General features: G+C 46.1%; 1 protein-coding gene across 2 annotated transcripts; it reads right to left on the reverse strand.

Annotated features, from left to right (window-relative positions):
• Positions 1 to 1,289: 1,289 nt before the first annotated feature.
• LOC138825500 (adenylate cyclase type 9) lies at positions 1,290 to 98,297 on the reverse strand. 2 transcript variants are annotated; one of them, XM_070020146.1, is made up of 11 exons: positions 98,141 to 98,297; positions 96,225 to 97,963; positions 34,497 to 34,687; positions 24,212 to 24,316; positions 22,977 to 23,194; positions 20,730 to 20,832; positions 17,450 to 17,658; positions 15,483 to 15,642; positions 13,167 to 13,315; positions 8,632 to 8,673; positions 1,290 to 3,356 (listed from the first exon to the last, which is right to left on the reverse strand). In XM_070020146.1, the coding sequence occupies exons 2-11, from the start codon at positions 97,918 to 97,920 to the stop codon at positions 2,165 to 2,167; spliced, it is 4,065 nt and encodes a 1,354-aa protein (XP_069876247.1). In that variant the 5' UTR covers positions 97,921 to 97,963; positions 98,141 to 98,297; the 3' UTR covers positions 1,290 to 2,164. The 2 variants fall into 2 exon arrangements, with proteins under 2 accessions (XP_069876247.1, XP_069876245.1); XM_070020144.1 differs by having other exon boundaries at positions 24,155 to 24,316.
• Positions 98,298 to 129,768: the final 31,471 nt, after the last annotated feature.

Here is a 129,768-nt window from a genome sequence, read left to right on the forward strand (position 1 = left end):
GGGGGGCTCCATTTGCACATTTCTGAACAGGACCCCATTGGCTGACAGCTCTGGGGTCCTGCAGGAAGGGGACAATCGCAAACACCTTTGCAGTAAGGGAAGAAAAACAGTCTGAAGGGGAATCCTATGCAGAGATAGACTTGGAAGAGCCCATTTTGAGCAAGATATTAATGGCATCAGCAGCCAGCCCCTCAAAGCTACACAGCCCAGAGGTGGACAGAGGACAGACAGATATTCAGAGATACACCTTTAATACTGACAGAAGGAAACCCAGCATGCTCACAACCCCGAGTACAAGGAAAGCATCAGGTAGTGTTTTTTCGTTCTCTTTTGGTGGTACTGAGGTTTGAACTCTGGTCCTCATGCTTGCTATAGATGGGTGCTCAGCACGGAGCCAAACCTCCAGCTCAGGTAGTGTTTTTGAAGGGGCAAAAAAAATATCTGTGGTGTTTTATAAGAATACATTCTTGAGAAGCAAGAGGTATTGTTACAGCCATCCTTTCTTCAGAGTTGGAAGACCAACAAAACAAGTCAAACCTGAAGAAAAATCTTAAGTCAATGAGAAAACTCTGGGTCCCAGATGGCCACGTGGCTGATGGCACCCCACACCTCCCCCAGGGAGGTGGCTGGCCAGAACGGAGATGGCATCATGCTGCACATAGAAAGTCCTGTCTGTCTTTGGGGAAGAGTGTTGAGGGGACTCACACAGATGTGGAAATCACACAGTGAGGTTTACCAGCGAAAGAGCACACAGAGGGGGTGAAGACCTCCAACGGCTGCAGGGCTAGACCTTGGTCATGTCAAGGGCGGAGCTGTCTGAATCACCTAAAAAATAACGACAACAGGACAGCTGCAGACCGAGTTCCATTCAACAGAGGCTTCAGGCTCACCATGGAAAACCACAATCACCAGCAATGATTGGCAATGAAGAACATAGACCTTATCCTTAGGTCTTTCTCCACCTCCCACTGGCTGGAGGCCCACTTTAGACAATGGCTCTACCTCTCTGTGCAGCTCACGAGATTAAATTCTGCCGCCAGTCAGCCATGCATAGAAGCCAAGACAACCCTTGAGGACCTGCTTTGAAGCTGGACCAGTTTTGCTCTGGTTTCCCACAAGGGGGAGCAAAAAACATGAAACAGGAAGAGACACTGGTCTGCCATGCCCTTTGCAAACCATCTTTCCCTAACCCCTGCCCCCACCCCCCCAAACCAGCCTATTTTCACTCACGGAAATGACCTGGCACCCCCTCCCCAAAACATACACATACGGATAAATAAATAAATAAATAAATGCAACCCTCAGACGTTTATTTTGAGTTTCTTCCTCAGACGAATCAGCTTCCAAAACACAAACACAAAAACAAAAAACAAGAACACCTTCACTCCTGACTGGAAGAGCCCTCCACAGAGGGTCAGGATGAGAAAAACCAAAACGGCTTTGAGATACCTGAGGCCTGGGTTTACAAGCTTTGTGCCCGGCGAGCATTTGAAATCTTGGCTAGTATGCGGGTGAATGCCTGAACCCGCAAGGTGCTGGGTGTGGGGGGGGGGGGAAGGGGGGGCAGGTGCCCGCGCCAGTGGGGAGGGGCTCTGCTCTCCTCTCCAATCCCCTCCTGGTGTATTACTGGCACTTTATGTCAGATTTATAAATGCAAGTGTATGTGTGTGCGTGTGCGTGTGTGCTTAGAAAGGCCAGGTGAGTGGGAAACATAAAGAGGAAAACAAACTCAGAAGCACTTTATGAGCACAAAAATAAAATAAAATAATAAAAGGGGTCTGTGAGGAAAGGCAGTAACAATGAAATCCTAACCACAGCGTCTCTCTCTCTCTATCTTTTAAGACGTCAAAGAATACCCAGAGCCATGATCCACCGGCAGCCTCAGTCCTGGACGAGGCCAAGGCCGACCCCTGAAGGCACTTGTTCTCCACGCGGCTAAACGGATCCCCCAGTGGGGGCAGAATTCCAGGGAAGAGAGCAAAGGAAAGGAGAAATGGATGGAAAGGAACCCTGAATAACTGTGATCCACACAGAAGTTAGGGCTGAAATGACCACATAACACCACAACCAGGGACAGAAACTGGGGTGCCTGGAAAGCACGACAGCCAGATACAAATATTATTGTGTTTCAATGAACAGAGCACCGAGCAGCCGCAGGGCTGCCTCACACACTCTTTGAGACGTTGAGCTTGGTGAGCTCATTGGCTTCTTCCATTTCTGTGTCTTCACAGTCTTCCTTCTCTATGGCTTTGCCAGATCGACACCTTTCTTCGGCTTTGATGGGCTCCTTCCACAGTCTTTTTGAAGACAGATGCATGTCCTTGGCCTGCGTGTTGTCATCGGAGCCCAGGGACATCTTGTCCGAATACTGGACAGAAGGCACCAGATTGGCGATCTCATCGGTGGGGGACCGTCCGATGCTGCCGTCCACCTGGACGCGGATGTCCGGGGAGATGGACAGCTGGTGCTGTGGCACTATTCCATTGTCCATGCACTTTGGGTAGAGGTAGGTCTTCATCTGCCCCTTCCCCTTGACATTCACGGTCCCGCGGTAGTCGAAGTCATAGCCCATCTTGCTCAGCACGCGGTAGCTCTCTTCACTCACCTGGATGCGGCATTCCACGCCGGTAGTGTCCATCCTGCTGGCAATGTTGACTGTGTCCCCCCAGATGTCATACAGCAGCTTGGTGGTGCCAATGACGCCAGCCGTGAGGGGGCCATGGTTAAAGCCCACCCTGAGCTTGAAGTTAAACCACAGCATGTTGTTGTTGAAGTCGTCCACCACACGCATCATCTCCCTGGCGAACTCGAACAGGATCCGCAGGTGCTCTTGGGGGTGGCCACCTTCCTGGCACTGGGCCGTGTTCAGCCCCGAGGCTGCCATGTACGTGGCCCCAATGGTCTTGATTTTCTCGATGCTGTTGTAGTCTGGCTTACTCAGGAGCTCGTCGAAGTCACCAATCAGCTCATTGAGGACGCGGTAGCACTCCTTGCCCCCTTCGTAGTTCTCCTCGTAGAACTCGCTGAAGTTGACGATGCTGGCGAAGATCACGCCGCCACTGTCGTGGTTCTTGGAGTAGGTCTGGGAGACCTTCAGCTGCTCAGCCACATGGTAGGGGATGATGTTCCTGAGTAGCCAGTCAGCCTGGTCCCTCATGCTCTGGATCTTGGTGCGGTGAAGATCTGCTTCCACGTCCCCGTGGTAGTGCAGCCGATAGCTGACTTCAAACTCTCGGTTCAGGAACCAGACCAGCAGCAGCAGGAGGAAGAAGGCTAGGATGAGCTCCTTGCCTACGAGGCTGGCCGGCCTCCTGCTGTCCTGCAGCAGTGAGCTGTTGCACGGGCTCCTCTCGGCACTGCGGAGCAGAGAGACGAGAAAGGACAAGCCTGCTAAGTGCATCTGGTAAGAGAGAACCAGCAGAGAACCAGCACCCCGCCCCAAGCGAGACCAATTCCATCCTCCATCCTCAGAAGGGACCAAGCAGACCATTTGTGTTTGCTTGGCTGCAGAGATGGAGCAGCAGATTGACTTCTGCGACTGGGACTTCAATCAGAGCTTTAGAAACAGCTTTAGAGGAGTCTTTAGCCACTGCAAGACTTTCACACCTTTTTCTTTTGACAATCTTAACTTTATAAAGTTAAAAGTCTGGTAAAATAAACACTCATAACCCTTTATTTGGGCTCCATAACTTGATATTTTACCTCTTTGCTTTTCTCTCTCAACACACACGTATGCACACACACATACATGGCTAAACATTTTTTGGGGGCTGGTTGTGGGCTTGAACTCTGGGCCTGGGCTGTCTCTCAGCTCTTCAGCTCAAGGTGAGCGCTCTACCACTTGAGCCACAGCCACTTCTGGTTTTCTGGTGGTTAATTGGAAATAAGCGTCTCACAGACATTCCTGCCTGGGTGCTGTCCTTGAGCTTCTTTTGCTCAATGCTATCACTTTGCTACTTGCACCACAGTGCCACTTTCAATTTTTTTGAGTAGATTGTTGGAGATAAGAGTTTCACAGCCTTTTATCCTGGGCTGGCTTTGAACTGGGATCCTCAGATCTCAGCCTCCTGAGTAGCTAGGATTTCAAGCATGAGCTACCAGCACGCAGCGAGCGCGCGCGCGCATGTGTGTGTGTGTGTGTGTGTGTGTGTGTGTATGTGTGTGTGTGTGTGTGTGTGTGTGTGTGTGTGTGTGTGTGTGTTTAGGTTAGCTGAGGCTATTATTTTCAGTGGCTGCCTGGTATTTTTGTTTGTTTTTTGTCAGTCGTGGGGCCTGAACTCTGGGCCTGGGCACTGTCCCTCAGCTCCTCAGCTCAAGGCTAGCACTCTACTACTTGAGCCACAGCGCCACTTCCGGCCTTTTTCTTTTTGCTTATGTGGTGCTGAGGAATCGAACCCAGGGCCTCATGCATGTGAGGCAAGCGCTCTACCACTGAGCCACCTTCCCAGCCCCTGCTGCCTGGTGTTCTAACAGATGGATGCACCAGGTTCCGGTGGAGGGATGCTGGGCTGTATCCTCATCTTTTATGACCAGAAGCAGTGTTGCAAGACATTCCTGAACCACTATCTTTGTGCTTATGGGGTTGCTGACTCATTTTAACTACTGCACACTTAGAATCTTATTAGAGATTTCCAAACTGTCCTACGAGGCTAAACCGTCACAGAAGGCATTGTTAGGTATGACAAGTGGGCACCTTGCTAACCTGTGTCCCATTCTAAGAAAGGGAGGAAAAGGCCATGATCCCATTCCTAAAATCAAACAGCAAAAGTCAGTTTCAAAAAGAGAGAAATTTTATGTACTTAAATTCAAGAGTCAACTTGTGACCAAATACCTGGACATTAAATCATATGTGGAAGTAAAGTAAAATATGGAAGGAGCTATTACCATAGAAAAGATTTTGAAATAGAGAAAAACAGAAAATAAAGATTGCTTGTTTGGGTCCTAATTGTTAGGTCCATAATTGGTATTTGTTAGCATCTCTGTGTGTTTCAGGGGCTCTGAAAACCTATACCTGGAGTTGTGTGTGAGGAGGGGTGGCATCAGGAGCAGCTGGGAGGGGCCCAGGGTGTTGGCAGTGTTCTGATTTTGGGTCTGGGTGGTAGTGACGCAGTATGTTTGCTCGTGAAAATTCATGGAGCTATCCTTTTAGAATCTGGGAACTCTTCAGTGCATGTGTTATACATACATCTCTAAAATGTTAACTTTTGAATACTCTTAATTATTGTACATATTAAGTCTTTTATATTAGCCATAGCTACAGCACACATGCAATTTCACATCATAAAAATGCTTCCACTGGCGCTGGTGGCTCACGCCTGTCATCCTAGCTACTCAGGAGGCTGAGATCTGAGGATCATGGTTCAGAGCCAGCCCGGGCAGGAAAGTCCGTGAGACTCTTATCTCTAATTAACCACCAGAAAACCAGAAGTGGCACTGTGGCTCAAGTGGTAGAGCACTTGCCTTGAGTTGAAGAGCTGAGGGACTGTCTAGGCCCCAGAGTTCAAGCCCCATACAACTGACAAAAATAAAAAAGTAAATCAAAAGCTTCCTTAGTTTCTCTGAACTTCAGCCTCTTCATTTGGAAATGGGGTCAAAGTCTCCTAAAATGTCATGTTATTGAGAAGATTAAATATATTTCAAGTGCCTGGCAGCTAAAATTAGAAAAAGTTAACTACTACCAGTAATTTATGAATATACCAGACACTTGCCTGCTCTTCATATTCACATTACAACTTTTTATTTTTATTTTTTTTATTTTTGGTCGGTCGTGAGGCTTGAACTCTGGGCCTGGGCGCTGTCCCTCAGCTCTTCAGCTCAAGGCTAGCACTCTACCACTTGAGCCACAGCGCCACTTCCGGTTTTCTGGTGGTTTATTGGAGATAGGAGTCTCACGGTCTCTCCTGCCCGGGCTGGCTTTGAACCGCGATCCTCAGATCTCAGCCTCCTGAGTAGCTGGGATTACAGGCGTGAGCCACCGGCGCCCGGCTTCACATTACAACTTTTTCAAAGTCCAGTTTAAGGAGATGGGCATGAGGCACACACCTGTAATCACCTGTAATCCCAGCACTTGGGAGGTGGAAGCAAAAGGATTATGAGTTGGAGGTCAATCTGGGCAACACAGACCCTCTCTAAAAAAAGACCTAAAGGAACTTTGGTGCAAAGACATCACTAGTAATGATATGACACTGTCTCCATTCTTATCTTTTAGCCACATTTATTTAATTTATTTTTTTTGGTTGGTCGTGGGTCTTGAACTCTGGGCCTAGGCACTGTTCCTCAGCTCTTCAGCTCAAGACTAGCACTCTACCACTTGAGCCACTACACCACTTTCAGTTTTCTTGGAGATCAGAGTCTCATGGACTTTCCTGCCTGGGCTGGCCTTGAATCATGAGCCTCAGATCTCAGCCCCCTGAGTAGCTAAGATTACAGGTGTGAGCCACCAGTGCCCAGCTACCACATTTATTCTTTCATGAACAGTTGTTGTTTTGATACTGGGGTTTGAACTCAGGGCCTCAAACTTCCTAAGTAGGAACTCTATCACTTGAGCCACTCCACTGGTCCCTTTTTTCTTTTTTCTTTTTTGTTGGTCGTGGGGCTTGAACTCTGGGCTTGGGCACTGTCCTTGTGCTCTTCAGCTCAAGGCAAGCGCTCTACCACTTGAGCCACAGCACCACTTCCGGTTTCTAGTGGTTTACTGGAGATAAGAGTCTTACAGACTTTCCTGCCCGGGCTGGCTTTGAACTGCGATCCTCAGATCTCAGCCTCCTGAGTAGCTAGGATTACAGGCTGAGCCACTGGTGTCCAGTGCATTGGTTATTTTTTTTTGGGGGGGGGTCCAGTCGTGGGGCCTGAACTCTGGGCCTGGGTGTTGTCCCTCAGCTCTTCAGCTCAAGGCTAGCGCTCTACCACTTGAGCCACAGCGCCACTTCCGGCTTTTTTCTTTTTTTCTTATGTGTTGCTGAGGAATCGAACCCAGGGCCTCAGGCATGCAAGGCAAGCGCTCTACCACTGAGCCACCTTCCCAGCCCCTGCATTGGTTATTTTAAAAGGAGGGTCTTGCTTTTTATCTAGACTGGCTTGGACTATGGTCCTCCCATTTGTGCTTCCTTTGTTGCTAGGAGGATAAGTATAGGCCACTGAGCTCAGCCACTGTGCTTCCCCTGCAGCTTGGGATGACAGCGCATGCACCATTATGCCCAGCCTTTTGTGGGCTGGCCTGGAACTGAGATCCTTTTTTTTTTTTTTTGGGTCCGGTCGTGGGGCCTGAACTCTGGGCCTGCGCGCTGTCCCTCAGCTCTTCAGCTCAAGGCTAGGGCTCTACCACTTGAGCCACAGCGCCACTTCCGGCTTTTTTCTTTTTGCTTATGTGGTGCTGAGGAATCGAACCCAGGGCCTTGAGCATGCAAGGCAAGCGCTCTACCACTAAGCCACCTTCCCAGCCCGGAACTGAGATCCTCTTAATCTCAGCCTCCCACCTGCTGGGCTGACGGGAGAAGGGTAGCATGTGTATGCCTAGGCTGTCTCTGAACTGCGACCCTCCTGATCTCAGCTTCCCAAGTAGAGGGTTTTTGTTTTGTTTTTGGAGTAGCATCTTGCTACTTTTTCCTGGGCTGGCTTCAAGCTTAAGATTCTCTGCCTCCCTGAGTAGCTGGGATTACAGTGATGTGTCACCATGTTTGATTTTTATTTTTTATTTTTTTGCCAGTCCTGGGGCTTGAACTCAGGGCCTGGGCACTGTCCCTGAGCTTTTTTTTTTTTTTTTTTTTTTTTGTTGGCCGCGGGGCTTGAACTCTGGGCTTGGGCACTGTCCCTCAGCTCTTAGCTCAAGGCGAGCGCTCTACCACTTGAACCACAGCGCCACTTCCAGTTTTCTAGTGGTTTACTGGAGATAAGAGTCTCACGGACTTTCCTGCCTGGGCTGGCTTTGAACCATGATCCTCAGATCTCAGCCTCTTGAGTAGCTAGGATTACAGGTGTGAGCCACTGGCACCTGGCCCTGAGCTTCTTTTGCTCAAGGCTAGCACTCTATCATTGAACCACAGTGCCATTTCTGGCTTTTTCTGTTTATGTGGTACTGTGGAATAGAACCCAAGGTTTCATACATGCTAGGCAAGTACTCTACCACTAAGCCATCTGCCCAGCCCCCATGTTTGACTCTTAATAGCTCTTTACATAAGAGCCCTGCAAATATTTTTGTCTGCTTCAACTTTTCCATTAAACTAGCTTTAACATATGTGCTAATGATCAATTTATTTTTACAACAAGCTCTAACAACAAGTAGCTACTTTCCACTTTTCTTCTTTACAGATGCATACATTGCTTATTTTGTGTGTGTGTGTGTGTGTGTGTGTGTGTGTGTGTGTGTGTGTGTGTGTGTGTGTGTGTGTGTGTGTGTGTGTGTGTGTGTGTGTGTGTGTGTGTGTGTGTGTGTGTGTGTGTGTGTGTGTGTGTGTGTGTGTGTGTGTGCTCGCACGCATGTGCCAGTCCTGGGGCTTGAACTCAGGGTTTCTCACCCCTCAAATGTCCTCATTTTACCTGGATGATGGCAGTTTCCAGAAAGCCCAGGGATAAGCAGAGACAAAGGCAGCCCTTCTTATTTGTTCAGACACAGGTCCTGTGCTGCAGGCTTACCTGAAGTTCTGTGCTGCATCCAGGGGCAAAGTTGCTATGGAACTGAAATGAAAATGCAGAAAAAAACATTATGACAAAAAAAGTGAAGAAGGCCGTATAGAAAGCAATCCAAGGAGGGGATAACAACTTTCCTCTCTTGGGACATCTGAATGAATGGTTTCTAATCCATGTGCCAACTTTCTTCTTCACAACAGTGTCCCCTTCTCCCCCACCAGCCCCAGGCTGGACAGCCTCAGAACTCTGATATCTCCCCCTCTCTGTGAAAGAGCTGATCTAAGCTTGTGTTCACCACTCTTGTGTCCCCTACCTTGGATAGGCCTAGTGACAGATGGGAGGGTCCTGGGTCCAGGGAGTGTCATTCATTCACTAGGCCCACCCCAAGTTCTTGCTGTTTGGATTCTGGGTAGAAAGGCAGTGGAATGGTCTCCACCATTTTATCTCTCTGGATCCAAGTGAAAAAGCCCCACAGCAGTAGCTAATGTCAGGATTAATGCTAACCAAGTGTCTGTGTTGAGTTTTAAGTTCAAGGATGGTTTTAAGCTCTTGGTACAGAGCTTGGTAATCAGGTAACTCTAGATGGCCACATCCTCACAAAGGTAAAAGTAGGCTTCATTCTGCTTAAAGCAATTGAATAGTTTCCCTCCAGGTACAGAATGACAGTTGTACTTAACATTCTCTCTTTTTTTTCTGTCGATCGTGGGGCTTGAACTCAGGTCCTAGGTGCTGTCCCTGAGCTTTATCACTCAGGCTAGCACTCTACCACTTTGAACCACAGCACTACTTCTGGTTTTCTGGGAGTTAATTGGAGATGGGAGTCTTATGGACTTTCCTGTCTGGGCTGGCTTCAAACGGTGATCCTCAGATCTGAGCCTCTAGCTAATAGGATTATAGACTTCAGCCACTGGCACTTAGTTTAATTTGCAGAGAATTTGAATCTCTTCTTTTTTTTTCTTTTTGTCAGTCATGGGGCCTGAACTCTGGGCCTGGGAACTGACCCTCAGCTCCTCAGCTCAAGGCTAGCACTCTACCACTTGAGCCACAGCGCCACTTCCAGCTTTTTCTGCTTATGTGGTGCTGAGGAATGGAACCCAGGGCCTCATGCATGCAAGGCAAGCATCCTACCACTGAGCCACCTTTCCAGCTCCTTGAATCTCTTTCATGCTGTTATTATTCTATTAAGTAAACTGAGGGAGGACACTTACTTTGTCGGTTATTGGTCATTGCTTTGCTAATACCCACACATCCACTAAGCCCTTTACATTTGGTACTGTTGGTACTGGGCCAGGTTGGGTTATTTTGGGTTATTTTATTAGAGCAGTGGTACTCAGCAGCAATAATGCCACTCCTGGGAGCTGGGGGAGTCCTGGAAAATGGGGAATTCTTTTGGCTCTCATAAACCAGACAACCGTAACTCAGGGAAGTCTTGCAAAGAACACTGAATCAATGTCCCATGGAACCTTAAAACTACTTCTGTAAGTATGTGGAAGTATTTCGTCAATACCTGCTAATTGTGAAACAGTAAAAGAGAAATTGTAGAAAAAGCTTAATGTTATTTAGGAAGGTTTGTTACACACAAAGAAGATGAATGGGTTTAAGAGATCATGAAACTTTTAGCTATTCACTGTGTGCAATTCTGCTATCTGAAGTATTACCAGATTTCCAACCACATATTTAGATGACAGAGCTTAAAACCCCAAAACCAGTTTCGGATATACAACAGGTAGTTTAAGACTTTTTTTGTGTATGTGTACTGGTCACAAGGCTTGAACTCAGAGCCTGGGTGCTGTCCCTGAGCATTTTTTTTTTTTTTGTCGGTTGTGGGGCTTGAACTCTGGGCCTGTGCTTTGTCCTTGTGCTCTTTAGCTCAAGGTAAGTGCTCTACCACTTGAGCCACAGCACCACTTCCAGTTTTCTAGTGGTTTTATTGGAGATAAGAGTCTCAGGGCCTTTCCTGCCCAGACTGGCTTTGAATTGTGATCCTCAGATCTCAGCCTCCTGAGTAGCTAGGATTACAGGCGTGAGCCACTGGTGCCTGGCTTCCCTGAGCTTTTTTGCTCAAGGCTGTTGTTCCACCAGTGGAGCCACAGCTCTACTTCCAACTTTTTTGTTGATAAACTGGAGATAAGAATTGCATAGACGGGCTGGGAAGGTGGCTCAGTGGTAGAGTGCTTGCCTTGCATGCATGAGGCCCTGGGTTCGATTCCTCAGCACCTCATAAGCAAAAAGAAAAAAGCCGGAAGTGGCGCTGTGGCTCAAGCGGTAGAGCGCTAGCCTTGAGCTGAAGAGCTGAGGGACAGCGCCCAGGCCCAGAGTTCAGGCCCCACGACCAGACAAAAAAAAAAAAAAAAAAAGAATTGCATAGAGCCGGGCACTGGTGGCTCACACCTGTAATCCTAGCTACTCAGGAGGCTGAGATCTGAGGATTGCGGTTCAAAGCCAGCCCGGGCAGGAGAGACCGTGAGACTCCTATCTCAAATAAACCACCAGAAAACCGGAAGTGGCGCTGTAGCTCAAGTGGTAGAGCGCTCGCCTTGAGCTGAAGAGCTGAAGGACAGCGCCCAGGCCCAGAGTTCAAGCCCCACGACCGACAAAAAAAAAAAAAAAAAAAAAAAGAATTGCATAGACTTTCCTGCCTGGGTTGGCTCTGAACTACTAAATCAGATCTCAGCCTCCTGAGTAGCTAGGATTATTGGTATGAGCCACTGGTGCCTGGCTAGTTTAAGACTCATTTTAACAAACTAAGAACCAAACACAATTGAATTAGTGGAACCCTTGGAAGAAAGAGGTCTCACTGGCCTTAACTTGGACAGGGTATTTTAATTGTCCTTCTTGTCATGTTATCTATCTATCTATCTATCTATCTATTTCGATATAGATATAAATTACATATAGATGTAAATTATATACATCTACCTATAGAGAGAGAGATAGACACAATTTTTTTTCTGGTCCTGGGACTTGAACTCAGGGCCTGGGGCGCTGTCCCTGAGCTTCTTTGTGCTCAAGGCTAGCACTCTACCACTTGATCCACAACACCACTTCCAACTTTTTCTGAGTAATTTACTGGAGATAAGAGTCTTGTGGAGCCGGCACCAGCACAAGCAGCTCACACTTGTAATCCTTTCTACTCAGGAGGCTGAGATCTGAGGATTGAAGTTCAAAGTCAGCCTGGGCAGGAAAGTCTCCAATTAATCACCAGAAAACTGGCAGTGGCACTGCTCAAGTGGTAGAGCACTTGTCTTGAGCTGAAGAGCTGAGGAACAACATCCAGGCTCAGAGTTCAAGCCCCATGACCCCTCCTCCCCCCCAAAAAAAAGTGTCTCATGGACTTTTCTGCCCTGACTGTCTTTGAACCAAGATCCTCAGATCTCAGCCTCCTAAGTACCTAGGATTACAGGTGCGAGTCATTGGCACCCAGCATATTTTCATTTTTTAAGTTTTTGTGGCACAGTGAGAGCTAATTCTGTCCCCAGAGGCCTACCATAATACCCTTACTTTTTTTTCCCTAAACGTCCCTCTACTCCTGAGCACCTGCCAGCTGTAGTTCTGAATTCTGAGACTGAAATGAAGCCCAAGGATGTGGAGAGATTTCATGATCCAAGACTGGTGTCCACTGACTCACCACCCTTCCTGGCATTCCTGTCAAACCTTGTGAGTTGCTCCAGTGAGAGTCCAGGTACTTCCTGTCAAACCATGTGAGCTGCTCCAATGGGAGTCCAGGCACTTCCTGTCCACCCGTGTGAGCTGCTCCAATGGGAGTCCAGGCACTTCCTGTCAACCCGTGTGAGCTGCTCCAATGGGAGTCCAGGCACTTCCTGTCCACCCGTGTGAGCTGCACCAATGAGAGTCCAGGCACTTCCTGTCCACCCGTGTGAGCTGCTCCAATGGGAGTCCAGGCACTTGCGAGGTGTTTACAGGTCCTCATCTCTTCCACTGTGTCCCACTTTAGTGAATGCTAGCACACTTCTTTTGCATCCCTCTGTCAACCTGGACCTCTGTTCTTTCTTTCATGTGTTACTGTTGGGTGTGTGTGTTCTTTTTAGGTTTTTTAGGGTTTTACTGTGTAGTCCACGATGGAATTAAACTTGAGCTCCTCATGCCTTCCCCTCCTTAGTGCTGGGATTATAGCTGTGTACCGTCATGCCTGGCTTCTCTCCTGATTTCGTTATAAGATGGCTTCAGGACTTATTTTCTTAGATTTTAATTAATACTTGTAAAATCAAAAATGCTACTACTGTATTCTGTTTTCGGTGGAAGCCACCCAGAAAATCTCAATGCTAGATTTTCTAGCATTTTGGATTTCAGACTTCTAGATCAGGGATGCGCAGCTTCTAGATGTGGTTATAAATTATTTTCTTTCCTTTGTGAATCAATCTGAGGGCGCTTTTCTGCTTTCTGGAGGTTCTATGTGTTGGAAGCTATTTTGGGTCATGAGAACAACTCTCATTGAGGAGTCAGTGCTAATGTGAAGCTGCAGTCGTGCTCTAAGCAACACTGGGCAAGATGGTCATGAGTTGATGGCTCCAGTCACGTACCTGTCCTGGCACAGGGAGATGTAGAGCAGCAGCAGCGGCCCGGCCCCCACGACGGTGGCAAGGGAGGACCTCATCCAGGAGCTGAGCTGGCAGAAGTTGCAGTAGTGCACGACAGCCACCAGCACGGCGGAGCCAGTGAACATGGTAAACTGCAAGAGGCAGCAGCAGTCAGTCCGTGCCCTCCTCCCTGTGCCTGCCCCACCTCCACCTGGGCTGACCATCCTAAACCAGAGCACCTGCTCACCCACCACTTGTGTTTAAGATCTAACATCGCGGCACCACAGAGCGGTCCATGTGTGTGCAGTGGTTCTGATATCTGGCGAGCCAGCAGTTTCAAGGACAGATCACACAGTTTTAGGCCCATAACTCAGTGCTTTAAGTTACAAGCTTCCATGGAGGCCATTCATTGGGGACCTACCACTGTCAGATCAGTTACTTCCCAAATGCTCCTCCAGGCCCCTGCCACAAGCTTGCTGAGATTTGTGTTATACTATCAAATACAGTCAAGCTCATCACATTACAATGACTCACTTTTTTTTTATGGTATTTAACTCAACAGCTTTTTCCCTGAGCAGTGACAGCTAATCCAGGGCAAATCTTACTTCTGCAAACTTGCACATTATCTTGTTTGGAAACATGGGCAGATACTGCTTTGTAAAGCATGAAAGGAAAATACAAATGCTCCTCAACTTACCCCAGGTTACATTCTGATAAGCCTATTGCAAACAGAAACGATGAGGCTAGGGCTATAGCTCAGTGGTAGAGCATTTGCCTACCATGCACAAAATACTGAATTTTACCCCTAGTACCTCGAGAAAAAGGTGACAAATGGGAATGATAATAAATAAAAAATGCTGGGTGCTAGTGGCTCATGCCTGTAATCCAGGCTACTCAGGAGGCTGAGATCTGAAGATCACAGTTTGAAGCCAGCCCAGGCAGAAAGGTCCCCATGAGACTCTTACCTCTAATTAACCACTCAAAAACCAGACATGGAGCAGTGCCTCAAAGTGGTAGGGCACTAGACTTGAGCAAAAAAGCTCAGGGATGGGCTGGGAAGGTGGCTCAGTGGTAGAGCGCTTGCCTTGCATGCATGAGGCCCTGGGTTCAATTCCTCAGCACCACATAAGCAAAAACAAAAAAGCCGGAAGTGGTGCTGTGGCTCAAGTGGTAGAGCACTGGCCTTGAGCTGAAGAGCTGAGGGACAGTGCCCAGGCCTAGAGTTCAGGCCCCATGACTGGACCCCCCCCCCCCAAAAAAAAAAAAAAAAGCTCAGGGACAGTGCCCAGGCCCTGAGTTCAAGCCTCACAACTGCCAAAAAGAGAAAGAGTAAAAAATGCTTTTTAATATTCCTAATCTTGGGGCTGGGAAGGTGGCTCAGTGGTAGAGTGCTTGCCTTGCATGCATGAGGCCCTGGGTTCGATTCCTCAGCACCACATAAGCAAAAAGAAAAAAAGCCGAAAGTAGTGCTGTGGCTCAAGTGGTAGAGCACTAGCCTTGAGCTGAAGAGCTGAGGGACAGCGCCCAGGCCCAGAGTTCAGGGCCCATGACCGGACCCAAAAAATTAAAAAAAAAATATTCCTAATCTTTATTCGTAAGCTTTACAGCTTAGCCTAACTCATCCTAACTGCACTCAAGAAAGCTTATGTGAGATTACAGTTGGGCAGTCATCTCACAAGCACTGACTCCCTGAGGTAAGCTATTGGATGCTGTACAGAAAGTGAGGATCAGAATGGTTGTTTGTAGCCAGGCGCCAATGGCTCATGCCTGTCATCCTAGTTACTCAGGAGTCAGATCTGAGGATTGTGTTCAAAGCCGGCCTGGGCAGGAAACTCCCTGAGACTCTTACCTTCAATAAACTACTCAAAAAAACTGGAAGTGGTGGTGTGGCTCAAATGGTAGAGCCTTCGCCTTGAGCAAAAGCAGCTCTGGGTCAGTGCCCAGGCACAGAGTTCAAGCTCCAGCACTGGCAACATAAATAAATTTTTAAAAAAATCCCAGAATGTTTTTTTGTGTGTTGTGCTTGCTTTTGTACCGCTATGAGGTAAAAATTCAAAGTTGAACTATGAGGAGTCAGGGACTGTCCAGCTGATTTGAAATGTAAAGGAGACCCATGTCGCTGGGAAAACCCTATGCTACTGGAGAACCTGCCTTGCCCAGCCGGGCAGGGCAGTGACAATCCTCGATGTAGTGCAGCTCTCAAGGGAGCTGTCTTTAAATTGTCTTTAAATCCTGAGTAACCAGGCTTGATTAAAGAGAGTGAGCCGGAGGTTAGGGATCCCGGAGAGTGTGGAGACAATACAGCCAGATGCTACTCACATGGATGTTTGTCTCAAACTCAGAGGTGATGTGGGAGTAGACGGCAAGTGCAGGCAGGGACACCAGGATGGCCCCGATGCAGTGACGAGGTAGCCACCCCGCGATCCACTCCAGGAGCCGCTTCGTGCACGCCATGACGTCCTCCAGGAAGAACACCATTCTGGCTCGGGAGAGGAAGGCAGCAGGGGAGCCATGGGTCAGCCTTCCGGAACTGAGGCCACGGTGCCTGGACCGCTGTCCTGCGCTGCCGCTGCCCTGGGAGTGGGGAGTGGGTGCCACAGGCTCCGCATCCCTCACAGTGTGAACAGGCATACGAACAGCCCTGGCTCTGGCTCCTCACACCCGACTTACAAGGTCACCCAATGCACTGTGGTCAAAATGTGCTTGTCAAAAGCCAAGCTCATGCCTTTGTGGGTCCAAGAGAGCATGTAACAGACCCCAAGTAGAGTCTACTACAGGGCTGCCACCACTGTCACCTGCTCCGACCTGCTTCCATGGCAGATCCTGAATGGGGCCACTCTAGAGGTGATCTGTGGGTCCACAACAGAGGGTAGCTACTGGCATCCAGTGGGCTAAAGCAGGGATGGAGGTGCCCTGCCAGGCTCAGGCAAGTGCCACACAGAGAAGCTCCACATCGCATCTCACGTAACTGCCCTGGCAGCTGGATGATAACATTGTAGCCTAGGGCCCAGTTGCATTCTGTGTGCCAACAGTGAAGTATTAAAGGGACTGTGATTCCTTTGTAAACCAAGTGAAGGCTGTCTTTTGTTTAGTCTGGGTCACAAAGGGTGGCTCAGCATTTCAGAAAATCACACCATCACGGTCCTGGCCACTAACTGTACACCCCATGCTTCCAGCTACCACATTTGCACCTGGGGTCCTGAGGGAAGACCGGAGACAGCTTTGTCATTTCCCAGAGGGCATGGACCCCGTAAAGCAATGCAGATCTTAAGCATCCCCTGTCCTTTCCTTCTCTTTCTCTTTTCCTTTCCCTTTCTCTTTCTCTCCCCTTCCCTCTCCTCCCCTCTCCTCCCCTCCCCTCCCCTCTGCCATTTCTTTTTCCTTTCATGCCTTTCCAATTAATCAGATCCTCTTGCTTGCTAGGCAGGTGTTCTATTGTAGAGCCACATTTCCAGCCCTTAAGTGACTTTCATTTCTCTTTAATATTACAGAGATAATTTGTGTGTGTGTGCTGATACTGGGGCTTGAACTCAGGGCCTTGTGCTCTCGTGCAGCTTTTTCACTCAAGGCTGGCACTCTACCAGTTGATCCATGACTCCATTTCTGGCTTTTTACTGGTTAATCTGAGATAAGAGTCTCATGAATTTTCTGCTCAGGCTGGCTTCCAACTACAATCCTCAGATCTCATCCTCCTGAGTAGTTGGGATTACAGGCGTGAGCCACTGGCATTCAGCCAGAGACAGCATTCTTCTGTTTTTGCCGCTGTGTTTTCTAGGAGGTAGGTTGTATCTCAGGAGGGCAATATTAATGTGATAAAATTGGTTTTATGAAGCGCAGGCAGCTGAGTGTATGGGCTGGGAACCTCAGATGAGAGAGGGTAGGTCTTGACTGAGTGAGGAGCTGCTGAGTTGGGGTAGGCCAGCAGTTGGAAGCAGAGGAGAAAGTACTGGGGGCCTTCCTGGGATGTTTGCTCCCTGTGTCCTTCTTCCTCCATCATTTCCTGTCTTTTTACTTCTCCCGTTTACCCTCTAATTTAGGGGATCAAGGGATGTGCTGGTGGCAGAGGGGCTGTGGAGGGAACCCACCTTCTCTAGCAAGCAGTCCGACTATGATGAGGGCTAGCATCTGTGAAAAGGGTGCTGTGGAGCAGAAATGAAACCAAATACCTGGAAAGAAGCTCAGAGGGACAGCTGGCTCCCGACTCCTGGCCACTGTGTGGCAGTCAGGAGCCAGAAGAGGGAGCTAAAGGCTAAGCACTGCAGAGCAGCCCTGGGGCTGGTACTCACCTGATGGATACGACCAGGGACAGCACCTCCAGCAGCAGGTCTGCTCCAAAGACAGCAAGGGCAGCTGGTGGGGGAGGCGTGGCAGTGGCCCCATACTTCAGGAAGCAGGTGATGGAGAGAATCAGGAACACTGTTGTGGACAGAAACACATCCAGGAGGGAGCTGAAGGTGGCACTGGCGAATGTCTTCACAGGAGAATTCTTTATGACCTGTTTGGAGCAGGAGACTGGGATGAACTGATGTGACCAGGGACCACCGTTTACAGGGAAAATAGCAACAATTACTGAGTGCTTGCCTACTCTAGACGAGACACAGGCTGGCAGGTGTTGGAGACACACCGTCTCCTTGCTGTTGCTTGATTTAACAAAGAAGAAGCTAAGGCAAAGAGAGTTAAGCAGCTTTCCCAGGGTCATACAGCAGCTGATTATCAACCAGTCCACTCTATCTTACAGAGATACCGAATACTGATCTTGAATGATGAGTTACTGCCTGGCAGTCAGTGAGTCCACATCTGTAAAAGGAAAATGGCAGCAAATACAGAAATCTCCACAGGAGGATGGGCTCCCAGATTCAAGGGATGTAAATACCGGCTCCAGGATTAGACAGGGGAGGATGTGAGCAGCCACAGAGGAAAGCTCCCAGAGAGGTGGAATGGGAGCGCATGGCTGTCAGAAATCAAATCTCCATGCAGGAGCCTGCCTGCCTCACCAAGTGTGTGCTGGTGTACATGAAATGATACCTGTGGGGAGCTTGTCGTCTGATGGTGGGAGAGACAGCAATAGGACTTGCAGGAGGGCGTGTCAAATGTAATAAAAAGGCATGCTAGGGCTGGTAGGGAATTAAGCCAGGAGGAAATAGCCACAGCACTAACAGATCTGAGACAACTAATTCTAGTCCTTGCGTGGGCCGAACAGGGTCATGATCTCTGTGCTCTCAACAGGTACAGGAGGAAATGCTCTTGATCTCACTCAACATGTGCACAAGGAGGCCAAGGATCCCCCAAGGTCACACAGCAAACAAGGAGTCAGATAAACTGACTCCTAACTCCTTCCTGGGGGTCTCCTGGGACATGGGTTCTGGTGAGAAGGAACACAGCAGTAAATCACTGGAGATGCCTTCCAACTTTCTGCCTGCCCCAAGCAGGGCTCAGTTTGGGTGAGGCTAGAGGTGCACGGGAAGGGCAAGCCTGTAACAAGTCTTGCATCTGGTGCATGTTCTCTTCAGGACACACTGGCTCTGGTGTCCCAGCCCCAGCAAGACCCCCAAGAGCTGGGTGAGATAGGAGAAGGGGGGAGCTCAGATATGGGGTTGAGGCTACTGGGCAGCCCCGATCCCAACACTGGACCGGCCCAAGCTCACAGCCTGGATTATTTTCTGTAATGTCTTGTACCTCCCCCTGCCTTGGTCTCCTTTTGGAAACAGGGATAATACCTGTGCCTGTACTTTATGGATGGAAAAGCTTGCATGAAAAACACCATGCTGAGCATGTGGACTGCCCTGTACTCAGCAACAGCTCCCCATCTGTCTATCTACTCCCCACACGATCTTCATCAGATACAACGGGATAGAGCCACCTCTCATCCAATCACTGGCTCTGGTCTTTGGCATGTGTGCAGCACAAGCGTCCACCTCCTGCCATGCATTCACCACTGCCCCTCAGAGGCAAACTGACTTGCTGGACACACCAGTCTCTCTTGTGTCTCTAAGGGCTGCAGGGGCTTGTTCCTCCCTCTGGAATGTCCCTCTTCCTTCACTGGTTAGTTGCTAGTCCTCCTACTAAAGTGGGCTGAGGAGTTACCACTTCTGGGCCCTCCATCTGGGGCCGATGCCTTGCTGTCTGCTCACAGGGCACTATGGGACCTGTGGCTCTGTATTATCATCTCTGCTGCCCTGTCAGTGTACCCTTCTTTTCCCTGTCTCAGCACACAGAACCATCCGGGCAGCCCAGAGGCTCAGAAGGTGTTTGGTGACTAGGGGGGTGGTGACAAGCACTTCTACGCGGGAGGCTCTGCAGTGTAGCAAGGGGGTGGGGCTGGTTGAGATGCCTGGCCTTGAACTCAGATAGACCGGCATCCAACTATACTTATGGGTGGGTCACCTATTTTACTTCTCTTAGCCTTGGCTTTATCTTTGGTAAAATAAGGATAGTAATCATTGGCTTCCTTAACGGGTTGTGAAGGTTAGGTGAAATCATGTTTTGCCTCACTGTCCACCAAATGGCCTATTCAAGAGTCCACTGAAGGACTGATTAGCTCATGCTAAGTCTTGTTCCACTGTCCCTGGGGAGTTAACAGAGAACCTGGCCCCTCCCCTGCCTGGAGGCACAGACTGGCTCTGTCTTGTTCACAATGTCTGAACATAACAGACGTAAAGTCTTGCAGAATGGGAAAATGGAATTTAGTTGGAAGTGCTTTGGGTCCTTGATTTGTGTAGGTATGTACTTTTGCCTCTGGAATGCTCTTGCTTAGTTTGAGCTTGGAGAAAGAACATTGGCATCTCCGGCTTCGAACATCAACCAGACTCCACATTCTTGTCCTTACTCCTCCCAAGGACCTAGCTGAGCTCATTGGGTATGGGAGCCGTGCTGGATGCTGGAAGAGCACGGAGAAGGAAGAGACAAGATCTAAATATCGTATAGGACTCCAACGTGGGGGTATACACAAAGGAGAAAAGGGACACAGGGGAAGTAAAATCCAGCTGGGGCCAGTGAGGGCTCCGTGGGGAAAATGAGGAGTGACTGTGAGGCAGAGGACCACAGTCAGGCACTGCTGGCTAGAGGGCGCTGTGGAACAAGGTCAAGGCCTGCTGAGCTCTTGGGCCCATTTCAAGGGGACAAAATAACACTCTCTTCTGTCTTTCTCTTTCTCCCACCCCTCTGTCTCTGTGTGCCTCCATCTTGTGTGGACCTGCAGTTGGCTCCCCCACAATAAACTCTTTTTCTGCATGAAAACAAAACAAAACCACAAACCAACAAGAACACTATTTGGAGAGGAGAGCAGCTTAAGAACTGGAGACCTCCACAGGGCCAGAGACACCAGCTGCGGAGGAAAAGGTCTGATGACAACCAAGGTCGACTTTAAGATAAAGGACTGCAGAATGCATTGGATTTTTTTTTCCCTTTGCAGAGATAAATTTACCCATAGTTGCAACTTGATGCTTACTGATGATGAGAAACCCAAACAAGCCTTCATTTTCTTGTTACTTGCTGAAGCAGAAAACAAACAGTGGCTGGCTCAAGTGTCTGGTAGATTTCTGATGAGCAGACACAGGGAAAACTCACCTCTTCCTGGTAGCTGGTCCTGTAGGATCGTTCCAGCTCTTGATCCAGGAAGTTCAGGCTGAACTGATTGATAGGTGGCTTGAAGAAATAATCTTTCATCAGGCTAGAAGATACAACAAATGTAGCTGATCAACTTATCAGAAGATCACAATCAGCAACGTAAATGTCACTCACAGAGCACATCCCAAAAGCTGCCTGTGGAAGCCAATATGTGACCAGATTCACCATACCTTGTAGATCCCTTTCTCTGGAAAGTCTAGATATCAACCACATGTGCTGCTTTACCTCTATTGCAGAATGACCACCTCAGTCATACCACTAGACCGTGCGATTGAGCACATACTCCTCTCTGAAAGAATTAGAAGACAGTGAAAAGACCCTTTTCTGAAGAATGGGCAGATGTCTACACTAAGGATACTTATACTGACTCGGAGACTTCAAGAGAAAACAGTTTGGAATGGGCTGTCCTGTACTGACAGTAATTACGACTGTACAAGCTAACAGGTTGCTCCTGCAAATGGTGTTTAGAGTTAGTGTAATTGTAGTGCTGTTGTCACATACACAGATTGTGTGTGAAAACTGAAAAATGATAAAGTTTAACCATTTTAATAGAGAAATCAAATCTGCTTTATGTGACTCATTCTTTTATGAATTGCCAACAAACAGTAAGACCCTTTTATGTTACAGAAAATGACTAGAAAATTAAAGGAATGCTGATGTGATTTCAGAAGTCAAATATAGTTATGGCACACAGTGACTATTAGCATGAAGTCAGATAAAATGTAAGGAGTCTAGCCTGCACCTGACACACAGTAGGAGTCTGTAGGTACACCCCTTTTCTTGCTGCAGGATGGACTCTCTTTTCTGTGACAAGTGTGCAATAACTTACAACCTTCTCAGGGTCATAGGACGGAAAATTCTGTCCCCTGATGTTGGCTCTCTCCTTTCTCTTCCACTCAGGAAATACAGACAGAGGGGAAACAACAGAGCAGCTGTGGGGATTCAGAGTTCACACATGGAGGTTCTGCTTTTGGGAATGGGGAAGACAGCTTATTTTGGACCAATCTTCTCACAGACCACACAACAACTGTAAACTAGCAAACAAACAAACAACCCCCCGTACATCTGCCAGAACAGAGACCAGGGTGAGCAGAGAACAGAGAGGAGGGTGCACCCTGGGGAGAAGGGAGCAGTATCAGGTAGGTTTCCATGTTCATTTTTGTTGTCTGTGGACTGAAGGTAGACATCAGTCAGCACCATTTGAGGGAAGGGTTGCTAGTCTTGGATTTGGGTATGAGGTGCACCTGTGATTGAGTACTTGGGAGGCTGAGGCAGGAGGAACACAAGTTCTAGGCCAGCCTGTTCTACATAACAAGATTCTGGGGAAAGAAAAGAAAGGAAGAAGTGAGGAGAAGAATGACAGGAGAAGGAATGGAAGGGGAAAGGGAGAAGGAAAGAGGAAAGGGGAAGAAAAGTTAAGGAAAAGAGAGAGGAGAAATAGACGAGAAGAGAAATGAAAGAAAGAGAAAGAGAGAAGAGGTAGGAGGGGAGGGGAGGGGAGACCACAGTCAAACTGGCTTAAGAAGCTGGAAAACATAGCTTGGGGTGACCACAGGGAGAATGAGGTTATAGGTTCCAGAAGTGAAAGAACCATGGGCTCCAGATTCAACTCTGCTCAAATCTCAGGCTGCTCCGTGATATATGCACATGCATGGCTGACTCCAAGCAACCCAGTTAAATCTAAAAGAACAGAGTGACCATGTTCGCCGCTGAAACAAAAATGGATACTCTTCAGAAGAACATCAACAAGATTTAGACCTTGCAAACACCATGCGCAATGTCTGTGACACAATCCAAAGTTAGTAGTCATACAGAGAATTTGGAAAACACAATTATATTCAACAGAAGAAAAGCAACCAACAGAGACCAACTCAAGATCACTCAGAGGTTGGGGTTACAAGTTGAGGGTTTAATAATGTAATCCATGCAACAACTACAACGTAAGGAATGAGAAGAGAGAGATGACCTCTACTGCAAGATTTCTTCATTTGAAGCAAAGGAATGCAGTGGTAAGGCTAAGAAGACATTAGAAATCGAATGGTGTGTGCCTGTACCTCCACTAAACTGACACCGTTCCAGCAGAACTATGAAGTAGCGTATCAGAGATGAGGGCAGGTGTGCGGATAAGGCAGTTCAGGAAGAGGGAGAAGCTTCTTCGGACCTCTACCCTTGATGGCCGGGCCTTACCTGTCTTCTTTGATGACATCCACAAAATGGGCATCGGTTTTCTCACGGATGTTCTTGAACCTCAGTGGGAGGAGGGCTGACTGGTCCAAGCTCACACCTGCCCACCGCCCCTTTTCCTGAAGGATCTCGCACAAGGAGGTTTGACTGTTGGTAAGCTTCTCCTCTTGAGGGGGGCTCAGAAGTCCATTCTGAGTTTTGGAGCTGGGCCCTCCTGAGACCTGCCTCAAGACAGAGAGGAGGCCAGCGTGGGGAGTGAAGCAGGGAGCTGAGCCCAGCCTGAGCCCACGTGCCCCTCTGCCACGCTGCAGCCCTGGCCCTTCGCTTGTGCAGGTTCCCCCTCCCCAGAAATCAGTCTATATCTCTATCAACCTGTTTCTTGGTGAATTCACCTTAGGGAAAAGCCTTCCTTACTGGTCAGGCAGCCAGCAGAGTCAGGAGAGGGAGGCTGTGGAAAGAGCCAGTGATAGGGCTGAGATCCAGAAGTTTGCTTACCACAGAACTGGGGCTCTAGGGATTGGAAGAAGGTCCGTGGGACCTCTGGGGAGGCACAAGAAGGGGTTCAAGGACAGGAAGCCCAGGCTGTTGACGTGACACTGGGGAGCAGGTGGATGGCTAGTTGGGGCTTATGTTTTGAGAGACGAGGCTGACCTGCACGCACAAGTTCTCTGGCGGATGCTGGGGTGGGGAGTGAATGACAGAGAGCCCAGGGCCTTCCTGAGAGGCAGCTGCAGAGGCTTTCCTGAAGCTCTCAGGCTTTTACCTTGTTTTCCACTCCAGCCCTGCCAGATCTCCAAGCCCCATTTCCCAGGGAGCCTCCCTGCTGTTAAACCTGCCTCTGTGTCTCTTTCAGGGGTCACTGGAGGAGACCTCTGTTCTCGCTGCACCTCTGTACTCTACCTTAAGTTGAAGCCAGCTTCCAGCCCACAAATCCACTCCCCACTCCCACCCAGAGTCAAAGCCAATGGCTAGTTTAGCATGTAATCATGCTACTGCACCAGGGTCAGCACCGACTCTCCCTTCTGCCCACACTTCCACCCCCACAGTGCCTTCGGCATGCTGTACCCCATGCTCTGCCCAGCCCCTCCCGCATACCCTTCACTGGTCTATTCAACACCCAGACTAGAAGGCAGTTCTGAGTTACACTCAGAACTAAGAAGTTGACGAGACAGGAATGTCACCTTAGGTGGATGCGCCAGGAGAGGAACTGACAGGAACAACAGCCATGAGCTTGTTACCTTGGTGCTGGCCTTGGGCTCGTCTTGACAGCCATTTTGTACAGCTCCTCCTTCTGCACCAGCTTCAGTTTTGGGAGCAAATGTGATTCCACATGAAGGGCAAGTCTGTGAGAAAAGCACAGGCGTAGGAACACTGACTACAATGCACATTCCCAACACACCCGCTATGGTTGCAACTTGCTGTGCCCAGAAATCCTCTGACCAAATGGAAAGCTTACTGAACTACCAAGGAGGAGCTGAGAGCAAACCAGCAAAGTGAAGTAGAAAGACATGAGACTCCATCTGTCAACATGCAGAACAGCACCAGCAGAGTGGAAACTCCGGTGTCAACTGACTGATGAATGGATGGACAAATAGTGGGCTATTCATACAAGGGAATAGTATTCAGCGGTGAAAAAACAATGAAATACAGACATGTGATAGTATGGGGTGAACCTTGAGCTTATTGAGACTGACCGAACACAGTGAAAAATGTATAGGAAATGTCCAGAAAAGGAGGACCCACAGAGACATAAAGCAGATTAATAGTGGCTGGCCAGGGTGAGGGGAAGGAGGGGGAGAGATTGATTTCATGGAGAAGCCCTAATTCCTATGATGATGGCATTGGACGGTAGGGGCTTGGAGAGATGATTAGGTGGTAAAGTCGAGCCCCAAGGAAGTGGATTACTAGCTTTACAAGAGACCCAGAGAATCCCTGTCACTTCCATCCTGAAAGAAACAGCCATCTATGAACCATGAAGGGAACCTCACTAGACATTAAATCTGGACTTCCCCACCTCAAGCCTCATGAAAAACAAGTTCCTGCTGTCCATACAGCATTTTGCTGGAGCTGCCTCATGGACGGACACAGGCTTTCTTAGTAGTGATGAAGTAACTGTGTTCCAAAGTAACCCTGGTGATGGCCGCCCTATCTTGAAAATATACCGAAACCCACTGGATTGTATACTTTAGAGGGTCAGTTTCATTGTATGTGAATCATATCTAAACAAAGAGGTTACTAAGTAAACAAATTGGCCACTAACTGGTTCAGGAATGCCAAGCCTGGGTTTTTGAGCACTCACTGACAAAAGCTATTCTCTTAAGTCAGGCTGAAAGAGGTTCAAGAGGTTCACCCTGACAGAACTAGGAATTATTCAGTCTGTAGGAATTAGCAGGTAAAACTCAGAGCTGACAGGTGTAGTAGAAAGAGCAGGCTGTTGTTACTTCTCACAATCCAGGCAGTAAGTCTCAGCTCAATTACTATCTTGGAGACCCTACTCACATCCGTCCCATCATCCATGAGATGAGAGTGGAAACATTTTCATTTTTGCTAGTGTCAGAGCTTGAACTCCGGCCCTCAGGCTCTTGCCCAGCTTTCTTGTTCATAACTGGTGCTCTACCACTTAAGCCATTCCCCCAGCATAACTTTTTGTTGATTAACTGAAGATTAAGCAAAAAGTCTTACTTTTCTGCCTGGACTGGCATTGAACTTCAATTCTCTCAGGCCTCAGCCTCCTAAGTAGCCTTATTGGAGATAGATATGCCTTAAAGATTAAATGAAACAGGTATGTATATAGCCTAGCATAGCTACTGGCACCGAGCATATCCTTAATTGATTTGTTATTATTGATAATGTGGCCCAGCAGTCTAAGAATTGTTGTTGGGATAGAAACTTTCCATTTTTAACAAAGATGACAAACTACATACAGTAGGAGAGACAATTTCCTTGCAGTAGGGAGTCTTAAATGTTGGAAGACACTGTAGAGAGTAGGAATCATTATTTTAGAACGTTGATTTTTTTTGAACTTCATTTTGTCATTGTGGACTTGAACTCTGGGCCTAGGTGTGGTCCCTCAGTTCTTCAGCTCTAGGCTAACGCTCTATCACCTGAGCCTCAGTGCCACTTAGTGGAGATAAGAATCTCACAGACTTTTCCTTCCCAGGGCTGGCTTTGAACCGTGATCCTCAGATCTCAGCCTCCTGAGTGGCTAGGATTACAGGCGTGAGCCAGCAGCACCCAGCTGAAAGTTGAATTTTTTAAAATCATTTTTTTTGCCCAGCAATAAAATGATTTTGACAGCAGGAAAATGACTCAGATCACACCTCAAGTTAGATCACAGGCCTATGCTATAGTAAATAAGAGAACAGAAACGCTTCTGGGCATGGTGGGCACAGGCCTATAACCCTAGCACTCAGGAGGCCGAGGTAGGAAGATTGAAAGTTAAAGGCCAAACTGGGCTATGTAGTGGAAGCTTATTAAAAAAAAAAAATCCAAGAGTTTAGAATCTGATATAATTCAGTTTAAACAGTTATACTCATTTGGAGTATGGAAATATATACTAGCTGCAAAATCAGCAACTAGTATATCTAGTAAACTGAAGTTCCTAGAGGTAACAACTGCTTATAATTCTTGAAAAAGTGATTAACAGTGCTAAAGTGTTCTAGCTGTTAATGACAGTAAAATGATCTTAAATCATGGTATTAACTGAGTTAATCTTCAAAACATAGGAAAGAGTCTATGAAGACACTGATTTTCTCAGACAAACCACACATGCATGCGTGTGCGCACACACAGAGTCAATACCAAGCACACTGAGTGACCTTCTAAACTCCCAGTAGAGAAGTGAAGCAAATGTGCCCAACACCATGCCCAGCTAGAGTCCAGAGGAGGCTGACATTATGGATTGATCCATATGATCCTGGTACTGTGGACTCCTGGACCACAATTCCCTGAAATGACCCAAGCCACCAATACTCTCTTGGTTCTCTAAAGTCCTCTACAATGATATCAAAAGAAGTTCCTAAGATCCATCCAAACAGCATACTCAATAGGCCAAGGTGTTTGCTGGCTGTTGTCTGGGTAACTTGAGATTCTTTGGAGACTACTCAAGCGCAAACTCTACATTTTCCCAGCCTAGCTGTGCCTCAGCCCCTTCTGTGGATATGGGCTCTGTAGGGAAGATTACAAGTATTTCTCTAACACATCTGTATTTGTTGTAAACACATTCTAATATAGGCATAGAGTAGGGTGAATACATAGAGTGATAAAATAGTTTTTCTTTTTCTCCAAGGCTATTTCTCATTGCAAGACAAATAATTCTGTAACTAATAGTTGTTCCTCTTCATAACTGTCACAAGAGGGAGCCGGGAAGCCTCTTGGGGAAGGAAACATCAGTCATGTTCTGGCTTTGCATAGTTAGTGCACTGAACACAGCTAGTTGGCAAGGTGTCCCAGTATTACAGGCAGCATGAAATCACGTTGGGTATTGTGGGCAATGGTAATGCTGGCATTCCAATACTGAGCACCACTCTAATCTCTTCATGTGTACCAGTTTATGATACAGGCATTATGATTAGTCTTGTTTTCTTTTTTGTTTTGTTTTGTTTTGTTTTTTTGGTCAGGTGTAGGGCTTGAACTCTGGGCCTGGGCGCTGTCCCTGAGCTCTTCAGCTTAAAGTAAGCACTCTACCACTTGAGCCACAGTGCCACTTCCGTTTTCTGGTAGTTAATTGGAGATAAGAGTCTCATGGGAATTTCCTGCCTGGGCTGGCTTTGAAACTCCATCCTTACATCTCAGCCTCCTGAGGAGCTAGGATTACAGGCATGAGCCACCAGCGCCCGGCTGGATAGTCTTGTTTTATGTAGAAGGAATCTGAGGCAAAGAAGATAAGGGAATTGCCATAACAGAAAGCAGAAAAATTTTAGTGCAGGCATCAGAGCCTTTAACCCTAACCATACATGAGGCTCTCTCTCCCCTACAGTCAGTCACACAGGGGACACAGGTCACTAGACTCGACTATGTGACCAATGAGTCAGGGCCAGATGGATTTGGAACAGGCAGAAACACTTCAAAATAGATGATTTCTGTTTTAAAAAAATAGAAAAATAGAAGCAGTAATTATCACAGAAAAAGAAAGGCATCCTAGAACCTGTTAAGAACAGAAAGTAGACAGCCTACAGATGGAGGCAAAACCACACACACTTGTAAAATTCATAGACACAAGACCTCAAAGTCACATTGGGTAGAATCAAGCTCTGATTTCCTCTGATTTTTTTTAACACTACTTTATAAATGGGCTTAAAAAATTGAGTCTGGTCATGAAAATCCAAGTCAAGAATGGATTAGATTAGATTCAACAGACAAGAGCAAGAAGAGTATTACTACGCTACGGAAATATCCCATCACAAAATTAAAATGAAGCAGGCACGGATGGCTCACATCTTTAATGCTAGCAACTCAGCAGGCTGAGGTCTAAGAATCAAAGGTTTGAAGACAGCCTGGGCAGACAAAGCCTTGAGAATCTGATCTCGAATAAACCACAAAAAGCTGGAAGTAGAGGCATGGATCAGGTGGTATAGTACCAGTCATTAATTAAAAAGCAGAGCAAGAGTGCAAAGCCCTGAGGTCAAACCCTAGTACTGGCAAAAAAAAAAAAAAAAAGTTAAAAATTAAAAAAAAAAAATAGTTCTGGGCTGGGAAGGTGGCTCAGTGGTAGAGTGCTTGCCTTGCATGCTCGAGGCCCTGGGTTTGATTCCTCAGTACCACATAAGCAAAAGAAAAAAGCCGGAAGTGGTGCTGTGGCTCAAGTGGTAAAACGCTAGCCTTGAGCTGAAGAGCTGAGGGACAGCACCCAGGCCCAGAGTTCAGGCCCTACAACCGGACCCCCCAAAAAAAATAGTTCTGTGGGAAATTCACATGCATACCACCACTTAACCTAATGACACCAGTTAAATAATAATATATTTCATATTTCAATGGATTCATTTCTCTAAGAAATCATTTTAACTTACACCAGTGGCAAAGAGCGTGTAGAACAAATTTACAATGATTCTTTACCATGTATGACAGAATATAGCTATTAGCACTACAGAAAGCTGTTGGCTTTATCCAGATATACCTAGTTTCCCTAATGTCCCTTTCTATTCTGGGACCACACGCAGGATCATGTCTCCTTTGTCTCCCTCTAGTGTGACAGATCCTCTATCTCTCCTTATTTTTTGTGACTTGGCACTTGTGAAACATCCTGGTTGTTTTATAGAACACTCTTGACTTGGGTCTGGCTGATGCTTTTTCGTCGGTACGAGGCCTTTAGATGAGGCTTTGGGATTGGGGGTAGAAGTCCGCTGAGCTGAGGCAGCTCCCTCAGCTCACCACATCCAGGTACTCGATGTCTACCTATCTCATCAACGCTCACCTTGACCTGCTAGAGGCAGGTTCTGCTGGGTCTTCCCATTAGAAAGTACTATGCTTCCTGTTATAACTAATAAGTATTTGAGGTGGGAATCATGCCTTAAGGTGATGTAAGTATCCTGTTTTTTTCTGAAAAAAATTTTTTTCTGAACTTTTTTTTTTGTCGGTTGTGGGGCTTGAACTCTGGGCCTGGGCGCTGTCCTTCAGCACTTCAGCTCAAGGCTAGTGCTCTACCACTTGAGCCCCAGTACCACTTCTGGTTTTCTAATGGTTTATTGGAGATAAAGAATCTCATGGACTTTCTTACCCGGGCTGGCATTGAACCATGATCCTGAGATCTCAGCCTCCTGAACAGTTAGGGTTACAGGCGTGAGCTGCCAGCACCCCGCTTTTTCTGAAATTTTTTCCATTCATTTGAGCTTCCTGGATCACCTGCAGTGATCATCACCCAGATCACTCGGGAATGGTGATTTTTCTATTACTCTCATTGCTCCACATCTATTACTAGAAATCTTCTATGAAGAAGAGGTCAATTTGGGCTAGGAATGCAGCTTAGTGGTAGAGTGCTTGCCTAGCATGATGAAGCCCTGGGTTCTCAGTATCATATAAACAGAAAAAGCAGGAACTGGTGTTGTGGCTCAAGTGGTAGAGTGCTAGCCTTGAGCAAAAGAAGCTAGGGACAGTGGACAGGCCCTGAGTTCAAGCCCCAGGACTGGCCAAAAAAAAAAAAAAAAAGGTCAATTTGTATCTGACCTGCTTTCTCCTCACAGAAGGAAATCCATAAGACTAAAACTATAGGTACAATTTGAAATGTCTTTAAAAACAAACTTACTTTACAAGTATATTTCAGAGACAGCAGCCAGACCACTACCCATTTATTTTTAAAATAGTTTCTTCAAGATATACTTCATCTACCATATAACACACCCATTTGAAATACATACGTCAATGGTTCACAGGTGTACACTCATCACCTTTATCAGTTTTATTACTTATAATAAATGCTTCCTTAATTTCTAAACCATATATATATATATATGAATGTATATATACAAAATAAGCTCATTATCTTTTCAATTTCTATAATAAGCTAGAATGCCCTCTATTACCTCATACTGAGCCAACTGAGCCTATTCATAATTTTACATATAGATACAAGGAGGTAAAAGAAGTGATATTTAGCCGGTGCCAGTGGCTCATGCCTGTAATCCTAGCTACTCAGGAGGCTGAGATCTGAGGATCACAGTTCAAAGCCAGCCTGTGCAGGAAAGTCTGTGAGACTCTTATCTCCAATAAACCACTAGAAAACCGGAAGTGGTGCTATGGCTCAAGCGGTAGAGTGCTCTCCTTGAGCTGAAGAGTGCAGGGACAGTGCTCAAGCCCAGAGTTCAAGCCCCATGACTGACCAAAAAAAAAGTGTTATTTATTTAGTATGGTTCAAAAAGCCATACAGCGCTGGTGGCATGGCTCAACTGGTAGGACACCTGGCTAGCAAGCACGAGGTCCTGAGTTCAAACTTCAGTCCTTCCATGCACATGTGAATGCATGCTTGCACACACACATGCACACAACTACACACACACACACACACAGACTGTCACAAAAAGATGGTTTCTTTTTTTCTTTTGTGCCAGTCCTGGGGCTTGAACTCAGGACCTGGTCACTGTCCTTGAGCTTCTTTTTGCTCAAGGCTAGCACTGTACCACTTAAGCCACAGAAACACACACACACACCCTTTTTTTTTTCTGTGTATGTGGTACTGAGGAATAGAACCAAGGGCTTCATGCATGCTTGGGAAGCATTCTACCACTAAGCCACATTCCTAGCCCAAAAAGATAGTTCCTAAGGCTAGTGATTTCACAGGGTAAGTATGAGCATTTTGAAAACAGGACAGTCCCTTCTAAGTCATCACCATGGGGACAAATCTATATCATTAGCCAGGAACAGGCTGGGCATATAACCCCAGGATGATTGCTTCCTAAACACCTCCCCTTACTTCTCAGTCCTTGGAATGAAGCTCCTTCCACTTTACATTCTCAGATAGTGTCATCCACAGCAAAGTGATGTTTAGAGAAGACATCTGTACTCAAAGAGGCCTGAGGATGCTGCACATTACCTGCCCCTGCTGGAGACTGCAACTCCTGCTGCCTACTAAGGGCTCTAAGAAACCCTGTAGTAATTCTTTTGTGGACTGTTTCATACAGAATTTCTCAGACTCACTTGACCACAGAGCCCCTTTTAGGGCTTAACGCCATCCTGCCTCCCTCCCCAGAGTCCACACTGAGAAACTAGTTACTTAGAGAAACACTGCCTTACACCAGGCATCTTCAGCAAGGCAGGGGAGGACAAGAAAATAGGGTCGGAAGGCTACAGGTAATTCACTCTCTAAAATGAGACTTCAGCAGCAAAGGAAACACAGCCTGATTCCAGGAGGAGCCAACAGAGCTTGGTAAAGGATGAGGAGAATTAGGTGGGATTCTAGCATACTGGAATAGCTAACCTTAATGCAGATTATATCGCTAAGGCAGCAAACTAGTGCCCTGAGTGTGAGGCATGGCAAGTTTGTTGGCTAAATCCACCCAAAAGGGAACACACAACTGGCATTTTGCATTGTACTACATTAAGCCTGACCCTGGTGGCTTATGCCTGTAATCTTAGATTCTCAGGAGACTGAGATCTGAGAATAGTGATATGAAGTCAGCTTGGAGAGACAAATCTGAGAGACCATTATCTCCAATTAAACAGCAAAAAGTCAGAAGTGGCTCAAGTGGAAGAGAGGGACTGTGCTCAGGCCCTGAGTTCAAGTCCCAATCCTGGCACAAAAACAATAAAGTCTCTTACTGAAGAACAGATCTTATAGATGGAATGATAATCTACATAATCTTTTTTTTTTTTTTTTTTTTTTTTTTTTGTCAGTCGTGGGGCTTGAACTCTGGGCTTGGGCGCTGTCCCTGTGCTGTTCAGCTCAAGGCAAGCGCTCTACCGCTTGAGCCACAGCACCACTTCCAGTTTTCTAGTGGTTTATTGGAAATAAGAGTCTCACAGACTTTCCTGCCCCGGCTATCTTTGAACCGTTATCCTCAGATCTCAGCCTCCTGAGTAGCTAGGATTACAGGTGTGAGCCACCGGCGCCCAGCTAATCTACATAATCTTTAAAGCAGACTGGATTTTTCACTTTAGAATTTAGGATCATAGTGGATACGACTTGCTCATAGTTACCCAGCATATGTGATTCTGAGGCATTTGGATCTGCTCCCCTCTGACTTGAGGGAGGTAGAGTAGAGAGACGAGCCCCCAGTGGTGGTTAAGCTGGGTTTTCAGCTATTTGTGATCTTTCCACTCCAGCTGTAGAATCCAAATGATTCCAACATCCTAGGATAGCTTCAGACATCCTATCATCCCACCCAAACCATCCTCTATCCAAGATACTGTACTTTACCATCAAGCCATCTTTCTCCCCCTGGAGTGGTAGGGTGACCTGAGTTCAAACCCTACCACCAAAACTAACAAACAAAACCAACACCTCAAATGCTCTTTGGGGATGAAGGAAAAACTTCTTAAGGCAATGTAACACAGAATCACTGTTACTAAGACTTCAACGTGTGTAGTCATTGCAACTCCTGACAAGGTGGAAACAAAATATGCATCATCCAAAATGAATTCTTTGGTCTTTGAGCTCTATTTCTCTACTTCAATACAGCTCTGTTTGGAACCTGGAGATAACCGTTTCTCCCCATGTAATAAAACTGTACTTAGAAAGCCACGTTTTTGTTTTTCTCTCCTGCACCAAGTTCAGAAACAGTGTGAGAGCCAGTAGCTCCTCTGTCTGATGCACCAGCCTGAGCGAGAAGGCAGACAGGCATCAGGACTGTCCTGCACAAGCAGAAGGAGCACAGGGTTGGGGGAGTTCTAATACTACTGTCCTAGAGCACTCCCCTCCCCTTTGTGTGGCTGGACCCCAACCCCTAGGTGACAATGGGCAATGCCTACAAACACTTTTAGATGGTACAACTGGGGAAAGGGGATGTTACTGGTATCCAGTTGGCAAAGGCTAGGGAAGGTACTGACCACCTGACATGGGGTTATCAGGTCCAATTTGTCAATACAACCAAGGTCAAAAAATGTACTGAACTGGGCTGGGAAGGTGGCTCAGTGGTAGAGCGCTTGCCTTGCATGCATGAGGCCCTGGGTTCGATACCTCAGCACCACATAAGCAGAAAAGCCAGAAGTGGCGCTGTGGCTCCAGTGGTAGGGTGCTAGCCTTCAGCTGAAGAACTGAGGGACCAAAAAAAAAAAAACAAAACTGTACTGAACTAACAAAGCACACAAGGAAAAGAATATATGGCTTCTCTCAATAAAACTGAAGGCAGTAGTCACCAGAATCAATGGATAAGGGGCAGGATGAATCCCAACATGAGAAAATAACCTGGATCCCCTCACTGCGTGCCACATCATAAAGACAGCAAATATCTAAACTGTAAGAATAAACAAAGTACCAGTGTGTAAACAAAAATCTAATGTGAAAATAGAAGAATAATTCAGAATAAGAATGATTTCCAATACCCAAGGCGAACCATGTGTTTATGTGTATGTGTTAATTATAGATGGACCTGCTGTCGGTCTAGAAAGCAGGAGATCTCAGTCCTAGTAATGAAATACCACAATGTCCTGAGAGCATATACTTTTCATTGAGCTCGTCATAAGATTTACCCACACCAACAAAACTTAAGATCGTCACAAAATTGTGGATTTCCAGAGACACAAGAAAATCTGAAAAAGTGGGCTGTGAAATAAACTAGAATCCAGCTCTCCAAGCAAGATACAAGGAAAATTACCTTTGCTGTCATTTATAGTTAGCTTTTAGAAGTCACCAAAGATGCCTCAGGCCGCAGAAAAAGAAAATAACCGAAGTCAAGTGAGAAGCATCTCTATGTAACGCAGAAAGGAAATGGAAGTGTGTAACAGGTCAAAAAGCAAGAATACTAAAAATGCAAAAGGCATTAAATTTAAAAATGGTAAAAATCAAATTGAAGGGTAATCTGAGGCCAAGTCTTAGTTTGCGTGCTCTACCTGCGGAGTTAATATAAAGTTTTAGAAGAAAGAAAAAAAACTAACCTTAAGGTTATCAAAGGTTTTGACAGTCTGTGCCAAGTCACTGACACTCCCTGGCGACGCTGTCCCCTGTCCCCTAGGGCCCGAGGACACCTGTGAGCCGTCAATGGCCTCGAGGCCAGAAAGCAAGGCCTCTGCACAGCTGCAGTGAGACTCCTTGGCTCTCTGACCCGATATCAGGTATGTCTTCAAACCTATGATGGACAAAAGTTACAATCAGCATAGAGTGAACCATCGGCGGTCGAAACGCAGCTGCATCTTTCTTGCTCTCTCTCTGTAGAGAACACACTCCTGCAAGGTGGAAGTAAACGAGAATGTGAGTTTGTCACCCTGCCTTTCCCCAGCTGTCGCCTCAGGGAGGCCATGTGCCTCCAAGACGCACCGTTTACCGTCTCATGTTTTCTTTGAATAATGGCTGCATGCTTTACCTTGGGGCTCAGGAGCATTACAAATTCCTCCATGAAGTGGGTGACGTGACCTCTTTGGGAAGGCAGCAAAGCGACCCGACAGCTCTCCACACTGCTTGGGTCGGCTATAATCTGCAAACACGCACCTCTGACTTTTTTTTTCCAGTGGTAAGGTCTGAACTCAGGGCCCCAAGCTCACATCGCCAGGCTAGTACTCTACCACTTGAGCCTCCGTCCATGTTTCTAACATTCTTAATTGGCCATTTCTGATCAAAGGGCAACGCCAAACTCATGCAGGATCCTTTGCTCAGGCAACTGACCAAACGCTCACTGTGCAGCCTCAGCACTACAAGAGAAAGGAAAGACGAGCATGTACTCGTAACTCCGTAATGGAGAGAGGCTGAGCAAGGACACCGACGAGCCCTGAACCTAAGAGGACAGAGATGCGTTCCCAAGGCTGAGGGCATCCTTGCAGGGAGGGCTGAGCCGCAGCTGCCTGTCTCCAATGTCAGAAACCCCAGTCCTGTCTTAATGTACACATCCCTGAAACTTGTCATTGCTTGGGAATTGTGATTCTGGGTCACTGTTCACTCACTAAACATTTACTAAACACATCCTGTTTACCAAACACTGTGGTGGACGCACGGAAGATGAGCAGACATGTCAGCCACCTGGAGTCTACTCTGTGAGAGGGACTTGAATGACAAGGGGGTGTGACTGTGGTCAGACTGTCAAAGTACCGGATGGGGCCTGTGGAATGCAAAGACTCAGGAAGGGGGGTGCTGTGTTTGGTTGTGTCTCCCCCAAGTTCGGGGGCTGCCAATGTGACAGTATTAGGAAGTGGGGTTGCAAGCGGGAATGAGGCCCTGAGAGCAACTCCTTCATGGGTGGATGGAGGTCCGCCTACAGAGGCGCCACATGGCATTCAGCCAGCCTTCCCTCCTCCTTCTGCCCTGTGGAGACACCATTTTTTTTCCCTCCAGGAATGTAGCGCTCACCCCACATCAAACCTGTGTCCAAGTCTTGATCTTGGACCTCCTAGCCTTCAGAGCTGTGGGAAATACATCCTGTTTCTTAGAAATCACCCAATAATCATTCTTAGAGCAGCAGAGAGAGATTAAGACAGAGACTTCCTTGGTGATGTGTCTCTCGGGTGAGATCAGCCCAGGCCATACTGGGACAGTCTCCCCAGGGAATAAGTGTTCCTACAACAGTCCATGGAGGTCCTGTCAATAAAAGAGCCTTTGGCAAGTAGAGTCAAAGTGATGCTGCTGAGTTTAGCAGGGCTGGGACAGCCAGACGGGTGTCAGACGGGTGTGTGTGTGTGTGTGCGTGTGTGCGTGCGTGTGTGTGTGTGCAGTGTGCGTGTGTGTGTGTGTGTGTGTGTGTGTGCAGCCAAGATAGTAGGGTGTGCATTCTGGAGGCCCTAGGGAAGCAGGGAGGAAAGAATGAGGGAGTTGGGGGGCCATGGAAGTTAGGAAGTAATGATGGCAATGGAAAACTCAGCCCCCAAATGAGGCAGCGACAGGTGCTTCAGTGCTAGGGAGCTGATGCCAAAGGGCAGGGGTTTGGTCTCTGGAGAAGATCTCTAAAAGCTGGCCTTGGGCTCCATCACCTAACATAGAACCTACATGAGCTACTTCATCCCTCTGTAACTCAGTTTCTTTAGAGCGAGGCTGAGAGCAGGACTGCTCATGGGACTGATGTGAGGCTCTAGTGTCTCATATGCTCAGGTTTACAGCAGGTCCTAGTACAGTGTGCACACTTTATAACGGGAGCTATTATTATGTGTGACCCATTTGTCACGAGGGGCCATTTGCATGCTCCCTCTAGGTACAAAAGCATGTACAGAACTGTTAAGTCAATCATTGTTGCCAATCTGTTTCTAACTTGGATTTTTCTTTAGGGAACTCTGAATGATAGGTGTGTGGTAACAGTACTGCTGGTATTACAAAGGCTGATCATAGTAGATGTCCACAACAAGGAAGTTTTGGTCGACTAAACTTATTTAGGTTTTAGTGTGGAGAAGTAATTTAAAGTGGAGACTGTTGCCCAAACTGGCAGGATTTGGGGCTGATACAGTTAGGCAGGGTTCAGTTGCCCAAAAGCACACATCTGGAGAAAGGTGTCAGGATGAAGTCACTGAGCTCAAGGCTGGTGAGAGCCTCCAGGCACCGGAGCTAACGGTTTAATGAGCAACCCCACACTTGCTTCCAAAGGCTCTGGCTCCACTAGAGCAGCTCTTTCTGGAGCAGAAAGTCAAAATAAGGCAGCTCAGTGGTTTGTTTTGTTAACTACTTTAGAAACAGGAGAACAAGTCAGATTGCCCCCATTTTTTCTTAGTGGTTGACTCTCAGTCCCACCAACACTGATACTTTGGATGAGCTTTGTTTTTTACTAACGTGTTTCCATCTGGTGGAAGAATCTGTCTGCAGCTGTGTGCTAAGATTAATGTGTGTCTTAAGTAACCCCAGTCTTCCTCATCCAGGGATACCAGCCACATGCAGACAGAAAGTTCAGAAGTGACTAAAGCCTATTCACAATGAGCTGTAGACAACAAAAGGTGACTAGAACAGAATACTATATAACACACTAAAGCTTGAATTACCAGGAGCCTCTCTGAGCAAGACTGCCAGGAGAAATGGGTCACGAACTGAGATCGACAACAAGTCACCTATAGTTCACCTTCCAGACCCAAGAAGAGGTCAGGCAACTAGTTGAGAAGACCCAATTAGTCAACTGATGTTCACCAAATGAGTACACTGCCCATGCACCAGATGCAAGAGGAGGCCAGGTGGCCTGGGTGGAGGCGGCAACCAGAGTCAACAGAGACTACATCCTGTTGCAAGGAACCAAGAAATAACAGTTAATCTGCATGTTAGGAGGTACAGACTTGAGTATAGGTCAGACATAGGGATATGTGTGTTAACAGACATCACAGGTTCTACAAAAAAAGGAAATGGAAAGCAAGATTCAAAATCTGAGACCAGGGCTGGGGGTGTAGGTCAGTGGTAGAGTGCTTGCTCTATGTGTACAAGGCCCTAGGTTCAATCCCAATCATGGCAACAGTGAATGAGTAAACAAACAAACAAATAGCCATATATTACACAATTCCATTTACAGGAAGTGTCCAGAACAGGCATACCTGAGAGAGAGAAAGCAGATGGATGCTTTCCAAGGATCGGGAGGGTGGGGAGAGGCAAATGCTAACGGGTATATGGTTTCAGAGGTGATGAGTATATAAAATTAGATTATGATTATAGTTTTGAATATGCTAAAAATGCCACTGAACTGAACAATTCCTGAAGTTCCTTCCTTTTTAAAAAAGAAGGAAAGGCCAAGTGCTGGTGACATATCCCTACGCTTCTGACTACTCAAGATGCTGAGGCCTGAGGACTGGCTTTTCAGCCAGCCCAGGCAAGAAAATCTGAGACTCTTATCTCCATTTAACCACCAAAAAACTGGAAGTGACACAATAGTAGCCTTGAGTAAAAAAAAAAAAACTCAGGGACAGTGCCCGGGTCTTGAGGTCAAGCCCCAGGACTGGCACAAATAAACAAATAAATAAAATGATGTGAGTTATAATAAGATGTAACAGTTCCAAGATTCTGAGAAGAAATAAAGCCAGGAAGAAATATGTACTTCCAAGGTAAAGGAGTAGGCAGTGGCAGGTAAAAGAAAACCGTAAGGCTAGCCAGGCACTGGTAGCTCAAGCCTGTAATCCTAGCTACTCATGGGGCTAAGAATCATAGTTCAAAGCCAGCCTGAGCAGGAAAGTCCATGAGACTTTTATCTCTAATTAGCCACCAGAAAATCGGCCTTAGGTAAAAATGCTCAGCAACAACGCCCAGCACCCCTCTCGAGCCCCTGACAACAACAACAACAAAAAAGGCTAAAAACAGCAAAGGTGGTAGAGCTGTGATGGAAAAATATACAAGAAGTAAGGCTAAGTAACCTTGAAGAACTGAAGATGCTCTGTGGCAATAGTTCAGAAGCCTGGGAGAGATTAAACACAAGCAAACAACGGGAAGTGTGACCTTCAGAAGATACTTCTAAGAATCATCAAATCTGCAGCTCTCACTTGTGCAGTGTAGTTCAGAAAGGAGGGACCACAGATCAACAGGGTATGGTATGGTAAGCTACCACCGTGGCCGCCTCCATGTGTGCTACAAGGTGCAGCCAGGCCACTGCACACCCAGTGCCAGGCCACTGTGACAGCGGCCACAGGATCTTGGATATTTCTGGTCCCTTTCTACCCAGGACATTTACTGGCAAGAGCACCTTCTGCTCTCCCACAGGAGGCTGCATGCCACCTCTGATGAGCATGTTTGGCTGGGAAGGGTGGTGACATTTGCGGGTACCTTTCCCATGAGCTTCAGATTATACAAGGGGAAAGGTTCTTGCTTAGCCCTTTGTGGGAGCAGCTACGCAAGCCTTTGCTACCTGCTATTCGAGGAATCTTACCCAGGCTCTGGTTTCCTCCCTGACCACATTTCCAATATAGGCACATGCTGGCTGTGAATTTTTTCACTTTGCAAATCACTCTGTTTTCAGCTCGCATGCAGCTTTTTTGGATTTGGATGAGCATTTGCATCCTGATACAGCAACTGAAGCAGTTTCTCTAATTGCATTTTCTTGTTTATGATGCATATGCAAGATTTGATTGGGCCCCAAACTCCTTTTCTTCTTAGATACCTCCAAGATTCACCTCTAGCTGCATTTCATTAGCAGTAGCATTCTCTTTTCAACCTTTTACAGAAGAATTAACGCGTGTGTGTGTGTGTGTTGTTGTTGTTGTTGTTTTTGGTGGGTTGTGGGGCTTGAACTTGGCCTGTGCACAGTCCCTGTGCTCTTCAGCTCAAGGCGAGCACTCTACCACTTTGTTTTTTTTTTTGGTCCGGTCGTGGGACCTGAACTCTGGGCCTGGGCGCTGTCCCTCAGCTCTTCAGCTCAAGGCTAGTGCTCTACCACTTGAGCCACAACGCCACTTCCGGCTTTTTTTCTTTTTGCTTATGTGGTGCTGAGGAATCGAACCCAGGGCCTCAGGCATGCAAGGCAAGCGCTCTACCACTGAGCCACCTCCCCAGCCCCACTCTACCACTTTGAACCACAGCGCCACTTCCAGTTTTCTGGTGGTTAATTGGAGATAAGAGTCTCAGGGACTTTCCTGCCTGGTCTGGCTTTGAACCATTATCCTCAGATCTCAGCCTCCTGAGTAGCTGGGATTAGAGGCATGTGCCCAGCCAAAGTGTGTGTGTGTGTATGTGTGTGTGTGTGTGTGTGGTGTGCTTCCAATAACTTGCCAAGTGCTGCTGTGAGTGGGTGAGAGCAGATGAGAGCAGATGAGAGCAGGACCACTCAATCCCTCGGCTAGGTCAGGACTGGGATTTGCCCACCTACCACATAGCACTGGACTCTCCTAACTGTGTTGTAGGCTCGGGTATGATCAAAGTGAAAATGGAAGCAAGGCACTGAATAGTGATTCTCTCTGTACTAGAGGACGGGAGCGGGACAGGCTGGGGGTGGATCCCTGTCCTGTAGAGACATGGCTCACACAAAACGCTTACCTAGAGCTGCCATGCACTCCATCACTCACAAAACAGGCCAGGGGGTGGGGGAAGGGGTTCCTAAGAGGCTCCAGGTGGAAAGCGAGCCCTGCTCCAGACCTCAGAAGAACTACTCTTGTTAAAGAAAAGATGAGCTGGGCGCCGGTGGCTCATGCCTGTAATCCTAGCTACTCAGGAGGCTGAGATCTGAGGATTGCAGTTCAAAGCTACCCCCGGGCAGGAAAGTCTGTGAAACTCTTATTTCCAATTAACTACAAAAGGCCAAAGTGGAGCTGTGGTTCAAGTGGTAGAGTGCTAGCCTTAGGCACAAAAGCTCAGGGACAGCACCTGGGCAGGGAGTTCAAGCCCCAGGCCTGGGGGGAGAAAAAGAGAGATGGGATTGGGCAGAAAGAGAGGTGCTAGCCCCAAAAGTCACTGAGAACTTGGAAAAGAAAAGACATAAAGACCAGCTAGAAACAGGAAAAGAACTGTTATTCTAAATGATGTTAGATTACACTAAAAAGCATAGAAAGACACCAATGTATAACAGCATCACAGGATTACAGAAAACATTCATTTCCTACGCTACTATCTATTTTTTTTATTAGCAATATGTTAAGAAAGAACATGAGCCGGGCTCAGTGGCTCAAGCCAGTAATCCTAGTTAATTGGGAGGTAGAAATAGAAGGAAATCAGCCTGGGAGAACTTTTCAAACAATGGTCTGGCCCAGTAGTATATGCCTATTATCCTAAGGTATAGGGGAAGCACAACAACTGGCCATCCCAGCTACACAGGGGAACTCAAGCAGGAAGATTACAGCCCAGATTCCAGATATAAAGAAAGATCCCACCTCAAAAATAGCACAAAAAAGGGTCAGAGACCTGGCTGGATGATAGAGTACCTGCCTAGCAAGGCCCTGAGTTCAATTCCCAGTACTGGTTAAAAAATATATGAAAAAATGAACTCATTACAAAATATTTTAGACATAAGAACATGTCAGGAAAGATAAAATGAAAGTGGTGATGCCTCTGGTCTCAGGCATGACTACTAAAGCACTTTAAACTGCTCCTCCACCCCAGGGCTCTTTTGATTTTTACTGAGAAAAAGCACAGTGCTAATCAATATATACAGTATTAACACGTTCTGTAACACTCCTATAAGTGGCACCACTATATATGATCCTTCTGAAAGTTGCTCTTTTTTGCTTGCATTATAGTTGAGATTCATCCATACTGACTTGTGTTCAACTATTAAAATATTATGAGGATTTCGACTAAATAGTCTACAAATGGGCAAAGCAAAACTAGAAGTATCTAACACAAAGTATAAACTTTGTACTCTATTAAAAATAAGAAATAAGCTGAGTGCTGTAATCCCAGGCTGGAGTAGGAGGATTATGAGTTCTAGGCCAGTCTGGACTACATAACAAGACACAGTTTGAAAACAAAAAAATGAGAGAAATATGATAAATAGGACTCGGATGTAGCTCAGTGGCCAAGCGCTTGCCTTGCAAGTGCAACATCCTGGGTTTGATCCCCAGTACCAAAAAAGAAAAGGCAAACAAAAATAAATATGATAAGTAGGGTAAAAACATATAGAAATAAGTGGACTCAAACAGTGTGTCATTAGTATAAATTTAATAAAGAAATCAAAAAGGCTTTAAAAATCATGAGAGAAGCAAGAATGAACATAATCTTACCAAAAAAAAAAAAAGTCTCAGAAAAACAAAACAAGCTGGGCACTGGAGCTCAGGTCTATAATCCTAGCTGCTCAGGAGACTTAAGATCTAGAGGATCTTAAGTTCAAGTTTTCTGTCTGCCAGTTCAGGCAGACAGAAAAGTCCACAAGATTCCAGCCTCAAAATATCCAACAAAAAGCCAGGCTGGAAGGGTAACTCAGTTTATAGAGCATCAGCTGAGCAAACATAAGACCTTGAGTGCAAACCTGGTATTGTCCAAAAACCACAAAAACAAAACAACAAAAACCTTAAAATGGGGCTGGGAAGGTGGCTTAGTGGTAGAGTGCTTGTCTAGCATGCATGAAGCCTGGTTTGATTTCTCAGTACCACATACACAGAAAAAGCCAGAAGTGGCACTGTGGCTTAAGTGGTAGAATGCTATCCTTGAGCAAAAGAAGCTCAGGGAGAGTGTCCAGACCCTGAGTTTAAGCCCCAGGACTGGCCAAAAAAACAAACAGAGGGGCTGGGAAGGTGGCTCCAGTGATAGAGTGCTTGCCTTGCATGCATGAGGCCCTGGGTTCGATTCCTCAGCACCACATAAGCAAAAAGAAAAAAGCCGGAAGTGGCACTGTGGCTCAAGTGGTAGAGCGCTAGCCTTGAGCTGAAGAGCTGAGGGACAGTGCCCAGGCCCAGAGTTCAGACCCCACGACTGGATGCCCCCCCCAAATAAAAGGACAAAGATTGTATTACATTCTGTGGAAACAAAACTGGGATCTAAAAAAAATAAGAAAATCTAGTATTTATGTGCCGGGCGCTGGTGGCTCACGCCTGTAATCCTAGCTACTCAGGAGGCTGAGATCTGAGGATCGCGGTTCAAAGCCAGCCCGGGCAGGAGAGACCGTGAGACTCCTATCTCCAATAAACCACCAGAAAACCGGAAGTGGCGCTGTAGCTCAAGTGGTAGAGCGCTCGCCTTGAGCTGAAGAGCTGAGGGACAGCTCCCAGGCCCAGAGTTCAAGCCCCACGACCGACAAAAAAAAAAAAAAAAAACAGAATTTAAAATGGGATGAATTGATTCAAAGTAAAATTTGGAGCCCATACATATATTGCTTGACTCTGCTTATATTATTCAAAAACATAGTTTTGATGAAAATAAATCCACATAGTGGCATTATACTGTGATTCACTTATTGATAGTTCACGGATTTTCACCTATCATGGGGGTCTCTGTAACAGACCTCCCACAATGAGAGATCACCTATTACATATTTAAAAAAACACACTAACTTGTGATGCAGTAAAGCTGTAATAAGTGAACCCTGACATAGTGAAAGACAACTGTATTTTCTACTTTCATGGATTTTAAATTGTACTACATGGTTTCTAAAAACAGGCTGTAAAACACACACCAGGCGCTCTGATCTTTTACACCCATTACGAGTGACACACATATTTTACAACACACCACTGCACAAATGACCACAGTCAGGGGCTCTGGTGCCGCAGGGCCAAGGTGTTTAACTGGGCACCTGGCCACAATGCTAATGGGATTGGACAGGAACAGCCAGGCAGCCTGGGAGCAGGTGTTCCTTGCACTGAGTCCTTTCTTACTCTAGGCAAATTCAGGAGGCAGGTGGAATCCAACCCGGGTCACCCTGGCCAGCCTCCCCTTGATTAGTCCACAGCAGCCCATCAGGCTGGGTGAGCATTGCACAACCCCCTGGTGTACAATGATAAAGTGACTTGGAGAATTAAATGGCCATTGGAGCCCAGACTCTAGCCAACTGCCTCCATACTCCACCTGGTCAGGTAACTGGTTGATCTATCACGCCTTCCTGAGATGAACCTGGGGTGACAGTTGTTCTTCCAGTTACAGACCGGAAATCTCCAGATCATGACACAAGGTCAGAGTTTCTGCAGGGCCTGTCATAGTGGCCTCTACATCAAAGCACTAGAATAAGGCTCTGCCTTATGTTCACCATAACATCTCAGTTAGGTCCTTTAAACATTTGAAATTCCCTGCAGGGTCCAGGGTGATGGCTCTGGACTGAACTCAGGGCCACACACCCTCTCCCATGGAGCTCCGTGATCCTCCAGCACAGCCTCACAGTGCTGATTTGTTTCTTGAGGGTAGTGATTTCGTCTATACAGGAGAATATCCCTGTTGCTAGAATTTAAGTGCATGGCCACAATGCCTGGCTTAAAGTCTTCTAAAGAAGAAGGAGGGTATACATAGCTGGGTACAGTGGTATACATCTACAGCCCGAGACCTCAGGAGGCTAACACAAAAGGCACTGGGCCCAGGAACTGGAGGCCAGTTTGGGCAGCACAGCAAGACCCCGTGTCACAAAAGGCAGAGAGAGAGAGAGAGAGAAAGAGACAGAGACAGAGAGACAGAGAGAGAGACAGAGAGAAAGAGTTAACAGGTATGAGTTGCACCTACCCACCCCCATATACATACACATAACCATGCATATATATACAAATACACATATATAGAGGGAATGCATGTACATACACATAAAGGATGTATTATACATATGTATGTAATTATTTATACACACATACATTAAGGGAGAGTGAATAAAGGTAGTAAAATGTTAACCATTAATTCATCTGTGTAAAGTGGGGAGCTGTTCTTCACTATATTATTCTTTCAAATTTTTTGTAGGATCAAATTTAGCCAAATAAAAAGTTGAAGATAAAGAGCAAAAAACAAGAGCAAACCAAAGAGCAGGCACAACAAAACTCCTTGAACCAAGCTCTTAAAGGTACATACTTGGGAAAGAAACTCATACAACAGAGCAGGGATGTGACCAGCAGTAACGTATCACCACTGGCAAGGACAGAGTGGGGTCTGAAGGGTACCCGCACTCTTTGGCAACTTGGTTGACTTGATAGTAATCAGGCTATATATTATTTCATGTGTTCTTCCATATGTGTATCCTCTTTCATAATTTTTCAAGAGATTTTTACAAAAAGCATAAGCATATTGAACAGATTGCTGAGGTGTGAGCAGCAAGTTAGCACGGGACTTTGGAGGGGGAGAGCGGCTCAGCCACTCAGCCCCAGGCTGCCAAGGGTTTGGTCCCCACCATCTGCCAACCGACAGCGGGGTTACACAACCATAACAATGTTGCTATCACTGGGCTGCAAGTGTTCAATTTCGTTGCTATGAAATTATAGCACTTGCAAAGTGGTCACTCTTTGTAGAACAAAGTTGTTACTTTCCCCCAAATCACATATAAACACTCACCAAAAGATATTTAAAACTCTCCTAAGTTTTAGTCCTACATTTTTTTTTGCTGCTATCACTATGAAGTTAAGAGAGAACAAATATTTATTATTTATAGCTGCTCGGACGGCAAATCCAGTTGTGCTGGTCAGAAGATTCATTAATTACAGAGCTAAATATGCCTGGTTCCAAGTTGAGGGCAAGTCTGTGCATCCAGGATACGGAAGTCCTCCACAGTCTCTCAGTGGAAGGACTGTGACAGGTTCAAATCCATATCCTCTACCCACAGCCCATGTGACCTCTAAAAATTACTTAACATCTCTGTGCCTCAGTCTCTCAGTCTGCAAATTCATTAATTACAGAGCTAAAGGTGCCCAGTTCCAAGTTGAGAACCTAGTCTCTGTACATCCTGCCAAGCTGCTTCCATTTGGTGTTTCTGTAACAGCCCTCACTCCAGGGATCCACTGTTGAATACTGCCAGAGCTACATTTAGAAGCTTAGTTATGCCCTCCAGAACTAGACACAGAGTATACACTGATTCATTTTAGCAACTGGTTAATATAGCAATTATACTGAAGATGATGAAGGTTAATGTGAGTGTAGCTCATAAGTTAAGTGATGATGTATGCTCAATACTGAACAAAAATTTTTTTTTTTGGGTCCGGTTGTGGGGCCTGAACTCTGGGCCTGGGCGCTGTCCCTCAGCTCTTCAACTCAAGGCTAGTGCCCTACCACTTGAGCCACAGCGCCACTTCCGGCTTTTTTCCTTTTTTGCTTATGTGGTGCTGAGGAATCAAACCCAGGGCCTCAGGCATGCAAGGTAAGCGCTCTACCACTGAGCCAACTTCCCAGCCCTGAACAAAAATTATTAAAATGCTATGCTCACAGAAATCATAATTTTAGACTAAAGCCACCACTGGAGTTGTTTCTTTGAAAGGATAGGTTAAGTTCAGTTGTTTCAGCCAAAGGCAAGTTTTATTTTGCAAGAGTGAAATCATGTGTTTAAACTAATTAAGCATTTTTATTATCTTTAAGAAATTGTTCAAAGAGCTTTAAATTCAGCGTGTCAGTTTACAAGGACAAAGCATCGGGACCACTGCCATACTTTGCCATATCTCCCACTTAAGGTGAGTGTAACTGGAGTTCCTTAAAAAAGACAAGCCTGGAAAGCATGGAACATTAGTCTACCTAAAGCGGCCAGGAGACGGCAGGAGAGCTTGAAAACACATGGGTGTTTGAAAAGTAGCAGCACAGGCATCTGGGAAGCAGCGAAGGCAGTGGGCATAGGAGATGGGGTTGGAAAGGCAGCGAGGCCAGGGGGTGGGTGACTGCATGCCATGCTGGGCGGCCTGCTTTATTCAGCATTGATGGGTTTGAAGGCAGGGCCTTGTACTTGTTAGGCAGGTGCTCCTCTGCTGAAGCATACTTTTGGCCCTTTTGGGCACTGGTTATTCTTCAGAGAGGGTCTTGCTTTCTGCCTAGATATGTAATTTTCCTATTTCCATTTCCTGAGATAGCTGGTTGTCAACTATGCCCTTGCTCGTTTCCATCAAGATGGACTCTCTGTCTATGCTGGCTGGAACTGTGGTTCTCCTGATTTCAGCATCTCATATGCCTAGGTTAGCAGGCACACACCACAGTATTCAGCTACTGGTTGAAAAGGGGGCTTACACATTTTTTTTGCCTAAGCAGGCCTTGAACCATAATCTTCCAAATCTCTGTAGCTAGGATGACCAATACCTAGAATGACAAGTGTGATCCACTGGTACCCATCTCCCAGCTTTTACAAAAAATGTGATGATCATTTATATGCTCCAGACTCCTAGATTTTTTTTTTTTTTGGTCGATCATGGGGCTTGAACTCTTGGCCTGGAGTGCTCTACCACTTGAGCCACAGCACCACTTCCGGTTTTCTGGTGGTTTATTTGGAGATAAGATTCTCACAGACTTTCCTGCCTGGGCTGGCTATGAACTGCGATCCTGAGATCTCAGCCTCTTAAGTAGCTAGGATTACAAGCGTGAGCCACCAGCGCCTGGCCACTCCTAGATTTTTTACATATCTGAAGGACCTAGAATTTAGGACATGAAGCTGTACAGTTACCTTCAACTATGGTGGCTTACAATGGTGCTGTTGAGTTTTCTTTCCTTTCTAATCTTCTTTCATTTTTATTTAATCAACAAGGCCTCTACAGAGGGATGAAGTTACAAAGTGACACTGCCAATCTTTCTCAGCTGGGATGGCTGCTTTTCATAGAGCCTGGGAAGGCTGCAGTCCCTGTCCTGCTGCCTGGCTCCCTCCCACGAGGCTGACCCCACCCCCGCCCCAGATGCATTTACAGGGTACCTTCTGAGTGTCATACACTAAAACAAGACTTTTTTTTTTTTTTTTACCTGTTGACTGAGGTGTCTAAATCAAGGTGCTGGTGTGGTATCTGCACCCTCATTACCTTGTCTGACTTTCCGATGAGACAGGCGAAACAACGCTGCCCCCGCAGAGATGGGGACCTGGAAATGGCAGGGGCGGCCATATCCCTGGGGCTCAGGCTTAAGTCAGAGGTGAACACCACCCACAATTTTTAAATGGAACACACACACACACACACACACACACACACACACACACACACACACGGCAAAATGGAACACACACACACACACACACACACACACACACGACAAAATGGAACACACACACACAGTGTACATACACACAAGACAAGGAGAAAAACGTCAGAGTGGAAATACTGAACACTGAAGGCTTCAGAACACTAAAGACCAGCAGGGTCCTAGGATTTCTGTTCACAAGGAGCTAAAGCGTCTGGGAGAAAAGTCTGTGCTGGAACTTGCTCTCAGCAGGGAAGCCACCCCACTCACAATTCCATTTCTACCCTTACTTCTTCCTTCTAAAAGACAAGTGTGGGATGGGCAAAGCTCAAGTGGAAGAGCACTCGCTTAGCAGGCAGCAGGCTAGAGTTCTAAGCTAGGAATGCAGAAAAAAATTAATATAGGTGTGTTCTTGGCTAAACTTTAGCTTTATTGCCAAACTCAAGACATACTTGATTATAATAGCATCTAACTGCAGGGTGCCGGTGGCTCACGCCTGTAATCCTAGCTACTCAGGAGGCTGAGATCTGAGGATCATGGTTCAAAGCCAGCCCGGGCAGGAAAGTCCGTGAGACTCTTTTTTTTTTTTTGGGGGGGGGTCCAGTTGTGGGGCCTGAACTCTGGGCCTGTCCCTCAGCTCTTCAGCTCAAGGTTAGTGCTCTACCACTTGAGCCACAGCGCCACTTCCGGCTTTTTTCTTTTTGCTTATGTGGTGCTGAGGAATCAAACCCAGGGCCTCATGAATGTAAGGCAAGTGCTCTACCACTGAGCCACCTTTCCAGCCCCTGTGAGACTCTTATCTCTAATAAACCACTAGAAAACTGGAAGTGGCACTGTGGCTCAGAGTTCAAGCCCTATGACCGAACAAACAAACAAACAAACAAACAAAAAAAAACAAGAAAAACTAAAAACTGGAAAAAAAAATAGTATGTAACTCAGAAGTCACAAATGAAACCCTAAGAAAGTTCCAACTCTGTATGCTACTATTTCATGCCAATGCCAGATGGAAAAGAGAAAATACGGTTTGCAGAAAAGATAGTTGGTTCATAAGTTTAAATTAAGTTTGATATTTATCTGAATTCATTTTTTTTAATAAAAAATGCATGACTCCTCTTCATGCCACTATTACTGGTTAAAGGCTTTTTACAAATTGAATACTTTCTTTTTTTTTTTTTTTGGGTCCAGTCATGGGGCTTGAACTCTGGGCCTGGGCGCTGTCCCTCAGCTCTTCAGCTCAAGGCTAGAACTCTACCACTTGAGCCACAGCACCACTTCTGGCTTTTTTCTTTTTGCTTATGTGGTGCTGAGGAATCGAACCCAGGGCCTCATGCATGCAAGGCAAGTGCTCTACCACTGAGCCACCTTCCCAGCCCTAGGCTACTTTCTCTTGCAAGAGTACTAAGTACATTAAAAATTCATTAAGCCAGATGCCATTGGCTTATGCCTGTAATCCTATCTACTCAGGAGGCCAAGATATGAGGATCATGGTTCAAAGCCAGCCTGGGCAAGGAAAGTCCATGATACGCTTATCTCTAATTAGCCACCAGAAAACTGGAAGTGGTGTCGTGGCTCAAGTGGTAGAGTTCTAGCCTTGAGCTGAAGAGCTGAGGGACAGCACCCAGGCCCAGAGTTCAAGCCCCACGGCCCACAACAACAACAACAACAACAATAATAACAAAAAAAGAAAGAAAACCAGGTGAATTTACAATCATGCTGCTGAAGAACCCGAAGCTTTCATAAGCTGCGCATTGTCACAGGGCAAATAATAAATATGAAGTAGTCTCAGCACAAACCACAGCCCGTGTATGTCCTATGCTGCCCCTCCATCCTCCAAGCTTATAATAATCAACATAGTTCCTGCTGCAGCTTTAGCCAGACTCCAAGCTTGTGTAGGATAGGTTTACAGTGCCTGGAAATCTCAGACTGAATTCTGACAACATAATAGAGAAAATATCTTAGTGTGGAGAATGGCCTCTTACCTCATCACACAGTTGCCGCTGTTGCTTCATTGGTAACAACCCTAAAACTCTTTCCCAGGTAGCAATGAGACCCCTCCTCTCACAAACAGTAGCTCTTGACCTGCCCTGACCCACTGGGCAACATAATGCCACCCTCCCTCCCTTCAGTCCCACCAGGCCCAATTCTGTGCTGCACTGAGTCAGGGAAAAGTGCCAAGGAGAGAGCTGTTCATGGCTCCTGGTCCCTGTCATTCTAGGGTAGGAGTGAAGGGAGGAGGGGACAAAAACACCTAATAATCAGAAACTGTCAGCCCCACACCAAAGAAATCTAGTTAATCATAAGTACTGTTTTAAAGCTGTATTTTCACTGCCATTTTAGAATCAGAAAACACTAACAACACTAAAATGAAGGCTCTATTACAAGAAATTGGCTACGTATTGTTCAAATTTCAATTAGTTCTTTGACAGTGAGAAGTCCTGAACTAATTCCACGCACTGACTGCGAAGTACAACTTATTCCTTTGTTTCTGTAGCTTGGATAACTTACCTTTGTTTCACAAATGGCAAAATAATGCCAACGTGGAGGTTATCATAAAAACAAGTGATCCATGGAAACCTGGGTGAGTAACACAACCTTGGGCTCCAGTCTTTGAAAAGGGGCTGCAAGAATGACATCGACACATCTGCAAGAATCTCAAAGACAATTGCTCACTCCACCTCAAGGGGGGTCCAAATGACGAATAAAATTGAACACAGCCAGGTCAAACTCCCTGCTTTCCCACGTGTGGCCCATTTCTGCCCTTGCTAGATGCTGTTGGGAAGCCCGATGCTTATGCTCATCCTCCCCCAGAGTATATCGGGACATCGCATACACAGACACATGCAATGGGGATGGCCCACCCCACTGCAGCTGAGCATGCCCACTGAAAACCCTCTCATAGGCTTGCCAGTGATCTGGCCACTCCTATCCCAAGGGCCTCCAGTCACTTCCATTTGAGCCACGTCTCTATTCCAGCATACTTTCTGCTGGTTAATTGGAGATGGAGTATGGAAAACTTAACGAGCTTGGCTTGTTTCAAATCAAGATCCTCTAAGCCTCAGACTCCTGAGTAGCTAGAATTACAGGTATGAGCCACAGGTACCCTGTGGCTTTACCTGTTACTCTTACTGTTTGACAAGAGATCTAACCAGGACACAGAGAAAAGTTGAAATAAGCCATGTGTAAATCTTATTTTTTATATCTATTTGGGTGGATAAATATAGAATTGTAAGTGCATGTACACACACATATATACGAATAAACAGTTGTGGAGGGAAGTAAATACGTATGTATAGTATCCTAATTATAAAGAAGTCTAATAGCCAAAACACCCCAATAACAGAGAATATAACATAGTGCTTAGATCTCTATTTCTAATTGGATAGGCACACACACACACACACACACCCATACATTCACACATACATACATCATACATTCACGCATACATACACACATGCATACTGGTTTCAGTACTGGGCCTAGACAAGCATTTTGCCACTGATCTACATCCCAGCCCATGGATCTCTATTTCTAAAAGCCATTCTCTACTAATAGGAGGCAGGGCCTACCCGAGAAATGCTTAATTCCATGGCTGGGGCAAGAAACACTTAATATGAGCCTGGAATGCATTCTATCAAAAAGTAAGGGCTGGGTGCCAATGATTCATGTCTGAAATCCTGGCTACAAGAGCCTAAAATCCAGAGGATCAAAGTTTGAGGCCAGGCTAGGTAGGAAAATCTGTGAGACTTTGTTTCCAAAATAACAAAGAAGGAAGGGAGGGCGGAAGGGAACCCTCCTAAAGTGGGATGCCAACTAATAAACAAAAGAAAGGGTGTGATTAGCAAATCATCATTTGGCAACTATAATGCTCACTAATTCAGGCAAGTATTATCAAAGATTCTAAAGCTAGCAGATGATTTTAATGAGAAATAGGATGACGATGTAGCCTCAAAATATCTCAAAATAGGGGCTGGGAAGGTGGCTCAGTGGTAGAACGTTTGCCTTGCATGCCGGAGGCCCTGGGTTTGATTCCTAAGCACCACATAAGTGAAAAGAAAAAAGCCGGAAGTGGCGCTGTGGCTCAAGTGGTAGAGCGCTAGCCTTGAGCTGAAGAGCTGAGGGACAGCGCCCAGGCCCAGAGTTCAGGCCCCACGACCGGACCCCCCCCCAAAAAAAAATCTCAAAATACTACTTTTAAAATAATTATAAAATTAATTTTACAGTGAAGAAAACTAGTGGACTTCACCTCAAATGACAATCGTTACGTCTCTAGAAATGAAACAAACTGAATGGTGTGTCCTGTCACCAAGCCCCTGGAAGGACATGGAGCCTTCTGCAGGGCCCCTGCTTGAACACCTCGTGAAGCTAGCTGTGAGTGAATACAAGACAAACCCATACTGAGTGACGCGCCACAAAGTAACCAGCCTGTCCTCTGAAAAAATGTCAAGGTCATGAAGGCCAGTGACAAAGGCTCTGTCACAGACTGAAGGAGAATAAAGTGCCAGGACAACTCATGGGGCCTCTGAATGACATTTCAGGGACAGCTAGCTAAATGCTATCATGTATGGTGACAATGTGAACTTCCTGGTTTGGGCGGGCATGTGGTGGTGAGGAAGAAGACCATCACTGTTTTTACAAAATACACACTGAAATATCTAGGAGCATTGTTTGCAACCTAATTCTCAAAAGCATTCACAGGGCCCTGGGTTTGATTCCCAGTACTGCCAAAAGAGAGAGATACACATATAGAGACACACAGAGACAGATTGCTAAGAGCCTACTATATGAATAGTACCATTTAAATATGTTTTAACATATCACACATAAACTACTATAAATACTTCTTGGAATGTGGGTAAAATATGGAATGAATGTGATATTTAGCAGGCATGCATTTCCAGTCATGAATCACAACACACAAAAAAGGGCACATCATCCATAAATCTACCATTTCAAAATACCATACAAAATATTAAAAAGCAATAGCAATGATGACTGAATAAGCACAAGATCTACCTGGGGTTAGTAGTAGAGAGAGAAAACAGATTTGGATTGGAACAGTGGAAACATTAAGTTAGGCAGTGCTTTCATGGATTTAAAAAATAAATAAATTAGCATACATTACTTGTATAAAAAGGTTCACTGTGACATTCCCACACATGCACACCAAGTATCTTGATCAACCTCAGGCCCTCCACCGCTCTCTCCAACCCCACTCTCCCTTCCTGAAACACTTTCACAGGCTTCACTGTTCTATTTTCATCCAGGCAAGTGAACCACATCTATCCTCATTCACTCTCTGTTTCCCGCCCCCCACTCCCCTGCTGGTGTCCCCTCCACAGAGTCTGTTTTACTCGGCTCACAGTTGTTTTCTTAATTCAGTCAATGAAACATAAAACAATATTGATCTTTGAGAAGGGCTTTCTCTGGGAACAGCAGTTGGCCCTCATCCCCCACGCACTTGCCCTTCATCTGGAGTGTTCTGCGTACCAGCCTCTGTCTATTTATAACAGTGGGGCCTGTGTCACTACAATGCTGGATTGTACTGTACAGCTGTGTGTGTATCAGGAAGGGCAAAAATGGACAGCCTGCACTTTCATGTTTCCCTTTTTTTTTGAGATTTAAAATAACATTTAAGAGGCTGCCAACCAGCAAGGTCACGGCATATTTTGGATGGTGGGGGTGGGGGAGGCTGCTGGCAAAGCTGTAGTTCACATCGGATGGAGGCTGGGCACAGCCAGCCCCGTTGCACAATATCCTGCCAATGCCAACTTCAAAAGTTCTCTGCTTCAGCAAGTTCACAAACTACCCTTTCCTGGTGATAAAACGGGGTTTCATAAGCTTACAGGGTCTCCCTGATAGGAGAGGCCCAGAGGAGCGAAGACGTCCCTGGGCATTGTAGTCCCACTGCAAACCCCCAACCCTGGCCTCTGGCTGCTTCACCCGCTCTATCCATTGTGTCTCACCCCCACTTCACAACCCCTGCCCTCCCCTGCTTTACAACTGCAAAGTATTTACCATTGCCATCTACATATTTTTCTAACATGTCAATTTTTTTTGGGGGGGGTCCGGTCGTGGGGCCTGAACTCAGGGCCTGGGCGCTGTCCCTAAGCTCTTCAGCTCAAGGCTAGCGCTCTACCACTTGAGCCACAGCGCCACTTCTGGCTTTTTTCTTTTTGCTTATATGGTGCTGGGGAATCTAACCCAGGGCCTCAGGCATGCAAGGCAAGCGCTCTACCACTGAGCCACCTTCCCAGCCCCTAACATGTCAATTTTTTATTCCCTAATTTTATACAACAACCATAACAGTAGGGTTGAGTATCTGTTTCTTTGATTGGCTGATTGATTCAAGTGACAGACACAAAAACAATCAAGAAACACTTGGATGCTGGGTGTGGGTGGCTTATGCCTATAATCCTAGCTACTCAGGAGGCTGATATCTGAGGATCATGGTTTAAAGCCAGTCCAGGGCAGAAAAAACCATGAGACTCTTATATCTAATTAACCACCAGAAAACCAGAAGTAGAGCTGTGGCTCAAAGTGATAGAGTGACAGCCTTGAATAAAAAGATCCCTGAGGGGGACACTCAGGCCCTGACATGTTTGAGTTGAATCCCTTTGTACAACTACTTAAAGACAATAATAATAATTTTTTAAAAGTTTAAAAAGGGGCTGGGAATATGGCTTAGTAGTAGAGTGCTTGCCTTGCATGCATGAAGACCTGGGTTCGATTCCCCAGTACCACATAACCAGAAAAATCCAGAAGTGGCTCTGTGGCTCAAGTGGTAGAGCACCTGCCTTAAGCAAAAGCAGCTCAGGGACAGCGCCCAGGCCCTGAGTTCAAGTCCTAAGACTGGTACACACATAAAAAAAGGGCTAAAGGGCATTAGTCATCTGAGGAGCCAGAGTTAGCTCTCATTATAAAAAGCAAATCCTGACTCCAAAATTGGTCCCTGGGACCAAAGCCAGGGAAGCAGAATACGATGGTCAAAAGAACCACTTCTCACACTCTCCTTGGAACCAGGGCGGTTAGCCTGAGGCATCAATGAATACAGGCCACTGTCCTAGTCCATTGCCATGGCTGAAGGCACGGCACGAGCCTTGGTGTCAACTCCCTTTCGAGAGTGGCCACACCTAGCTTGTGTCCCCACTCCATTCAGCCTCTGAAACTGTCTCACTGACTTCAGGCCCTGGGCTTCTTAGGCCCGGGGATTGTTTGGGTACACATCACTGAAGCTCCCCTGAAAGTCCCAGGCCTGTAGCTAACACATGGCTTGTCATAGTAAAGACCTGGCTGACAACTGGGTTCATTGGGGTCTCCCACACTGAAGAAACCATCTTCCTCTTCCTTTACTTACTGTTATCACGTGATTAAAAGATAAAATAATGTTATCTTTAAAAAAAAAAGCTTTGATGAATTTGATGTCTGTCTTCACCACACCCAGTCACTACAATTAAGACCCCATTCATTTTTCTGACCTTTAAATGACCTAGAAAATGATGCTGTTCAACTAAGAACAAGGAATACAGACTCCCAGAAGTGAATCCAAGTAGAAGGGACAAATGCTTTTAGTAAAGGGAATCACATAGTGAACTGATACATCAATAATAAGATATAAACAAATGGCCCTCTAATGAGAATGTCAGCAAGTTTCTGATGTGCCATTTTCAGTCATTTTTTTGGTCAGTCGTAGGTCTTGAACTCTGGGCCTGGGCCCTGTCCCTCAGCTCTTCAGCTCAAGGCAAGCACTCTACCACTTGAACCTCAGCAACACTTCCAGTTTTCTGGTGGTTTATTGGAGATAAGAGTCTCACAGACTTTCCTACCCAGGCTGGCTTTGAATCTCCATCCTCAGATTTCAGCCTCCAGAGTAGCTAGGATTACAGGAGTAAGCTACCGATGTCCAGCTTCACTTTCAGTCATTTTATAAGTATACTTAATATAAGTGTAACTGTTTGACCTTAATGACCCTAAGACCTTTATATGTAAGGCAGTTAGCAGAGCTGTGATTTGTTTTTGAAGATTTTTACACTTCTTGTTGAAATATATACAGAACACCCTGGGACCATTAATGCAAATTAAATGTCTTAAAAGAGAGAGAAAATACTTGTGTTTGTTATTATAAAAGCAATAATAATGTGCTAGAAATACTTTAAAGTGCCTAACATACAGCATAATAAAAAAGATGAAGATGGGTTTGGCGGCTTCCCAGTTACTTGGCAGTTCAGGCCTGAGGATCATGAGTTTAAGATAAGATCCAGTATAAGGGGCTGGGAAGGTGGCTCAGTGGTAGAGTGCTTGCCTTGCATGCATGAGACCCTGGGTTCAATTCCTCAGCACCACATAAGCAAAAAGAAAAAAGCCGGAAGAGGCACTGTGGCTCAAGTGGTAGAGCGCTAGCCTTAAGCTGAAGAGCTGAGGGACAGCGCCCAGGCCCAGAGTTCAGGCCCCACGACCGGACTCAAAAAAAAGATCCAGTATATTAAAAAAAAAAAAAATCCCAGCACTGGTGACTCATGCCTATAATCTTAGCTACTCAGGAGGCTGAGGTCTGAAGAGCATGGTTCGAAGCCAGCCCGAGCAGGAAAGTCTGTGAGACTCTTCTGAGTATCAAAACTCCAAAAGCAGAGCTCTGGCTCAAATGGCAAAATGCTAGCTTTGATCACAAGAGCTCAGGGACAGTGCCCAGGGCCTGAATTCAAGCCCCATGACTGGCACACACACACAAAAAATTAAGGGCTCACATATAGCTCTTACTTAACATGTACAAAGCCTTGGGTTCAACCTGCAGTACTATCAAAAGGAAATTCATAACCCTAGACAGCCATCAGCCCCGTACTTCTTAGAAAAATTTTTTTAGTCAGTACTGAGATTTGAACTCCAGGCCCCACATATACAATGAGTGTTCTACCACTTGAGCCACAACTCTACTTCTGGTTAACTGGAGAAAAGAGTTTTGCAGATTTATCCACCCAGGCTGGCTTCAAACTGAGATTCTCAGATCTCCACCTCTTGAGGATTATAGGCACCATTTCTTTTTAACTTCTTCAAAACTCAGGATATGTATAGTATAAAAATTATGCCAGGCAGGGCGCTGGTGGCTCACGCCTGTCATCCTAGCTACTCAGGAGGCTGAGATCTGAGGATCACGGTTCAAAGCCAGCCCGGGCAGGAAAGTCCATGAGACTCTTATCTCCAATAAACTACTCAAAAACTGGAAGTGGCGCTGTGGCTCAAGCGGTAGAGCGCTCGCCTTGAGCTGAAGAGCACAGGGACAGCGCCCAAGCCCAGAGTTCAAGCCCCACGACCGACAAAAAAAAACAAAAAACAAAATAAAACTATGCCATTCTTAGTATTCAACCCTGACAGAGATGGCTACTAATCTTTTATTAAAAGAAATTGTTGCTAGTTAACTTTATCTCCTAGAATAATGGAAGCTACAAGAAGTCTCTGAATTGGATCTCTCTTGGCGATGGGTTGAGGGATTTGGTAGGGACCATAATCCAAAACACAGACAGTTAAAGTACACTTGGAAGGAAATTCACCGATTTAGTCAAAGTGGCAGCCCTGAAGGGGTAGAATTAATACAGATACTTTATGTTCATTTTATACATTTCTAATGCTGTTGAACTTTCACAGTGAGCTTCTTGTTATCAAAAAGTTGTGGAGAGACACAAAGGCATAGAGAGAAGGCTTGGAGTAGGGACAAAACTAAAATAACAGAATGAGAACCTTGGCAAAACCTCTCCTTAAAACGTAATTATAAAACTGGAAAAGTTTGTCAAAAACAACCATTTCGGGGCTGGAAATCTACCAAAGGCGTACAACACATTGAGAGGTGTTTGTTCAGAAGTACTGAGCCCTGAACTGGAACCACGTAGTCTGTATGTTCGGCCTGAGGTGTCCCTGGCCTCCCCCCAACTCCCTAGGGCGGACCTACCAGGGCAGGGAACGTTCTAAAAACTGACAGTGTTGGGGCTGGGAAGGTGGCTCAGTGGTAGAACGCTTGCCTTGCATGCCTGAGGCCCTGGGTTTGATTCCTCAGCACCACATAAGCAAGAAAAGAAAAAAGGTGGAAGTGGCGCTGTGGCTCAAGTGGTAGAGCGCTAGCCTTGAGCTGAGGAGCTGAGGGACAGCGCCCAGGCCCAGAGTTCAGGCCCCATGACCGGACCCAAAAACAAAAACAAACAAACAAAAAAACCCGACAGCGCTGCTGTCCAGTTGGTTTCGTTTGGAACAGAGTACGTACCCAAGGGCACTGTCACAAACAACAGTGCTCATGGAAAACTGCAGAAGGTCAACATCTCAGCCAGCCAGAGGCTGTAATACTGGTGTGACAAGTGACAGATCTTCAGGCTCGCCAAAAACCTGATGGGTAGATTCAGGGGCTAAGACAGCTGTCACGGGAGACAGGAACCCTCCCTCATGGCCCAAGTGATCTGGAAGGCTATGCACGTGCTGGAGACAGCGCTTCAACCTTGGCTCAGAGGAGCCCAGGGTAGACAAAGAGGAGCAAGGAGAAGGCATGGCAGGAAGCAAAAGCCAAGGCTGACTTCTGACGCCTGACCTCAGCCCACGTGCAGATTTTGTAACTGTGCAAGCAATCCAGATAGTCTTCATCAGAAAATAACCAACAAACTGTATTTTGTCTAAGGTGATTTTCATCCAAAGTTGCCACAACATATTAACCAGAATTTCTACTTAAAAATGCACACGTGGGATGAGATTGATTAGGATACATTGTGTACATGTGTGGAAATATTACAAAGCAACTTTCCTTATACAACTAATGTATGCAAATAAAAAATGCAATAGGAAGCATATAAGGAAACCTGCATTCTATGTAAACTATACTCAAGAAAAAGCACATTACTAGAAATTCTGAGGGAGGCCAATATCAAACTTAACAGATTTCAAAGAGTAATTATATTTTTTTTTTAAAAGAAATTCATGTTTAAAGAAATTAAAAAAACAAAACAAAACAAAAACAAAAAACTTGGGCTGGGAAGGTGGCTTAGTGACAGAGTGCTTGCCTAGCATACATGAAGCCCTGGGTTCCATTCCTCAGTACCATAGACACAGAAAAAGCTAGAAGTGGCACTGTGGCTCAAGTGGTAGAGTGCTAGCCTTGAGCTGAAGAGCTCAGGAACAGTGCCTAGGCCCAGAGTATAAGCCCCACGACCAACAAAAAGAAAAAAAGAAAAATAAAACAGTGGAAAGATGTTATAGAGAAGGAAACCAAACAAATTTTAGAGATCTACAATATAATAATTATAATGAAGAATTACTAGAAAGGCTCAACAGCAGAGCTGGCATGACAGAAGGAAGGATTAATGAAAATTATACAGTCTGAAGAAAAAAATAAGAAGAAAATGAACAGCTCCTCAGACTTGAGGGACGTTGTCAAGCATACCAATACACATAGAAAAATGTTCAGAAAGAAGTGAACAGAAACAGCATTTGAAAAAAAAACAATGACCAAGACCTTCCAAATGTAATTCTGGGAAAATTACTCTTTGCATAAAAAAAAAAAACTGAACTAAAAAAAAGGCTAAATAAATGTAGCAATGGTACTCACCAGACACTATGTTGAAAATGAACTATTCAACATGTGAGAGGGATGGGAAGGGGCGGCATTGTCCAAAAGGAGATGCACGCTTTACCTGAATTAGGGTAACTGTGACCTTCTGTTTAAAGATAAAAAACCAGAGAGTGACCATGACACATCACAGATAAATAGTTGACAGCCAAAGGCAAAGAGAAAATCTTGAATTTATCAAGAGAAAATGCCTATTTAAAGAGAAAAACTACAATAGACTAATAGCTGACTTTACATCTGAAACAATGGGGACCAAAAGGAATTGTAACATTCAAAATGCTAAAGTAAGATCTGCCAATCAAGAATTCTATATCCCGTGTATGGCTGTGGATGTACAGCTCTGGTATAAAAGCATCTGTCTGGCAAGCATGAGGCCTAGAATTCAAACTCCAGTCCCACCAAACTAAGAAAGAAAAACAATAATTCTATAGCCAACAAATAACTCCAGTAATGAAGTAGAAATAAAGATATTCCTAGATAGGTGAAGACCAATACAATGTGCTGCCTTGTAAGAAACAAGGGGGGAGGGAAAGTGGGAGGAAAATGAAGGAGGGGGTAACAAGTTGGAAAAGAAATGTACTACCTTATGTATGTAACTGTAACCCCCTGTACTTCACCTCGACAATAAAATTAAATTAAAAAAAAAAGAAACAATAAAGGAAGTCCTTCAGGCTGAAAGTAAAAGAATCAAGTGCTAACTTGTTATCGACATGAAAGAATAAAGGACATCAATAATAGTAGATACATAGAAAAATATAAAGAGCTACAGATTCTTTTTTTGTTTTAATTTTTATTTTTTTTGCCAGTCTTGGGACTTGAACTCAGGGCCTGGGCTCTGTCCCTGAGCCTCTCTGTGCTCAAGGCTAGTGCTCTACTGCCTGGGCTACAACCCCACTTCTGGCTTTTTCTGTGTATGTGGTGCTGAGGAATCAAACCCAGGGCTTCACGCTTGCTAGTCAGGCACTCTATCACTGAGCCACATTCCCAGCCCAAGATGCTTTTCTATACCTAAGCAATTTAAACGAAAAACCCATAAAATGGGAGTTGCAGATCTTAATACTGGGCTTATAACACATAAAGGCTGAATATATGACATGATACTACAAGAGTGGAACAAACATATACAGTTAGTGGTACAAACCTACTATATGTATTACCAATGACTTGCGAAAGTTGACTGCTGTGAGATGCATATTGTAATTCCTAGACCAGATACTAAAGTAAAACTCAAGAAAATTTGCTTTTAAAACCTCATCAAATAGAGCCAAGCACTGGTGGCTCAAACTTAAAATCCTAGCTCTTGAAAGGTTAAGGTTAGGTGGCTCAAGGCTAGAGGTCAGCTTCAGCAGAAATGTCTGAGGAAATCCATCCCAATAGAAGAATCTGGGTGTGCTGACATTATCATCAGTCATCCCAGCCACAATGGGAAGTATAAAACAGACAGATCGAAGTCTGGGTGTGGACCTGTGCAAGAAATGAGCCCCTATACTAAAAGAATCACCAGTACTAAAAAGAGTTGGAAGCATGGATCAGTGATAGAGCACCTCCCTAGAAAGGATAAGGTCCTGAGTTCAAATCCCAGAACTGCAAACAAACAAACCTAACCAAGTGGGATTGGAGTATAGCTTAGTGGTAGAACACTCACCTAGTATGATCTAGGCTCTGACCCCCATCACCATAAAAGAAAATGAGTAACCAACTGAATAAAAAATTTTAAACCCATAGAAGATCAAGATTTATGTATGTGGCTATGGGAAAAAGTGCTTAGAGAGAGATGTCTAAAATGAAATGTCTGGAACCGAGGAGCAGGGGAAAGTCTCAAGTGAATGAACTAAATGTCTACCTTAAAAAAAAAAAAAAAAGGAGGGCTAAAGCCGGGTGCCGGTGGCTCACGCCTGTAATCCTAGCTACTCAGGAGGCTGAGATCTGAGGATAGCGGCTCAAAGCCAGCCTGGGCAGGAAAGACCGTGAGACTCCTATCTCCAATAAACTACCAGAAAACTGGAAGTGGAGCTGTAGCTCAAATGGTAGAGCACTCACCTTGAGCTGAAGAGCTGAGGGACAGCGCCCAAGCCCAGAGTTCAAGCCCCACAACGGATCAAAAAACAAACAAAAAAAAGGAGGGCTAGGGATGTGACTTAGCGGTAGAGTGATTGCCTAGCATGCATGAAGCCCTGGGTTCCATTCCTCAGTACCACATACACAGAAAAAAGCCAGAAGTGGCACTGTGGCTCAAGTGGTAGAGCACTAGCCTTGAGCTGAAGAGGACAGAGCCCAGGCCCAGAGTTCAGGCCCCAGGACCGACAGAAAAAAAAAAAAAAAAAAGAATTTAAAAGATGCCCAAACACAACCTACCAGTCCCAACGCTGGCATCTGCAGCTGTTCTGGGAATACGCTGTTCTGTGCACAGGTGAAGGGAGCAGTCCATTATGTCAAAGCACAGGCGTTCTGCTCTTCAGTTTCCTTTCCTTTCACACAATTAAACTGAAAGTCATTGTTTGAAATAGATTTGGAGGGAAAAAACGGCTTCTGATGTTTAGCTCTTAAGAAAACTAAAATGGGAGCTGGGCGCTGGTGGCTCACACCTATAATCCTAGCTACTCAGGAGGATGAGATCTGAGGATCGCAGTTCAAAGCCAGCCCGGGCAGGAGAGACCATGAGACTCCTATCTCCAATAAACCACCAGAAAACCGGAAGTGGCGCTGTAGCTCAAGTGGTAGAGCGCTCGCCTTGAGCTGAAGAGCTGAGGGAACAGCGCCCAGGCCCAGAGTTCAAGCCCCATGACCAACAACAACAAAAAAAAAAACTAAAATGGGGCTGGGAAGGTGGCTTAGTGGTAGAGCGCTTGCTTGCATGAATGAGGCCCTGGGTTCGATTCCTCAGAACCACATAAACAAAAAGAAAAAAGCCAGAAGTGGCACTGTGGCTCAAGTGGTAGAGCGCTAGCCTTGAGCTGAAGAGCTGAGGGACAGCGCCCAGGCCCAGAGTTCAGGTCCCACGACCAGACCCACCCCCCAAAAAAAAGAAAGAAAACTAAAATGATAGAGTAAGAATCTATCAGAATGATAAGGAAAAGAGAAAAAAATGTTACCCTAATTCAGACATGTGAAGTCCCACCCAAAGTACATGCTTTAAAACAAACAAACAAACAAACATGAAGCCAGGCACTGGTGGCTCATGCCTGTCATCCTAGCTACTCAGGAGGCTGAGTTCTGAGGATCGCAGTTCAAAGCCAGCTGGGGCAGGAAACTGAGACTCTTTTTTTTTTTTGGGTCCGGTAGTGGGGCCTGAACTCTGGGCCTGGGCGCTGTCCCTCAGCTCTTCAGCTCAAGGCTAGCGCTCTACCACTTGAGCCACAGCGCCACTTCTGGCTTTTTTCTTTTTGCTTATGTGGTTCTGAGGAATCGAACCCAGGGCCTCATGCATGCAAGGCAAGAGCTCTACCACTGAGCCACCTTCCCAACCCTCTCTGAGACTCATCTCCAATTAACTACCAAAAAACCAGAAGTGGTACTGTGGCTCAAATGGCAGAGTACTCACCTTGAGCTGAACAGCACCCAGGCCCAGAGTTCAAGCCCCACAACTGACCAAAAAAAAAAAAAAAAAGGATTTGTAAAACATATTAGAATATTTGTAACCAACATTACTTCACAAGCATAGTAAAATAAATACTCATTCTTGAAATCCTTCCTCTTATACTTTAGCTATTTTTGTGTTGGCCAAGCAAGTCACTTCCTTTCCTGGGGCTTAATTTGACAGCAGTATATATTCCAAAACTCCGCTGCAAACCAAGATGGTTCAAATTAGGATAGATATCGAATCAAGACAGTTCTGGCTCAGCTGAGTCATCTATGCAGGCAGCTGAGTCCATGTCAGAGCAAATGCCTTCTGTGTGGAGCCCCACACGTTCCCAGATGACTAGATTTCAGGGTCTGTTCTAAACTGGGAGGTTCAAAATCCAACACAGCCTGCCAGTGACCCTTGGGTGAACGTTAATTTAGGACTCTCACTCACCCTTTCCAAGAGGTGAGAGGCTGTGCCCCCAGACAACCTTCCACTCCGAGCCATGTACACAAATATTTCCTTCGTGGATGTAATACTTTCACGAAGTCAGCAGAAGCAAGCCTCTGGACTAACTCTGCAGTTTCACTTTTGGTTAAAAAAAAAAAAAAAATTCTTCCTTTAGTTAAACAGGCCAGGGGGGAAAAAACTAGCAAGAACATTTTTCCTTTCCTCTTTCACTTTGGGAGTTTGAAGGTCTTAAAATAAGCTTTTCTACAGGGAAAAGTCTTTTAATATTGTCCCTTACAATTTAAGTAACTCAGAAACACAGTCGATCTGGGTACCTGCAGTAAATGGCTCCAGGAGACTGCTGCTGAGGAAACCCACACATGCTCAGATGCAGAGTTCCTGCTGCACTGCAGGCGCTATGCGCTCCCCATAGCCCTTCCCAACTTCCACCAAACACTGTCTCTCTCTCTCTCATAAAAATCTCAAATTTTCACTTTATCACTTCAGTTAAACATATTCACTTTTACCTTGCACTTTGCATATCATTTTAGGGGACAGATTTTCACAAAATTAAGGGCAAGGAAAGAACAGATTACATAATGATGTAAACACAACTGACATCAACACAGGACTAACAGCTCCTCTGAATCAGCTGGGCCGCATGAGAATATACATTTTTTTTCTTGATTTTCTTTTCTTTTTTGGTAGTACTGGGCTTTGAACTCATACTCTTGCTCTTGGCAAGCAAGTGCTCTACCAGTGTGTACACACACACAGCCCTTTTTGCCTTAGTTATTTTTTGAATAGTCTTACGTTTCTGCCCAGGCCAATCTAGACCGCTTTTCTCCTACTTAGGCTTCTCAGGCACACATCATGCTCAGCTTTTTGTGGTTGAGATTCTTTGTTATTATAAAGGTGATCTACAGAAGGGTTACAGTTACATCAGTCAGGTAAAGAGTATATTTCTTCTTGGACAATGTCCCCCATGATAAGATTCTTAATAACTATTCTGCCCAGGCTAGCCTTTAACTGAGACCCTCCTGATCTCTACCTCCTGAGAGTTGGGATAAGTTGTGAGCCACCATATTTGGTCTCCTTGATATTCCTTTTGATTAAAAAACTTTTTTTTTGCCATACTGGCCAAAACTGCATACTATAAATCCACAAATAAGACAGGCCTTCCTATAAAGAATACAGAGAACTCTCTGACATTCCGACAGGCTCACATCTGAACTGCACCCAGGGCCCAGCCAAGATGATTCTGCAATTAAAGTACCTTATATACTGGTTTGTCTAACATCACAGTTGCTTTTACTTCTAGTAGAAGTAATCGATGCCTGCTGTAGAAAAAACAAACAAACAAACAAACCTGGAACACCAAAAAAATCAAACACAGAGTAGACTTTGATGAGAATGTAAATTAGTGCCACCACTATGGCAACCAGTACTGAGGTTTCTAAAAGAAACCTAAAAATAGACTCAGTTATCCCAGTCCTGAGAATATACCCAAAGGGACCTAAGCATAAAATACAGATCAAAGTGTACAAAGGTATGTGCATGTGTGAGTATGTAACTATGGACTATGACACCCATTATTGTGTACAATATACACTGATAAAACAGATTTAAAAAGAACACAGAGAAGTGCCTCTGATCACACTGAGAGACAATCACTTGCATAGATTTGTGTATATCCTTCAGCCCATATTTTATTATCTCTGCATACACATACCTCAAACATGTGTTTATGGAAAGTGGGGTCATGTTTTACATGGGGCACATTCACCTGCCTTTTTCAATTAACAGTTAAATAGTTAATATATATGTCTATCTGCCTTATTCTTGGAAATGTTTACAAATAGTTTACTTTCCAAATGAACCATAATTACACTTGACAGGTAGTCAAGCTATTTCCAATTTTCTATTACAAACCAGTAACCAAGATCCTCATCAATACACTTTGTACACTCATCTAAGCATTACCATAGAGTAAACTCCTAAAAACAGAATGGCTTAGTCAAGGGTACGACATGTAGAATTTTGAAAGATGTATCCAGGTACTCTCTAGAAAGGTCTTTTCAAGTTGTCTTCTCCCATGTTTCCAAGTGCCTGGTTTCCCTAACCCTCACCAACAATGATCTCTCCCAGTAATAGAGATTTGTTTCCATTTTTTAAATTACAACCTGTGTTGTTATTCTTGCTACAATTATTATTATTATTATTATTATTATTTTGCTTATGTGGTGCTGAGGAATCGAACCCAGGGCCTCATGCATGCAAGGCAAGCGCTCTACCCCTGAGCCACCTTCCCAGCCCCTACAATTATTATTTGATGAGGCAGGTTTTTCAGCTCTCCACTCACTAGCTGTGTGCACAGCTCCTCTCTCATGAGATGGAATAATGGTAAGGCCTCCCTCCTAGGAGAACTGTGAGGATTTAGCGGGAGAAGGCATCCAGGATGCTGGCTGGGGAGCCTGCCATTCAGATATATGAGGCAGGCTTATGAGCAATGTATGCATAAACTCTTCTCTCTAGTTCACCTGCCACTTGCCCCACCAGTACCTGCAGGGAGGAATTTGGACACTGCCCAGATTCTATTATCATCAATTACATTTCCACTTTGGAGCAAATGACTCCCTTGTATGCAGAGGACCTTTCCCAGGGTTATTCTCCAGTGTTTAAAGAGTGTTATGGTTCTTCCCTTTGATTTTAGAAAATGGGAAGCAGCAATGACACAGCATCTGGTCACTGCTGAAGTGTCAATGGCCCAGATGAAGGTTAATCCCCTTGTGACTTCTGACCAAGTAACAACCACAAAAGGCATTTCTATGTTCCTTGCCACATTCGTGGGAGAGGGATATCCCCACCCCCAGACACCTGAGGCAGAGGTACAATGCTCAATTCACGCCCACCTGAAAGGATGCTGACATTCAGGTGGTAGGACACTCTAAAGGTCAGCAAACTGGCAGTGTCCAGATCTACAGGAAGAAACGTATCACCCCACTGACTGGATGCAGCAGGAAAAGGCTAATAGCACACGTGAGCCAGCAAAGCGCCTACCACTGGACAACTGCAGCAAAAAAGAAATGAAAAGCCAACTCTTACCCCGTGCAGAAGAAAAGGGCAAACAATTGGAAAATAATAAACTTTATCACTTTTTTCACATGTACACCTTTTAACCAAATTATGAGCGGAAACAATTTGCCAGTACTAAATTACAGATCTGCTAATATATATTAATAAAAGAATAAGAAACATATGAATTATTATATGAGACTTTTTTTCACCAGCAAAGAATAGAACATAAGTAAAAGTTAAAAATAATATCATCATGGGCTGGGAGGGTGGCTCAGTGGTAGAGCGCTTGCCTCGCATGCATGAGGTCCTGGGTTCAATTCCTCAGCACCACATAAGCAGAAAAAGCTGGACGTGGCACTGTGGCTCAAGTGGTAGAGTGCTAGGCTTGAGCTGAAGAGCTGAGGGACAGCGCCTAGGCTCAGAGTTCAGACCCCACAACTGGCAAAAAAAAAAAAAAATCATCTTACCAATCTCATATACTTTTTTGTGTGATGCTAGCATTTGAACTCAGGGCCTTATGCTTACTGGGCAGGTTCTATATGACTGGGCTTCCAGCCCTGTTTTTGCTGGTTGGCTTTTGTTGTTGTTGTTGTTTTTTGTTGTTTTTTTTTTTTGTTTGGTTGTAGGGCTTGAACTCTGGGTCTGGGTGCTGTTCCTCAGCTCTTTAGCTCAAGCCTAGCACTCTACCACTTGAGCCACTTCCAGTTTTCTAGTGGTTTATTGGAGGTAAGAGTTTCACGGACTTTCCTGCCCAGACTGGCTCTGAACCGCGATCCTCAGATCTCAGCCTTCTGAGTAACTAGAATTATAGGTGTGAGCCACCAACGCCTGGCTGATGTTTATGTTTTGTTATTGTTCAGTCTTGGGGCTTGAACTCAGGGCCTGGGCTCTGTCCTGTCACAGGTCCACTTCCTGTTTTCTGGTGGTTACTTAGAGATGAATGTCTTAGGAACTTTTCTGCCTGGGGTTGGCTTTGAACTGTGATCCTCCTCAAATCTCTGCCCCTGAGTAGCTAGGATATCATAGGTGTGAGCCACCAACACTCACCCGACTTTATTTTTAATAAGGGAAAAAAAAAAACAATTAAGGAGTCTTTATCCTGCTAAGTTAAATTTTAGACCAAAACAGGCAAATAAAACTTCTGCTTATTAGTCCATATATATAATGCATCATTTCATACAGAAAACTGCTGAACACTCATACTTGTAATCTAATTACTCAGGAGGCCAAAATGGAAGAATCACAGTTCAAGGTCAGCCCAGGCAAAAGTTAGTGGTATTCCATCTTAATCTATAAATCAGGTATAGTGGTACACCACTATGATCTCAACCACATGGGAGGTTATAGGTGGAAGGATCATGGTTTAAGGCTGACTTCAAGCAAAAACTCAAGACCCTTCTAGAAAAATAACTAAAATTTTAAAAAGGACTGGGGGCGTAACTCAAGTGGCAGAAGCCTGCATAACAACAAGCCTGAAGCCCTGAGTTCAAACCCTAGTACCAACACACACACACGCACACACAGAGTATGTGCGAATTGTTACAAGAAAATGTGACATGAACTCCTCTAGCAGTTGCTTTCACCAAAAGATGCTCCCTCCATCCACTTGATTGATAGGAGATGCATTGACAAAGTAGCGATATCGCCTAGCAATGCTTCAAAGAGCTCCAAATGCCATCAACAAAGACATAACAGCTTCCTTCCTATCTGATCTCCATGACTATGGTTGCAGACAAGTTATTCATTCCAACCCACTGGAGTCTAGGGTATGAAGTGAGACCAAAGTCTAAGCCTCACTTGGAAGTCTTTGTTTTGTTCAAAACTCACATGGAGGATGGTCTGGGTCACAAGTGAATGGAGGAACCAGCAGACCCTCACTCCAGCCCAGCTCAGCGGTGACTTGTGTCTCTGCGCACAGGGCTATAACACATGCATGAGGAGTGTTTCTCTGCAGAATTTTGGCAACTAAGAGACCAAATACCACTCCCCAGAGCTAAGGAACAGTCTTCTCAGAGAGGAAAAGCATACTCTCACAGCTAATGTCACTGTAGCTCTTAAGACTTCTACATTCAGTCTGATAAAAATAATTGAGTTATAAAGACCAAAAAAGGGATAAGAAAATATGAGTATATGATTTCTTTAAAATCAGACACAATAAGCATTCAATTAAGTGTCCAGTTACAAAGAGAAGTAACATTTCCAGCTTTTAGTTTCTTTTGAAGATAAACACATTCACCACCCAACTCTTCACTCCTCTGTATTTAACGGAGAAATGAACCTGCGTGCTCACAAAAGAGCTGTGGATGTTTGCAGCAGCTTTATGCGCAAGACCCAAACCAACCTAATGTCCATCAATTGATAAATGGGTTTAAGTGGCAAGAAAGGAATGAACTTCTGAGACATGCATTACAAATCTCTGAAGTATCATTCCAAGAGAAAGAACCTGTCACCAAAGATGGTCAGTGGTCCCCAAGCTGTGTGTATGGGGGGGGGGGGGGGAGGAGACCTGATGGCATCAGGCTGAGGGACTGTAGGGCATGTCTCACCATCATTCCTGCTGGTGATTATACAACTACAGGCTTTTGTTAGGAATCATCCACTGTGCACTTACTTGTGACTTCAACGCATGAAAATGATAACGGACAGCACTCCCAAATACCAACTAGTAGCTAGCTGAAAAATGAAGTGGGGAAAAAGTCCTATTCCTCATAGTAATTAAAACAGTAAAACTTAAGAATAAATTTAACTAAAATACTACCCAACTCCACTGAGTGGCATAAAAGAGATTTGCACCAGTGGAAAGATCGTGCAATGTCAAATTAATCAACAACCCAAGAGTACTGGGGTCAAGTTTCCAGTGGAGTTTATAAGGAAACCAGACATTACAGAGGTCATCGATAATAATAGGATTTGTGGGATTATGTATTAATTTTCCCTGTGAAGCTAATTTAGTAGAGGTGATGAGACACACCTCTTTCAGAACCACTCTGGAGTTGTACATACAGCCTCTGAAATAAACACTCTGGCATGTTTCCATGTCTGCTGTACATTCTAAAAACGCTCCACAGGGGCTGGGCGCTGGTGGCTCACGCCTGTAATTCTAGCTACTCAGGAGGATGAGATATGAGGATTTTGGTTCAAAGCTGGCCCCGGGTAGGAAAGTCTGTGAGATTCTTATCTCCAATAAACCACTGGAAAACCGGAAGTGACGTTATGGCTCAAGTGGTAGAGCATTCACCTTGAGCACAAGAGCACAGGGACAGCGCCAAAGCCCAGAGTTCAACTCCAAGACTGACAAAAAAAACAACATCAACGGGGCTGGGAAGGTGGCTCAGTGGTAGAGCGCTTGCCTTGTACGCATGAGGCCCTGGGTTCGATTCCTCAGCACCACATAAGCAGAAGAAAAAAAAAGCCGGAAGTGGTGCTGTGGCTCAGTGGTAGAACGCTCGCCTTGAGCTGAAGATCTCAGGGACAGCACCCAGGCCCAGAGTTCAGGCCCCACGACCGGACCCAAAACAAACAAACAAACAAAACAGAGTTCAGGCCCCACGACCGGACCCAAAAACAATAACAATAACAACACTCCACAGGGTGAGATACAGCCCATGAACTGAGCATATTTTTCCCTTTGTGTCTTATCTAAACTTAATTCACAATTTTAGTTTTCAAGAACCTGCTAAATAACAACAAAAGCTCACACAGAAATGCAGCAAGACATTCATCTCTGTACAAGAGCATTTTTTTCCTTCTGTTTTCTGGTTGAGGAAAACATTTCCATGTTCATAAAAACAAGGAACTAAAATTAGATAGGGAAGAACTGAACCTTGACTCATGGTGGGAAAAACATTATTTTTACACTGAAGAATATTTATAGGCCCAGGCTGTATGGAGAAGTTAGGCGGTTGCTAGCTAATGAGCACTTGAGACATCTGTCCGGTTCACACTGGACGAACGGTGCAGCCCTCTCCCCCCACGCCACGCGGCCAGCTGTGCGTGTCTGTCACTGCTCAGCCAGGAGCTGCTCATGCTCCTCCCTGCAGAAGATGTGACCCTTCCCAGCGCTCCAGGCCAACGTTGAAGAATTATGTTTGCTACGAAGTTTTTATAAAGATTCGTCGTCTTTGTGAAATTGAAGACGCTTTACAGGTAACTATTAAAGGAATAAATCTCTTCAACACATTAAAGCCACATTCATCTTGACGTTCAGAGCTCTGTTCCGAAACCTTGCCAGGGCCTTCGCCTCCCACCACATCAAGTGGCAATGTCTTCCTTTTGTTCCTCCACCCACAGCTTCCATCAGAGCATGTGCAGGGTGCCCAGGGTTGAGTGGCGAGGAGGGCGTTTTGTCCATGAGCAGGGGCTGAGGGAGGGCGCAGGAGGCTGGGAGGTGGGGAGTCAAAACATCCTAGAGACACGGGGGAGGAGGGGAGTCACAGGCAGTGACACAGAAGAGGGGGAGTCCCTCTCTAGTGCTCTCCACGGAGGACTAACTGGGTGCCATAGGGTGAGGGGGGGCAGCTTGTGGGAGTGAGACTGGACCCTAAGTCAGAAAGCACCCGGTGTGCGATGCAGGTCACAGGTCAAGGCGGAGTGAAGTCTGGAGGCTGGGAGTTCCCACACTGCCAGGATTTTAAAGAAGGAAAGAGCAGACTCATCTCATGACAACTGAGGTGACAGAGCCCAGAAAGACAGAGCAGGACATAGTAGTGTCCACGAGAGACCACTGCCAGCCAAGATGGAAGTTTCAATAGAATCATGAAACTAACTCTCCCTGGCACCAGTGCAAGATTGTAGCGTTTATCCACTGAAGTTTCCATAATTATCTCTAAAACAAATAAGACTTTAAAAAAATAGCCTAAGCTGGGCACCCATGGCTCACGCCTGTAATCCTAGCTACTCAGGAGGCTGAGATCTGAGGATCACAGTTCCAAGCCAGCCCAGGCAGAAAAGTCTATGAGACTCTTATCTCCAATAAACCACTAGAAAACCAGAAGTGGTGCTGTGGCTTAAGCAGTAGAGTGCTCACCTTGAGCTGAAGAGCCCAAGGACAGCGCTTAAGCCCAGAGTTCAAGCCCACGACAGACAAAAAAAAAAAAAAGCCTAACGCCATTTGTCAAAAACAATCAAGCCCTACTGCAATATCAGCAATCTGTTAGATTCTGGTGGTTAGCCGTGTTAAACAACGGGGTCAGCAGCGACAGGGGGACTAGAGGACCCAGATCCGACACCGAGGACTGAATGAGCTCAGATAGGTGACGTGGTTCCTTTCAGCAGAACACCAGGACCCACGTGACCCCACTCCAACCCCCCACCCCACCCGCACCATGGCCTGCCCTCCTGGGGGCTAGGCTGTCGTGTGGCTGTCCTGCTCCTCTGCCTGTGCTGTCTGAATAAGACTACCTGAGTTAGGACACTACCCTCCTTTCGCCACCGAGTGACAACTGAGGCCCCCCCAATACCTTGGTATTAAGGAGGCAGTGCCCCAAGTAACGGATACGAACATTCTTGCCACTGGAAAAGCACATCCTATTCCCCCAAGTAACCTAATGCACTGGCACCTAGTTCAGAGGTTGGTCTCATGAATTAGTCCTCCTAAAATGTACTGCTCTGAACGCTGACAAAGCTGTGGCCCAGGTCCCTAAAACTTGATGACCCCAAGAACCTCTGTCCCTCCAAAAGGCTGCAACAGCATCATCTACCTCAACCGCTTCTACTGCATGATTTACAAAATCTGTACTTCTGGGGGCTGGGAAGGTGGCTCAGTGGTAGAGCGCTTGCCTTGCATGGCTGAGGCCCTGGGTTCAATTCCTCAGCACCACATAAGCAAAAAGAAAAAAGCCGGAAGTGACGCTGTGGCTCAAGTGGTAGAGCGCTAGCCTCGAGCTGAAGAGCTGAGGGACAGCGCCCAGGCCCAGAGTTCAGGCCCCACGACTGGACCAAAAAAACAAAAAAACAAAATCTGTACTTCTATCTTTTTTTTTTGGGGGGGGGTGGAGGGAAGACTAGAGTTTGAACTCAGCATATCATGCTCATTTGATTTGTTTGCTCCTGGCTGATACTTTACAACTTGAGCCACACCTCCAGTGCTGCTCTTTGCTAGTTATTTTGGAAATGGTCTCTTTTATGCTTGGGCCAGCCTTGAACCACAATTCCCCAGATCTCCACCTCCTGAGTAGCTAGGATTATAGGCATGAATCACAGCGCACTGCGCCACAGCTTAATCTAATTTCTTACCTCTAACTTGCCTTTTCCTACAATACGTTCTAATTAATTGTTAACATTAATGTGGTCAGTAGCTCCACTGAAATATAACTCAAGCTATGAAACCCACTCATCTAAAATATATAATTTCAGTGATTCTTAGTATATTCAGTGTACATCCATCACCACAACCAACGTTTTCATCATCCCCAAAGAAAACCTGACCACCATAAACAGCCATCTCCCATTCCCCCAAGTCTCTGGTGACCTGGCAGTCCCTCATCTGCATTCACCTAGTCTGAATATGTCATAAAGTAGAATCTACAATATGTGGCTCAACTTCCTTCCTTAGCATGAAAGTTTCGACTACGTGGACAGACCACATTCTTTGTCTCCATTCATCCATGACACACGCGTAGGTAGTTTCTGTATTTCGGCTGCTCTGTGACATATGACCTCAGAGTCCTGGACACCCTGGGAGTGGACCTGCTGGGTCATGTGGTTACTTCTCCAGCTCACATCCGACCAGCAATGCTATGGGTAGTCTGAGAGGTTTGGGGACAGAGACTGTAGTTTATATATCCTGTGTCCTCATCTATAATAGAAACTCAAAAACTCTGCTCAGACAATGGATGTGTGCAAAAACAGTGTTAAAGGAAAAAGTAAGAACTAGAGGCATAGCTCAAGCAGCTAAGTGCCTCCTCCTCAGCCCTGAGTTCAAATCTAGTACTGCCAAGAAAGAAAGAAACTGGGTGCTGGTGGCTCATACCTGTTATCCTAGCTACTCAAAAGGCTGAGGTCTGAAGTGGCACTGTGGCTCAAGTGGTAGAGCACTAGCCTTGAGTACAAAGAAGCTCAGGGTCAGTGCCCAGGCCCTGACTTCAAGCCCCAGGACCAAGAAAAGAAGAAGGAGGAGGAGGAGGAGGAGGAGGAGGAGGAGGAGGAGGAAGAGGAGGAGGGAGAGAGGGAGGGAGGGGGAGGAAGAGAGGGAGGGGGAGGGGAGGGAAGGGAAGGAAGGAAAGAAGGAAGGGAGGGAGGGTGGGAGGGAGGGAGGGAGGGAGTTTTGGAAAAGGCTGGGAGAGGAAGGAAGGAAGGACAAAGTGAAGCCTGCCCACAGAGCACAGGGCCACCTTTCATATCCATTCTCTACCTGATGTGCACTGTGCACCCTTGCAAAGTCTCTTGGGGAAGCTCCTGAATAACTGGTTGTGCGATTCTAGTGCTGGGGACTAAACCCAGGGCTCTGAGTAGGTGATACAAGTTTCTGCACTTGAGTCATGGCCTGCAGACCTTTTGCATGTGTCTTGTTTGAGGACAGGGTCTTGGCAACCTTGTCAGGTACACAAGATCTTCCTCACTCCACCTCCCAAGCAGCTGGGATTAGAGACATGTAATCCTGGGCATTTTTTTTAATCTGCCTGTGGGCTTGAATAACACCCTAAAATCAGTAAACATTGACTGGGGCTCCACACACCTGAGGGCCACCCGGCAGACACAGTCACAGCCTTAACGCAGCTTCCCTGAGCTGCCAGTGAAGAGGAGTTGCCAGAGCAGGCCCTCATCACCTGCAGACTTTACCACGCTCCCCAAATTCTCAACAATATCAGATTGGAACCCCTGCTGTTTCCAGTGTCACCTGCTCTACCACAGAGGGTCCCTGCTTCTTGTTTTGCAAGCCTTTGCTGATTGGCATGGTATCTATTCTCCTAGATACTCAAAAGGTGGACATCAGAAGGGTTTTTGTTCAAGGCCAGCCCAGACAAAAAGTTAGCAAAACTCTGTCTCACCAAACAAGCCAGGCACAGTTGCATACACCTATCATCCCAGCTAGGAAAGAAGAATAGGAAGGAGGACCATGGTCCAATGTCAACCCTAGGCAAAAGCAAAATCCTGTCTGAAAGATAGCTAAACTAAAAAGGGCTGGAGGTATGGCTCAAGCAGTTACAATACCTGCCTAGCAAGCACAAGACTGAGTTCAAACCCAAGTACTATATCAAAGAGAAGAAGAAGAAGAAGAAGAAGAAGAAGAAGAAGAAGAAGAAGAAGAAGAAGAAGAAGAAGAAGAAGAGGAAGAGGAAGAGGAAGAGGAAGAGGAAGAGGAAGAGGAAGAGGAAGAAGAAGAAGAAGAAGAAGAAGCAGAAGCAGCAGCAGCAGCAGCAGCAGCAGCAGCAGCAGCAGCAGCAGCAGCAGCAGCTCCTTGAATTTCTTCTCTTCTACCCTAAAGCACACTGATACGCAGTTACATTGACAAGTTTACATATTATCCCTTGTTTTAACTACACACAAACAAAATAAAAATGAACTATGAACTGGCGGCCATGTTTGGGCATGGAGCTCCCACAGGAGCCAGCGTTTCTCTTGAAGGCGTTCTATATTAAGGAAGTGTGTGGGAACGGTGCTGGCTGCGGAGAGCAGCCCACGTCCCAGGCTGTCGGGACATCTGGCAGGAGGAGGGCAGGCCGGCTGGGCACAGGGGGTGCGTGGGCTCGCTCAACCTCACGGAAACCAGAGGGGAGCCTAATTTTACCACACTGTATTAGACATTTTGAGTTCATCTTGAACAAGAAAGTTCCTAGAGCTGCTTGCGAGTTTTCTTTTTCTTTTTTTTTCACTTTGCCTTAGTTACCAACTGTTTATTGAACCCACAATTCCACAGTAGCCAAGTCCCAAGCCAGCTTGAAGTGCACAACCAAAACTCCTTTGTCTTTTGAATAGATCTACATTTTATCTGAATCACAGTACTAATCTGACTTACAGTGAACAAAATGAGCATTTCAGTCACGAGCTGGGTGTGATGATGCACACCTGCAACACCAGCACTTGGGAGGATGAACCTGGAGGAACTCTATCAGTTGAGTACCAGTGACTCATGCTTCCAACCCTGGCTACATGGGAGACTGGGACTGGAACAGCAGCTCTAGATCAGCCCAGGCAGGAAAGTCTCCACATAGGGAAGGTGGGAACCCACTTATACATCCCATGGTGATGTACACTAGTGACCACAGCCAAGATGGGAAGTAAGAACCTATACTGGAAATAATCACTGAAAACCAGGGCTGGGTATAAGCAAAAAGCCAAGTAAGGGCACAGGGCCTGAGTTCAAGCCCTAGTCCTGCCAAAACAAGGAAATAAGAAACACTACCAAAAGATTACATAATTCATAGAATATCCAGCACTGGCTTGACTGTGAACTTTCAGGGTGTTTTCTGAACTATGTGACTGCCAAATGTTTTTTTTGTCGGTTGTGGGGCTTGAACTCTGGGCCTGGGCGCTGTCCCTCAGCTCTTCAGCTCAAGGCTAACGCTCTACCACTTGAGCCACAGTGCTACTTCTGGTTTTCTGAGTGGTTTACTGGAGATAAGAGTCTCATGGACTTTCCTGCCCAGGCTGGCTTTGAACCTCGATCCTCAGATCTCAGCCTCCTGAGCAGCTAGGATGACAGGCGTGAGCCACCAGCGCCCAGCTTCCACATGTGTCTTTCTCTAGGATCCTTCTTACAAGTTCCTCCTCTGAAAGCAGTAGAGTTTTATCAAAAAGTTAAACAGATACCAAAAGTTACCATGCAATGAAGCAACTCCATTCCCAGTTATGTTCTGAAGAACCCAAGAAATTTACTTAAATGAAACTGTGCAGAGGAATATCCAAAGCAGCCCAAATATTCATCAACAAGATATGGAAAAACAAAGTGTGGTTCTAGCCTTACAAGGGAGTACCATATGCTTATATAAAAGGAGTGAAGGGGCTGGGAAGGTGGCTCCGTGGTAGAGTGCTTGCCTTGCATGCATGAGGCCCTGTGTTCAATTCTTCAGCACCACATAAGCAGAAAAAGCCTGAAGTGGGGCTGAGGCTCAAGTGGTAGAGTGCTAGCCTTGAGCTGAAGAGCTGAGGGAAGGCGCCCAGACCCAGAGTTCAGGCCCCACGACCAACAACAACAATGGAAAAAAAGGAGTGAAGCAATGTCACATGAACCTTGAAAAGATGAAAAGGAAGTCAGAGACAAGAAGTCACATGTTGTAGGAGTCTGCTTGTATGAGTGCTAGAGATGCTTGGGATTTGGGAAGAATGGGGAATTATTTAATGGGTGTAGGGACTTTTCTTTGGGGTGATAAAAATGTTTTGGAACAGGCAGAGGTGACAATTATACAATACTGCAGCAACATTACAACTTCATGTCACTGAATCATTTGATTTAAGCAACTGATGGGATGTTATGAGTCTTTCGCATCCACGTATAGAGGCAACAGGACACTGGGAGTCCACAGGGAACGGGAAGGACGCGGCGGGCAGGATGTGAGCCCTGGCTTCAGTGGGGCAGTGGAGAGAGCTTCTGAGAGGTTCACAAAGGCAACTTCTGCCAGCAGTCACACAAAGAAATCCCTGCCTGAGGGGGTCTCGTGACCATCAGAGACTAGTTGTGACCACCGCGGGGCTCTTGTCTGTGCAAAGTCTGCGCTGAGCACCTGACATGTGAGAAGACACTGGGCACAAAGGTGGGGCAGTAGGCCAGGCCACACCCACTCTTAAATTGGCCACAGCACGGTGGCCATCTAGCTAGCTATCTGGAAATACTAGCTCAGCTTTCGCCCACCAGACACCAGATTGCTACTTTGGTGTCTGAGCCCCTGGCTGGCTTGCTTTGTGTGCACAGCTGGCATCACCGCAGCACACGGTGTACAGCTTCTTGTGTTATCTGTTTGGATCGGTCTACTACTCTACAGGATAAGTTCCCGGGGACAGGGGTGGGAGTATTGTCACCAAGTGTCCTAGCACGGAGAACAGAACCTGCTGTGCGTTCTGTCACTGTGGAGTGTTCTTCTGAGCCACAGTCACGGCAAACAGTCCTGAGCCCAGGAACACGGCCTGGGAGAGGCTCGGGGACCATGGACTCCGGGAGATCAGGCCAACGAATCGCAAGAGATATAGGGTTGGCTGGAGATGCTGCTGCTTATATCTGTTTATGTCAGCAACACGTCTGGCCTGCGGTATCTTCTTTTTGGTGGCATTGGAGTCTGAACTTGGGGTCTTGTGCTTGTTGGGTAGGCTCCTACTGCATAAGCCATGCCCCCCCCCCAGCCATTGGTGCTTTTGTTATTTCTCAGAGAGGGTCTCACACTTTTGCCAGGCTGGCCTCATACAGCAATCCTCCTACCTTTCTGCCTCCCACGTAACTGAGAATATAGGCGTGCACCACTGCACAAGCTAGCTTCCACATTTTCTGAGCCCTCCACCCTCAACTAGCACTTCTTATGGGGGTGACATCAAATATGTGGGTTTCAGTGATGATGAAAACAGGTTTTGGAGGGAAGGATGGTAGGGTAAAAGAAGCATTCCCTGAACAAGATACCTTTATGGACACATCCTTCATGTTGGGTGTCTCACTTTTCCCAAGAGAAATTAGTACTCCAATTGCTTTCTTTTCTAAACTAAACTATACGCCATACTAAAGTAAGAACACAACTGCTCTGATAGTGCGCGCTGGCAGGCTGGCTCTTGGCAGAGCCCTCGGCAATAACAAGCCTTCCTAAAACAAACGACAAAAACCCTGCATGGTTCCAATGCTAAATGTCAGATGACCAGATCTCTAGCAGGAAAATCTATACACGCACCTTCAGTTCAAACTAAAAAGGAAAAAATGAGACCGCTCGGGCTGGAAAGGTGGTTTAGTAGCAGACTGCTTGCCTAGGATGCATGAAGCCCTGGGTTCCGTTCCTCAGTACCACAGAAACAGAAAAAAACAGAAGTGGCGCTGTGGCTCAAGTGGTAGAGTACCAGCCTTGAACAAAAGAAGCTCAGAGATGATGTCCAGGCCCTGAGTTCAAGCCCCAGGACTAAAAGGAAAAAAAAAAAAATGAGCTCGCTCTTCCTGGACAGTATGTGGAAGGGCACAGGCAATATTCCCACAGCATCCCACAGCTTCTCAGAAAGCTCTACAAAGCAGTTTCCCAAAATTCTGTTATATTTACATTAAAAAATCAATGCTCTTTTAGGGCATTTTAGCTTTATAAGAAGTTACAGAATTATTCATTTGAATTAATGATCAGCTATAAAACTGAATCCATAACTCCCATTTTCCTTTTTCTTTTTGGTGGCACTGGGGTTTGAACTCAGGGTTTTGTACTTGCAAGGCAAATACTGTACCACTTGAGCCACAACTCTAGCCCTTTGCTTTTTTAATGTATTAGTGTCCATTCGTTGTACAAGGAAATTTCATTTAACATGTCCATTTATGTGTACAATACACCAAGATTCTCAGGACCGAAATCCTCCTAACTATGTCTATGTCTCCCACATTGCTGAGGTGGCAGATTTGCACCAACATGTGGCTTATTCACTGGGTTGTGGATCTGGCTTTTTTCCTTTTCTTTCTTTCTTTTTATTTTTCTTTTGCTTAGTCTGGCCTGGAACTGTGATCCTCCTGATCTCTACCTTCCAAGAACCTGGGATTCCAGGTATAAGCCACTGCATGCACACGCCCATTTTCTATTTTTACATATGCAAAAGAAGTCTATTTTTGGTGATACAGAAAACATGCTTTGTTTACTAAGACAAAATATGATGCAAATTTTTCCCTCAGTTCCTCTTTAAAGACACACTAAAAATAACTAATAACATTTTATTCAACCTCAACTTGTGTACCAATCACCTCATTTATTCAGATGATAGCAGACAACCTTTTAATCGAACTCTATCTGCAGGATTAAGCTGCTTGGTTATTTTTTTTTTTTTTTTTTGGGTCCGGTCTTGGGGCCTGAACTCTGGGCCTGGGTGCTGTCCCAGAGCTCTTCCGCTCAAGGCTAGCGCTCTACCACTTGAGCCACAGCGTCACTTCTGGCTTTTTTCTTTTTGCTTATGTGGTGCTGAGGAATCAAACCCAGGGCCTCATGCATGCAAGGCAAGCGTTCTACCACTGAACCATCTTCCCAGCCCCTTCTTGGTTATTTTTTATGTCCTTTTGTTTTTATGGACCAAACTAAAAACCTGAAGCAAATCTGTTACAGGAAAGCATAGTTAACGGCTACCAAAGCTGATAGCAAGAGAACAAGCAGAAAACGTTTTTTTAAATGTAAGAACTAGAAAAACAGAGCAATCTTGGTTATTTAAAGCAAAACAAAATTTAGTTTTCCTTTATAGAGAAATTGCTATATTAGTAAAAGGCAAATAACAAGTAGTAAAAATATCTGAGTCATCATGAAAATTACATTTTATTTGGCATATTTCATCTTTATGAAAGTAAGAAAATATCTCATACATGGCAGAAATGTGAAACCAAATGTTTAAACTGGGTAAAATGGGAAAACTTCTGATGGACTAATGAGGGAAATCCTCAGCCTTTCAGAAAACTCAGCCATGCAGAAAGCCTAAACTATAATTGGTATTTATATCTAGCAACATATCAAATGTGCTTGGTTTCACATTCAACCATATGCTTCCCTAAAGCCCTCTTATTAAGGAATTGCTGGGAGAAAGAGAAAAGATCCAAAAATTTAATATTTCATCAACCTTGAACAAGCTTAGAAAAGCTGTTTAAAAACAAACTAACTAAACTGGTTATAAGAAATATTTACGGGCTGGGAAGGTGGCTCAGTGGTAGAGCGCTTGCCTTGCATGCCTGAGGCCCTGGGTTCGATTCCTCAACACCACATAAGCCAAAAGAAAAAAAGCCGGCAGTGGCGCTGTGGCTCAAGTGGTAGAGCACTAGCCTTGAGCAGAAGAGCTGAGGGACAGCGCCCAGGCCCAGAGTTCAGGCCCCACGACCGGACCCAAAAAAAAAGAAAGAAACATTTACATCAAGTTCTAATTCAGTATTAAATCTTATTTAATCATAACTCTCCGGAAAATTTGTAAACATTAGTGGAATTGGTTTTAGTCAAGGTATCTTTCTTATTTTTGCCTTGTGGTCCTCCCTCCCTCCCTCCTTCCCTCCCCTCCTTCCTTGCTGTGCCAGGGATCGAACTCAGAGCCTCAGGCTTGCAAGGCAGGCACGCGACCACTCAGGCCTGCCTCCAGCTTTTCCTGCATTGGTTGTTTTCAAGGTATGCTCTCACCTTGTGCCCAAGCAGGCCTGGACAGTAATCTTCCTATTGTGCTTCCCATGCTGTTGAGGACCACAGGTGTGCACCCCTGACCCAGCCATTATGGTAAGTGTGTACCACCATGCCCAGCTGCTGGTTGAGATGCAGTCTCATAAACTTTTATGCCCAGTCTGGCCTCAAACCATGATCTCCTGACCTCCATCTCCCAAGCAGCTAGAAATACAGGCTTGAGACATAGTGTCTGGTTAGCCAACATATATTTCTAAATAATAAAAGTACTTTCTAGGGGCTGGGAAGGTGGCTCAGTGGTAGAGCACTTGCTTTGCATGCATGAGGCCCTGGGTTCGATTCCTCAGCACCACATAGGAAAAAAAAGCCGGAAGTGGTGGTGTGGCTCAAGTGGTAGAGCGCTAGCCTTGAGCTGAAGAGCTGAGGGACAGCGCCCAGGCCCAGAGTTCAGGCCCCACAACTGGACCCAAAAAAAAAAAATAAATAAATAAAATAAAAATAAAAGTACTTTCTAATCATTTTAAGCAACTGGTTTATTAGTTTCAAAAAGAAAATTTTTTGCAAGTGCTAGTAGTTCATGCCTGTAATCCCAGCTACTCAAGAGACAAAAATGGGGGAAGACAGAGGTTCCATGCCAGTCTAAGCAAAAGTCTGCGAGACTTCATCTCAACAGAAAAAGCTAGGTGTGGTGAAATGCACCTCCCATCCCCGCTATGGTGAGAATCACAAATGGGAGAATCTTAGTCCAGGCCAGCCTGGGGGAAAATGTCAGTTATTATTTCCAAAATAAATAGAGGAAAAAAAAAAAAAACACAAACCATAGCTTACCTGCCTAGCAAACCCCAGGACCACACACACAAGATAAAAACAGAACATAACAAATAAAAACATCAGGAATACTTTTTCCATCAACTGATGGATACATAAACAAAATGCTGTCTGTACATACATGGAATATTATTATGTAAAGGAATGAAGCTGGGTGCTGGCGGCTCACTCACACCTGTCATCCTAGCTACTCAGGAGGTTGAGATCTGAGGACACGGTTCAAAGCCAGCCCGGGCAGGAAAGTCTGTGAGATTCTTATCTCCAATAAACCACTCAGAAAACCAGAAGTGACACTGTGGGTTCAAGTGGTAAAGTGCTTGCCTTGAGCTGAAGAGCTGAGGGACAGCGCCCAGGCCCAGAGTTCAAGCCCACAACCAACCAAAAAAAGAAAAAAGAAAAGGAACACTACCACCTGCTGTGATGAGGATGAACCCTGAAAACATGGTATTCATGGGGGAATGGAGGTTAACCACTTACCTAGCAGCAAAAAGGTCCTGAGGTTAGCACCACAAAACAAAACCAATGATGTTCAGCAAAAGAAGCCACACACCACAGGCTGCACACTGTATGATTCTATTGGTGTGAGAGGCCCAGAACAGGCAAACACAGCCAGTAATCAGATGAATGGCCACCAGAGTCTGGGAGATTTGGGAAAAATGAAAAAGCGACTACTCACAGGTGCAGGGTTTCTTTTTAGCATGATACTGATGTCCTAAAATTGATGTGGTGATGGTTGTACAGCTCTACTGATCTGTTAAAAACTATTGAACTGTGACCGCTGAATGAGTAGATTGCACATCATGTGAACAATATATTTTTTTAACGCTGTTAAAAAAGCAAATCAAAGAATAGTGTGAAACGATGGGCCAGGCCGAGAGCCTTGCTGGTAGGAGTCCCGCTCAGGAAAGCCAAGCCACAGGCAATGGGGCTGGGAGACAGAAACTTTAATGCAAGCCAGGGGAGTATATAGAATTGGAAACTTAATAGCTACTAAATAAAGCAACAGCATGACTAGAGCTGTGAAAGTAAACATTTCCACTTGAACTCTGTATGGTAGAGGGACAGAGTCGACATTTTAGAACCATCAGCTCCCTCTCCCAGCTCATGACCACCATTGCTTTCAGGAACCAGAAAGAGCAGTGAGATACGTCATTCCAGCTGAGCGATTCCCTGTGCACTGAGAGAAAGACAAGGAAAGGCCTGTGAAATGCCATTTGGCCTGGTAGCCCTCACACTTGTAACCTGCACATTGGGGCAGTCACAGGCTCGGGCAGCTTCTCTGAGGGAACCACGGTTTCACCACCTGGTCTTTGTCCAGGTGAAAGCCTCCCAGAGGTCCAGTGACACAGTACCCAACGGCCATGCCATCTTTGAGGACCTGGTATAGCTTTCCTCCTTCCCACTTTATCTCAGCAGCCCTGCCAACCACAGCAGATGTTAGAAAGAGTAAGCAATCCACCAAAGAAGAAATGACTACATTCAAATTACCATAAAGAAAGGAGAAGCTGGGGGCCAGTGGCACCCGTGGCTCACACCTGCCATCCTAGCTACTCAGGAGGCTGAGATCTGAGGATTGCGTTTCAAAGCCAGCCCAGGCAAAATGTCCCCTTGAGACTCTTGAACTCTGGGCCTGGGAACTGTCCCTCAGCTTTTTAGCTCAAGTCTAGCGCTCCACCACTTGAGCCACAGCGCCACTTCTGGCTTTTTTCTTTTTGCTTATGTGGTGCTGAGGAATCGAACCCAGGGCCTCTGGCATGCAAGGCAAGCGCTCTACCACTGAGCCACCTTCCCAGCCCGGCCCTTAAGACTCTTATCTCCAATTAACCACTCAAAAATCCAGAAGTGGAGGTGTGGCCCAAGTGGTAAAGTGCTAGCCTTGAGCACAAAGAGGCTCAGTGCCCAGACTCTGAGTTCAAGCCCCACAACTGACAGAAGGAGAAAGAGGAGGAGAAAGGAGGACAGAAGGAGGAAGAGGAGGAGAAAGGAGGAAGGAGAAAGGAAGAGGGAGATAAAGGGAAGGAGGAAGAAGGAAGGAGAAAAAGGGGGGAAGGAGGAGAACCCAGAAGGAGGAGGAGGAGCAGGAAGAGGAGGAGCAGGAATAAGAGGAGGAGGAGGAGGAGGAGGAGGAAGAGGAAGAGGAGGAGGAGGAGGAGGAAGAGGAGGAGGAGGGGGAGGAGAGGGAGAGGGAAAGGAGAGCCACAGGATGTGGTTCAGTGATACACTTGTCTGGCATGCCACAGGGCCCTGAGTTAGATCCCCAGCACCAGAAAGCCAGGGGAAGTGGGAGAGATGTCATGTAGAAAAAAAAAAAAAAACAGAAAACAGAATGGAGGAGATAGATATCCAACCCAATATGCCAGACAATAGTTGGATAGCTCTTCTCTCACCCAGGCCATAAGAGGAGAGGCTTCTCCCGTGTGTTCATTTTGGGCAGAAAGAAGACTGTCCTGTGCAGAGAAGCGCTTCAGGGGCTGGGCACCCCGTCAACCCATCTACTCAAGAAGCTGAGGCAGAAGAAAGGCGAGTTCCAACCCAGCCAGTGCAACTTGCAGAGACTCCACTTCAGATGCTTAAGTATATTGATAAGCCGATGGCTCATGCCTGGAATCCTAGCTACTCAGGAAGCTGAGATGTGAGGATCACGGTTCAAAGCCAGCCTGGGCAGGAAAGTCCGTGAGACTCATCTCCAATAAACCACCAGAAAACTGGAAATGGAGCAGTGGCTCAAGTGGTAAAGCACTTGCCTTGAGCTGAAGAGCTGAGGGACAGCGCCCAGGCCCAGAGTTCAAGCCCCACCACCGTCCAAAAAAAAAAAAAAAAGTATTGCTAATGTAGCTCTGGGTCGGGCATTTTTCTAATCATGTGCAAAAAGCCTGGGCTCAGGCTCGTCAGCACCAGAGAGAAGGTGGGGTGACCTACAGAGAGCCCAAGAGAGAGATACTTGGGACAAAAAAAGGCCATGTCGTTCAGTGGTAGAGCATACAGGCCCTGGCTTCCACTGCCAGCCCTGGGGGTGAGGGGAGTAGCCGGGGATTAACTGTTCTACATCAGTGGTTAATAATAAAGGAAGAAAAATATACAGAGAAAACCATGCAAACCCTTTACAGCATACAAGGGCTACATTAACATGAACAGTGCATCCCCGAAACACTATAGAAAAAGCAGAAGCCCGATACCTGCAGTAAGCTACTGGAAAGTCTTTGTATTTGTTAAGTCCTGCTACTATGAAGTTATTTTATTGGCAACTTGCCTTCTATTTTATTTTATTGTCAGTTCTGGGGCTTGAACACAGGGCCTGGGGCGTTGTCCCTGAGCTGCTTTTGCTCAAGGCTAGCACTCTACCACTTGAGCCATAGCACCACTTCTGGCTTTTTCTGTTTATGTGGGACTGAGGAATTGAATCCAGGGTGAAGTCCATTTTTAAACAAATTTATTCACATTTTCTCCAAGACATTTCTAAAGGATTTCTCAGACTTTCAAAGCCCAGTGAGGATCCTCTAGCAGTGTCCAGGATTATGTAACAAATATGATCCTGAAAAAAATGTGTAAATCATACTTCTAAGATTAAATCTCATTATACTTAGAGGACGTAAAGAATCCTTTATAAAGTTAAGAATCTCATGCATACCCTACAATTTTGTGGTTGTGTAAATCCAAGTGTCCCTCTGCTAAATTTGTCTAAATGAGGGTTCAGAGTTTAAACAAATGGACAAAGGAAAAACCACTTTTCCGTATTAAGAAAAGTACTATTTCCCAATCATGAGAAAATTCTCCGCTATTCTTAGAGAATGCTGGGGATCTAAAGGCACAACTACTTCAAAGTTTACATTTCACAAATATGAGGAAACTGCGATCTGGCAAGATTAAGCAGAACCAGAGATTTCTGCCCAAATGTGCTAAACTTTATTTCTGGAAAACACATCTTAAGATGGAAAGTTAACTTAAGAAAACAAATTCATTTCACCAAGAAGATAATTCTATTAGTAGTGCTTTCCTTTTCGAAACCGAGCCCCTTACTGGGCTGCTCTTACACAAAACAAAAATTAACATTAATAACCAAAAGAAGCAGTATTTTCTCATGGGGAAAAGTACTTAGCTATGAAGTTTCCAAACACAATGCAATCCACACTTAAAATAGGAACATTTAATAGGGTAAAACTAACCGAATAAATATACCAAAAAAAAGTTTTACTTAAAATGTCATAGCTATTTTAATGTCATAGTATCTTAATATCCACATGCAAGAAAATAAATCATAGGCCTGTGGGTTTTCTTCCCCTCTCCACATTAGATTGCTTTAAAAAAAAATGAAGCTAATATTTCCCAAACTACTCAAGCACAAAAATAAATTATTCAAAAGTTGCTTTCTGTACCACATTTTCCCCTTTTGGAAGGAAAAAAGAAACTAAGTAGAACTTAATAGCGTTACATAAAAATCCTGGAAATTATGCTTAAAGACTAAACCTGGAACTTTAACCGCCACCCGCCCCCAAAAAAGGCATGCTGGATTTTCATGTGTATAGATGATAATCAAATAAGAATTATTGAGAGCTACAGTATTAGAGATAAATGTACTTCTTAAAATCTCTATTTTAAAAAGCTAAAAAGAAAAACTGCCAGGCTGGGAAAGTAGCTCAGTGGTAGAATACTTGCCTTGCATGCATGAGGCCCTGGGTTCAATTCCTCAGCAACACATAAGCAGAAAAATGCTGGAAGTGGCGCTGTGGCTCAAGTGGCAGAGCACTAGCCTTCAGCTGAAGAGCTGAGGGACAGCGCCCAGGCCCAGAGTTCAGGCCCCATGACCGACAAAAAAAGAAAAAACTGCCTCAACTAAACCACCCAACCCCACATTTTCTGGTCCCTAAATAGGTGCTTAGGCTTTAAATCCCGCTCCTTCCCTCCACGCTCCAGGCTCCACCAGCCCTGAAGCTGCCTTGGCTCTGCTTGGAGCCCAATCAATTTCTCATCCCCAAGCCCTTTACACTAACTGGCTTTCTTCATTCCAACCTTCTCTAGCTAATTTCAACACCCCACCCATTGAGGTTGGGTAATTTAGCCCAATGCTAAAGCACTTGCCTAGCAAGAATAAGTCTTGGATTCAGATCCCAGTATGTACAAACAAACAACAACAACAAAATATCCCTGCCGGTAGCTTCAATTCAGCGAACCATTCAACCATTTCAAGCAAAACTTGGTCACCTTTCCTGACCTTCCAAGTTATTCTGTGCAGGTATGCAGGGTATCTGACACACACCAGTGTCCTCACATAGAGTATGAACAAACGTAAAACTCACTGGAGCCAGGCACCAGTGGCTCCTAGCTACTCAGGAGGCTGAGATCTGAGGATCACGGTTCAAAGCCAGCTCTGGCAGGAAAGTCTGTGAAACTCTTATTTCCAATAAACCACCAGAAAACTGGAAGTGGCACTGTGGCTCAACTGGCAGAGTAATCACCTAGAGCTGAAGAGCTGAGGGGCAGTGCCCAGGCCCAGAGTTCAAACCCCACAACTGACAAAAACAAAAAAACAAAAATAAAATCTCACTGGACTCACCATCCCTCACACTGGAGGGGAGATAGGTTTCAGGACCCCCTGGGACATTGACTATGCATGGATATACCAATCCCTTATTATAAAATAGCATAATATCTACAAATTACCTACACATATTTTCCTGCATGCTAAGTCATCTCTAGGTTATTTGTAATATCTAATACAATGTAAATGTAAGTAGCTGTTATACTGTATTGGGCGGGGGTAATACAGATTAAATTGTTTTCTGAATATTATCCATCTGTGGTTGAATCTGAGGATGCACAAATCATGGCTACAGAGGGCCAGCTGCATTAGTGAGCTGCTACTATTTGCTACACTACATTCCCAGCACTGGAAATGTAACAATCCATAAGCATGAACATTTTTCATCTCAAAGCAAGTTGCAATAGGGTACAGGATGATCAAGAGTCACACACACATACACACACACCACACACACACACACACACACACACACACACACACACACATACCACACACGCGCACGCGCGCGCGCGCACGCACGCACACCGCTGCCCTGAGGACTGGGGTGAACCAGCACTACCTTCCAGGGAACACTGGTCAGAGCACGGCTCTTGGGAAGGGGATTGGTGGAGGTGGGTCTCTGGTACCTCACACCATTGTGGGGATGAGGCCTGTGGGACTAGCAATGCTCCACAGTCTGCAAGTGGGCCTCCTACATTTATTTTTATTGCTTCTTACCACAGTTTAGCTACATTCACAGACACCTGTCCCTTAGCACCTTAGCAAGTATGATGGGAGAATACCATAGACATAAATGCCACTCTGCTTTATAATTGCCAATTGTCAGAATGCAAATGAAAGCTTCCAAAGAGCTAGGAGACACATAGGGCTTCCTTCCGTGGTTCATTTTTTCATATAAACATGCAGATGCTATTATTAATTTTCTTTTCAAAACTGGAGAGGGTAAACTTTAAGCTCAGTCTGTATGAATAAACATATCAGAAAAAAATCAGAATTAATGAGATTTCAATACCTATAATTTTAGGAGCAATTTCTCTACTCTTTAAAAATGCTAACAGCCGCCGGGCGCTGGTGGCTCACGCCTGTAATCCTAGCTACTCAGGAGGCTGAGATCTGAGGATCACGGTTCAAAGCCAGCCCGGGCAGGAGAGACCATGAGACTCCTATCTCCAATAAAACCACCAGAAAACCGGAAGTGGCGCTGTAGCTCAAGTGGTAGAGCGCTCGCCTTGAGCTGAAGAGCTTAGGGACAACGCCCAGGCCCAGAGTTCAAGCCCCACGACCGACAAAAAAAAAAAAAAAAAAAAAAAAAAAAAAAATGCTAACAGCCAGGTACCAGTAGTAGCTCACTGCCTGTAATCCTAGCTATTCAAGAGGCTGAGATCTGAGGATTATAACTCAAAGCCAGCCGGGGCAGACAAATCCATGAGACTCTGATTTCCCCAATTAAATCAGCAAAAAGTCAAAAGTGAAGATGTGGCTCAAGTATCAGAGCACCAAACAGTGAGGGGAAAAAAAAGGCTAAGTGAGAACATGAGACCCCTGAGACCTAGTTCAAGCCCTAGTACTAGAACAGAAGTTAGCAGAGACCACTGGGCTTATATGAAAAGGACTCAGAGGCTAATCTGGGAGTTGGGACAACGTGGGTATCCAAAATAAGATAGTTGTAATGGGATGGGATATATTAGATAAACTAAAATCTCAGAGTCTACATGGATTCTTGAAAAATGTCTTTGGTTACTTTTGGAGGATGTTTTTTAAAAATAAAAAAAAATCAACTCAGTCTGAAAACTGGTATAGGAAGGAAGGAATGGAGCCAAACATCTAAACAAATCTGAGATGATGACCGCGTGAGGGAGAGGGCCGCGTGCACTGGGGGAGCTGGGCAGGTGTGCATCTTCTGCCTTGTAATGCAGCTGAGGACAGCGCTCCGCTCTCCGCCATACTAGCTCTGATGAAAGTATGTGCCAAGTACTTTACTAAGTACTTAACATTTAATCCTTACGTCTAGTCTATGAGGTAGACACTAGTGTTTTCTAATATGGTGCTTTAGGCTTTCGGTTTGAATACAGGCTTCCTTATTTAGAGCTGTTTCTGGCTGTGTGAACATCACAAGTTACTCAATGTCTCAGTGCTTCACTTCCAGCCCTGCTCATAATGCAATCACTAAGTTTGGTGCCAATTTTCCATGTGACTGTTTGTTTAGTGCTGCCTTATCCTCCTGGCTATCCATGGCAGGAGGGCAGGACAATGGCCCTGACTCCAGAAACTCATCCGAATCTCACAAATACTACGACTTCATTCAACATCTAGAAAATAAAAAGCTGGGTTTACAGAATAACTATTCCCTGCCTACCCCGGCCAAGATCTCCAGGGAAGCAAAGCTGAGGATTTTCCCATAATTCCTCAATTATCCAGGGCCACATTGCTGAAAATATCCCCTCCCCCCCCCCAAAGCCTGGGGAATTGAAGCAGCCCGAGAACAATATTGCCCCAGCTCCCCAGGGTTTTCAATGAAGAAGCTGCCAAAATCGGCAGCTCCAGTTTAACCAGGGCGAGCTATCAGTGTTTCAGATTTTTGGACACTTGCCCTTTTTTGAGAAGCGGACACAGTCACAGTCCCTGATGGGTTCTAGGTTTCAGTATCACATTATACAAGATGCGAACCAAACAAAGCGTAAGAAACAAGCAACACTCTTGAGCGCAGAACAAACTGTGATTTGCCCACAGATGGGGAGTTGGTTCTTAGTGACCAAATGGCTGCTGCAACCATGCTAAGTGAGTGAGTGCCTCACTTGAAATACCACATCCAATTCTCCCCAACAACCCGAGCCACTGCAGACTTCAAATATATCAAAAAAACAAATACCGGGGCTGGGAAGGTGGCTCAGTGGTAGAGCGCTTGCCTTGCATGCATGAGGCCCTGGGTTCGATTCCTCAGCACCACATAAGCAAAGAGAAAAAAGCCAGAAGTGGCGCTGTGGCTCAAGTGGTAGAGCGCTAGCCTTGAGCTGAAGAGCTGAGGGACAGCGCCCAGGCCCAGAGTTCAGGCCCCACAACTGGACCCAAAAAAACAAACAAACAAACAAACAAACAAAACCTAATGGCTAAATTATATTGGCAGAGGGCAAGGACTCCTCTTGCTGGTGGTGGTGGTGGTGATGGTGGTTGTATAGCTTGAACTCAGGGACTGGACACTGTCCTCTGAGCTCTTTTGCTCAAGGCTAATACTCTATACTTTGAGCCACAGCACCACTTCTAGTTTTCTGGTGGTTAATTGGAGATATGAGCCTTCCCACTTTCCTGCCTGGGCTGGCTTTGAACCGTGATTCAGATCTCAGCCTCCTGAATAGCTAGGATTACAGGCGTGAGCCACCAGTGTCTAGCTAACTCTTTTTCCCACATAGCTTAGGATTTCTCAAAGTGAGGTTCCTAGAGCTCCAAGGGTCCCTGAAACCTTTGCAGGGCATTTTTGAGGTCAGATCTATTTCCAAAAGAACACTGAGACCTTGTTTGCCTGTTTCAGTGTTGATACTTACAGCAATGATAAAACCACTGAAACCTGACTGCCAGTCAAAGCAGGGGGAGCAAGCTGTCCTAGATGTGGCTGAGCTCTTCACCACATACGCTTGCGGAAAGAAATCAGATTCACTGGAGAACATCCTTGATTAAGCAGTAAAAATTAATGACTGTGCTAAATCTCAGCCTTGAATATGTGCCTTTTTAATTGCATGTGGGATAAAAAATGCAAAACATTACTAAGACTTTGTGTCATACACTAAGGTACTGTGGCTGTGGGGAAAAGCAGCAAGCTACTTCTCTGTAACTGCAGACAAACCCTGGACTTGAGTTCTAGAAGACTAGTCCTAAAAAAAAAACAAAAATGAGCGAAGGGGCTGGGAAGGTGGCTCAGTGGTAGAGCGCTTGCCTTGCATGCATGAGGCCCTGGGTTCGATTCCTCAGCACCACATAAGCAAAGAGAAAAAAAAGCCAGAAGTGGCGCTGTGGCTCAAAGTGGTAGAACGCTAGCCTTGAGCTGAAGAGCTGAGGGACAGCGCCTAGGCCCAGAGTTCAGGCCCCACAACCAGACCCCCCCCCCAAAAAAAAAAATGAGTGAAGTAAGCCTGTCACTTGGATGGAAACAACAGACGATATTTGCTGATGATGATAAAAATCCAAGCTTCCAAGTGAAAACTAAAATCTTGGAAAACTTCTACTAGCCACTGTGAAGTCAGCATTGGCCGATATTTAAAGACTTCCCTGATGTCAGCACTTGCATCATCTGTATCACCCAAGGAACTACTTATTTTCCCCATTACCAAGGTATGATGTTACAGAACCACACCTAGGGAGAACCATTCAGAAGTCTTAGCATGGGGGGAGAACACTGGTAAACATGGAAATTCCGAGAGGAGAAGCAGGACTGTCAGCTAACAACAGGTTGGCAGTTGGCACTACAGCGTCAACTGTGAAGACCTACAGACTTCTAAAGGGGGTCAAGCCATCCAAGCTGTCAGAGGAAACAAGGAAAGCATCTGAGCACAGGGCGTCTGGCTCTGGCTTTTAGCTACCAGATGACAGGCTCATGCCCACGAGGCAAAAGGGAGCCTAGACTTCTAACATGGGATAGACTGGAACTAGCAATGGCTAAAAAACACAGAGGGCCTTGGCAGCTTCAGAGGGGAACTCTTTTTTCTAAGTGCCACCTGTTAGGAAAGGTAAAGTTCTCCATTACTGAGTTGGCCAAAGGATAACAATTTGTCCAAACACACATCCACAGATCTCTTGCCCAGGGGCTCCATAAACCTAAACTTTGGCTTAAATCCTTAGGGAAGATGTTCATCTTATTTTATCTTTCCTCTAGCAAGGTGATGGCTATCAGACATGTCTATGTAAAGATGTAATCTTTACTACTGACCAGGAAGCACTGGGCAGCCATTGCTCTATCTTCCAAACATCCTAACAAACAGTTTCACTTTCTGTCCCTGTGTTTCCACATCTGTGACAGGAAAAACCAATAGCTCTGGATAATATTGCTCATCCTTTTGGACAAGGACTAAGGTACAACAGAACAGACCAAAACCTCTTCTACAGACCTTCAGGCTTTCTACCTCTCAAAATAGGCCTTTTCTCATGGTGATGATTGATTATTGATGACTGATGATGATGATGTAGTTGCACGAAGAGGTTACAATTCTATGTCAGGTCATGAGTACAATGCAATGTCATCCCTCCCTCTCCTTTCTCCTTATTCTTTTTTGTTTGTTTGTTTTGGGTCCGGTAGTGGGCCTGAACTCTGGGCCTGAGCACTGTCCCTCAGCTCTTCAGTTCAAGGGTAGCGCTCTACCACTTGAGCCACAGCGCTACTTCCGGCTCTTTTTTTTTCTGCTTATGTGGTACTGAGGAATCGAACCCAAGGCTTCATGCATGCAAGGCAAGCGCTCTACTGCTGAGCCGCCTTCCCAGCCCTCCTTATTCTGTCACTTCTGAAATCCTAACCCTATGCTAAAAATTCCTTCAAACTTCTCTCTCAGTGCCTGGTTATCCTACCTAAACATATCTCTTAGAATTTAACCTAAAATGTATCCTCTATTGGAACTCGGTAACAAATTCCATATCCTGAAGGCAGGAACACTGTCTGTCCACTATCTGTGCCCTGCTGTATTGGCAGGATTTGCAACTACACCTAGCACAGAATAAACAGCATGTGGAATGGTGAACAAGCTTGACCACAGACAAATCAACAGCATCTCAACCCTGCTTCACTCCAGGCCATTTCCAGAGCAATTACAGAAACTTAAAAAGGGCATTTTCCACCCAAACTCTCACCTGCCCCACCTGTCCCTGCTTAGGTGTGGCGTGGAGTCCCATCAGGTCACAATCCTGCTCACCTCTGCTCCATCGCTTCCACTGCCACTGCAATGACCTGCATTTGGGCCATCCCTTCCTCTTCCCCTCCCTCCTGCCCTGTGATTTGCTCAAGCAACTCATAAATCTCCAACTCACACTGTTGCAGGCCATACCCCCTACTGCTGAAGGGGTGAGCTTTCTACAGAGACAAAGAGGACCACTGAGGCCTTGTGCTTAAGGCCCACCAGTGGCTTCCTTCACCTACAGGATCAAGTCCAAACTCCACTCTAATCACAGGCTTCTTTGTCCTCATGAACTGGTACACAACCCAACCCCACGAAGAAACACGGTTTTGAGCCTCTGAACCATGCTATCCACCCCGCACTTACTGCCCTTCCTCTGCCCACCTGTAAGGGCACAGCTTGATCTCCTGGATCGGCTCCAGTATGTGCCCCTCTGTAACTAAAATGTTGGGTACACACACACACACACACACACACACACACACACACACAGTGACAACACTGATAACCAGGAGTTGGTGTGGGTCAGGAACTATCAGATATGTCAGGTCAGGTGTGTCTTCACATCCATAGTGCCTGGCCAGCCCGTGGTGGGGGGAGCAGTAAGGATTTTAGGGAGCATGTGCGCAAATAATGAAATACTGTTCTTCTGCAAAGCCTGTTCAGATTAATTAAAGTAGAAGCAGCTTCCTGCTGCCAGGCTAATTCTACAATCCTCTGCTCATCCCACCAACGTTCAAGTCTACAGACTCCTCGCCTGGGTACTTTCTAATCCTGTCATCAGAAAAGAGGATGAGAGGTAAATGCTAATACCCAACACACAGAGAACAAGCCTGCCACAAGAACAAACCTAGGAGGCTGTGATAAACCTTACATACATAATAAGCATAATGACACGTGGAGACGTCTGTCTTCTGCACGCTACACTATTATCTCCCCTTAGCAGTTCTGTACATCAAGATAGTTTCAAAAGGGTCAGGAAATTGTGTGGACATATTTGTTACCAGAGTCTTGTCCACAAAGTTTTCAAAATGAGCTGAAGAAAGCAAAAAATCACAGTCTCCAGGAAATAGCTAATAGGGGATTAAAAAAAAAAAAGTTCAGCTGAGCCTTCTATATTTTCCTCCCTCTATGAAGTACTTTTTCTTTAAAAGTACATAATTTATACAAATTTAAAGAAAATCAATTTACCAAATATATACTATTTGAAGTAAAAATAAAATCAGTAAACCTCCCTAGGATTTTTTTGGGGGAGGTGTCTTTGAGACCTTTGGTCTACAAATTTTTTAATTACAAAAAAAAAAACTAACAAAAATGAATACTGCCAAAGGTTAGTGCTTTCCAAGTACACTTAATGATTGTGACTGTTTTTATTTTTGAAATTCAAGTAACACATCATGTGAAGTACAACTTACACAACTGCTGTCATTGTCCTTTGACCCAACATATCTGATCATTACATAGACCACAGGACGGCCCAGAGCCACCATCTAGAACCTGCCCCATAATCCTAGACAGCAAAGCCTGCACCTCTTGTGTCCTAAAGATGTCAAAATGTCAAGGAGGGATTACATACACATCCCATGGACTGAAACCTTCGGACTCAAGAGCAGGTGCCACCTTCCTAATTAGAAAGACACTTGTTCCAGCAATCTTTTAAAGTGTCCTTTCCGACCTCTTCAGTTCAACACTTACGGTTCTCTAAGTTGGGAATTCTCAGATGAAAATATTTTTACTACCATATCCATAAATTGTCCAAAAACTAACAAAATAACTATAATAAATAAAAACCAGGAAGATTAAGTACCCTTGTCAGATAACAAGTAAATAAATGACAGGGGAAGCTCAGATCACAAACTAAAGAAAGAAAACGCCCGTTAAGCATACAGCATTATCATGAGGCTGACAACCAACATGAGCCCTAACTCAGCCACAAGCTGCCTCTCACTTCTCCCAAGTCTGACTTAAACCATTCCTTGTCCTTTGGAGGATTCCCTCTCCTGGGGCTTTTAACTGTGTAATTATGCAGCTGGTGAACACCACAAAATACAATACAGCTTTACAAATGTAGGCTTTTAAAAATCAATGCTATTTTCACTGCATACTTCTAAAATAGATGTTCCCCTCAATCCAGAAGATTTTTAGTAAAGGCTAAGAACTCTTTAAAAGAGCAGAGGGGCAGGCAGAGAGGGAGGGCAGACGTATCAGATTACTCGGAATCGTTGTTTTTGATCCCACTTATTTATACACCACTTTCCAGACCTCAAAAATTTGTCCTATATAAAAATAAAATAAGCAGCCCAATAAAACCATCAAGAATAGCAGTAAAGAATGTAAGACCAGGGACAAGGGGACAGACAAAAATCTACCAGGATGAGGGGACAGATAAAATCTACCAGGATAAGAGAGGAAAACATTAAGAACTCTTTGGGAGCTTTTCTCATTTTCAAATTACCTGGTGGTTTGTGAAGTTCAGTGTTCTAAAATGCTAGGATTTATATGGCAAGACAATACCATGATAAGAAAGCTTCATTAAACAAATGAAAATTGAAAATGCAAATTTTTTTTCTTGAAAAAGTGACCTAGACGAAAGATATTTTTCATTGAGAAGTATATCATTTCATCTAATTCTGGAGTCCTGCAAGGCAGAACTAACTTTCTATCTATTTTATTGACAGCAAAGGGAGGCCCAGAAAGGAAAAAAGGTTTTAAATAGAGAAATGGCAGAAGGGTGGCCAGATGAAAAAAATGCAAAAGCAGAATCTTAGAGTGCTAAAAAGTTCACAGGACATGTTTTGCCTCCCCTGCCCACAGCCCCAATTTCAGAAAGGTCATCAGCCGAGCAGTAGCGCATACATTTTCAAAGTTCTCCTTCTTTCTAAAGGCCTCATCTCTCAGCACACCATGCCGGGGTCCCTGTTTGCAGCCTGTGGAGGTCTGTGATCTGCGACTCACTGAAGGAAAAGGCACACTGATCCTATGATACTCCCATGGTCAGGAATCCAGAGGAAGCTGAACTGTTTCCAAACACTGATGAATCCTAACAAGATGGGGGAAGGGAGTTGAGGAAGCAAGGAAAGACACATACCTTTCAATTGGTCAGCAACCACGCTCTGGCCAAGGCGTTCAATCACTTTCCCGTCTTCCATTTCGTACCGGTCATCTAAGTATTTTGCAGTGGCCTCAGATATGTGTACTTTGCCGGCCACCCCCAGCTGCTCCATGAGATTAGCCAAGTTCACATCGTTGGACCACACATCAAATTTAAACCTCCTCATGCCCAAGATGCCACACAGGACCGTCCCCGTGTGAACCCCGACACGCATGTTCACCATTTCTTTCTTCTCCTGGCAGAACTGCTCGATGGCTTTGATCATGCCTAAGCCCATTTCAATGCAGCAGTAGGCATGGTCCACCCGGGGCTCGGGGCACCCCGCCACACAGTAGTAACAGTCTCCCAGGGTACTGATCTTCTCACATTTGGTTTCCTCACACAGCCGGTCAAAGCGACCGAATAGATCATTGAGAAGACCCACCAGGGCGTGAGCAGACTTGTTGGCACTCATCTTGGTGAAGCCCACAATATCTGCAAATAAAATACTGACTTCTTCGATCTGCTGCATCTTAAAGGGCCGGAATGCTATAGGAGCTTTCTGTATGGAGGATTTTTTCTTCCTGTTCTTGGGGCTGGAAGCGGCATGCCTCTTGACGGAATTCTCACTCTCCTCATCCCCCTGTCTCATTAAGTCATCAGCTATGATTCTAGGCATCACAGAGTGAATCATCCTCTCTTTGAGGGCTTTTTCTACTTCCAGATCTTTTCCATGCATGATGGACTGTCCCACCTTGAGGAAGGTGCTTCTGGACCTCACCTGAGACATGACGAAGAGGTGGATCCCAATGGCGTGAATGCAGACATGGAGCAGGGCCCTGCTCAGCAGCTCCCAGTGCAGGGCTCCGGCTCCCGTCGAAGGGAAGCAGTTTTCATCTCGGAAATGATAGCCAAAGGTCTCAAAAAGGACGGAGTAGACCACCCCCAAAAACAAGCTCAAGTACAAAGGTAAGTGCATGACGGTGTAGAGCAGAAAAAGCACTTCGATGCACATGGAGAAGCTCCCCACTTGAGATAAGCAGGTGTCTGCGGGCTTGGCTGCGGGGGTATGATTGGAGCTGTCAACACGTCCGGAGAGAGGCGTCAGATCCTGAAACTGCGCAGCCAGGGTGAGGGCGCACACCAGCAGGGTGAGAGCCAGGGAGGTCCACGCGTAGTGCCGGGCGTACAGCTTGGTGAAGGTAAACATAAAAAAGCCCACGCACACCACCAGGAAGCACAGCGCGGGGACCACCATGACGATCAGTTTAGACCGCATGTGGACCGCAAAATAGGCGCTCCAGAGGAGGCAGGCGAAGCCCACGTAGAAGAGCGCGTACCGGAAGCGGCGCTGGGTCTGCGGGAAGCAGCGCTCCAGGCAGGCCTCCTCCAGGTTCACCGAGTCGAATTTGGGGTCCCACCACCGGCTGGAAGCCCTCTCGAACAGCTGGGGCAGCTTCTTCTGCCTGCGCAGGCGGCCGCCGCCGCCGCCCAAGCGCCGGGGAAGCCCCCCGGAGTCCCCGGAGCTGCTGCAGCTGGAGGAGATGCTGTACTTGCAGTGCTTGGGGTGGACGTTGGAGGACAGCTGCTTGGGGTTGATCTTGACCCTCACGCTGTTGCTGTCTCCGCTCGAGTCGCAGCTCACCTCGGTGCTGTGGTGGTGCAGCAGCTGCTGGTGGGGCGGGGAAGCCATGTTGCCGGGCCCTCGGAGCCTCTCCCGGCCGGGTGAGGGGTCCCTGCGGGCCAAACAGCCGAGTGAGCGCGGCCTGGCTGCGCCGGCGCGCCCCGAAGTGCGGGCTCTGCCCCGGGGAGGCACCGCAAGCTCTCCCACACCGCGGGCGCCCGCGAGCCAAAGCCCCCGCGGCGCCGCCTCCCCGGGCCGGGGGTGGGGGGGACCGCCGCCCGGGACGTACCTGGTGCTGCCGGGGGTCCCGGCTCCGTCGCCCGCCGGCGGCCTCCGCGCCGCGCGCCTCCCGACCGCGGCCCGGGAGGGAAGTTCAGCCCTTGGGCGCTCCCGGCCCCGCGAGCGGTCCTCGCGAAAACAACTCCGGCGAGCGGCGCTTCATCCTGCGGCGGCGGCGGCGGCGTTGGCGGCGACGGCGCCCGGTGCGTCAACCCCGCGCGGCCCGGACCCGCGGCGCCGCCGAGCCCCCGCGGGCGACCCCGGGCCCCGGGCCAGCCCTGCCCCGGGCGGGGCGGGGGGGTCGCGCCCCGGCCCCGAGTCTGCAGCGCCCTGGGGCGCGCGGACGCCCCCGTCCGAGCCACCCGGTCTAGCGGGGCCTGCTGCTCGCCCGCCGAGCGCGCCGCGCCCCCGCCCCGGGGCCGAAGACGACGCCGACGACACCCCCCACCCCCGACGCCCCGGGCCGAGCCGCGGGGCCCCTCCGCGGGCGGCGGTGCGGGGCCGCAGCGCAGCCGGACTCCCGAGACGCGGCGCCGGGACGCCCCGCTCGCCCGCTCGCCGCGCCCACGCCCCGGGGGCCCTGCCCGAGCTAGAGATGCCGCTGCGGCCGCGCCCGCCGCCAGCCCTCACGCGGCCGCTGCTTCATGTCGGAAGAGCCGCCGCCGCCGCTGCCGCCGCCGCCTCCCCCTCCCGCTGTCACTGACACGCGCGCGCCCGCGCCGCCCCTCGCCCCGCCGCAGCGCGCACGCGCGACCCGCGCACGCCGCCGCCTGTGCGCGCGCGCGCGACCCGCGCCACCCCGCTGGGCAAGCGCGGCCCCGGCGCCAGGCTGCGGCGGGGCAGGCGCGCGCTCGACTCCGCCCTCCGCCGCGGGCCGGTCCGCGCCCGGCCGCCCGGCTCGCCGCCGCGCTGTCCGGCCTCGGCCCGCGGCGCCCGGCGCCCCGAGACCGCCTGCCCCCGCCGCCGGGCTCCGGGGGGGGCCCCGGGAAGGTCGCGGCGGGTGAGAATTCGCCTCTCGGGCCAGCGAAGTTTCCAGCTCCTGCCCGTGCCGCCCCGGGCGGCCTCCGGGGTTCGCCTCCCCACCCCACCCCACCCCGCCCCGCCCCGCCCCGCCCCACAACCATTTCCCCCCTTTGCACAAGTAAAGCCTTCAGGCGAGTCTCGGTTCGTCCCCGGCCGCAGGTAAACCTCCTCCCTCCCGCCGGGCCAGCCGCCACCCGGGCCGGGCCCGGCTCCCCGCCCGGTTCCCCGCGCCCGGCCCGTCCGGGGCCCGCACTCGTTCGGGCCGAGGAGCCGGGAACTACAGGGGAGAGAGCGGCCGCGCAAGGTGGAGGAGCCTTGAACACCTGCCGAGCAAGGCGACCGCAAAGAGGCCACGGAAGGCTGAGTTCACGTGCAGGCCCCGGGGCAGGGCGCAGATGGGTGCGTGGCGGGGCCTGGGAGAAGACGCGGGCGCGGGGTGTCCTTCGGGGGTGTTGCGGCTTCCAGGGTCAGTACTGTGAGCTTAGTCCCCCTCCCCCGCCCTCTTATGTAGTGCTGAAGTTTCTAGGCTGTGTCTCCCACTGTGTTCGGCACCTTTCAGTCATGTTTTTCATTCTGGGAACTTTTCTTTTTGTTGTTGTTTTTGTCGGTCGTGGGGCCTGAACTCTGGGCCTGGGCGCTGTCCCTCAGCTCTTCAGCTCAAGGCTAGTGCTCTACCACTTGAGCCACAGCGCCACTTCAGGCTTTTTCTGTTTATGTGGTGCCTAGGGATCTAACCCAGGACTCGGTGGATGCTAGGCAGCACTCTACCACTGAGCCACCTTCTGAAACCTCCCTTTGATTTGGACACATGGTCTTGTCTCTATATTCCATCCCTCACTCTTATTCCTCTCTTTAACTTTTTGCTCAGTGATCTAGGAGGTTTCCTTAACTTTCCTTTTTTTGTTTTTGTTTTTGAGATTTGTCTTTCCATCCTTTTTTTCTTTTTCAAGAATTTTGCACAACAGTAATTCTGCTATCATGTTTTCACAGTCAAGAATTTTTTCTGTCTTTTGTATTTTCTGTTTGAACTAGTACTGGGGCTTGAACTCAGGGCCTTACCTTCTCACTCAACCTGCTTGTTCACAGCTCTCTATCACTTGAGTGGTGAAAGGATTGACCATTCTAGGCCAGTCTGATCTGGCAAATTCTCAAACATATAACCTATGTCTATTAAAGAGATTTGATCTCTGGAAATCTCAAGCTTATCAGGTCTAAGAACAAAAGATGCAATTAGAAAAGGCCTATCACTGCAAATGATTAATGTAATACTCTATCTTGAAAATTAAAAAATAAAATAAAATACCATTGCCATAATGAAGAGGAAGTCATTTGAGTGAGGACAGTCTTTCCATAAAGTGTGAGATGAGGTGTTCCCAAGTGATGTTCTTGATTACCTGCCAGCTCTTGTTATCCACTGATGGAAACCATTGGTTCTAAAAGTTGTACTGCTCTGGGTAGCCATTAAGTTCACAAACCAGAAACAGTGATGTATTTGGGGCTGTATCCACACTCCCTTGGCTACAGCCCTGAGACAGCTAGCTTAGCTAGCTTGGGAAGAAGAGCCAGAAGGTCTCTGTGCCTTGTTTTTGGTCTGGGTCCATTTCTGTCACAACAGTGCATCTTCTTTAAGAATCTGTAGTAATGCTGAGAGACGCACATCTGGGAAATGAATTACTACTGGGCATCTGTGTTACAAACTCACACAGAGTTGCATGTGTTTAATGGCCCTACTTCAGTGTTCTGCATTGACCTGAGAGATGAAGTCTGTCTTCACAATATGAAGTACTTCCCAGAGAAGAGTCAAGCAGGAGGTGGGACTCAAATAGCTTCACAGTTTCTCCTGAGCCAGCGCTTCTCTATCCTGTGTGAAGAGGATTTCCAGAGCACCTGACATATCCATGTTCCAATGGACAGAATCAATCCATATGCCAATTATAGGTTGTAGAGTGTTGTCTGTCATTTTCTCCAAGAGCACCATTTGAACCCTTTGTCCTTCACGTAGGACACATATCTTCCCATTTGGAGGGAATGTAAAGGCCACTGCAACTGAAAATGGAACTGAGGTAAGCTAAATTGGGAACATTAAGGCATGAGAACCCAGAGCCAGGAGCTAAGAATAAGCACTGTATTAATAGGTAACTTGAAGTCTCTCACTCCTCATTGGCTACAGTGGATGGCCATGCTCTTAACCTTGCATTAATGATTTGCCCAGGCCTCTGGATAAGCACATCCTGAGTAAATATCTCAAGAAAAACATCTTGCAAAACTCATCCTTGGACTAAGAAGAGACCTTGTTAAAAGAAAATAAATATCTCCTAATGATGGGCTTTTCTGCCCTAAATAAACATCTTCTAAGAGGAAACACCTGGCAGATTCTCAAACATACAACCTATGTCAATTAAAGAGACTCAATCTCTGGGAATATCAAATCTATCAGTTCTAAGAACAAAAGGTGCAATCAGAACAGGCCTGCCACTGCAAATGATTACCATGTCAGATGTTGGAAGTGAAGGATCATGTGCAGAGATAAGGGCCTGTAGACTCCTAGACTCACTAGCCTTGAAATCATGCTTTCATGAAGGGCTTTGGTGTGCTTTTCCAGTGCCTGCATCACCAGAACACTGGGATGTGCTTTACTTCAGGCTTTTCTACTTCATTCTCCTGCTTTGCCAAATAAAACTATAAGTTTCTTACTCAACTAGATGGCTTCTTAAATTCCTTTCTGTAGAATGTTAATAATTCAGTAATGGCCTGGCCTTTGTGGCTCATGCCTATAATCCTAGCTACTCAAGATACTGAGGTCCAGAGAATCATAGTTCAAAGCCAGTCTAAGCTGAGAAGTTTAAGAGACTCAGAAAAAAAAGCCAGGCTGGAGTCATTGTAGAACAAGCACAACGACCTGAGTTCAAACCCCAGTACCACTACCCAAAAAAAAAAAAAAGGAAAGAAATTTGGACACATTCAGCATTAATGAACCTAAGCAAAAGAAGAAGACACACACACACACACAGAAATACTCAGAATTGTCAAATTCAGAGACAGGAAATAAAATAGCAGTTGCCAAGGGCTGGGTGAGGGATAGTCTCCGTGTTACAAGATGAAACAAATTCTAGAGAAGGATAGTGGCAGTGGTTGTACAACAGTGTACTTCCCATCACTGAACCATACATTTGAAAATGTGTGATGTTGCAAGGGCTATAGGTCTTCAGCCTATAATCCTAGTTACTTGGGAGGTAGAGATCAGAGAATTGTAGTTCGAGGTCACCCAGGCATAAAAGTTCAAAAGATTCCCTCTCGGAATCAGGGAAAAACATACCACAGCAGGACCCATCAACTGCACTGGACATTGACCAAAATGAACTAAGCAACTCAATGGCAGCGATGGGAGGGAGGGAATGAGTGGGAAAGAGGGAACAGCTGATGCTATGCAAAACAAAAGAATTGTACATATCACCCAATATGGAAGAAATAACTATTGCAAAGCTCATAGAACTCATAAATGTTATAGACCATGATAGACGACTTGTCCTATGAAAGTCAGAGTGTGTTTGTGACTTTAAGCTTCATTATCCCACAATACGGTAAAATTTGGGAAATGTATGTAACCACTTAATCACAATAAAAATTTGAGAAAAAAAAAAAAAAAAGATTCCCTGTCACTCAGTGGCTAGGTGAGATGGCACATGTCTGTCATCCCAGCAACTACAAGAAAGAAAGGAGGAAAGTCATAGCCCTGGCTGGCTGGCTTCAAAAATAACCAAGGCAAAGCCCTGAATTCAATCCTCAGCACCAGCAAAAAGAAAAAGAGGAAGAAAGGGGGGCAGGGAGGAAGGAAGGAAGGAGGGAGCACGTTGGGGGTGCTGTCAATGAAAGGTAGGAGCGGACACAGCACACTGGTGTGGCCAGATCAGGGCCAGGCTAGAAAGTGCATTGTGAGAAGACACAGGGTAGACAGGACCCGATCCAGAGTTCAGGACAGTTACTCCAAATTCTGTCCTATTGTGTGAGAAAAGCTATTTTAATATTTCCAGTTCTTCCCAATCACTGCTGTGGCTCTTCCTTCCCACCCATTGTCCTGAACAACTCCCCCTTTCCTACCTCCACAACCAAGAATCTTCAGGGTCAGGAACTTCACAGGAATGGCCCCAAGGAAAGCTGCCGTGTGAAGCTTTCCTCCACATTCCCAGGACTAAGAAGTTGACCTTTTGTCTGTGCTCTCTTAGCAGTTTGGATCTGCTCCTGTAATTGACATAAGGCATTTTAAACTTAGGTGCCCTAAACAGCTGGAAGGCAGTAACCCAGTCACTTTTTTTTCCCCCCACCTGAGGGCATAATCCCCAGCCTACAGACTTCCTGATGCTCAGCGCATCAGACTTGTCCTGTGAAGGGTATGTAAGAAGTGCTGGCTTTGGGGCGACTTGGAAGATATTGCTTCTCCAGACCCCCCATCCATATGTTAATTCCTTAGTGCTGTGCTAACAAATTACCCACAAATTGGATGGCTTATAACAAGAGAGGTTCTGGAGCCAAAAGCCCCAAGTAAGCAAGCTGGAGAGAGTCCTCCTCCCTCTGGATAAGCGGCTCTTCTGTGGGCTCTCCAAAAGCATCCTCCCCTGCCCTGTCTAGCTGCTGGATATCCCCAGTGTTCCTGGACTTGGAGAGGCACGGCTCCCATCTCTGCCTCCTCTGTCTCAGGACCGCCACGCTCCTGCTTCAGTTGTAAGAGGACACCTGTTGCTCTTTGCTTCTCCACTGCCATGGGGTGAGCAGCTCTGCCCCCTGTGCCCTCACCTCAAGGGTGTCTACCTTACCTCACTCAGCTCCACAGTAATGGATCCAACCTACCACAGACAGAAGCCTCTGAAACTGCAGCCAGAAGGGCAGAATGTCAGCATATGGCCATATAGGGGAAAGGGGGGAGGGGGCGGTATCAAGAAATGCAGCAAGAAACAAGGGCAGGAGCAAGCCGAATCCACCTACAAACACCAGATTGCACTTCATGAAAAAGAGGCTCAAGGTGACCATCTTAGGGTTCATGATTTGTTGGAGATGATGGGGGAGAGTGAAGGGAGGCTGCCCAGCAGAGACTGGAAATAGTCCAGAAACGAAGGCAGCCAGAGGGACATGAGAGGGCCTGCAGACTCTTGCAGGTTGGCCAGGCCTGCGAAGAACCAGAACTCATTCTCTACTGGTGACAAAGAAAAACAAAAAGTTTAAGGACCGTCCCCCTTCTTCCTGGGATACCCCTATACACCCTTCTCCACGATGGTCCACTCACCATCCACCTCCATGGCCACCATCTTCTCTGTCAGCTTTTGGACAAGTACAGTGAAATTTGCAGAGAGCCCTGAGTGGTGACGGGCAGGCCATAGCTAGGATATAACTGAAAATTATCAAGAGGTCCCATTACACTCTGACTGCTTCCCTGCCCGATGCTGCCTCTTCCCTTCTTTATCTGCCAGAGTGGTTCCCCTAATAAAGGTTTACCTGATAGGTAGCGGGAAGGACACCTGTCATTTCATTTCAGACCCAGCTAGGGGACCTTATCTTGGGAACCTTAGGTTAATTTTATCCACAACATTCATTTTCCCAAATAAGGTCACATTCACAGGTGCCAGCGGTTAGAAGTTAGACACACCACCCAGATTTAAGTGTGCAGCGTCATCTTGTTTGTCAGGCCGGACCTCAGCCAGGCAGGCCGCAAGAAGGCGGCCTCAGCCCGCCGGGGCCAAGGCTGGGGAACAGGGTCAGTGATGGAGTTGTGCTGGCTCTCAGGACAGCGGGGTAGCGTGACACAGGACCAGGCAGGGCTGAAGTCAGTGGTTCCTGAGTCTGAGGGGGCTGGGGCGAGCCAGCTAAGCCTGCAGCCTCGGGCCAGCGTTGCTAGGACAGGTCTTAAATCACATTCCTGGGCTACTTAAGTTTCCCGAGAAGGCAGACGTTGTATTAATGGCCTCTGCTGCCGCCAGGCCACAGTGCCCTGCTACAGCTAACCTCATTTGACTCCTTAAACCAGAGCTGGGCTTCCTCCCAATTCGTTATCAGCCGAGGCTGGGAGGACTGGGGAGCCTGTGGTCACAGTGCCCAGCTGGCGATGGGCAGGCAGGGGGCCAGGCTGCTGGGATAGGGACATGGCACAGAGGAGCCAGGCAGGCCCCATAGCGTACAACTCCGGGCTGTCATCACAGTCAACCAACCTGCTATCTGTTCCCAACAAGTAGGAAATGACACGGCAGATGAGGAAAAACATCTCAGAAACCTGCAACTTAAAATAGAGTCGTGACTCAGAGGTTAGGGAAAGAGGCAGCAGCACCACGTGCAGCTAAAGCTGTGGGTACTCCATAGCACTGGCCTCAGACCCCAGCTCTTCGGCTTGCTGTGCAACCTTGGGCTAGTTACTGAACCTCTCTCAACAGTAACCCACTTGATCCTTTGTAAACTAAGGATCAGAATAGAGCTTACGTCATAGGGTTATTACAGGATTAACCCCTGTGATCCAAAGAGAGCACTTAACACAGTACCTGGTATGGAGTAAATAGTCAACTAATGCCAGCTACTCAGAGGGGAATGGGGGAGGAGGGTCTGGGGTGTCAATATGGGCAGGCATGGGGTCCAGTTGTTTAATCAAAGACAAGTCTAAAGGCTGCTGGGGGAGTGTATTTTAGAAGTGGTCGACACTTAAATCAGCAGCTCATCCTCCACGACACAGGTGGGCCCAGCCAGTCAGTGTATGACGTTAAAAGACTGCTTTCCTGAGGAAGAGATTCCACCTCCAGACACAGACTTCCACTCAAGACCACACCAACTCTTCACTGAGGCTTCGGTCTGCGCTGCACCTCTGTGGGAGAGGAATGGGGAGAATAGATGGAAGGAAATCGGTTTATCTATCTATACTTCTAGTTCTGTTTCTTCGGATAACTCTAATACCACAAGATTAGTAGCCAGAAGCCACAAGAACAAACACCCCAGGCAGAGGTCCAGGAGTGTGGGCTGGACTGTGGAGGACAAAAAGGCCAAGAGAGCCAAGAGTGGAGAAGACCACAAGGAGAAGCATCAGGAAATTACATGGATCAGGTAGGCTGAGGGGAGGCTCAGAGGTCAAAGGGAAGATTCCTGAGGCACAGTGTGTCCTTGTAGGAGATGCTACCTAGGTTGCTCCTGCTTCACAAGTAGAAGCAGGACAGTCACGAAGCAGGACAAGCATGCTTCAGATGAAGAAGCATCTCTTGCCTGAGACGAGAGACACTATGCACAGATACAGAAGCGCCACATCCCTGCCTGACTGCACTGCAGCTCAAAGTCACGGGGCAGACACACCTGAGAAGGTGGGGATGGCCCGCAGGAGCAGGCAGGGCTGTGGAGGCTCTGTCTGGAATCTGGGTGTGGCCACCCTACACAGAGATCTGGAATGTGCTGCACTGCAAAGTGAATTCCTGGTGTGCTTTTTGAGACTTAGGTGATTCTGAGGGTAGACTGCTGTGGGAGCAGTACTCAGGCACAGAAGGTTCTGCTGGTGGGCAAGGGAGCCGGCTGTACCCCAGAGCGCGGCTCCCCGACTTATGCCAAGTGAGACCAACCTTCCTTTCCTTCTTTCTTTCTTTCTCTTTCCTTCCTTCCTTCCCTCCCTTCCTCCCCTCCTTCCTTCCCTCCCTCCTTCCATCCCTCTCTCCTTCCTTCCTTCCTTCCTTCCTTCTTCCCTCCTTTTCTTCCTCCCTCCCTTCTTCCCTGCCTCCTTCCATTCCTCCCTCCTCCCCACTTTTTCCTCTCCCTCCTCTCCTTCTTTCCTTCCCCCCCTCCAAATCTTCTCTTTTCGTTGTTGAGTTTTGGAACAGGGTCTAGGTACATATCCAGGCTGGGCCTGAGTTTGGGATTCCCCTGTCTATGCCTTTGGACACAGGCTTGGGCCGCCATCTCAGCACTTTCTAATGGCTGGTTGCTATCACATCATACATCTGCCTCCATCCTTTCTTCCACCCGTATAAACACCAAGATAGGATGTGGACGGGAGGTATCTACCTAGACACGTTAGAGCAGCAGGGCCCACATTCCATCTCCAGCAGCCTGGAGTCTGGCTAGGCCAAAAAATCCCTCTGCTCCAGACACCTAAAAAGGTGTGTGTGGGGGGGGGGGGGGATATTGAGGCACAAATATATATGACATTAAAAATTTACCATTCTAGCTGTTTTCAAGTGTACAGTTCAGCATGGAGTACACCCAAAGTGTTGTGTGAGCACTGTCTCCCCAGACTGAAGCTCTGTCCCCATGCCATGCTAACTCCCAGCTCTGACCACCACACCTCTTCTCCCCATAGACATATATAACCATTCTAGAAGCCCCACACCAGTGAAGGGTGGCAGCATTTGTGCTCTTATGTCTGGATTATTTCACGTAGCATAATGTTTTCAGTGTATCTCTGTGGTAGCATGTGTCCAAATTCCATTCCTTTTTTGGTTTGGTTTTTTTTTTTTTTTTGGGTCCGGTCGTGGGGCCTGAACTCTGCCACTTGAGCCACAGCACCACTTCCGGCTTTTTTCTTTTTGCTTATGTGGTGCTGAGGAATCGAACCCAGGGCCTCAGGCATGTAAGACAAGCGCTCTTACCACTGAGCCACCTTCCCAGCCCCATTGATTTGGTTTTTTGAGGTACAGTGTTTTACTCTGTCCTCTAGGCTGGTCTCAAGCTCCTGAGCTCAAGTGATCCTCCTACTTCAGCCTTTCTAGTGTTGGGATTACAGGCATGCACCGCTGTGCTTGGCAGAATTTCATTTCTTGTTAAGAACTAATAATATTCTCTTGTTTTTCCATTCCCTCATATTTGACACATTCCCACCTTTTGGCTATGTGAAATATGCTGTATATGAACATGAATGGACAAGTAAACTTCCTTTTTTTCATTACATAATTTTTTTTGGTACTAAGGTTTGAATTTATGGCTTCACACTGACTAGGCTGGTGCTGTACCACTAAGTCATGCCTCCAGCCCACGCCAATTTTTAATAACTGTACAAAGGGGATTCATTGTGCTACTTCCATATATGCACATGATGTACTCTGATGGAATTCAACAAATACATTATTTTTATATTAGCATGCATTAGTGATACAAGCAGGGTGGGTTGTAACATTTCCATACATTTATAAATGTATCCACATAAACCTCACCTTGACTATTACTGTCCCTTATTCCCTCCCCTTAAAACAATTTCAACAGGTTTCATTGTTCCATTTTTCACTTTCTTTTTTCTTTCTCTCTCTTTCTGTGTGACAGTTGGGCATGCACTCAGAGCCTGGGTGCTGTCCCTGAGCTCATCCACTCAAGGTTAGCACTCTACCACTTTGAGCCACAGTGCCACTTCCGGTTTTCTGTGGGTAATTGGAGATAAGTCTCACAGACTTTCCTGCCTGGACTGGCTCTGAACCACAATTTGCAGATCTCAGCCTCCTGAGTAGCTAGGATTACAGGTGTGAGCCACCAGCATCTGGCTTCCTGCTTCTAGCATATTCTTCCTCATTCACTCCCTTTGTTAGCCCACCTACCTCCCAACTTTCTCTCTCTCTCTCTCTCTCTCTCACACACACACACACACACATATACACACACACCAGAATGTGAGAAAATACTTCTAAGTGTCTGCTTTTTGACAGTTCAGGTGATTTTTCCCCCTAGAAATATATTCATATTTTTCTGAATATGAAAAGCTACTGATGGAAGGTTTTTCATATTCCTTTATGATCTCTGCTACATTTATGTCCCTGTACAGACTTAGAGCAACTTGACCACAGCCATCTTGAGTCATCAGTGCCAAGGTTGTCCCTAAGAAGTTCTGGCGTTGGGGCTGGGAAGGTGGCTCAGGGGTAGAGCGCTTGCCTTGCATGCCTGAGGCCCTGGGTTCGATTCCTCAGCACCACATAAGCAAAAAGAAAAAAGCCGGAAGTGGCGCTGTGGCTCAAGTGGTAGAGCGCTAGCCTTGAGCTGAAGAGCTGAGGGACAGCGCCCAGGCCCAGAGTTCAGGCCCCATGACCGGACCCCCCCAAAAAAAAATAAGTTCTGGCCTATTTCCCTGCATGGTTTCTTAATATACTACAGATCAACAAAACTACCAGAGCGGTATGTGGCTGTGTGACCAGACCCTGGAAGCACTAGGACTGTGCCTGAAGTCTTTGCCATTAACCTAGGTAGGATAAACCAGGTACATTCTAGCTTGACAAAGTTATCTTTTGTCCTGACCATTTGTAAAAACCCCTTTATCTGACTCAAATTGAGGATCCAGCAGTCTCGCAAAGCTACACTTCTGTCAGTCCATCTCTAATACCTTGCACTCTGTGCAATCCTGAGCCCCTCTATCCATCTTGGTCTCACAAGCAACTTGGCACTGGTTTTCATACACTGGAGCCACTCTGCTCTGGAACAGTCTCCCTTTAAAATATTCATACTATTTGTGTCATATATTTGTGTCAGATATTTCAGATATGTCATATATATATATATCCATATATATATATGTCAGATATTTACCAGCTATCTGACTTTTTTTTTTTTTTTTTGCTCAGTCATGGGGCTTGGGTGCTGACCCTGCGCTCTTCAGCTCAAGGCGAACACTCTACCACTTGAGCCACAGAGCCACTTCCGGTTTTCTAGTGGTTTATTGGAGATAAAAGTCTCACGGACTTTCCTGCCCAGGCTGGCTTTGAACTGTGATCCTCAGATCTCAGCCTCCTGAGTAGCTAAGATTACAGGCGTGAGCCACCAGCACCCGGCTCTGACTTTTTAAATAACCATATTTGTTCAATTTGAATTCAGCTCTGGGCTAGAAAAAAAAAACATTTTAAAACCTCCAAATAACAGTGGCTTAACAAGATCCTTTTTTTTTTTCTCCTTTCACTGTTAAAATGTCCAGAAGGTTCAATTCAAGGCTGGTCTGGTGATCCACAGATAGCTGCTGAAGTTCCAGCCAGAATTCCAGGCAGAAAGGAGGGAAGGAGAGGCAAGTACTTTGTCTTTACATCTGAGAATTGCACATATCACAGCTGCCTGAGCCGTTGGTCAGATGGTCATGTCAACTTGCAAAAAAGTCAAGGAAATATTGGCACCTTACAGTCCCTCCCTTCATGCTTTGCTTGCCAAATTTGTGTTTCTACAAATGTTATGAAGTCAAGGAACAACATTGTCTTGCTGTAGGCAATTTCTTTTAAGAAAACTTTCTGTGTGCATGGTAGGCAAACATTTTACAGCTTAGATGCATCTTCTGTCCTTTAAACAAACTTTTTAATGAGAAAAGGTATTTTATATTTCCCCTTACCAGGGTCTTAATTTTTATTATCCATCCAAGTTTGCATCTAGAATTATTCTCTGATATTTCTTATAGAGCATATCTACATGAAACAAATTCTCTCAGGTTTTTTTTTTCACTTCAAAGTTGGTTGTTGTTTTTTAAGTCCTCACTACAGAATCCTAAATTGATGCTTTTCATTTTCTATTAGCAGCTTAAAGATGCTCCAAGATTTCCTGGCTTGTATTATTTCTGACAATAAAACTGTAATTCTAATCTTTGTTCTGTATGTAAGGAATCCTCTTTTCTTTTCTCTTTTTTTCTCTCTGAAACTTTTAAAGCCTTTTCTTTGTCAGTGGTTTTCAGCAATTGGTTCTGATGTTTGATGTAATTTCTCTTCATGTTTATTCTATTTGGGGTTCCTTAGGTGTCTTGGATCTGTGAGTCTAGAGTTTTCACCATATTTGGAAACATTTTGGCAATTCATCCATTCAAACATAATTGTTACTGAGCTTTGATCACATTCAATTATACAATACACATTTTGTTTGATATTATCTCACAAGTCTGAGAGGTTCTGATTTTTTTTCTGTTCTTTGGTCCATTACTGCTACTGTCCGTTACTGTCCATTTCAATGTTCATTAATGTTTGCAAGTTCACTGATACTTTCTTCTGAAGTATCTACTCAGCTATTAATCATACCTGACGAAGGTTTCATTTCACTTATTTTTTTTTCCAGTCCTGAGGCTTGAACTGGGGGCCTGGGCACTGTCCCCGAGCTACTTTTGCTCAAGCCACAGAACGACTTCAGGCTTTTTCTGTGTATGTGGTCCTGAGGAATCAAACCCTGGGCTTCATGCATGCTAGGCAAGCATTCTACCACTAAGCCACAGTCCCAGCCCCTTATTTCTCTATCACTAGAGCCTCACCTCTACTTCTGGCCTTTTCTGGTTAATTGGAGAGAAGAGTCTCATGGGCTTTTCTGCCTCGACTAGCTTTGAACCTTGGTCCTCAGATATCAGCCTCCTGAGTAGCTAAGATTATAGGTGTGGCCCCTAGCCCTTATTTTATTTTATTGTGTGCTTACGGGATTTGAGCTCAGCCTCATGTTTGCCAAACTCTACCTCCTTCAGCCACTCTCCCAGCTGAATAGGTGTTTGAGGTCCAATCCTTTTGGGTTTTGTTTTTTTTTTTGGTCATGGGCTTGAACTCAGGGCCTGGGCACTGTCCCTCAGCTCTTCAGCTCAAGGCAAGTGCTCTACCATTTGAGCCACAGCGCCACTTCTGGTTTTTTGATGGTTTAAGGGAGATAGGAGTCTCACAGTCTTTCCTGCCCTGGCTGGCTTTGAACCTCGATCCTCAGATCTCAGCCTCCTGAGTAGCTAGGATTACAGGCGTGAGCCACCAGTGCCCTGCTTCTGACATGATCTTGATATGTAGCCCAGGCAGGCTATAATCCTTACAGTCCGCCTGCCTCAGTCTCCCAGGTGCTGAAATTGCAGTCATGCACCGTCATGCCCAGCTGGCAAATACTTTCCTCTAAAGTAAATAAATACAACAAAAGAGGTATAAGACACTGAAAACAACAAAATATTATGAACCAAAAGGTAACTTTGTGGTTGCCAAGGCCAGGAGATGCCCCCCCCCCCCCACGGAGAGAGAGGGGGAGTAAGCAATGGGAAGGTGTTTCCTTTAAAGTGATGAAAATCACTAGAATTAAATCATTGTGACAGCTGTACACTTGTGTCAGTGTACTAAGATCCATCAAATTATACACTTTAAAAGATTGGCTATCATTCTGGGGATATGGCTCAGAGGGTAGAACACTTGCCTGGCATGCATGCCTGGCACCCATAAGGCCTTGGTTTTGATCCCCAGCACTGAGGAGGAGAGGGGGGAAGAAAGGAGATTTTCATAGAATGTGAATTATATCTCAAAAGAAAAAGGAGAGGTCTGGGAATGTGGCTTAGTAGTAGAGTGCTTGCCTTGCATGCATAAGCTCTGGGTTCGATTCCTCAGTACCACATACACAGAAAATACTAGAAGTGGCACTGTGGCTCAAGTGATAGAGTGCTAGCCTTGAGCTGAAGAGCTCAGGGACAGTGCCCAGGCCCAGAGTTCAGGCCCCATGACTGGTAAAAAAAAAAAAAAAAAAAAAAAAGTTAAGCTGGGCACCAATGCCTCACGTGTGTCATCCTAGCTACTCAGAAGGCTGAGATCTGAGGATCACAGTTCAAAGTGGCCCAGGCAAGAAAGTCTGTGAGACTCTTAACTCCAATAAACCATTCAAACAATCGGAAGGGGCACTGGGGTTCAAGTGGTAGAGTGCTTTGCCTGGAGCTGAAGAGCTGAGGGACAGCGCCCAGGCCCAGAGGTCAAGCCCCACAACCAAAAACAACAACAACAAAATTTTTTTAAAGAAAAGAAAAAGGAGAGAATAGAAACAGAAAAAAAAAAAAAATAGAAAGTGAGACTAGGGGCTGGGAAGGTGGCTCAGTGGTAGAGTGCCTGCCTTGCATGCATGGGTTTGATTCCTCAGCACCACATAAGCAGAAAAAGCTGGAAGTGGTGCTGTGGCTCAAGTGGTAGAGCGCTGGCCTTGAGCTGAAGAGCTCAGGGACAGCGCCCAGGCCCAGAGTTCAGGCCCCACAACCGAAAAAAAAAAAAAAAAACAGAAAGAAAGAAAGTGAGATTAACCAGTGAATCAGAGCATTTTTCAAATAAATTTATCTCTTCACCTACAGGCACATCTGTGGAAATTTCCACTAACGATAACCTGGAAATGTTGCTAATATCACCTCTTTGGCCACAAGCCAGACATCTTCCCTCAGTGGTTATGCCAACATGGCTCATAAAGCAATGAAAAAAGCCATTCTGCCCCCATGTCTTGTGATAACCAAAGTAGAGAAAATACTCTACATCCTTCCATTCAATTCTCAGCATCCGTCCTCTTTGATTCCATATCCAGGGTGACAAAGTCACAGTCCAGTGGATAATACCATGGCTTGTTGCCACACCTATAGCTAAAAGACAAACTAAATACCCACTGGGCAGTAAATAAAAGTTAATTTTAAAATGTCCCTACCCATCCAAAAAATATATAAATGGGCTGAGCACTGGCGGCTTATGGCCTGGAATCCTAGATAATCAAGAGGCTGAGATCTGAGGATCACAGTTCAAAGCCAGCCCAGGCAAGAAAGTCTGTGAGACTCTTCTCTCCAATTAGTTACAAAAAGCCAGAAGTGGAGCTGTGGCTCAAAGTGGTAGAATGCTAGCCTTGAGCACAAAAGCTCAGGGACAGTGCTCAGACCCTGAGTATTGTTCAAGCCCCAGGACCTGCAAAAGAGAGGGGGGGGAGAGGGAGAGAAAGAGAGAGAGGAGGGGGGAAGAGAGGGAAATGAGGGAGGGAGGGAGGAAGGAAAGAAAAAAAAGAAAAAGAAAGAAAAAAAGATAAATACATGATAGATGTAAAATGAATTGCACAATTCCTGGCATACAGTATGTACTCAATAAATGATAGCTATTATAATTATTGGCAGAATTCAAAGGCCTTCCATGACGTTTTCCCCCCTGTGGTACTAGATATTGAACCAGGGCCTGACACATACTATGCAAGCACTCTACCACTTGAGCCATATGCTTTTGTTTTGTTTTGTCTGTTGTGGGGCTTGAACTCTGGGCTTGGGCGCTGTCCCTCAGCTCTTCAGCTCAAGCTACCACTTGAGCCACAGCACCACTTCTGGTTTTCTGATGGTTTATTGGAGATAAGAGGCTCACAGACTTTCCTGCCTGGGCTGGCTATGAACCATGATCCTCAAATCTCAGCCTTCTGAGTAGCTAGGATTACAGGTATGAGCCACCAGCGCCAGGCTATGTATTTTCTTTTTGAAATAAGGTTTCATTAACTTTCCCCAGTTTGATCCTCCTGCCTCTGCCTCCCAAGGAGCTGGTATTATAAATGTGCACCACCACCATGCTCAGCTTCCATTTGTCTGAGTTGACATTCTCTCTCCTCTCAGGCCCAGTATTTTGCCCTCCCCTCTACCCCCCAGCCTCCCACATGCCTGACAGTAAGAGTGGCTGTGAGGTCAAACTGACTCAAGCTGAGGCATCAATGGCTAGCAACGCCAGTACCTCCCTTCTCCTCTCCCAGTTGTCTGCTTTGAGCAAGTCATTCCACAGCCCTATCACACCTAAGTCATCCATACTTGACACCACATGGATGTGAGAATACCCCTCTTCCATGAACAAATATGACCTGGCTTCCTCCCTAATTTTTTTTCTTTTTTTTGGTCAGTCAGGCTTGAACTCTGGGCCTGGGCACTGTCCCTCAGCTCTTCAGCTCAAGGCGAGCGCTCTACCACTTAATCCACAGTACCACTTCCAGCTTTATCCGTTTATGTGGAATGGAACCCAGGGCCTCATGCATGTGAGGCAAACACTCTACCACTGAGCCACCTTCCCAGCCTCCCTAATTGTCTCTTCCAGGAAGAAGAGAAATGAGACAGTGAGGTCTCCACAGTAGCAAAGCAAACTAGACTTCCCAAAGGACTGGACTTTTGACTGAAACTGAGGCCCAATAGGACAGTGAAAATTAGGTTTCTGCAGCAGTACTGCCCACTTCCCATCACATCCCACCCGGATCCATTCTCCTGGGATCCACACACCCAGTGACACTCTGACAGAGAGGCCAAGCTGGGGAGACCTGGGTCACCAGACACACCCAAAGCCAAAATGCCCTGACTGAAAAACAAAAATGCAGCTGGACATTGGTGGCTCACTCCTGTAATCCTCATGACTCAGGAGGCTGAGATCTAAGAATCCACAGTTCAAAGCCAGCCCAGGCAGGGAAGTCTATGAGACTCTTTTTTCCAATTAACCACCAAAAAGGCAGAAGTGGAGCTGTGGCTCAAGAGTAAGACAACACCCAGGGTCTGAGTTTAAGCCCTTGTGTGAGTATGCACAGGTGTATAAACACCAAGCACGCGCATGCACACACACACACACACACACACACACACACACACACACACACACGACATAAAATCTATAAATAATCAAAGTTTGTTTCCAATCCTGATAAGCGTGCTTGCCTGTGGATAGAGACAAGAATCCAGATGCTATTTATCGATATACATGAAGGTATAGATACAGACATAGGTATAGCTCAGTTACACGTATGACAAAAATTTCCTTTTTTTTTTTTTTTTTTTTTTTTTGGTTGGTCGTGTGGCCTAAACTCTGGGCCTGGGTGCTGTCCCTCAGCTCTCCAGCTCAAGGCTAGCGCTCTACCACTTGAGCCACAGCGCCACTTCTGACTTTTTCTGCTTTATGTGGTGCTGAGGAATGGAACTCAGGGCCTCATGCATGCAAGGCAAGCGTTCTACCACTGAGCCACCTTCCCAGCCCCATAACAAAAATTTTCTAATTTTCTTTTTCTTTCTTTCTTTCCTTTTCTTTTCTTTCTTTCTTTCTTTTTTTTTTTTTTTTTTTTTTTTTTTTTTTTTTTTTTTTTGTCAGTCGTGGGGCTTAAACTCTGGGCCTAGGCATTGTCCCTCAGCTCTTCAGCTCAAGGCAAGTGCTCTACCATTTGAGCCACAGCGCCACTTTTGGTTTTCTGGTGGTTTATTAGAGATAAGAGTCTCACTGACTTTCCTGTCCATGCTGGCTTTGAACCGTGATCCTCAGACCTCAGCCTCCTGAGTAGCTAGGATGACAGGCATGAGCCACCAGTGCCCAGCAATTTTTGAATTTTCTAATTTAATCTCACCAGGCTGAGAAGAAATATAATCTATTCTACTGAAAATTAATAGATCTATAATAACTTTCCTTTTTAAACTTCAGTGGAGGTTGCCAGCTACCAGAGGCTGGGTTAGGCTGGAGGACTGAAGTCACCCCCGTCTCCTCTGTCTCATTTTCATACCAGATTTCCACAGCTCAGATGGACCACTGCTATTGGGCACATCTGTGTCGAGGGCTGACCCCCATCTTCCTTGTGCAGTGCCCTGGCCTCCTTTGGAGACTCTACTTAAAAAACAGGCCCCAGTTGAACACTGCCTCCTGCCTGAAGCCTGCCTCAAACACCAAGTAGCATTCATTAGTTTTCCATTTGCTTTAGGATTTTGTTTTTGTTTTGTGAGATAGAGTTTTGCTACATAGCACGGTCTGGCCTTGTGCGACCTATGTAGCATAGGTAGGATTCCAACAATCCCGCTTCCTCAGTTTTCCCTTGGCTGGCATTCCAGGAATGTGCCATCGTACCTGCTATGGTATTTGGTGATTCTTCCTCTCTCTGTCAGAGGACTAGCTTCACTCACGGAATCCAGGGTTCATGGGCTGGGACTAATGCTGTCAAGTTTGGCTCCAGAGTCTGATGGAAATGGCAGCCAAGGAGTGCTGACTGAACAAGCAATTTCTTCACTCACAAATGGTGGTTGGTGGTTCTACCTTTCAAAAACAATTGATTAGCCGGGCGCCAGTGGCTCACGCCTGTAATCCTAGCTACTCAGGAGGCTGAGATCTGAGGATCATGGTTCAAAGCCAGCTCAGGCAGGAAAGACCATGAGACTCCTATCTCCAATAAACCACTAGAAAACCAGAAGTGGTGCTGTAGCTCAAGTGGTAGAGTGCTCGCCTTGAGCTGAAGAACTGAGGGACAGCACCCAAGCCCAGAGTTCAAGCCCCACGACTGACAAAAAAAAAGGTTCCTACTTATAAATGCATAATGTGGCAGCACAAAGTACACTAGCAATGTGGGGCCATCACTGCCATTCATCGCTAGAATTTCATCTTCCCACACTGCAAATCTGCCCCCACTAAACACTAACGCCACGGACTCCTCCATCACAGCCCCTGGCAACTGTCACCCCCATGTTCTGGCTCTATGAAGTTGACAACTCGAAGTATTTCCAAGAAGTAGAATCATATAACATTGTCCTTTTGCATCTGGCTTATTTCAGATAGCATAATGTCCTCGAGATTCATTCGTGTTGCAGCATGTGTCAAACCATTAAAAAAAAAAATTAAAGATGCTCACTGAATCATCACAAAGTGTTGATGAGTCCTTGCTATAGGCAATACTCACTGTTCCAACAAACAAGAGGTAAGGGACAGCCTCTGAGCCAAGTGGCAGCCAAATAATTTCCCTTCTAAATTGTCCAACAAGCTACTTGGTAACAGACAGCCAGTGTACTTGTCCTACCTGGCTCTTTTCTCTATCTTCTGCACTCCAGCCTACAGACTATTTTATTTCTCCAGATGAATCTATTGATTTTGAAAGACAATAAAAAATAGACTAAATGATGGGCTGGGAAGATGGCTCAGTGGTAGAGTGCTTGCCTTGCATGCATGAGGCCCTGGGTTCGATTCCTCAGCACCACATAAGCAAAAAGAAAAAAGCTGGAAGTGGCTCTGTGGCTCAAGTGGTAGAGCACTAGCCTTGAGCTAAAGAGCTGAGGGACAGCGCCCAGGCCCAGAGTTCAGGCCCCACGACTGGACCCAAAAAAAAAAACATAGACTAAATGAGGAACTTCAGGCCACATCTAGGTAGTGAGAAAACAGGTAACAGATAGAGTCTGATTCCACTCCATCATTAAGGACATGGCCGTTTACTGACTCAGGGGCCTGTTCCCTCCCACACCCACCACTGCCTGCTAGGTGGCCACCGAAAAGATCTTGGATAGAGTAAAGATCTGAGTTCCCAGGAAGGGCTGGGAAGAAGAGCGAGGGAGGAAGCATTCACTTAACTCCTACTCAAAGCCAAGTACCACACCAAGCACCTCCACCTGTAAAATCTCACTGAATAATCTCAAGAACAAGAGATTCCATTGCCTGGTGTTTGTAGGTGAAGAACTGAAGCCCTGATGAGTTCATCTGAGTAGATGAGTTAATCAACCTAGGATCACACAACAAACTTGAGTTGCGACTGGCAAACAAATTCAGGCATTCCAACATCAAGTTTTTCTCCTAGCTCGCTCTCCTCCCTCGCTCTCTCTCCCCCTTTCTTGGTTTCCTTCCTCTTTTTTCTGTGGTATTAGAAATCGAATCCAGAATCTTGTTTATGCTAGGCAAGCACACTACCACTGAGCTATATCCCCGGCCAATGGCTCTTTCCTTCATTCATGATGGGAGTGGTGCATTTTCACTCTGCTCCTCTGCACTGTATACCACTTAGACATCAGAGATACATCTTTGGAAGTTACATCGACAGTGGGACCAGCACAAGGAAAGGGTGATATCTTCTACTAGCAGATACCATAATGAGGGCCCTAGGGAGTGAGGAAGGAGTGAATGCCTGCAACTCAACAGCTTGAGCATGGGCAGAGCTTCGGACTGGGGTGGAGAATGCTCAGGCAGTATTTCTAATTAATGGTGGCTGAGTCATAATAAGAAAGAAAAGTTGGCTCTGAGCTGATGCTGAGAGAAAGGTGCCTCCTTGGATGCCTGAGGAGGTGTCCTGCACCACGTCCTCCACTCTCTCCACCAGCCTGGATGCCACCCCTTCTGGGACTTTCTCAGGGATAGAACTGCACAGAGGCGGAAGCCTAGCTTAACTGGTTTGGGGGAGGTTGGTTTGGCCAAATTGAATGTGAGTGAAGAAGGCATTTCCACATGGTAGATTGAGGCTGATTTCCTAATCGAACTACAGTAGAATTGGGGAGAAATGCCAAGTCATGAGCCAAAAACAGCCAGCCAAAACACTGGTATCACTATTCCTATAAACCCAACTTTCAAAAACATTCAGTTATTCAACAATCGCCATTAACTAATTCCAGAGGAAACCAGGTAGCCCTTAGCACTCACCCTTCTAGCCTTTGCCAGCTATTAACCTACTTTTCATCTCATTGGATTTTCCTAGTCTGCACTTTCACATAAATGAAATCACACATATGGCCTTTTCTGTTTAGATGGCTTCTAATTCTCCAGGTTCATCCATAGTATAACCTGAGTCACTGTATTCTTCCTTTTTATAGCTTTTGTTTATAGCCATCATACAAATGAACTATGTTTTTTCGTTTTTGTTTTTTTTTTGTTCCAGTTGTGGGGTCTGAACTCTGGGCCTGGGCGCTGTCCCTCAGCTCTTCAGCTCAAGGCTAGTGCTCTACCACTTGAGCCACAGCGCCACTTCCGGCTTTTTTTCTTTTTGTTTATATGGTGCTGAGGAATTGAACCCAGGGCCTCAGGCATGCAAGGCAAGCGCTCTATCACCGAGCCACCTTCCCAGCCCCTGAACTATATTTTTTCACTCCACCCATTTACCATTTCACCTGATGTGCTCTTAAGGAGGGATTTCACTTGGAAAAGGTACAAGAGAAGTTTTGAAGGTGATGGAAATGTTCTTGATTAACATGGGCATATGTATTTGTCAACATTTCTTGAGCCATTCATTTAAAATATATGCATTGCTGGGCACCGGTGGCTCACGCCTGTCATCCTAGCTACTCAGGAGGCTGAGATCTGAGGATCGCGGTTCAAAGCCAGCCCGGGAAGGAAAGTTCATGAGACTCTCATCTCCAATAAACCAGAAAACTGGAAAGTGGTGCTGTGGCTCAAGTGGTAGAGTGCTCACTTTGAGCTGAAGAGCTGAGGGACAGCGCCCAGGCCCAGAGTTCAAGCCCTATGACCAACAAAACAAAACAATAAAATATATGCATTTTATTTTGTTACTATAATTGAAAAAAAGAAAAGAAAAGCCCAGACAACTAGGGAAGGTGAGAAGGAAGGAGAGAAGGAGAAGAAAACACACTCCAGGAAGCAATTCTTCCTTGCTTCAGCCATGGCCATCATTGATAATCTGAAAACCACACAAGCCACCACTGGTGTCTCCTGTAGGCTGATGCCACTTGTTCTCAATGGAAACAGAAGCATGCATGGGTCACCCCGGTGCGTCTGATTACCTGAGCATGCTCCCCAGTCAGTTCTCATCTGCATCAGGGTACATTGTGTGCAGCAGAGCCAAATCAGTTTATTCTGTGGCCCTACTTGCTAAAGAAGAGAACCTGCAGGGCTATAGCTCGTCTGCTCTGGCTTGGCCTATCCCAACAGAGGCCGAACTGAGCATCCTCTCTCTGAGATCATCTAAGCCCTTTGCTTACTGAGCAACTTCGTGATGCCAAGTTGTCCTCCAGGGTAGATTTTCATGCTGTGAGGCCATGAGATGACTTCTAACCAGCTTTATCTCTATGTAAATCAATAAATTGACATTCAACTTCACATTAAAAAAAATAATTTGTTTTAAGCCAGAAGGCAGCCCCATTAGAGAACAGTGAAAAACATGAAGGGGAAGGAACAAAGAGTCTGCAGCACTACAAGGGAGGCTGAAGCTACCATTTAGGTTGGGACACCTGAGCAATAGATATTTGGTCTCCTCACTGAGTAATGAACACCTTATCTCCTCATGAAAAGACAGCTGCTCATATGCAAGATAAGAAATATGGCCGGACATCGGTGGCTCATGCCTGTAGTCCTAGCTACTCAGGAGGCTGAGATCTGAGGATCATGGTTCAAAGCCAGCCCGGGCAGGAAAGTCCATGAAACTATTATCTCCAATAAAGCACCATGAAACCAGAAGTAGTGCTGTAGCTCAAGTGGCAGAGCGCTCACCTTGAACTGAAGAGCTGAGGGACAGCGCCCAGGCCCAGAGTTCAAGCCCTAAGACCAACCAAAAAAAAAAAAGAAATATGGTCAGGCTGTGGCTTGATCATCTGCTTCAACCTACTGTTGTGAGACCCAGTCCCAGTGCATGGGTCGGGTGGCAGCAGAGGATGTGCAGACAGCAACTGCTGACAGTACAAGTCAGCAGGTACCAAGTGAGAGCTAAGGATCCCAAGCAGCATGAAAGTCCAAATGGCAGAGACTCTCACACCAGTCTGTGCCAAGCTCTGTGCCAATGCTTGGCATGCAGTGGCTTGTCAAAGGCAGCCCTGAGCTCAGAAGCTCACTGGCTGTCTAGGCCTGTAGACTAACAATGCTGCCAATGGAGAATCTGAATGCACTGGAATATAGAAGCAACACAGTGTGCCATGATTTTTGCTTCCTGAGGCTCATTTCAGATTTCTGTCCTGCAGAACTGCAAGATAATCATGTGTTTTGAGCCACTAAATCAGTAGCAACTGGAAACTAGTAACTGTCGAACCAATGGATTTGGGGGAAAGAACATGAATAAAGGAAGATGTAGCTGGACAGAAAGAGAAATAGGGTATCTCCACTTGGCACAAGGAGTAAGCTTCGGCCAGACTCCCCAAGACTGTGAAGAGGTTTTGAAGACTTCTGACCTCAGAGAACAAGATCAAGGCACAGATGGCAGAGGAACAGACTATGAGACCAAGAAGACAGAAGGGCTCCTCCTGGCTAGAGTGTCCAACCCCTTTAAAACACTGAGCCTGTCCACAATGCAAATCTAGGCCAGGAATCCTACATGTTAGCCGGGGAGAGACACATGAAGAACTGTCATAAATTCCAAGGAGAAGATTTTGCAAAATAATTTTTAAACTGCCACCACCTAAGTGCTAAAACTCTAAAGCCTGAGAACCAACATTTTTCCTCTCTAAGCAATCAGAAATAAATAAAAGGAGTACTCTCTGTGCTTAGTAAGTCTGCGTTGGTGTGGGCCCACATTCGGCAGAACATGGCGGAGGGGGTGGACAGAGTGATAGAGAGCTGGAGCTGAGCCCCAGATGGTGCAGCGTGGGGATGAGGGCTGCAGCAGAGAGGGCAGAATGCCAGCTGGGAGAAGGGACTATTCCAAAGAAAGTCATGGGGATTCGTGGGGCCCAGATGGACAGCAGCCCTCTGAAGAGGTGGCAGTGGGGATTTTTGCCCTTCTTCAGCAATGGGTACTCCAGAAGCAGCTGCTGGCTGGGCTCCACTAGGTGTGTGTGGCACGAGAGGAATGTATACAGACAAGAATACCAGAGCTCTGCTGACTGTTCATCAGCTATACTTTCCTCTCTCTGGAACCGTGTCCTCATCTTGAAGGGAGGGCAGAGGGCCTGCACTCTGGTAAATATCTAAGATCTACAGATGCGTCACTATTGGAAAAGGGGACACAGACAACTCCCAGCCCCAGATTCTACCAAAATACTTAACTAGCACCCCCAGCCTTAAACACTGCTAAAACTGCATCGTCAAACCTTAACCCATCTACACCCACCTCCAACATTAACCCATCTGTACCTTAAACTATCAGGCCTTTCCTGATGGGTGGGGAAAGACCTTCCCAGATTTACAGTATCTGCCTTCAATGTCAGTGATCATCTACAATGCCAGTGGCCCTACACAAACACTGCCTGCAAGCAGTCATCCTCTATGTGGTAGTCTAAGTATTGGCAACTCAGAAGCCACAACTTGCCTAATGCATGCTGCCCAGAGCCCCCAGAACAAGATCAAGCATACATTAAATACAAGTATTTGAGTCATTTCTGTTCTAGGAACCAGCAGAACCACTACCTGGCCACAAGAAGACAGGACTGACAACACACCTGGATAGAGTCCATTTCTGAAGCCTGGTCTTCCATTAACACCATCCAAGCATATTTTTTTGTGCAAGTTGGGCCTCCATTTCTCTGAATCATGTCCTAGTTTTTCTTGTTTATTAACAACTAGAATTTGCAAGAAAAAAAAAAAGTAAAGAAGTGAGAAGAATGGGGAGGCAGTCTCACTCACAAAATGGACAATTTGGTTTGTTTTTTTTTTTTTTGGTCAGTCGTGGGGCTTGAACTCTGAGCCTGGGCGCTGTCCCTCAGCTCCTCAGCTCAAGGCTAGCGCTCTACCACTTGAGCCACAGCGCCACTTCCCCCACTTCCAGTTTTCTGAGTGGTTAATTGGAGATAAGGGTCTCACGGAGTTTCCTGCTCTGGCTGGCTTTGAACTGAGTCCTCAGATCTCAGCCTAGGATTACAGGCGTGAGCCACCAGTGCCTCGCTAAGAACTTGTATTCTGTTGAACAAAAATCTTTTTTTTTCCCTCTGTACAGTATGTTCTCAAATAAAATAAAATAATATTAAAAAAAATCTTTTTTTTTTTTAATTTTGTCAGTCATGGGGCCTGAACTCTGGGCCTGGGCGCTGTCCCTCAACTCTTCACCTCAATGCTAGCGCTTTACCACTCAAGCCAGAGTGACATTTCCAGCTTTTTCTGCTTTTGTGGTGCTGAGGAATCGAACCCAGGGCTTTATGCATGCAAGGCAAGCACTCTACCACTGAGCCACCTTCCCAGCCCCTGAACAAAAATCTTATCTTGAATGCCTGCCTGTGCAGACACCAAGCTCTGCTCTAGAGAGAGAGAGACAAATAATCAGAGTGGCTCTTATAATTGAGCTATAAATGAAGTACAGAGCCTTTGGTTATTTGGCATCCAAGAGACTGAATTTCTTCAAGTCAGATAAATGAATGATGGCAGTCAGGTCTTCTACAGGTATGCAGTAGGTGGAGTTCCTTTCCATATTTTACCCTACCCTAATGACTCGGGTCTGTCCTGTGTGCTCCACCCAGGATTCTGGTAACATGTATATGATGTCACAGTCTAGATGTGCAACAGAGTTGGTGAATTTGACAAGAGCCTGCAAGCACAGCTTGTGCAGGGACCTTGAGACTATAAGGCACTGTCATGTTTGTAGTCTCATTTGTCCCTCCCAGTTGCCCTAGAAGTTACCCAGGGCAGAAATTACTACCTCCATGAGGAAACTGAGGCTCAGAATTGCAGTGATTCTCCCCCCAAAGCCATCTCACTTTGAAGCAAAATACAAAATAAAACAGAACACCAAATAACAAAAGCCAAGCTCTCTCTACCATTTTGGATCTGGTCTTTGAACCTAAATGGAGACTGGGTAAACTATTTCAAGCTGACATTAGTGACTAATTATTTAGTTAATTTTGTAAGTTGTAGGGCTTTAATTCAGGCCTGAGTGCTGTCTCTGACCTCTTTTGCTCAAGGTTAGTGCTCTACCACTTTAAGCCACAGCTCTACAACAGTTTTTGGTTAATGGAAGTAAGAGTCTCATGAACTTTCCTCCCCAGGCTGGCTTTGAATCGTGATCATTGGCTCTCAGCCTCCTTAGTAGCTAGGATTACTGGTGTGAGGCGCCAGTGCTCACATCCTAAAGAATTCACGTATTTCTTGCTAGTTTATATCCTGTAAGATTAACAAGGCAGAGATCATTCAGAACTAGTCCCCAGTCCTCAGTTCAACAAGTTTGGGAAGAGCCCTCTTGCCTCTCATACCTCACTTTTGACCCTTTGGTCCTGAGATGTCAAAACAAAGGGGAAATTGGGCACCCATCTTTTTGTGTGTCCACAAAAAATAAAAAGTGAGGCTTTCAATCTCACTCGGTCTTCCCTTGCCAGACACTGTCCCCAGAAAGCAGGACTTTCCACTGTTTGCCATTCTGGGTTTTAGGATTACTTTACAGAACAGAAATACCAGGGACAATGACATCTGCCAAACTGTTCTTTTGTTTTCTGAGCAGAATCCCACTCTACTCCAGTCACTGGGGCACTAGAGAAATCAATCAGAGGTGGGTCCTGCTAACATGCAGTTCACAGTCTAGTGGAACTTACAAAGTGCTCACAAATATATGGTAAGATGAGAAAAATGTCAGGACAGCCCAAGAAGCAAAGGAATATAGAGGAACAGGGAATGGAATTTCAATCATGGCTGGTGAGATGGAAGTCCTCACCGGTGCCTTCAAGGATGGAGAATCTTGACTAGTGAGGAGATACAGACAAAGAAAACAGCATGAACACTCCCATAATAAGGACACATACCCTGATATGAGGGCCACACAAAATGCCACTTGGCCTCCAACCCCATACTATGACTAGCTGTATCCACCACGCACTGTTGCCTCAAGCCTGTAATCCTAGCTACTTAGGAGGCTGGGATCTGAAGGACTACAGTTTGAAAACAGCCAATGCAGAAAAATCCACAAGACTCCACCTCCAATTAACCAGCACAAAGCCAGGCTAGAGGTGTGGCTCAAGTGTTAGAGCACCAGCCTTGAGCGAGCAAGCCAAGCAAGTGTGAGGCCCTGGGTCCAAGGTCTGGAATCAGAAACTTGCTGGATCCAGCTCAGACCCCTAGCTAGATCTTATGTAGACCCCATTCCCAAATGGAGGCAACTGAAGAGATCTAGACCACAGAGAAGAGTCTAGGTCCTTTCCTTTCTTGGGTTCTATGATCAATACAGTTTGCACTACCCAGTCCTAACTGCCCCCTTTTGTACTTATCTTGTTCTTTAGTTGGTTCTTGTGGTTTTGCTGTCCCAAGTAGAGCTAGCCTCCGGTTGCTTTAGAACATTGCCACACACCATCTCAACTTCTATGAGGCTAGGCACACCATGGGTTCCAAGATCCTATTTACTGACTGATAATCCAGAATCATGACACTTTACAAGTAGAGCAAGTAAGGGCAGCAGATATAACCCTAGCCTGGGATGGGAACAATGACAGCATCAGAAGGCACACATTTTTGCCTTTCAGATTACATCTGACAGAGCTGATCTAAATTTAAATCAAGGTAATCACACTTGCCTGGCCACCATATAGGACAGCCCTATATTTTGCCTTCTGCCCTCTTTTAGACCTCCAAAACGTGGTCATTAATTCATTTTTCTAGTTCCTGCTTGTCAACATCTTACAATGAGCCACAAAGGACACAGTGTCTCATCCTTCCTCCTGGAAAAAGTAACAGGAAGGCCAGCATAGATGCCACTGCCAATCTGGAGAGCTCAGGTGCAATGGCTGTGAGCAGTCAGAGCTGCAGACAGGAGCAAGAAGCAGTCTGGCACACAAGGTCTTCCTACCGCTCGGTCTCCAAGGAGCCGAGTCTCACAAACAAGGAAACTGAACTGGGTCAAAACTCAGTCACAGTCCCCGTGGGACAGACCATGACAAAGCAGTCAAGGTCATCATAAAGGAGTGGGGCAGGGAAGGGACGGGTACAAAGTATGAGTGGATCCCGGGACCCAGAACTTTGGCTTTGGACAATGCTATCTAATCTATTCCTCTTCTCTAATCTTCTAGTTGAGGCCCTGATATTCTCTTTCCTGTGTTATTTTACCTCTCTCTAGTCAGTGTTTGTCTGTCTGTCTCTCTCTCTCTCTCTCTTTTGACATTCCCAATTCTTCTTCGTTTCTTGATACTCTTTTTTTTTTTTTTTTTTTGTCTTTTCTTTTTTGGTACTGGGGACCGAACCCAGGACGTTGCACTTGCTAGGCAAGCGCTTTGCCACTGAGCTACATCCCAGCCCTCTTCTTCCTTTCTTATCTTTCATTTCTTTCTTTGCAGTATTGAGGTTTGAACTAAGGGCTCAGAACTTGGAAGCAGACGTTCTGCTACTGGAGCCATCCTTTCCTCCCCACTTTTTTTTTTTTTTTTGCTTTATTTTTCTGGTAGGGTCTCACTTTTTTCTTCCCCCAAAGCCAGCTTTGGACCTTGGATCTCCTACCTATGGCTTCTGTGTAGCTGAGACTACAGACACGTACCACTATGCCCAACCTACTGGCTGAAACGGAGTCTAACTTTTTGCCAACACTGGACTCAAACCATGATTCTCCCAATATGTTTTCCCAGTAGCTGGGATTATCGGTGTGCTCCCATTACTCTTGGTCCTGCTAGAGTGATCTTTCTACCATGCAGATCTGATTATGTCTTATTCTTTATTTTTTTGCCAGTCCCAGGGCTTGAACTCAGGCTGGGGCACTGTCCCTGAGTTTCTTTTGCTCAAGGCTAGCACTCTTAACACTTTGAGGCACAGTACCACTTTTGGCTTTTTCCAAGTAGTTTATTGGAGATGAGTCTCTTGGCCTTCCATGCCCAGGCTGGCTTCAAACCATGATCTTCAGATCTCAGCCTCCTGGGTAGCTAGGATTACAGGCGTGAGCCACTAGCACCCAGTTATGTCTTGCTTTTTCTTTTTTTTTTGGTCAGTCATGGGGCTTGAACTCTGGGCTTGGGCACTGCCCCTCAGCTCTTCAGCTCAAGGTGAGCGCTCTACCGCTTGAGCCACAGCGCCATTTCTGGTTTTCTGGTGGTTTATTGGAGCAAGAGTCTCACGGACTTTCCTCCCTTGGCTGGCTTTGAACTGTGATCCTCAGATCTCAGCCTCCTGAGTAGCTAGGATTATACAGGTATGAGGCACCAGCGCCTGGCATGTCTTGCTCTTAAACACTGAACAAACCAGGTAAAAAGGCTCACACTGCTCTGGGAACAGGAGGATCACAATTTCAGGCCAGTCTGGGAAACTCAGCAAGACCCCTCAAATACAATTTTTTTGGTGTCTCTGTGTTTATTTTGTTTTTTAAATTATTAAGTGGTTTGCAAAGAGGTTTCAATTCCATAAGCCAGGTAGTAAGTACAATGTATCTTGATTGAGGTCACCCCTTCCATTGTACTCCCCAGTTTTTTTTTTTCCTGGGGCTTGAACTCAGGGCCTGGGCACTGTCCCTGAGCTTCTTTTGCTCATGGCTAGCACTCTACCACTTGAGCCACAGCGCCACTTCTGCCTTCTTCTGCGTATGTGGTACTGAGGAATTGAACCCAGGGCTTCATGCATGTGAGGCAAGCACTCGACCACTAAGCCACCTTCCAAGCCCCCCAAATAATGTTTTTAAGGGGGGAGCAGAGGTCAACTATGTAGCTCAGTGGTAGCATGCTTGTCTGGCATACACAAGGCCCTGGGTTCAAACTCCAGTACCATACACACACAAGAAAAATAATTGCAAGAGTTCAGTTCAATGTCTTCCCTAGCCCTCAAGATAAGGCCCAAAGTTCACTTGGCCTATAAGGGCCCTTTATTGCTAAACCCAATAATAGTATGTCAAGTCTTCACCTTTACCTCTTCTACATTCCACTGATAATATACTGTATGATATTTCCCACTGATGTGACAGATTTATATCTGCCAGGACAATTCCAAAGTCTTAGTTCAAGTGTCATCTCTTCAGTCAAATCTAACCATACTTGCTCATTTCCCCTAGGAAAGAGGAGTTAAGTTTCTTTTCCATGCTCCAAAAAACACTTCAGTGTAGCATTTACTATCCTGACTTCCCTTTATTTATAGACCAGGAGACTATCAAGTGTAGGGGTAGGTTCTGCCTTCACATAACCCTCTGTGCCCTTAGCACAAAAGGTTACCAAAAGAAAACAAAAACGTTTACTTCAAGAGGCATGTATGCCCTTTCTGGAAACGGTAATTCTAGATGGTCTAGTATACTGATCAAATCAGGGCTCTACTTTGCTTGCTTTCTTCTTTCTTTGTTTCTTCCTTTCCTTTCTTTTTTTGTGCCAGTCCTGGGGCTTGAACTCAGTGCCTGAGTCCCTAAACTTCTGTTCAAAGCTTGCGCTTAACCACCAGAACCATAGCGCCACTTTTGGCTTTTTCTGAGTAGTTTATTAGAGATTAGAGTCTCTCAGACTTTCCTGTTTAGGCTGGCTTTTAACCATAATCCTCAAATCTCAGCTTCCTGAGTAGCTAGGATTAACAGGCCTCAGCCACCAGCACCTGGCTTCTACTTTTAAAGTTGCTATTTCTACCCATTTTACATGGCCATCCAGGTGAATGGGGCTTCACTGGTCTGGATTTTAAAACATTGGAAGAGTGACTGACATTTGCAGACTTGCTGGAACCCAAGCTGCTATCACTAAGAGCCTTCTGTACCTCTCCTAGGGAAGTTGTTTTGCTTCCCAAAGGCTTTGAGCTGAGCTGTAGGCGGCAATAGAGCAGGTGAGTCATTCCAGCCCACACCCGTTCTCTGCTGAAGGGCCCCAGCATCTGTCGGTCTTGAGTGATATGAGAAATGGGTATTCGGAGCCAACCCAGGTCCCAGGGAAAGAGAGCTGCTGTCATGGCCAAGGTGTCTCTCATTACTGGCGATGAAAGCAAGAGGAATGATAGCCTTTGCTATCAGAACAAACACAACAGGGATAGCTTCAGAAAGTAACAGTGCATGATAAAGGTCAGCTCACCATCTTTTGAAATCCATCTGGAGACAAAGGTATGTGGAGCCTGAGGTCCCCAAATCTGAATCTCAAGAAAATTAAAAAAAAAAAAGAAGAAGAAGAAGAACTCTTCCCTTCTGGGTGATCCATCACCCTTTAGACTCAAATAAGACATTTATCTTACAGCTGAATCTTGTTCTAAACAAAGCCAGCACATTATGTTGAGGAAGAATTTTCACTTTGCAGTTAACATAGGAAAAATTATCTAAGTTAAAATTTACTTTGTCAGGAAAAATTATATACAGGAGATGGTACTCTATACTTCTCTAGATAAATATATGCAGAGAAAAGTCAGAGATATTATAAAGGTATTATGTGAACATTTACACATTTCATTTTTTAAAGATCTG

Source organism: Dipodomys merriami, unplaced genomic scaffold (genome assembly GCF_024711535.1).
Source record: "Dipodomys merriami isolate MVZ:Mamm:240054 unplaced genomic scaffold, mDipMer1.0.p SCAF_137, whole genome shotgun sequence".
Taxonomy (NCBI): Eukaryota; Metazoa; Chordata; class Mammalia; order Rodentia; family Heteromyidae; genus Dipodomys; species Dipodomys merriami.

Coding starts and splice junctions, on each gene's coding strand:
- LOC138825500 (XM_070020144.1), bottom strand. CDS start 97,920: ATGGCTTCCCCGCCCCACCAGCAGCTGCTGCACCACCACAGCACCGAG. Junction 23,195..24,154: donor TCCTGGCGCATCCACCTAAG/GTGACATTCCTG, acceptor GTCTTGAGGCAG/GTCTCAGGAGGGCCCAGCTC. Junction 3,357..8,631: donor GATGCAGCACAGAACTTCAG/GTAAGCCTGCAG, acceptor TCTGCTCCGCAG/TGCCGAGAGGAGCCCGTGCA.